Source organism: Pleuronectes platessa, chromosome 5 (genome assembly GCF_947347685.1).
Source record: "Pleuronectes platessa chromosome 5, fPlePla1.1, whole genome shotgun sequence".
Lineage (NCBI taxonomy): Eukaryota > Metazoa > Chordata > Actinopteri > Pleuronectiformes > Pleuronectidae > Pleuronectes > Pleuronectes platessa.
In genome coordinates this window covers 18,427,215-18,571,393 of record NC_070630.1, presented here as the reverse complement: position 1 = coordinate 18,571,393, position 144,179 = coordinate 18,427,215, and the positions used below count along the sequence as shown (strand labels likewise).

Sequence of the window (144,179 nt, the reverse complement as noted above, 5' to 3'; positions counted from 1 at the left end):
AAATGTGGAAGAAGGTGATTTCTGCAGAGGCCCAGGAGGAGGTGCAGAAAGAGGACCCAAACCGCTGCCCCGCCGTTCCAATCACAGCCATTCATGAGGAAGAGGAAGAGCAAGCAAGCAAAGAGGAGGAGTCGACTGACAGCCTTGATGAAAGGGATGAGGTCCAGGCTTCGGACGAAGAGGAAATCCTTCAGCAATCAAAGACTTCAGGGGAAAAAGAGGAAGAACCGGAATGATATTACAGACTTAGACCTCCTCTTAAACCAGGAATCTGAACATTGTCTAAAAAAAAATTGTTTCTTACGTAACTAAACTCTTGATATGGTAGCCAGCACATCACTTTGACACAACACTGTAGAAGATGTTTTGGGTAATATGTGCCTAACAAACACAGGGTTCAAGGATATGACTGAGAGGCAAATAAGTTGAAAAAGAAAAAAAAGAGAATGATTGAGACTGTATTCACATTTGTTGTCATGTTTGTTTTAGTCTGGATCTGGTGCCCTGCCCTCGCCCAGGCTGCCCATCCTGCACTATGAGCCAACCATGCTGATTCACTCCTTCACTCCACCAGTTAGTAAAACACTGTCACCAACCTGCACCCCCCTCCCACTCCCCAATCCCACCCTCCTTGTTGCTCTCCCGCTATCAGCACACTGTGTAGCCCAGGTTTAATGCCATCTAGATGAGGATGTGCAACAAGCCCCTTCTCCTTGAGGACAATGGGATGAAAGCCAGGGGAAAAAAGCTTCAGAGGTAGATGGGAAAAAGAAGAGGCGGCTGTAGTGCATTGTGTACGCAGACATACACCCACACGAGTTTCACAGACACACACAATGCTGCACTAGAAACACAATCCACACACAGAACCGATGGGAAGCTTAACAAAGAACCCTATTGCTATAAAAGCTTTATTTTCGCTCAAGGAAAAACATTGAAAACAATGTTCTGTTCATGTCCAACAATGTTTGTTCTCAGTTGCATGTTTTCTCTCTGTCTTTTGTTAATGAAAGTCGGTCGATTACACCTACATGTTTCCAGGACACACAACTCAGGAAGGAAGAGACCTGTAGAGAAAAACAAAAAAACTAAAGGGGGACTTATAGCGTCCTCCTCATTTACTTGTGACTGCTTTAAGATTTTCTTTCTGTGCAGTTTGAGATGCAATCCATTTTACCGATGTCCCTAAATAGATTACACTTTAAGAAATATTTATTTCATATTTTCCACAAACTATAACACAGCAGCTTATGCTGTTAATCACATTAAAATATACAGCAAATAATTGTAGGTATATTAGGGTAATGGGTTTTGTTGTTTTATGTCACTTTACAAGTTTGCTTAAACTAATGTCCGCGCTGCTGGAGAAGAATTCTTTATAATTTCTAAACTGGTATTTAGGCCAAATGCTTCAAAAAGTGAGTAATCCAGTAAGCCATAGTGGGCCAGGCCAGCGCTGACTCACAGCTCAAAATTACTCGAGGATTTACATCAAGACAAAAAAACTCAACATCTAGCGATCACACCAGGAACAACGATTGTCAACATGTTGACACTTATGACCCATAACTTCTCAGTGTTTATTACTCAGCAGTTATTGCTTTGTGACCTCACTGCCCATGAATTGGACGACACTGATCTTGGAACTTGGCCTTCTGTTTGAAAATAACTACCCACCTGATAGTGTCTTCCATAGTTGTGACACTTTTTCTGAATCCATCAACAGACAGACCGACATATAAATACGTGCCAAAGTGCTCAAACCCACCTCTGTGGTAGCTCCTGCTACTGATCGGTCTCCAGGACCACATTTTGTTATGATGACACACCCACAGACACATATAAACCATTTGCGGACATGATCTCTGGAAAATTTCCAGACAGTTGAGAGTTTGCCTTCTACATATTAAGAACAAGGCAACAGGTACTTCAGCAACATTCAGGCTACGGTTGGCACCGGAGTAGAGCAATCAAATCCAAATAATTCAATCTTTCAGTTGTTAGTTGCACAAAAAGTCAAATGAAAAGAGTAAGGTAACAAAAGGCAGAAACAGAGAATTAAGAATTGCACAATTGACAATGACGTCTGCACTGAACACCTCTGGACGTTTCTCTGCCTCACTGATGACACGGCTTAACAGGTGGTGTCACCCTCCGCTATGACGTGTTCAGATATTCCGATTGGTGTTGACGGAGGAGAAGCGTAAACCAGGAGAGCAGCCTGGCTAATGAGGCTTAGCAACGTAAGAGGAGGAGGAGGAGAGGAAGAAGAAGCCTTTTAGCTTGATGTGTAGATGCTTATGAGAAGTCAGAGGGGTCTTAGATCTTTTCAGCAGATTCCTCCAGGCGTAACTCTTTGAAGACGAGCCAGTTTAGTCGGATTCAGTATCATGTGATGATCTATGTTACCAAGTTGGAGAAATGTATTACAGGGACCTGCAGTGCTGTATATTTGATTTGACAACGTTGAGCAACAGTGGCACTTTATGGATGTAGATCCAAAGATTTCCGGATTCTTTGTATCAAACCACAAAGCGAACAAAGACCCACGTGTTAATACAATTGAAAGAGTTTCTTGGACAGCGTGTACTAGAGCGGCTGCCAAAGTCTCACAGAAGAGCTGAGGTGGATAAGTAAAGCAGAACGGGTGTGGTTGAATCCGCAGGAGTACAAGTTGTCAGAGGCATTTAAGTAGCTGTGATCAGTCAAAAAGTAAAAGCAGACTAAGCAATCTATTAAGCAGGTGTTTGCAGACACTGTTTATACTGGCTGAACTGTTCCTGCTGTGACCCAATTTCTTAACTCAATTAGAGTTTTGCTAACGTTAATACTGTCTAAATCCTCAGCTGTATCCATTGCACTGTTATCAAAATGCCCATTGTGCAAAAGGAGGGTTAAACTGTGCAACATAATGCCATTGACTGCTTATTCCCTGGAAGGGGGCAGTGGTTCAGCTTGTTTTTATTGCTAGGAAAAAGAAAACCTGTGCTGACCAAAGCCTGAGCTTATCGTTCATGTTTCAGTCTCATGTTGAGAGCTCTTAATAGGTGTTGAGAGTCGGTTTATTGGTTCATTTTAATTTAAGGGCGCTATTGCAGACGACAAAGGAAACTAATCCAGCATAATACACAATTAAAAGTAAAAGGACCTCCAGTGTTGATGTGAATCAGACAGCAAGACCTTGTTAAAAGTTGCTTTGCAACAAAAGAAAGGGAAACCCAAAGTGATGTTTGACTCCTGAGACAATGCGTATCTTACCTGCCGACAAAAATGTGTATTTGTTGCGTAAGCAATAAGTCACACTTGGATCTATGACTCCCCTCCCTGATCTGATGTCTTCCAGTAGCTTCCCCTTGCTTTGGCCTGTCATGACAAGTGCACATGTAGCAGTAAACATCAGCCGAGAGGCGACAGAACCACCTGGATCCGGGTCATGTAGGACATTTTACCTGAGCATTTTTGAAGCTCTTTAAAGCAACACAGCTTTTAAACTTCAGTTACTCTAAAAAAAAAAAATCTCTTTCTAAACCTCCTGCCTCCAAAAGGCATGTGAGCTGACGTGAAGGAGCCTGAGCTCCATGCACTGTAAATACAGTATATCGTTGCCTCACTCAGTGTGCATACTTATGCAATGGATTTTGTTTCTCACGTCTAACACATGTACTGTCACATGCTCCACCTCTTTGTTTGGACATTTGTTCTCAGACTCCCCTCAGCTCTCTTGCATGAGTTCTGTGATCAGAGAAAATAAAGCTCACAGGGGATCAAGTCTGAAGAAAAAACGCTTCCTGCCTCTGATCTCCACTCATAGCCCTGCCTCGATAGGTTTCTACACTACAGTGCAGCAGTCAAAGAGACTTAATCAAAGCTGTGATAGAATTTCGAAGTGGCTTTTTTTGTCATAATCGATTTAAAATATTGGAGGTTTCGTCATTTAGAGAGATTGAAGTAAGTTGTAGGGGAGTGGTAAACGGATACCTTCAATCCATAAGGAACAGGTTATTATCCTTGCAGTGCTTTGCAGTTCTGGGCTTCATAACTACATATACTGTAGGTTTAACATAATTGCTGGCCGTTTTTAAATGCAGGCTGATCAGCTTTAGATGTTAAAGCCATCCATTGGTTTTGAAGGATTTCTGTACAGTATGGAAAGTTATTAGCATTCCCACAAAAGTTTTGTTGGTTCAGTCAGTGAAACGATGCAGACTTGATGGATCACACCATCTTAAAAAGTTGCCTGCATTGTCTACACACGTGGTTCGATGTGTTACAGTAAACAGCAACTGATTTGTAATAAATACCCATAAAATATTTTTTTTTTAATCCAAATAATGTAGATTAGATCGAGACTCAAAATTGCATAAAAACTCACATCATTTGTCGGCTTTTTTGGTCTTTGTCGCCACAAGTACACTGGCTTATGTTTTTTTTTATGAATCATAAGCAACTTTCTCTTGCTTTATGAAACCCGGCCTGAAAGTCCAGCCTTCACAACTTCCGCTCTGATTAAAGCCAGTATCAGTGCTTTCAAGTAAAGATCGAGAAGAAGGGGATTGCTGCACACTGGATTAACTTGTGCAAACCAAAGAAACATTTTGAACTCTGTGGTTTTTTTGTGATTTGCACAAACAAGCCCTAATAAAAAGGAGCATGTTTCATGCAACTTTCTTTTTGTTTTCAGTGTCATCCAGAACCTGGTGAGGGTCTGTATATGAATACACTTTGTTCTCGTGCAAAGACAAAGCAACACAAGATTCATGTTAGGGTTCATCTAAAGGACCGGAGCTCATGGGTTGTCCACGTCTTCATTGTGTGTTGTTTTAATGCCGTGTCAATAGGCGGCAGTAGCACTACAATGGGACTGACCAAGGGTTCTGTTCTCAGACTGAAGCCCTTGTACTTTCTTTTGATGGTTTGAACCCAAAACATTTATTTTTTGTATTGTTTGTTGTTCCATCCATTCGAAAAGGGAGGTATGCGTCTGTGCCATAACATTTCCACGTATATGTATGTACCTATACATTGTTTGAATGAGATATACATCAGCTTTTCTTGTTTGTCACAATGGAAACCAAAACAAAAAAATGTTCACCACCTTTAAGGCTGAGACAAATAAGGCTGGTATGTTTTTATCTACTATAGCAGGCGCTTCACACACTCAATTATTTTCTTCTCTTCAATATCTTGCACTTAACACATGTAGCAATACTTACAGGATGGGGAAATTGTGTGTTTCACCAGTATTTGTTTAAGTGGAATATATGACATTTTGTTTCTAGATATTGTTTGACTTTGTATAAAACAACAATATATGCTGTACAGATTCAAAAAAGTATATTATAACAAAAAACTTTTAGAAAATATTTATTTTTACCGTTTTGTAATTTAGACACAAAACTGTAGCTCCTCTATTGCCAGACTTACTGGAAGTGCCTCTCGACAATGTATTACAACGTAACTATACAATATATTGGGAATATTAGAACCTGTCACTAGCAGAGCAGTGTTGATGTTGTAATGTGAATATTGTTGAATAATAAGATTTATAAATGCCCCATGTGTCCGTCTACTTCTTCAGATATCTCTCCACATGGGAGGCTTTACAGATAGATTTGACACTGGATAGTACCACAAGTAAAATAGTAAAGTGAAATACATGCGACACACCATTTTCAAACTATCATCTGCCTGTCAAACTAGATAATAAAATAAGGTCCATGTCATTCATTCTCTGTATATATTTGTGTTTCAAAGGATATTGGTCGATTAGCAAACACCAGGTATCGGAATCAGTATCCCATCCACTAACATAGTGGAGGTAGGATTTATTACCTATACTGCAGTCAGCCACCAGAGGGAAATCAGGGCGCTTTGGCTTCACTTTGGCATCATATTGTACATCTCTTTTAAATCTCTATGGCACCAATTGTTCCAATCACAGTGATGCATATTGTCAGCTGGAAATGAGTTGCATGCACTCTCTATACTTGCTTTCTTTAAGTATCTCTTCCAGTCTCATGGGTACACTTGAAAAATAAAGCCAATAAAGCCATAGAGCCGTGCCTACAGCACGGCTCTATGCCATTAGTCACATTAATTGTGGCTCGGACCATATGTGCTGATGGCTTTGCAATAATATAATAATACTATTCCTTGTATTTTCTGCCTGCCGGAATCCTGTAGTTACATTTAACCTTCACACAATACTTGTTGCCAATGGAAATGAAGTAACACCATTCTACACACTGCTAAGAGACGGTTGGGTGCCAAACAAAAACAGACCACGTACCACTTTCTACTCACAGTCACGGAAGGTGCAGACATATGAATAAACATTGAGAATTTATCATCTCATCCAGAAAACTAGCGTTTCAAAGGAAAACCACAACATAGAGAGAATCTGTAAACTTGCCACAGACAGAACCATCTCTGAACCTGCTGCTGCCACCACTGAGCCTTTGTGACTTCAAGAGCAAATGTGTTTTTACAGGTTTAGTTAGGAAAGGCAGATGGGGCGCAAAAACTGTACGTCTTATTTTAGGTGCCAACTGATGGATAAATTACTTTTTATTACACGATTAGACTTAAAAACAGATTGTGTTTATCTACAATTAAATTTTCTTTGGTTCTTTGTCACGCACCATATTTGCACCATAGGTTCTATATAAACATGACATGAAAGCTCCCTAAAAGTGAAGCCATAGTGTCTCAATCGCCCACTAGTGGCAGCCTGCAGTGGAGGTCATAAACTCTGCCTCTTTAATGTTGGGGATGGGACATGGGTCAAATTAAAATCTCAAAATGCACACCAAACCAAATTTTCTCAAAGATAGTTTCTGGAGATGGGGTAGTTCTTATCACAGGTTATTTGATGCTGTGAAAAAATAGTGAAACAACATTTTTGACAGTGTAGACTGACTTAGGTTTGTTTGAGGGCATATAATGGCAGGACCTTTATGCTCGGCCTCATCCCCCGATTGTTACTTTAAAGCAGTGGTGGGAGGTAACGAAGTACAAATACTTATTTCCTGTACTTAAGTAGATTTTTCACATATCTGTACTTTACTTGAGTATTTATTTTCCTGACGACTTTTTACTTTTACTCGCTACATTTGAACACAGATATCTGTACTTTCTACTTCTTACATTCTCAAAACTGTCTCGTTACTTGAGCAGCGGAGGTTGGCGCAACGTGCGCCTGTACGCACGGCGCACCTCTCTCTCTCTCGCTCGCTAGCTCGCGTACCCGCTGCCTCGGGATATGTGCAGGTCCGGCAGCGTGAGTGGTGGCGCGAGACCCCCCCTCACGCAAGACCCTAAGGGTCCAGAGGTTGGTCGGGCTGCCTTGGTCGACAGGGGTCGAGCAGGCTGTACCGGTAATGATCCCTTGGCAGGTTCACCATCAGGAACCCTGTTACGAGTTTGACTTCCTCTAGAGTCCAGTTTGTTCGTCCTCTTTGCGCTCCGCCAGGGCCGTGACCGACTCTGTCGGGGCCGATCCGAGGACCTCACTAAACCATCCAATGAGGAACAGCGATGTGTACAAACACCAGCACATTCCCCATCCATTTATTCCCTTTATAATGATCCAGGTGCTCCTGCAGGAGCTCGGTTCAGCTCAGTCTTTATTATTCGGTCTGAAATTTGGCAGCAAAACAAGACTGTGTCCAGTGAGTTTTTCTTCTCTGTACTAGCAAAGTGCAGCTGTTAACAAAAGAGAAACCATCTTATTTTGTGTGCCTAGAACTTGTTTCCCTTTGCTGAGTTATCAGAAGGGGCATTGTGTATCACTCCTGCTACTGATGAAAGGTCCAGGTTTAGTGATATTTACAGAATTTTTTAGTGGTTATACTGTAGTTTATTAATGTTCTTAGGCAGACACAAGAGGCACTTGTTTATTCTGTTGTGTTGATTCTTTGTTGTCTCTAGAAGTTTAGATGCACTGGTCCATTACTATTTGAACCTCAGTATCTAGGGTTCAAAATTTGTAAAATTATAGATTATATGCATATTGTTATAATTTGTCAAACAGTTGAAATAAATCTTGAGGAGAACATTTTTGGTAGTTTTGTGTCTGTATAGACTATAAAAAGCACTATGGATTTTTTATTTCGGTACTTGTACTTTTACTTTTGATACTTAAGTAAATTTCAACACCAGATACTTTTAATACTTAAGTACATTTAATATGAGCTAACTTAAGACTTTTACTCAAGTCATTTTCTGACGGGTGACTTTTACTTTTACCTAAGTCACTTTCAAGTAAGATATCTGTACTTTTACTCAAGTATGGCTTTAAAGTACTTTATACACCACTGCTGTAAAGACGTTGTCTCCAAATGATGTCATTGCTATTAAGGATGAGGTGGACATACATCCATCTTTACATCCAGTCTATTATATATGAACATTAATGAAGTATTGCAAGTTGTAGCAAGAATGCCTTAAATGTTTTATGTTAACTAAATTATATCATTACATGCCGCTGGAGGTGTGAGTGTTTATTGATACTATTTTTACACTCAGAAATACAACATCTAGTTAAAAATGTGAGATCTTTGAAGTATTTTGTCCTCAATAATTCATCTGCAGAGGATTTAACAGACTGACTATGTTCTACATATATTGAGAGTAATCCTCTGCTAATCTTGTTTCATTGAAGCTGCCTTTTCTTTGAAGCTCTCCTTGTCTGATCAGTTTTGCCTCAGCATTTGGATTTTACCATGTGGGTGTGTTGAATACCAGGAGATGTCCTTTTTCCTACATCCACTGGGTGAAGTACAGGATAAGTGGGTGCTGGATTCATACTCTGATATCCACATATTGCCCTAGAGTGGAGATATGATATCTATTATTGTATCATCCATGTTGTCACATGTTTTTGCTCTGTCATGATCTTTTCAACTTTCTCAGCTCTTCACCTCTTCAACTTCTCCCTCACTCCTCTTTCTCTCTCAATCTGTATCAATCTTAGGTCCAACATGAGAAGTATGTGGAAAATGAGCATGCATTAGAATAAAGCCTAGTCAGACATGACAAGGGATCGCCACTCACCACCGGAACCATCTGCACATAGATCAACACGACCTGTGCAGACAATTCACATTCATGCAATCTTTGAATTAGCTCTTCTCCCTGAGGTCACCAAGCATAGTTAAAAAGCACCTATTCCCTTCCATTTTTCTAAGCAATTGTAAATAAAAAAATATCGCTCTCCTAGATTCTTCATGAAAAAAGGGAAGAGAGTGAGGGTCCTATCACCAAATCATAAAACTCAACACCCAATTTTGTTATTTACCAGAGGATAGGTAAACAAACAAATTCGATTTTTTTGTTTTGTTTTGTTTTAAAGATCTCAGTTGAAAGAAGTCTACAAAGACTGCTTGGAAATATCAATTTGACATCCAAGTAATTAACTCCACTATGCATGTTGTATTGTATGTGCAGGATTAGGATAAAACTACTCGTTTGATTTGCTCAAGACTTGAATGGATAGGTCACATGTCACGGTAAAACCATTATATTTACTTGTTGATCGGGTTAATAGGGGCAGATTCAGGAATTCTTAAATCACTTCACTAAATCAAATCCCTAACATTACAAGAATTGTTTGACCCTTTGGTCAGTTTCTCAGGATTTAATGTTAATCAGATGTATTAAGGATTATTTAGCCCCTGTGGATGTATGGACTCCACTGAGTGCCAGTATAGTTTTCACATTTACATAGTAAATGGTATTTTCAGATTTAGCAACCACAGTTTGACCATGGCCTAATTACCCCAAGTTCTGTAATCCCTATTAAATTCTCACCAGGGAATGAAAGAAGGAAGTTAGCCATTTAAAGCCAGAGCCCTCTGACCTCCCGCAGGTCTGACCACACACCGATCATTTGAAATGTGATAGTTGGATTGATTGTCTGACCAATGAATAATGACGATCCAGAAGTAAAGATGGAGGAAAGATGCAGTTAATTGTAGACACAGGTCTCCACTTCATCCCACTATCATAAAATGAGGCCAAAATATCCCAGAGACGAACACTGGCATCTTGTGTTGTGCAGGGTTTATAACCTGTACTGCAGTCAGCCACAAGGAGGTTTTCAAAACACTTTGGCTTCACTTTTGGGGAGCTGTAATGTCGTCCATCTCTGATTGCCATCTAGTGGTGTTAATATCAACCTGCCAACAGGTCTCTACTAAATATTTTTGTCATTTTGTAGGTGAGAGATAAATATTTTACTTTATGGGGGAAAAAAATGTACCTGCTGGTGTTGCAGACAGAAAAGTGAAGTGATCACAACAGAGTTATTTCAGTCGAGACCAAAGTGGTGAATCAACTGACCAACCAAACATCATTGTCATCCACAGAGCTGCTGCTGCTGCTGCTGCTGCTAACAGGGCTTAAGACAAAGCCAGAGATTTGGTTTGAGATCTCTAAAGCCCTTTTATAACTACTTTATAACTAAATTTGAGGCCGTCAACACTCACAAGATGTTGAATAATAAGTGACAGAGGTTCAAGTAGTTAACAAGTTGCATGAAGAGTATAATTCAATTCCACAATAACGACAAGGCCAAGAACTGAGAAATAAACGCAGGGAAGTCAATATATGCTCGCTACATTAACACATAGACAACACCAAATATGGAAACAAATTCACACAAGTATATACAGGACTAGTTTGCTTTGATACAGGATTCTTGACTTGCTAGGAAAGACATAACAAGGTTGTGTTTGGTGGATTTGTTTCATATCAGTTGTTCAGCATATGATCAATGGCCTCTTCACTCCTCAGGCTGTGAAGACACTTGAACTATCCGGTGTGTGACTACATGACTACACACATGTGTGTGTAAACCAGTCTGTTTGTCATATATCACAAATTAGTTTCAATCTGTATCTAATCACATGACATTGTTACTTACAGGTCAAAGCCATGGTCACTCCACAGAATTCCTCAGAAGAATTGCAACAGCCGTTCAGGCATAATCGCCTTGATCTTTTCTCAGTCAATGGCAGCCACATACGACACAGGCCAGGTTTCAGACAAAAAGTCAATCAATAAAAACAATAAAGCTGTTCAACAACAGTATCACACATGCAATCTGCAATATTCACAGACTTACACTCATTCACACACTATTAAGGTGTGATATGAAGAGGTGATAAGATATATAACATCTTCATTTCTCATTGTTAATTTGGCACTAATTACCTAACTTATTATTCACTGTGAATATAACGTTTATAACAACTGTTTGCAATGCAGATCACATTGATGAAATACTATAAATTTTTTTCTTTGTCAGTTCTCATTTTTGAAGCTGAAATCAGCATCAGTTAACAGACGAGGAGAATGCATTTGCACAACACTGTACAACTTTGATATCGTAATATATCATGTGACCTACTCTGGCCTGGTATTCGTGTTTTTATCTCTTATTAAAAGGGAAACTCCAGGAAACTATTCGTTTTATCGCTCTGATTAAGCACAAATAATCCGACCAACAAGATCTTCTTTTTGCTTTGATAGCTCACGAAAAAACAGTCTACCAACGTGTTGAGTAGAGCTCTGACTGGGTCTTCCTGTATTTTTTTTTAAAATAGTTTTTACCTGTCAGTAATTTTCTTCTCCTCTCTGTGTCTCTATCATTCGCGCTGCGCTCTGCCAACCGTATTGAGCCAGAATGAGCGCAACCCATCATTTCCTCCAGCTCTCCACACATTGTCTAAGTTTACAAATTCTGTTGCTGTTACCCAGTCTGAGGTTACACATGTGTCTGATGACACAATTTGTGGGTGTGACTGCTTGTGCCTGCAAGAAAGAGGAAGAGAGCGAGCAGAGTCAGGACGACCTGAATGAATGAATGCGCGCAGCTATGAATAAAGATTTTTACTAATTTAAGAAAAATATTGATCATTCTGGGTGATCAGTGTTGATTTGTGGCCTCATTTCAAACAAATCAACGTTAAAACTAGCGGGTCAGCTGAGTCGGTGTCGATAAGAGAGACAAAGAGAGAGAAGTGAGGGAGTTATCAATTTGGCCTGGACAAACGTGATCACTATAATCGGATTCCACTCTACTAACTTAACAATAATTAAAAACAAAACAACTTGAAAACTACTGTTAAAGAGTATATAGCACAGACTGTAAATAAAAATGGACAAGGCATCTCCACTTCCTGCAACTATCACTAATTAAAGCCAAAATATCTCGAATGTATGACTGTCTTCCCACTCTCTGAACTGAAACACAGCAGAACGGTGGATATTACCCATGATCCCAACTGCCTGAACAAGAGGAGCTGACACTGTATCAAATGCACCAAACTCTGACTTTGTACTCACTCACCAAAGTGACAAAGAGCAAGAGCAGGCGTTCAGGGGGACGAGCGTGAATGAAAGAGGCCCCTTTCAAGCAAGTGAATCACACTCATTTTGAAGCTACTATTTGAAGGATAAAAAGTTCCATCGTGTTGATTTAACTTTATCAACAGTAACCCATTTGGATCTGACAAAATGAATGAACTCAAACTTGATGCCACTAATTAGTGTAGCATCTCCGTTTGTTGAAATCCTCAAGAGCATTAAAGCAGCAGACTAAATAAAAACTTCAAAGTTATCCAAGCTTCCTCGTTGAAGTTAGACCAGGAGGAATTTTTTGCAGCCTGAGACTGCTCATCTTCGCCCAGTGAATAAATTCAAAACAGTCGAGTTTCGAGCAAGAAGAGGTCAGCATCCACTAAAGTCTATATAAGATTGCTTAAAACATAAAACAGTATTTTCTTTCTCTTCTTCTTTAATCTTTAGATGTTTGGAGTGGCAGGTTAGACAGGATCAAAGGATTACAGCTTGGGGTGTGTGCCTTCTGGGATGGGGTAGAAATGACTGCTAGGCAAAGACAAAGGTGAAGGTACCGAAAATTAGCTCCCTCCTCAAGTTCATGTTTGGAGAGAAGGTCTCGTCACCTCCCAAATTTCTTAAGTACGCGCCCTGTTGGGTCTGCCCTGTATTACTGTATTGAAACAAAGCAGGACTAGTGTCCCCCATTAGATCCCCTAAATCACCTTCCTCTGGAAGTATAAATACAGTGCCTTGCATAAGTATTCACCCCCCTTGGACTTTTTCCCATTATGTACTGTTACTAACTGGAATTCAAATAGACTTAAATAAACTTTTTCCCGTTTGATCAACAAAACATGCATAGTACTTTGGAGGTGCAAAAATAAATTTTATTGTGACACAAACAATAATGAGAACAAAAAAGTTGACATCTGTTGGGTGCATAAGTATTCACCCCCCTGTGTCAATACTTGGTAGAACCCCCTTTCGCTGCAATTACAGCTGCAAGTCTTTTGGGGTATGTCTCTACCAGCTTTGCACATCTAGAGATGGAAAGGTTTGTCCATTCTTCTTGGCAAAAAAGATGAAGCTCAGTCAGATTGGATGGAGACCGTCTGTGAACCGCAATCTTCAAGTCTTGCCATATATTCTCTATTGGATTGAGGTCTGGGCTTTGACTGGGCCATTTTAAGACATTAACATTCTTTAATCCAAACCATTCCTTTGTAGCTCTGGCTGTATGTTTAGGCTCATTGTCCTGCTGGAAGATGAACCTCCGCCCCAGTCTCAAGTCTTTTGCAGACTGCATCAGATTTTCTTCAAGGATTTCCCTGTATTTGGCTCCATCCATCTTTCCCTCTATTCTGACCAGTTTCCCTGTACCTGCTGAAGAGAAGCATCCCCACAGCATGATGCTACCACCACCATGTTTCACTGTTGGGATGGTGTGCTCAGGGTGATGGGCAGTGTTGGGTTTTCGCCACACATAGCGTTTTGCATTGAGGCCAAAAAGTTCAATTTTGGTCTCATCTGACCAGAGCACCTTCTTCCACATGTTTGCTGTGTCTCCCACATGGCTTCTGGCAAACTCCAAACGGGATTTTTTATGGATCCCTTTCAACAATGGCTTTCTTCTTGCCACTCTTCCATAAGGGCCAGATTTGTGGAGTAGACGACTAATAGTTGTCCTGTGGACAGATTCTCCCACCTCAGCTGTGGATCTCTGCAACTCCTCCAGAGTAACCATGGGCCTCCTGGTTGCTTCTCTGATTAATTTTCTCTTTGTCCAACTCTTCAGTTTGGGTGGACGGCCTCCTCTTGGTAGGTTTGCGGTTGTGCCATATTCTTTCCATTTTCTTATGATGGATTTTATGGTGCTCAGAGAGATGTTCAAAGCTCTGGATATTTTTTTATAACCTAACCCTGCTTCATATTTCTCCACAACTTTATCCCTGACCTGTTTGGTGAGCTCCTTGGTCTTCATGATGCTGTTTGTTCAGTAATGATCTCCAACAAACTCTGAGTCCGTCACAGAACAGGTGTATTTATACTGAGATTAAATTGCAGACAGGTGGACCCTATTTACTAATTATGTGACTTGCAAATGTGACTTGTGAATGCAATTGGTCGCACCAGATCTTTGTTAGGGGTTTCACAGTAAAGGGGGTGAATACATATGCACTCAACACTTTTCAGATTTTTATTTGTAAATAATTGTGAAATCCATGTAATATTTCCCCCCACTTCCAAATGATGCACTATTTTGTGTTGGTCCATTACATAAACTCACGATGAAATACATTTTAATCTGTGGTTATACCATGACAAAATGTAGAAAAGTCCAAAGGGGGTGAATACTTATGCAAGGCACTGTATATAAAGATGTGAAAATAGATATGCCTCCTCCATGTTAATGGATGGGACATGGAAAAGTAAATGTATAAAAAAAATGATTCTCAAAGCTTGTCTCTGTCATTTTAGGTAATTATACATTCCAGTACATTATACATTTTAAATAGTTATTTGATATTATAAAAATGCGGCGAAACATAACAATCGAGAGCTGAAAAATAACTCCTGATTGGTCGAGTGCTTGTGTCGACAGGTCCTCGCTACCGTGGCTCCATCCCTGGATCGCTAATGCGCAGACTCTGACTCTGAATGCACAAGAGGGCAGCATTAGTATGTGGGACATTTTACGTTCATTTCTAGTTGGTGGGAGGAAGTGGAGATGAGTCATCTGTCCTTATGTACAGTCTATGTTCATTAGGGGGGTTTTCTTATCATGTCAATCTATGTTAAATACTTATGTATGTAAGTAATGTTTTAAATCAAACTTAAGAGAGATACAAAACTGGGTCGACATTCTCATAGCTTCATTGAATTGGATGTTATAAAAAACTAATTGAATCAGTAGGTTCCATGTGAAGCTTTTAGAAAATTGAAGGACCCGAGTATGTCTGTAGCTACAGTATGCTATTTATATATCTGACAGCTGGGACTGCCAGTAGAATCTGATACAGCATGGCAGGACAGGTGGAAGTATGTTACCAGTCACCTTCTGCTACCACATGCTTACCTAATATTGATCCGACCTCCAGCTGTAATCTGATCTACAGGAAGACGTTAAGGTCTGCACTGCTGCCTCAGATTAACTGAGCGGTGAGCAAACCTGAGCACCTAACAGGGAAAAGCGGTGGTACATAGCTGTGCTACAAAATATTTTGCAAGTTCCCAAAAAGCCAAAATAATGTCGAAAATATCTGGGCCCTGAGACTCAATGCAAAGACTGAGAAAGCCACAGCAGACATAACAGGAGGCTCCTATATCCCATAATAAAAATTAAAAAAAAAGCATATACGGATAGGATTAACACAAGGTGGAGACCGAGCAGAAAGATCATACTTGTAGAGGGGTCAGGAGAAACTAAAACAACTAAATGAGGAAATCCCCTAAACTTAAACCCCATACAAAATCCAGCTGAAAGCCAGGGACCACGACCAACAGTTGTGCAGCACAGACGACACCAGAAAATAACCAGAGAGCCCCCAAATGATACTGTAGGTATGTTGGAAAGTCCTATAAGATGTCTTAAATCAGCAGACTTAACTGAATACCTTGGAACGGGTGTTTTCCAGAGCTTTCTGCAACAATCGTTCACAAAACCAAACTTTTTATAAGAAAAATGTTGTTCATCCCTCCAGTCAATTTCCATAGACAGATATGGAAGCTGGTCCTCAGGGCGTTATTAAGATTAACAAAGCAGACAAAACAACACCATTCGTCCGCCAGTACAACATCTACATAATACTAGCACATATTATCCTAGGTTAATTTAGTTTAATAAAATATTTTGTTGCAGTTGAAAACAAACCTCACCCAAATACTGTTCAAATTTGATTTTCATGAAGAGATATTTGTTTTCTTCATATTCACTCACCTGATCACCATGCTGCTCCAGGAGTTGAAAGTGGTCATTGACTAAACACTTCCTAGTTGCTGACATCATTGATGATGCCTTGGGTTAAACCATTAACGAGTTGGCTGTTTTTGGTATAATATGTTAATATGATTAGACTTAGATTATGATACTTCTTTACAAAATGAAATAAGTTTCCTTGAGGCGAAGTTTTGTAACATTTAAGGACCATGTTGGAAATCAGTGTTTAAACTTCCCTTGCATATTTGTGTCTGATAATCCAATTATTATTTCAGTTCTTGGTTTGTTGACACTGTTAACAAAGTTGTTACCAATCAGACAACAACCTAGTTTATAGGGTTAATTTTCAATCTAGAGTAAACAAGAATTACAAAAAACTGGAACATCCTTGTGTAATGCAGAACGTCATGATATAACACCACCATGTGCTTGTTCTAAATTTGGCATGTGTGGACATTTTATTACAGAAAGTTGCAGGGAAGGACTTCGATATGAGACTGTGCTACCATGAAAGAAGAGCCCAGATTAAGACGTGGATACACAGCAGAAGATCAGTTATCAAAACAAACCAAGCATGGGAACAGATATCTGATGAAAGTTGCCTTCACAGTTTGGATGTAACATCCTTGTTTCCTGATCTTGCAGGAGAATGAATCCCCTCTGTAAAGCTGATCAGTGACAACACAGCAGCCATTATGAGCGCATGGCTGTATGATCCATATAAAGCTCATTTGAATAGTAAAAATTGGAGGGAGGAGGAGAGAGGGAGGTATAGAGGGGCTGGGGAGAGGGAGAGAGAGAGAGAGAGAGAGAGAGAGAGCGAGAGGGAGGGAGGCAGGGAGACAGAGGTTGAGGAGACAGACAGAGAGACAAGCAAAGTAAAGACGAGCTTCTCTCTCCCTCTCTTTCTGTGCTTCAGTGTTTTACTGAAGTCTGTCTATCTGCGGAGTGTTTGCGCGGCGGCTGCGGAGAGGTCTCTTTACGCACACACACACATCCCGACATGCTGTCTCGGGAGATCCCGGTGTGATCCGCTCCGGACCGCCTCGGGGTGACGCATGGAGTGCGCTGGAAATGAACTCTGAAGCTGCAAGTCGCTGTCAGAGCATTCGCGATAAGAGCCGGCGCTTCTCCTCCTTTTCCATCCGCGTCAGAGGCTTGACCGCGGCCGGCTGACCGGAGGTTCCACCTGCTTTTCCCGATTGGCTGCCCCCCCTGGACCTTCCAGTAATCGCGGTGGATGTTGGACGGGACAGTGAGGTAAGTTGGGTTGTTCAATTACCCGACACACTTCCTGGTGGGTAATTACTCCAGCTCTATGACTCATTGATTCAAACAGTCCGCTGGTCCTGGATCTATTTTATTATGTTGTCAAATTCTGACATTGTTGTATTTATTTTGGTTCAGTTGATAAGATACTTCAAAAGGCCATTTTTTCTTTGTTGCAATGAATGTCACCAGTTCAGTTCCATGAAGTGTGAAACTCCATGTTTATTGGAGAGATTATACGACGTCGGTGGGAATTTGTTGCACCTGCTCTTGTACCTTCACGACATGGCATTATATTTGCAATCAAATTCTGGCCCGTAGAAGTGCTAAGAAAGGTCTTATTAAATAACCATCAACCACTCTTTGTTTTCCATCTGTTCCCACAAAATGCCCACACAGAGATAGTTGCCGGTTCCCACCTTGAACACTTTGGTCTTGACACCTTCATGGTCAGTGTTGACAAAACCAGACCTCAATAGTTAGTCATTGCAAACTATCTGGCTGCTGTTGCCTGAAAGCCTTTTTTGTCCATCAGTCCATCAATGCTGTGTATCTACAGTGCCTTGCATAAGTATTCACCCCCCTTGGACTTTTTCCCATTATGTACTGTTACTAACTGGAATTCAAATAGACTTAAATAAACTTTTTCCCGTTTGATCAACAAAACATGCATAGTACTTTGGAGGTGCAAAATAAATTTTATTGTGACACAAACAATAATGAGAACAAAAAAGTTGACATCTGTTGGGTGCATGAGTATTCACCCCCCTGTGTCAATACTTGGTAGAACCCCCTTTCGCTGCAATTACAGCTGCAAGTCTTTTGGGGTATGTCTCTACCAGCTTTGCACATCTAGAGATGGAAAGGTTTGTCCATTCTTCTTGGCAAAAAAGATGAAGCTCAGTCAGATTGGATGGAGACCGTCTGTGAACCGCAATCTTCAAGTCTTGCCATAGATTCTCTATTGGATTGAGGTCTGGGCTTTGACTGGGCCATTTTAAGACATTAACATTCTTTAATCCAAACCATTCCTTTGTAGCTCTGGCTGTATGTTTAGGGTCATTGTCCTGCTGGAAGATGAACCTCCGCCCCAGTCTCAAGTCTTTTGCAGACTGCATCAGATTTTCTTCAAGGATTTCCCTGTATTTGGCTCCATCCATCTTTCCCTCTATTCTGACCAGTTTCCCTGTACCTGCTGAAGAGAAGCATCCCCACAGCATGATGCTACCACCACCATGTTTCACTGTTGGGATGGTGTGCTCAGGGTGATGGGCATTGTTGGGTTTTCGCCACACATAGCGTTTTGCATTGAGGCCAAAAAGTTCAATTTTGGTCTCATCTGACCAGAGCACCTTCTTCCACATGTTTGCTGTGTCTCCCACATGGCTTCTGGCAAACTCCAAACGGGATTTTTTATGGATCCCTTTCAACAATGGCTTTCTTCTTGCCACTCTTCCATAAAGGCCAGATTTGTGGAGTAGACGACTAATAGTTGTCCTGTGGACAGATTCTCCCACCTCAGCTGTGGATCTCTGCAACTCCTCCAGAGTAACCATGGGCCTCCTGGTTGCTTCTCTGATTAATTTTCTCCTTGTCCGACTCTTCAGTTTGGGTGGACGGCCTCCTCTTGGTAGGTTTGCGGTTGTGCCATATTCTTTCCATTTTCTTATGATGGATTTTATGGTGCTCAGAGAGATGTTCAAAGCTCTGGATATTTTTTTATAACCTAACCCTGCTTCATATTTCTCCACAACTTTATCCCTGACCTGTTTGGTGAGCTCCTTGGTCTTCATGATGCTGTTTGTTCAGTAATGATCTCCAACAAACTCTGAGTCCGTCACAGAACAGGTGTATTTATACTGAGATTAAATTGCAGACAGGTGGACCCTATTTACTAATTATGTGACTTGCAAATGTGACTTGTGAATGCAATTGGTCGCACCAGATCTTTGTTAGGGGTTTCACAGTAAAGGGGGTGAATACATATGCACTCAACACTTTTCAGATTTTTATTTGTAAATAATTGTGAAATCCATGTAATATTTCCCCCCACTTCCAAATGATGCACTATTTTGTGTTGGTCCATTACATAAACTCACGATGAAATAAATTTTAATCTGTGGTTATACCATGACAAAATGTAGAAAAGTCCAAAGGGGGTGAATACTTATGCAAGGCACTGTATATTGTTGCTGTGTTATTCAGTTGTCTGTTCAATGGGACCTTAGACTAATTTGTGAAGGTGAATGGAGGAAGTTCCTCTTCAAAAAACAATAAAACTAAGTATCAAATTAGCTAACTATCTAACTCATAGTGTAATAGTCACTATATGTCAGACTAAAGGATTGATCTCTTATGCTTGACTCACGCCTATGCATCGCATTAACACTTGATGGCTGGTGTGCCCAACGCTTGATGCTGGCACAATTGTTGGAACGACAACATTCACAGTCTCATCCTTTGGACACTCACCATAGCCTTAAAGCTAATGTGCCCTGCTAGCTATAAATGTTGTGCTTAGGAGAAGTCCACAGGAAATAAAATCCACAACCAAATGAACACACACCAGATTAGCTACCTGCCTCTGCCGCCTCTTTCGTTTTAACACAGCTTGGTTGGCGAGGAGCTTGGGTGTTTGATTGGCAGGTGCCTCCAGTGAAGCATGACAAGTTTTGGCGCGCTCAACTTCTGCCATTTACAGTGTGACCAACGTGGTGCAACTAAGCCATAATCCAGTTCTGTAATGTATTCCATCACTCCATTCAAGAGGAATTTCATTTGAAGGCTCCGATACATACATTTGAGTCCTGCGTTTCTATTACATGATCATAGTGCTAATCCATTAGTGCTTAAACAAATACACGTGGATAATTAAAGCAGACCTCAGCTGTACCTCAACCATCAGCAGCACTGAGATATCACTGAAATGGTGTTCCAACCATAGCCAAGTTGGTGGAGCTAATGTAACCAAACTTAAAGCTAAAATGTTTCTCTGGTTTGCACTTCTTATTTCTCATTAAATCCAATTGGCAACACTCAAGATCATGAACATTTACAGCTTCTTCTTGCCATCCTACAGATTCAGCAGGGAGTAATATCCACAGTTCCAAATGTATACACTACATTAATCTACAGACAATATACAATGGAGAGAGATTTATAATAGTATAGAAAGAGAGAACAATTATATTGTATGTATATTCATTTTATAAGCATGAGAAAGGAGGCTGGGCTGGTGAAGTACAAACACTTATCAATCACTTCAATCTCTGAGGGAGTTAAGGTCTGGAAATACTTGATATGATGATGCTGATTTTAAAATGGTATCTAATGCTATTTCCTGTCTTTCTTTATAGAGAAAAGATATTAATATGGTGGCAATATCCAGCACCTTTCTTCAGTATGCAAATATGTTTACAAGTGGCCTTTAAGGCTGCTGTCCCTTAAAGCTTTTTTTTTAGTCTTTTTCTTGAGTTAATTGTTCAGCAATCATTACGAACTTCCGTTCTGTGTTAGTATAGTTTCTGTAGGGTCTTAAAAAGTCAAGAAAAATGTCAATATTCCATCGATAGAATTTTAGTCCTTAAAGTCTTAAATACATCAAAATATTATGTGGGAAATTATTCTGCCCTTTTTCATTGTGCTTCAAAATTTGTGATTTGTTTCAATGGCATGCATAGTCTCCATGTGTTGTAGCTCCTTGATATTAGCATAATGTGATAAATCTACAAATAAGACCTTTGGTTTATAAGGTGGCCTATATACTGTATTGATATATACTATATATTGAGAAATCTAAGATAATACGGAAGAAAACTACAAACAAACCAGTGTGGGACTGATAACTGATAACAACTCTGGACTCAACAGAATTTATCTTATCACAGCTAATATAAATTGTGGGAAAGACTTTAGATACCTACAGTCTCTGCCTGTGAGATAACATACTGTTTCTGGGATTATTTTCTACTAGGCTCATTCAACTCATCTTCAATTACGATGAAGTAATTCTGGGAAACTGAAGTTTCATCTTATCTGTCTTACTTGAAATAGATATTCAATTTCATTCATTATGATCTTAAAAAGTGTGCATTTTGGGGACGGATTCGCAGAAGCTTCCGTCATCTTCAGACAGTAACTTATTAAGACCTGCTTTATCGCAATTCTTAAAATGATGATTTAATAATAATGAAGGGAGCAAAGCAAAGTGAATGCTTGTGATCAGCTATTTATTCTTTGGAAACAATTTAACCATGAAGGGAGGATTGATGTGTCATATTTTAAAACCTGCTGCCTCTGTACACCACTGCTTTATATTGGTCTTCGTAGAGCTGCTATCTGTCTAATTCCTGGAATGTAGGTCGAACCTGTTCCTGCTCTGGTCCTGAACACAGAAAAGTCATTCAGGCAAAATGATTGCAAACACGTTTGCTAACATTACAGTGGCATTTTTACTGTTAGATATGGTGAGGGTATTCTGACAGTGTTCTTTGCTGCGAAGCAAACAATAAGTGTCTCCCCTGGAGCAATTACATTCACTGTTTCATATGACCGCTGGAAATGGACCAAGGGGTTGAGGAGAGGGCAGTACGTGAAATAAGCAAGACAAATGTGTGGACTTAGAAAGACAGGGAAAGAAAGGGGTCATTATTTTTTTTTTTTTGTTGCTTTATCTACTATTGATCGGACCAATACTGATCATGCACAATGTAGGAGTTCAAACAGTTCTTTCCATACAAAAATGTCAAAATCTAAATTTACCGCGACTGCAAATGATCAGCCGTCAGTGGCAGACAGCAGTGACCAGCTAAAACCTCCCTGCAGCTTTTCTGGTGGATATTAGATTGTAATCAGTTATACTCCAAGATTTGTGTCACAGCAATTTACATTTAATTTGTTTTACACCTTTCTAATGAGTAAATCACATGGATTTAATGCGTATATAATAAAAAACAAACGATTCATTAGAACTGTTGCTTGTGCTTCATCCATCGAGACAAACAGCAACAAAAGGAATCAGATAAGAAACCACTCAGGCTTCTTTTTCCTACGCTGAATTCAAACAGCAACAGCTCCAACTTTACACAGGAGCTATAAAACCAGTGAATGGTTGGCATATGTGAGTTGTACATGCAGCCATTCTTTTCTTTGTTCGATCCACTCAGTTGACCAAGATGCCAAGAGAGCTCAGCCGAGGGTGGTACAGCCATGCTTGGGGCTTGCTCACAAGCATCGCACGGATACTGCATAGTTTGGCTCAGGAATGTGCTGCTGAAAATGCATGTTTGATCAGTTTTGCACAACACTGAAGCGAAGATGTATATAAAGATGGACAACGCGTCTCCTCTTCCTCTCGTTGTCGTTGGCTTCACTTTTGGGGAGCAGTCACGTCATCTATCTTTATACACAGTCTATGGTACATGCACATTTTGAATTCTTCCTGTAATAACACGGTGAACAATTGCACCCTGGTCTAGAAGATGATTATTGTACCTTAAAACTAGGGTTGGTAATCCTTGAAAAACTAGCAAGGGCCAGCTTACTTTGAAGAAAACAATACATCCCTCCCATCAACCCTTTCATCAAAGTTACACACCCAGAACACATGAACGTGCACTGCTTGACAGCAGCTAGAAGCCAACGCTTCGGTAAATCGCTGGCTAACTTCTGACTTTCGTCTCTGCTTGAGCGGCGTATGTCTTCCCTGCTGAAGTCTCAGGTCATGTGCAGTGAGAGCTCGGGCTGTGTGCGAGTAGGCAGGTTGCTTCGTTACAGACAGGTACACCAGCCAATCATTTTATTTTAGTCCAAATTAAATGATTGGTCTTTGTTTCATACAACGTTTCCTACACTGACCAAGAGTAGCAATGGGAGTTCAGTGGTTCATGTATATGAATAAATATACAGCATTGAGGTTCAAAAGCTTAAGGGTGTCCCACGCTTCACATCCACAGTTTATGCCTTATTCAATTTGGTCACATGATGCCAGTTACTGGCTGAACAATGTAGTGCTGATAAGTAGGAATGTTTAGTTTATGACACTGGTTTTTTAAATGGTTAACTGAAAACAACCATCTGTTGTTCTGAAAAAAGAGCAAAAATAGCATGCGTCACTTCCCTGTTGACTGTTTAGTTGTGACTTGAGATTGAAGATCTCCAGAACAAATACAGGGACACATTGTTTGTGTGTTTTTGTCTCTCCTCTCTCCTCTTCCGACTGCTGTAGACATGTTTCTGTTTTTGTGCCGAAGATGAGAAGTGAGTCACATGCTTGAATTATCCACTTGCAGGGTTGCATGCATCAGTGCCAAGAAATTACATTACGTGGGAGACTTCTGTTAAGGAGACACAGAGACATTTCTGGAGGATGGAGGACAGAGCTGAGCAAGGGCACACGCAGGAGAATGGACGCGGTGACGGCGCGGCCAGAGAACCCCGCTCCTCTGCCTGCAACAGCCTGAAGGTACACACTCAAACATGTTGTGACAGTTTCGACTCTGTATATTTTACTTTTGTTTATTTTTGTTGTTCAAGTACTTTTTTTTCATATAATAAATATGTTCAGCAAAAGATGAATCCATGCAAAGTGTACCAGACACACAAGTCTTATAGCAACATTTTTCAAACATTTCCCCATAAATCAAACCTTGTCTAAAGAGCCTCATATTAGACATTGAAATGAAATTGACAAAAGACAAACAAAAGCTGCTGTGATGTTCTGAAAACGCATCACTTTCCTCAGACTGTCCACTGCTGCCGCTCCTCTTTTCAGCCTCTGCCTGAAATGCTTGGTTTTAGCTCTTGTCTCTTTAAGGCCCCTCTCCAACCAAAGCCCAGTCCGCTCTGATTGGCCTGATGGCCACTTTTGTTGTGACTGGTCAACCACTTTCCTACCACGCGTGTGTAGGAAATCTCGACCTCCGCAGTCTGTCATACTCTTACTTTACCGGCCTTTGTTAGGCGATAAAGTGTCAGATTAGTGTAGAATAGTGTGAATAACGCAAATGAATTATGCAGAGACTGTTCTGTGCTTTTTGGATCATCTCTGTCCTAGAGAGCAAACTGATAATCTGCTAGTTAGCTAACAGTTTAAGCAGACAGGGACATTCTGTATTTTCCATTAACTCTTGTCTGACAACTGCAGATCATATGCTTATTCTTTTTAGTTTATCTTTGTTTTGGTTCAGGGAGTCACTCAATGCATATTTCCCCCATTTAGAGACCTTAAATAACTGTACCATATTACCCAACCATGCTCTCCCACATTATCAATCCTATTTAAAAAGTTAACAACAACTAAATAAATCTTTGGAAAAAAACAACTCACTGCAAATTTAATTGCTTGAACACATAACAAACAATTAGGAACATTGTCATATACCCAATAAGTTTGTCTGCTGAAGTGAAAGTAGATGTGTGTGTATAGATCAGAACTAACTAAATAACAAAATTACAGCAACAGCCCTACAAGTCAACAATTGGACTGTGTCTGTGTCTATGAGGGACAGTGTACATCTTATACCCATGACCTCTTGGTCTTAATGTAAAGCCATTAGTCCATAGCCAGACTAACTGAATCCTGCTTCTGTACTTCTATTTATCCCATCAGTTAAACTTCACATGGCAATTATGTCAGCTCCTTTAGTTCATGAGTACAGGACAGGATATATCAGGTAGCCAGTCTACACACACTCATCATCATAAAAGGGTACTGCTTTTAAGTATGAGCCTCACCTTTTCCTGGAATTTGTCATGGCTGCACAGTGCTAATGCTTCCTTCCTTCCTTTTGGTCACAAACATAACACAACTGATCAAGTCCCCATTGTTGTTTGTTGTCAAAGTCAATAAAATCTGATTTCAAAGTTCATATGGAATTCAAGAAAAGCCTGTAGACAACTCAATCTTACCTCAAAGTGAGCAATAGTTGCCGTCAGGGGCTTCACATGATCTTACAAGGCAGAGGGAGTTTATTTACATGTCAATGAATTTTAAAACAAGGTAGTTGCATGGCTGCTCTGCAGGTCTCTATCATGTAACATGTGTATAATTATTACTGTAATTATTATTATCACTATAAATTTGCACAGCTATTCCTGGTCTCTCCCTCTCTTCTCCTCACCCATTTTTGTCAAGCTGATTTCCCTTGGTCCCTTCAGATTAAAAGACATGAGGCGTGAAACCCATACAGGAAGTGATGCGAAGGTGTCATTAGTAATTTGGATGTAAATCACTTTAGTAAGAGAACATAGCAGAATACACAACAATTAGGCTCCAGGATTAAAATGACAGAACAAGAAGGACTACAATGAGCATTTAGAGCTACATTAGCAATATAATTGGTCAATTTTTTGGCAAGAAATTACTAACTCTAACCCATGTAACACTATTCAAAGGACTCGAACAGCTTGAATTTCACTTAAACAAGATAGAATGAGTTGTTCTAAACTTTTGTCCAGTTATGTACATGTTTAAGCCCAAACCGTGCAAAAATAACTCATCAAACTAAATTGGGCCAGGTTCCTGCTCCCACATTATGGTTTGATACATTCATCGAATCATTAACTGATTGATAGGAGCACCTTTCTAAAGTGATAGCTTTAGGCAGTTGCTAGAGAATGTGGTACCGGAACATGTGACACAAGTGACCTCTGGCATCTTGAACCCCTAATCACGGTTGTGACTCGACATTGGACGTGAGAGTCAACCAGCTGCAACCATTTCCTCTGCCAAAAACATAAAAGTTAGCAAAGCCCTAAATGAGATCAGACACCATTGTTGCCTTTTTCCACATGAAAGTGACATTAGACAATGGTGCTTAAGCAGCTTATCATAATACAGACTGCAGTGGCAGGTCAGACTTTTATTTCTTCTCAGAATTGTTTGGTTCCCTGACCGGCTGGGTGGGTGGGCCCTGACACAGCCTGTTTCGACTCTAATCCGTTGCTTTATGTTAATTCCGTCAGTAAGACTAGAACTTGGGTGCAACAATGATCATTCATTTCTTATTAAAGTATTATGTATTGTACTTTTTCTTCTACTATTTTGGAGATAGACAAATCTGAGAGTGGACATTTCGGTCGGTCTTCACTTTTTAGGGCTGTTTGGGGGGAGAGGGGGGCGGAGCACTCAAAACAGGTCAATCTGAGGAGGGCTGTTTTAGACAGGGTAAAAAGGGTGCTGTTTTAAAGGATCCTTGTGGTATTTTGACAAAATTATGTTACAGACATTTCATCAAGACCCCAAGGAACCATATCAACTGTGGTCAAATGGGCATACAATGGGTCCTTTAATGGTTGGTGCTCGGGTTAGATTAGGTTTAATTTAGGATAAGGTTAAAGGGGTTAGGATTAGGTGTATGACTATTATTGTGTGTGTGTGTGTTTGTGTGTCTGTGTGTGTGGCTGTGTGTGTGTGTGTGGCACAGATTCAGTGTGTACAGTAGTTCCAGTCCTTTACAAAAGTCATTGAATGAGATAATTTATTTATTGTACCAGCGTCCATTGTCTCTTTTATTTGTAACAGAACAAGGTTTTAATAGAGGGGTGCTGTCTGACAGATTATATTCTGATTTCGCTGCTAGCATGTGATAATGACCTCGACATGTTTTACAGGGATAATCTTACCTTTGCATGACGCTGCAACTCCAGCTTCTCCTGGACAATTTGTAATTTAAAACAGGGGTTTGACATGTAGGAAAACAAAGGGTTTGTTTTCTCGCAGAGAGTAAGATGAGAGGCTTGAATCCACTCTCACATGTGTTTGCTAAACATGAAACTAAAGCCAGCTGCTGGTTAGTTTATCGTAGCACAAACAATAGAAACGCAGCTAACCTGGCTCTGTTCAAAGGTAACAAAATCCTCCCTTCTCACAGAAGTACGTTCTGACCGCAGGCGGATAACAGGCAAAATAATTTTCCTTGGGAGGTCATAATTGCCCAGGTTTTGACTCTAGATGCCGGAGTGTAGGTGTGTTGAAATTGTATACACAGTGCAATTAAAGCAATTTTCACTGGGACAGTGCCTGCATTGTAATTACAGAATATCAAATAATAGTACATTATAGTGCCGCATAAATAGTCTTCCACTAAGACTAAGCTCTCAAAGACCATCAACAAAAGAGTGACTTTACTTAGATATAATGGGATTAGTCGTTTCAGTAGTGCAGCTGGTATTGTTCTAAAAGCCTTTAATTGTTCGAGAAAATGATTTCGGTCCACTCTTACAAAGATTGGCTTCTACAACACTTTAACCAGATTTCTTTGCTTCAGTTCAGTTTCCATGGTCTGGAGTGAAATAGTTTCCCTGCTTAGCAAACATATCACTGCACTTGTCTAGATAACATTATACTTACAAACTTATAAATACTTTTTATCAGGTGAAAGGTTTCTGAGGTCAGGACGTGCAGCAAAGGTTTGAAAACAATTCTGTGTAAAGGGAGGAAGACGACAAAATGATTGAAGCACCTTGCGTCCGCCCGAGAGGTGGGGAGACATTTTTTTATTTTGTGATATTAATTTGTTACGATTTCTGTACAGAAATGAACATTAATAATGTAATATTAATAATATATAGGTAGTTAAGGGATTTTTTCAAAAAAAATGTCCAGTTCTAGCATTTTTAAGGCATCAGTACTATTTCAAAAGTATCAATCTAACACCAGTATTGTAAAAAAAAAACAGTACAAAACCCTAGAGAGCAAATACCAATACCCGTAAATCTGAATTGTGGTTGTGCTAGGGGCAAACATGCTTCAGCCGTTTTAATCAGTTTTTAGTTCCCTTTTTCTTAAAAAGCAATACATTTAAGGATTTTCCTATATGAGAGCACAGAATTGTAAAAATACATGATTTTTTCAAATAAGAGTGATTTTCCACAAGCATATGTCTGTATTCCACTCAGCAAACCATGTCTTTGTGAGCCACTAAATAACTGAAGTGGCACAAATGGAACTAATCTGCCAATAATCTACTTATGGCCACCAAAACTGACACTGGTGAAAAAGCTTGAGTTAGCTCGAGCACAATGAACTGTCTCATGCAGTTTTAAAAGAAAAATGAAAAATGCTACACTGATGTTGACTCAATTGTTATTGCTGCTGCACACAATGAGGATAACTTCAATTATTAACAAGTTTCACATCAAAACCCACCTTGAGTTTCCCAGATCCCACCGCTAAAATTAATGAGGATAGCCTGGAGTTGTAGTTATGAAAGCGTTTTCCTTGCTTTGGAGGGAAATATACATGTATGCAGGCTTGCGTGCGAGTGAAGCCCCCCCTCCCCAGGAAATGCACATGTGATGAACCACTTTTGATAAATGCCCTGCAGCATGTCCTAGTGGTCAGCATGATCTCAAAAGAAGTCTGTTTGCATTGACAGCCGCTCACACATCACAAATGGAGTTTCTGAACTAGGAGAGGAGCAGGGAACTGTTTCTCAAACTCCTGATTATCACACTATTGTTTTTGTACATGCTGAAAATCTCTCTAACTCTGTTAACGTGGTTTCACCAGCATCGGTAGTACAGTCAGCTGCTTCTTATTACGCTACCACGAAATGGTCCAAAGGTCAAACTGTGTCCTCGATGCTAATTTCTATCTACAGGATATACCCTCTTTGTTTAGTGTGCACGTAAATAATGTCTACAGCCATTGTTCTTTCTATGAACGTGTATGTCCGCTGCCTGGTCATGTGTTACATGATTCTCATGTTTACTTCTTTTTTTTCATGTCAGGAACAAGGCTAGAAAACACAACATTAACAGGGGGACAAGGGGGATCTCAGATACTCAGGCTATAGGCAATACAAAGATTTATTCTTCTTCTGCTCATGAAATCACTGCAGCGAAACCGCTGTTATGTCTACATAATTCAAACTGTAAAGGAAGGTGTCAACGTAGAGATTAGAAGTGAATGTGGAGGAAGGATGAAGAGAAAAATAAAGACACACAACAGAAAAAAGATTTAAGAAGACGTGGTGTTCTTAAATGGGGTTTTCTTGCACACACACACACACACACACACACACACACTAACACACACACACTCGCACTCGCACACACACACACACACTCACACTCACACTCACACTCACACACACACACACTCACACATAACTAGACTAACTAGAAACAGTTCCCTAAACAATTGTTATGTTTCTTTATCAAGATCCAGGAATTATGCTTTTAAAAACAGTGATAATGTGGAAAATCGTCCTACCTCACAATGTGCAAGAAAGTAAAAAAAAGAAAAATCCTGGATCCACTCCCTCATCTGGATACACACCATCAATTAATGAGTGCTTTCTTGGTTCAGGCCACACACAAAATTTCATGGAAATCGCTTGTGGAATTGTTTGCGTGATCCTGCTGACTAGTAGCCTGGATGCCAGACGAATTTAGCCCCGCCCACAACATTTTGGTCGGGCAGTTCGGTCTGGAGTCGCTCCATTGGGAAAAAATTATGGGGCGTGTTTCAACTGACAAGGAAGTAAAATTCCTCTTCGCTCAATTGGATAGACCTACAACCAATCAGAGCAACGTAGTATGTGACGTATGCTAAGCAACGCATTGTGAGTTATTTACTGGGTTCACACCGGACGCTTCAGCGCAGCGCCAAGCCTTAAATAACAGCTGGCTCCCATCCACTCCCATGTTAAAACATTGTGCCGGTCACACCGGAGGCTGAAGCACCGCGAGGCAGCCTTGGCGCAGCGCGGTGCTTCAGCCTCCGGTGTGACTGGCACAAAGCCGTGCAGCGATCTACTGGATCAACGGGTGATATTATTAGCGCTGCCCGGCGGTTCAGCGTCGCTTCAGTGTCCGTTGTGAACAGCCAAGCGCCGGGGCGATAGGGATTAGCGCGGTGCTCTGGCGTCGCCTCCACGTTCTGTGTTCCTCTTTCAAAATGAATGCGCTGTCGATGTCTTCTAAAACAGACTCAATGGCATCATCTACACATCTCAGCTCGCCAGCGGCAGGCATGTTTGTTGAAAACGAATTCAACCCGAGGGCACTGTGATGACGTGGTTGATTACGTTACCGTTGATCATCTGTCAATCATCGTATAAAGCCCGCCCTGACAATCTGATTGGCCCGGTCGGGCCATAATTTTTTCCCAATGGAGCGACTCCAGACCGAACTGCCCGACCAAATTGTTGTGGGCGGGGCTAAGTTCGTCTGGCATCCAGGCTAGCTGACTAGGGCTTTAAGCCTGAAACATGCTTCTGCGACTGCGTCTGCGTCTTTTCACGCCGCTGTGGCGCAAGACTCGTTGTCAGTCATGCTTCCCCAACCGTTGCGCGTCTTACAAAGCAATTCCGCGCCAGAACACTAGGCGGAGTAATGCTTTTTGTCGAAGACGACCTGAGAGACGCCTTCTTTCTTCTTCATCGATTGTTTATTTACATAGCTACTGCGGCTCCTTGTAGCCTTTTTCAGGCGGACAAATACGCCAGTCAGTGACGGGTTATACAAGTGGACATACTTTCGGATCTCTTCTGCCAAACGCTCTTCTATTTGGTCCATATTCATTCTTCTAAATCTCCCGTTGTTTCTGCCTGTATTATGGGGCATGAAACCGGAAATGCAGCTCCAGAAGGGATGTAGAGCAGACCAATCACAGCCTTGCGGGCTGAGTGAGCTTGCGGAGCTTTGCCGTAAATTTTAGAAAAGGGGGTCGACACCCGTCAGCACGTAAGGAGGGATACATAAGCACGTAAGGGACCCGGAAGGGCTCTTGCGCTTACGGGCCCGTGAAAACGCAGAAGCATGTTTCAGGCTTAAGGAAGAAACACAGACGGATACATGACTTCACAGCAAAATCAGCATATCCAAAATAACTCAGACTTGACTCTTTTGAAGGGTCCACACCACAAAGTGTTAATTTAACGCACCATAACACTTATCAAGTGTAATTATTGAAATTGAATCTTTCCTTCACCCATAATCTAAAGTTAGCGCATTTACATTTTGCTTGACAGGGAGATATTTCTGAAATACCTGGATAAAAGATGTGTAAAGTAATATTTGTCAGGTTTTATTAAAAAGTTACAGATGCATGCTTTATTCCTAGAATGATCTCTACTAAATATACAATCAGAAATCAGCAACACATTTCTTGTTGAAATATTGTGTAGTGGAATCAGACAGAGTGGACCTCGTTCTGTAGAGATTTCTTTTCATGCTTCAGACGTCACAGGTGGAAAAGTCAGAGGGAGAGAGAGAATACAAACCATATGGGAGGATTTGCTTTCATATGCAAACATGTGACTGTAGATTAGATTAAACCGGTCGACAATGCTGAACGCCTGGTTTAACACAGCGAGTGGCAGGTTTCACCATCATTTGTCACTTAATACAAAAATCTGAACATCCCAAAGTGAAAAACTGCAACATTAACTCATAAAATTCTGCAGATATAAAGAAAACTGAAGGTAGGAGATATTGAATTCTTTGTTATTTTTTTCCTTGAATCCAAAATTCAAAAAATCTTAATAATATCCCCGCCGAGGGGAGAGGAGCTATCTTTATCAAGTCCTGAAAATGTCCATGCAGTGGGGGAACCATGCTAACATTGTAACGGTGGAACACACAGTCCAAATTATTGTTTTGTCTTTTCATTTCCACGTTGGTACTGAAGGTTCAGCGCTGTTTTCTGCTGGTTGTGTTTACTGTGTCTTTGCAGACTGGAGACCACTGATCTAGGATTACAATTTAAATTAGTTCAGAACATTATAATAATTAAGTTATATGTAGAACTATTTTGGCTTCATTCAGTCATTGGATCTTGGTTGTTTCAGGTCTGAAACAGCAGCAACATGTCTGATCATAAGGGGTAGAAACCTTTAAAAGACTGATCACATTTGGAATGTGGAATAGTGAAAATGTCAAGTCAGTTGCTTCAGACATTTTCTGTATATTTCCTGCCAGCTCGCCAGTTAAATGTCCGTAACATGTCTGAGGGGGTCCATGTGAGAATGCACCAGGAGAATATCCTAAAAAATTCACAGCGGGTGACGACATTTTTAACTCATGTTGGATGTAAAACTATAAAATATCTCATGATGCAAGAGAGATGCTATTCACTTAGAAGATTAAAATAATATATGATTTAAGCAGAGTATGTATACGTCATGTCCTTACTGCATTCTCTAACTGGGAACATTTTCCTGTTGTGATTGGGAACACATCTGTCCCGGACAGTATCCTGCTGCGCTCTTCATATGGGAAAGGCAAAAATCCAGAGGACCTCTTGACTAAATTTTCGCCAAACCACATTTATATATGAAAATGCCTTTGCTCTGATAAAAAAGTCTGGCGATGTGGAGATATTTCTGTCCTGCTTGTGTTGGAAGTGGTGAGGAAGGTGCAAGTAATGCAGACTGTTAATTGAGTCAATTTTATAATGTAAAAACCTCTACAGATCTTATTCAACCCCTTCTTGTGCTTTGAGCAGGTTTAAGGCCCGTTTTGATGTTGATAATGACATTTTGAGTGGATGTGTTTATTAGATGGCATTTAGTCATGACTGATAGAGTTGACCTGGGTCTACTCAGTGTTCTTTTTTTTTGATAATTTTTTTTATTTGGAAATGTATATGAACACCGAATACACTGAGCATACATTTTAACAGACATATCCATAGTTTTTTTTTTTTTTTTTACATACACATACAAACAACATCCCACCCACCCCACCCACTTGAACATGTAGTACACACACCTAGAATAACGAAAAAAGAAGATAATAGGTAAAAAAAAAAAATAATAAAAAAAAAAAAATTATATATATATATATATTCTGTACGCTACTTGATATAGGGTCCTAGTGCAAGAAATATTGCTATGGGGTATCAGGTATAGTTTTGAGTTTCCCTATGTATTTCAAAACCGGATCCCAGGTGGAGTAGAAATTGTCCCTTGACCCCCTAAGTGAGTATTTAATTTTCTCTAATTGTATAAAGTGCATCAGGTCACACATCCACAAAGACGCTTTGGGAGGGTTTTTTGATTTCCAATGTAATAATATTCTTCTGCGTGCAAGCAGAGTCACAAAGGCCAAAATGTTTTTATAACTTTTCCTTACTATAGAATGTCTTCGGTCTGTGATACCAAATATAGCTACTGCTGCATTGGGTTGGAAATCAGTATTGAGCGCCTCAGATATTGTTTTAAAGATCATAGACCAGTAAGTGACCAGAGCAGGGCATGACCAAAACATATGGGTTAAGTTGGCAGGGGTGGGATGGCATCTGTTACAACTAGCATCTGAATTAGGATATATTTTAGCTAATCTTGCTTTGGAAAAGTGAGTCCGGTGTAGAACTTTAAATTGTATTATACTTAATTTTGCACAAGAAGTGCTGTCATTCACTCTTTGTAAAGCACAGTTCCACATGTCATCTTCCATGTCTTCCCCCAATTCATCTGCCCAGTCCGCCCTTATCTTTGCGATGGTTATGGTTTTAAGAGAAGCTATACAATCATGTATTCTAGAAATGAGCCTTTTTGAATTAAACGGGGATTCTAGCATATCATCTAAGCCAGACATTGAAGAGAGAATTGGAAAGTTGGGGTCATGGCTCATAAGGAAGTGGCGTGCTTGAAAATATCGAAATAGGCTAGATCGAGGAAGGCCAAATTTTTGTGATAAGTCGTTAAAGCTGGCAAATACACAATTTATGTACATATCTTTAAATTTAGAAATGCCTTGTCTTCGCCAAAAAGAGAATGTAGCGTCTATTTTAGCTGGGGGGAAGAGGTGGTTATTGCATATAGGGCTTAAGCTAAGAATTTGTTTGAAACCAAAGTACCGTCTCAATTGAAACCAGATCTTCAAAGTATTGATGACAATTGGGTTGTTTGTGAACTGGGAAATAGAAACGGGGAGACTGGAAGTGACCAGAGCCGTGAGAGATGTTGAGATGCATGATGTAGCCTCATAGTGGCACCGGTCTGTGTCTGGAGTATGAAGCCAAAACATTATTTTTTGAACATTTGCAGCCCAGTAGTAGTAGAACAGATTAGGAAGAGCTAAGCCTCCCTGTAATTTAGGCCTCTGTAGAAGCTCTAAACGTACCCTAGGGTTCTTGCCATTCCAAATAAAAGAAATAAAAGCGCTATCAATACCTTTAAAGAAAGACCTAGGAAGGTAAAGTGGGATACATTGAAACAGGTAGAGGAATTTGGGGAGCACACTCATCTTGATGCAATTCACTTTACCTGCCAAGGACAAGTGGAGTGTTCTCCATTTCTTTAGATCTAATTTGACTTTATCAAGTAGAGGAGCAAAATTTTCCCGATAGAGGTTTTTCATATCTCTAGTTATGTTAATGCCCAAATATTTAAAGCCATTTCTAGACATTTTAAACGGTAAAACATTCTCCTGAATTTGAAGAGCCAAGTTGTTAACAGGGTAGCATTCACTTTTACTAAAGTTCAGTTTATACCCGGAGAATTTACCAAATCTTAACAGAGCATGGAGGATATGAGGTACACTAAGAATAGGGTCCGAGACACATAATAGTAAATCATCGGCATATAAGCTTAGTCTATGCTCTTCTCCTCCTCTAAAAATTCCACTTATTGATGGCAATGATTTGAGTGAAATGGATAAGGGCTCTATGGCCAAGGCAAATAACAGTGGACTAATTGGACATCCCTGACGGGTCGCTCTCGACAGGGTGAAGTACTGTGATTGCCTGCCGTTTGTAACCACAGAGGCCTTGGGTGAGCTGTAAAGAAGTTTAATCCATGAGATAAAATTTGGACCATACCCAAATTTCTTTAAACACGTGAATAAATATTCCCACTCAACCCTGTCAAAAGCTTTCTCTGCGTCCAGCGAGATGACCACCTCAGGTACCTCACTGGACGCAGGGGAGTGAATAATATTCAAAAGCCGTCTGATATTTGTAAATGAGTGTCGACCCAAAATGAAACCGGTTTGGTCAGCAGAGATCACATCAGTCATTGTGGTTTCTAGGCGTAGGGCAAGAGTTTTAGCTAGGATCTTCACGTCACTGTTTAGGAGGGAGATGGGTCGGTATGAACCACATTCTGTATTCTCTTTACCTGGCTTAAGCAGGAGAATAATCGATGCCTCAGTGAGTGTTTGTGGTAATGACTAGGGATGAGCGAGTACAGCATTATCTGTATCTGTATCTGTTAACCATATGAATTATCTGTATCCGTATCCGTACTCGATGTGGGCGGGGCCTAACCCGGAAGTGGGTGTGATTTAACCAGGAAGTGGGCGGGATTTAACCCCGGAAGTAGGCCGGGTTGTCTTGAAACGGGCGGGGCTTTAACCAGTATGTTATTTTAAGCATGCAATTGATATGGGTTGATCAAAAATTGTTATATTTATTGCTGATTAGAGAACTATACACAGCAGCATCAGCATTGAGCTTCAGATCAATGATTTTGATCACAATAGCAAATGAACTATTTACAGAACAAGTTTTGCAACAATGAATACAACACATGCTGTTGCAATTATGAAGTGAAATGTAATAACAAGTATTTTCATAATCAACAACCTTCTTTTTTAACTTTGACATTTTTTTATGATTTTTGTATTTTTATTTTTTTTTAAATTTATTTCCACACCAGGTGTGTGTGTGTGTGTGTGTGTGTATGTTTATGTGTGTGTATGAGTGAGTAAGAGAGAGACAGAGAGAGAGAGAGGGGGGCGGGGAGACTGTGTTCTACGCATCAAATAGTCCGATGCTGTTTTTCAGATCTGCATTGACTTTAATGAAGACCAGTTGTTCCACATGGCTAGGGTCTAAGTTTGCACGCTGTGGACTGACCACATTTCCAGCTGTGCTAAAAACACGCTCAGACTGGACACTTGTAGGTGAACAACTGAGATGCTGCAGTGCAAAGCGTGTAAGATTGGGCCAGCATTGAAGCTTGCCTGACCAGTATTTCACTGGGTCATCGGTAAGGCTGATGTCCCCATCTGCCAGGTAGGCCTCCACATCACCTGATGGTAAATGTGTCCTCATTGGAATAGCCGATTTCTTTTTCTGCAGGAAAGACAATACTGAAGTGCTGCTGGTGTCAGGTGTCTCTTCTGTGTTTCTTGCAGGTGTAGCCACAGGGTTACAGAGCTCCATCCTGTTGAGTAATGTCCTCTTTAGTGCCTCCACATCAATATTGTCTGGAAAACAGCTGGCTTTATATCTGGGGTCAAGGAGAGTGGCGAGCAGAAATGTGGAGTTTGCAAAAATTGGTTGGAAACGCCATTCTAGTTCTTTGCTCAGATTGGCTGCCAGTCTCCTTGCTGCTGTGCCTAACTTTTCCCTGGACTCAGCCTCAACATCTTGGCCCAGCCCCACTGTGGCATCCTGATCATCATCACCAGCCATGAACTGATCAGATTCATCCTCAAATTCCTCACCAGCTGCAAGACCTCCCACATGCAGTGACCTGATGATGGAGCAGAGGCCATGCAGGAGGGGGGTGACCTCAGAGATGGAGGCGCTGTGTTTTGAGAGTGCCCTTGTGACCTCCTCAAAGGGACAAAGAACAGTGAGCATGTCTGATGCTAACCTCCACTCATTTGGATAGATGATTGTTGGAGCTCTACCCATGTTAGACTCCTGTGTCATAATCTGCACAGCCCTGCGCTGTTCCAGCAGCCGCTGGAGCATGTAGAACGTATAGTTCCACCTTGTTTTTATATCTGTTATGAGCGTGTGCTGGGGGAGATTCAACTGTGTTTGCAGCTCATGTAGTCTGTTGCTGGCTTTGCTTGAGCGATGAACATGGCCAGATATGATCCTGGCTTTGGAGAGAAGGGATGTCACACTCTGTATCACTCATTATTCTGTATCACTGATCGTGAGAGAGAGAGAGAGAGAGAGGGGGAGTGTGTGTGTGTGTGTAGCTTAATTTGTAATATTTGTTATACCACTACTACCTACAACGTGTCAGACACTCAGTGCGTGAAGTAAAATAAAACTGGTTAGAGCCTACTGACGGTTTAAAAAAAAAAAAAAATCCAACGAGAGAGACGCGAGAGACGCGAGAGAGAGAGAGAGAGACGCGAGAGAGACGCGAGAGAGAGACGCGAGAGAGAGAGAGAGAGAGAGAGAGAGACGCTAGAGAGAGAAGCCAGAGAGAGAAGCCAGACACTCAATGCGTGAAGTAAAAAAAAAAAATTCTCCGACAGGCAGAGACGCAACGCGAGTCGCTTTCTACCAGCACCACGTCTGAACGAACACACGTTTAACAGAACTCTACTGGTTAATAAGTAAGTACAAACTGAAATAAAAACAAACTTCAAGCTGAAGAAACCCTAAACGTTAACGGAAAAGACCCGCGAACCTGAGTGACTGAGAGACAGAGAGCTGTTCTGTGCGTGAGTGAGCAGAGCGGTGTGTGAAGGGGAGGAGCGCTGTGACGCTGTGTGAGGATTTTCATTCAGTCCGAGCACAGATAATGACTCGTATTACTCGTATAATACTCGTGCTCGGCAAAAGTGCTTTATCCGTACCGGATACTCGTTTCAGCCGAGTATCCGGCTCATCTCTAGTAATGACCCACGGGATATAGAATCCATAAACATTTCAAGAAGAATTGGGGATAGTTTCTTAGAAAAAGTTCTATTGGATAGCCGTCGGGGCCAGGTGTCTTACCACTTTGCATTGCCATTATTGCGTTAATAATTTCAGACAGTTGCAATGGGAGTTCGGTCTTTGTCTTATCCGTTACCTTTATGGAAGGAGCCTCGAGATCCCAAAAGAAATGTTCCATATCAGTTCTATCACTGGTTGCCTCTGATGTATACAGGTTAAAATAAAATGAGGTGAATGTTTCATTAATTTCTCCCGGGTCAATAGTTAAATCACCATTTGGTTTCCTTATTTGTGAGATTTGTTGAGAAACAGATTGGGACTTAAGTTGGTATGCTAAAAGACGGCCAGCTTTTTCTCCATGCTCATAGGCATATCCACGTGATTTTAACAACATTTTTTCTGTTTTACCGGTTGACAACAGGTTGTATTGAGTTTGAAGGTCAAGCTTTTTTTTATAGAGTTCAGGGGATGGAGACGTAGAGTACTGAGAGTCTACTGTGCTTATTGATTTAATAAGCTGGTCTTGTTCAAGTCTACGCATCTTATTGATTCTTGCTGAGTATGATATAATCTCACCTCTGATCACAGCCTTCAGTGTCTCCCAAAGCAATGAGGAGGAGATGTTATCTTTTTTATTGGATTCTATAAAGTTATCAATTTCTTTGTTTATCAAATCACAAAATGAACTGTCAGCCAGTAAGGTTTTGTCTAATTTCCAAGGAGGGCGTTCCGAATTGTTAGGAGGAAACACAAGATCTAGTAAAACTGGGGCGTGATCCGATTCAACTATGGTTGAATAATCTGCATTTGTGACAAAGGGAAGAAGGTTTCTATCAATAAAAAAATAGTCTATTCTGCTGTATGAGTGGTGGACTGGGGAAAAGAAGGAGAAGGATTGACCAAGTGGAAAAAGAGAGCGCCAGGGGTCAACACCTCCTATTTGATCCATAAAAAAAGCTAAAGATTTGGACATTTTTGAAGGGTCTGTAGATTTAGGATTAGAGCGGTCCAATATTGCGTTAATTGTGCAATTCAGATCACCCCCTAAAATTAATTGTTGTGAGTTTATGTCTGGTATTAATGAGAAAACTATACCCATGAATTTATCATCATCCCAGTTTGGGGCATATATATTAACCAAAACGACAGGTTTGTGGAAAAGTAGCCCAGAAACTATGACAAAGCGCCCCTGTGGGTCAGAGATAACAGTGGTAGCACTGAACTGAATTTTTTTATGTATCAATATAGCTGTCCCACGTGTTTTGGAATTGAAACTTGAGTGGAACATATGTCCCACCCAAGCTTTTCTGAGTCTAATTTGATCTTTTAACAACAAATGAGTTTCTTGAAGAAATGCAATTTCACATTTTAAATATTTAAGGTGATTGAATATTCTAGCTCTTTTTACAGGTCCATTCAAGCCTTTTACGTTCCAGCTAATAAATCTTACATCAGTCTTTCTTACATTAGTTCTTTGTTCCATGGTTAATCAGAAAAAGGATAGAATTGCAATAATAACTGTAAAGCAAATAAATGGTCGCAACAAAAAAGTGTACAGCTTCATGAATGACCTCACTATGAAAGAGTGGGATAAAGAAATAATAAAAATAATAAATAAATCTAGTGGTGTACCATCCCATAACCCTGTCCCATACCCCAGACATAGACATAACTAACACTAAGCCTATACTTGTTCCTCTCCCTGAGGCAAGCTGCAGGCATAACACTGTTTCCAAAAACTTCCGGTAGAACATCATCTTCTTGCTTCTAGCTAAGAAGGCTCCCAGTAATGTATATTATATTAACAAGCTTAACACAAAGGCCATGAAGGCAAAAGCAGGGCTAAGGGGACAAAAATATTATAAAATAATAATTAGACGTTAAAAAGAAAAAAAAAAAAAAAAAAAAAAAAATATATATATATATATATATATATATATGCACATCCATGTAATGGGAAAGCTATGTGTCCCCTTCTCTTTTGTTCCCCCTAAGTATATATTAGCCCATACATAACATGAACGTAAGCACACAGTAACACAAGATCCGGGCCACTTTTTTCCCCCCACCTTCTAAACATGTTATCCCAAACGTAGCGTGGGTGAAAGCACAGTACCTTAAAATCCAGGGCGTATGTCAGAATAGTTGCAAAGGCAGTTACGCACGTACACAGTAGAGTATGCGTTATTTACCGTCCGTCTCCAGGCCAAACAGTGAAGGCAAACACTGCCGCATTATTACTCTTTACCAATCCTCTGATCGTAGAACCTCTGAGCTTCATCAGGTGAGTCGAAGGTGAGCACGTCGTCCCCGTGTGTCACGCGTAGCCTGGCGGGGTAGATCAGGTGGAACCGGACGTTCTTTTGGTAAAGGGCTTGCTTTATCCCGTTAAATGCAGCGCGCTTTTTAGCGAGAGCTGCGCTGTGATCTTGAAACATCCTTATGACAGATCCTCCGTACCGCAGCTCGTGATTCCTTGCCCAGCGCAGCGCAGCCTCCTTCTGTTGGAATCGGGAGAAACAAACCAGGAATGTGCGCGGAGGTTTTCCTTGTCCAGATCTGAAGGTCGGGGACCGGTGGGCTCACTCCAGTTCGGGCGGCGAAGTGAAGACCTCGGGACCCATCACCTGCGTCAGCAGCTCCGACATGAATTTAACCGGGTCCTTGCCGTCCTCGCTGCCTTCTGGTATGTGCAATATACGGAGATTGGCTCTCCGCGATCGGTTTTCTAGGTCATCGAGTCGAGTCAAGAGAGATTGGTTTTGGGTTTGGAGCGTCTTAATGGTAGACTCCACAGCGCATACACGTTCAAAGTTATCACCGGACACAGACTCCACTGAGGTGAGGCGCTGTTGGAATGTGTTCACTGTTGTTTGGAGTGAGTCCATCGAGGCTTGTAACGGCTTTGTAGATTCTTGAATCAGGAGAGAGACATCATCCCTTAGTGTGGTTCTTTGCTTTGCAAATTCTGCGCCCAGTTGATCCTTAGAAATGACAGCGGCATCCATGGTTGCTCCGGGTTCTGAAGTTTTTGTCGCTGTCAGAGGGCTGTTAGCTGAGAACGGTGCTAGCTTACTTGCGGCGCTAGTAGCAGCACGTGTAGCTGGGGTTTGTGCACTGCAACCCGATTTAACAAGCTTCGAATTGCTCATTTCAAATGGAAACACTTGAATAAACCCACTACTGATGGTTTGTCAAAAACACTGGGAAGAAAGCTTGGTAAAAAAAACGAATATAGCAAAAAGTTGACTGGGAGCCTTCTCTCGTGCGTCCGCTCACCACATTTACAACCGGAAGTCCTCTACTCAGTGTTCTGCTACCTCATTATAAAGCAAATTAAAACAATCAACATAATAATACACAGGGGATTCCTTTCTTTATCTTAGCTATATTTATCACCATCTATTTATAGGTATATATAATTTATAATTTTTATTATGGCTATTGTATGTGGACTACTTTACCTCTTTTATCAGTAAATTCATTTGTCCGCAGTCGCTCTCAGTTCACACTCTCCAACCCACACTGTGTTCATCTCCGTCTCTCTCCTCCCACTCCAAAGCCCTTTCCTTCATCTGAACCTCATTATTACTACGACGCTGACACTTCTTAGTGACTGGATGTTGGACCTCTGGAAGAAGGTTAATGAAGGGAGTTCATGCACAGGGGCGACCACAGCGAAATCACACAAGTGCTTCCTCATCTCTCTGCTCTTTGAGGACAAAAACACATCCCACAATCAAGTGGATAAGTGATAATGGCATACAAACAATGTGTGTGTTGTTTTAACGCTGCTGTGCATATTAACACCTTTCTTTGTTTTGTTCTTTTTTTTCATCTCGCTCTTTTCCAAGATGTTTCTAGTGGCTCTGTCCTTTGCCTATTTTGCAAAGGCCCTGTCGGGGAGCTACATGAAGAGCACAATAACTCAGCTGGAGAGACGCTTTGACATCCCCAGTTACCTAATAGGTGTCATTGATGGGAGCTTCGAGATAGGTGAGTTGCCCTGCCAGTCACTGCTCTTATTCTCTTGTTTCTGTTTACCGCCCGTGTGTCATAGGCTCCCCTCCCTCCTTCCTTTCTGTCTTTGGGACAGAAATATGAATGGGTCACTGAGATATTCACGCTGTGGATAAAGGATTCATCAGGCTACCAAGAAGAGGACAGGTGTGTGTGTGAAGGTGTACGTGAGTGTGTGTGTGTGCGTGAGTGTGTGTGTGTGAGTGAGTGTGTGTGTGTGCGTGTGTTTGGTGAGTCATAGTGTCAACCAGGGACACAAAGAGTCTCCAAGCTGTCCTTTTGCTGTATAGAGTCAGAATTTTGAAGATATTGTGATGCTATTATAGTTTCTCTATACTGTTTCATTTAATCTGTTTTTTTTAGCGATAAACATGAGAATTATTGGCAATTTACAAGCTTTTATCTGACATGTGAATCAGTTACGAGAAGATGGTCCCTGCGGGAATGTTTAAAATCATTTGTTGTGTAAGACAGACACAAACTCCCTATTTCTGTGTTGACATTTATCAAATATCACACAAAACCTTTGCTTGAATTGAATGACCAATACTGCTTTTCCCACTGGTAATGTAGGTTAGATTTTAAGGACACTTCATCGTTTAAGTAGTTGGTTTAAAAAGGCCAAAAAAAGCTGTTTCCCTTAGTGCTGCCACTCTGCATTATCATCTTCGTATCTAAAAGTAGAGAAAGATTTAATCCAGTCATCAATTTTGTTTTAAGTCACTAATCCTGTACGTTATTGTCGGGTTCTGGAGCCAATTCCTGCTCACATGATCACATTGGACAAGAGGTGATGGTGACAGCCTGTGAAGATGCCCAATCCACCGCAGGGTCCGAAATTTCAAAGGTCAGACATTTTGTGGATGCTTTTCATTCTTATAAAACGTTTCCTCACGTAAACAGAGCAGCACTGGTTCAATCAATATAAACATAAAAAAAAGGGGTTACTGTGCATAAAGCAGGTAGTCAGATTATTTCAATGAATAAATTCTCGATCCAACCACAGATTTAATTTGTGAAAATGCTGTTGTGCAATAGTAGTAGTAGATTTGACGTTGGCTAATTATTAATAATCATGAGAAATGATTATTAAAGTAGAAATTATTTATTAAAAATAATTAAAAATTATAAAGCTAGTAATTAAGAATAGTAAAATAATTAATTAGAAATGATACGGTTATCAATTAATAATGGTTAAATAATTAATGAAAACAATAAAATTATCAATTAAGAATGAAACAATCTGTAATTAATGCTTATCGTAGCGGGGCACCACCCTGGTTACAGGGACCAACTAGTCAAACTATAGTTATCAGTCTCAAGTGATAAAAGTTAAATTAATAATCTCAATATTTAATATTAATGATTATATAATAAACAATGAAGGGTTTTAAGTTCGAGCACAGGCTATAGTAATCCAGCTGCATTCACATACATATGTACAAATAATCACAGAAATACAAATACTTTAATTACAAAAGTATTTATTCAAAAGGGGAAATAAAGTTAATGTTATTTCAATGATTCTTCATTTAACAAACTCCAATATTTCAAAAGAAGGCAACAGCAGCAGCAGCACTTATCACAATGGTCACACATGTAATACTGAGTATCTACTGGTGTGTGTGTGTGGTCGTGTGTGTCTGCCTGTCTGTGTCTCTATGTGTGTGTGTGTGTGGGTGTCTAAAGAGAAAAGGGAGTGGCTATGGCGTAATGACGAGATAACGTTGTGATGTAGTCTGGCCAGGAACAAGATGTTACGTTCACGTACTTTCAAGATGGAGGTTTATGACCCCGGTGACGACATGAGGTCGAAAACAAGATGGCGGTCGGTCGCCTGTTACACAAAGGAACTTTAGACAAAGGGATTTCTTATCTCCTGGTTCTGGCGCCGAATGGCGTCGAGATGTATTAGGGCTCTTTAAATCTAGAATTTTCTATGCCACATGAAATATGTAAGTGTAGGTCGGGACGTGTGTAAAAACAGGTTAAGGAGAAAAGAGAGAGAGAGAAAGAGACATCAAAAAAACATCGTCTGAGACCAGCTACAGTGACTTCACCACTCAGTACACAAATTAGAGTTGTGCACCGATCTTTTAACAGGTTAAGTCTCTGCAAACTTAGTCGGACGATAACAGTGCTGCCGGAGGCTCTCTGTCACGGCGCGAGGCACTTTAAAACATTCGACAATGTAAACAAGGAACCGGAAGTGACGCATCGTTCCCTCGTGTTACACGGCTTAAAAACAGATCAGCGATCTACAAACAAACACACTCAAATAAACATGACACGCTAAGTATTTAAACCAGTCTCTGCCCAGACAATAAAGCCTCTTACTGTGACCTCCGTGGTGTTGCTTGCGCGTGGCGCGGATTTTCCAGAAGTCCAGTGAATCTCGTGTTGTGTTCCTCGGGGTACATGCGGTCAGCGAATCCCCGGAATTAGGTGAAGACGTCATGGCTTGAGCTGGATAGCGCTGGTTCATCTGTTGCAGCGGCTTCGTGCTGGGACCGGATATGGAGCGAATTCGTCTTGCTCGTGGAACGGAATTCGGCCTCGTCTCTTCTGCGACAGAATGATGCTTTGTCCTGCAGGGATTAACAGCTGTGTCGCAGCTGTGGGGATCGTGAAAAGAAAAGTCTGTGATGCTCGGCCGGCGAGCGAGTTCCTGTGCGCGGCCTCTTCAAGTTAAAATAACAAAAAGTCCTATCAAAATAAAACGTCGACTGAATAAAGAAATAAAAGAAACGTCTGTAATTGCCCCCTTTAGCAACTGGAACATCTGGGAGGCCCCGAAGGGGTCTGTTGACGTCTTCAGAGAGCAGGAAAATGGCAGCGATTTTTGGGTTACCAGGGCTTTTATTAACCTGTGGAGGCCCAGCCTCCTTGAGGTGTGGTCATGGGATGATGCTGGCTTTAAGCCAATTGAGTGTCAGAGGTCAGATCAGAGTGGGAACGGCCAGGAGCAGAGCAGGGGTTTCTGGGAAAACCCCAGGGAGGAAGTTACCAGAGGAGATGCTATCTCCATGCTTGATCTTAGCTGGAAACTTTAGAGCTGGTTTCATCTTGGCTCACAGGCCTTACTTTTACGACTCATTGTGTGGATCCCACCACATGGCCAGTTCAGCAGGGACTCTTGCCCAACAATGCGCAGCTAGATAGTAGATCTGGCTTACTGCTGCAGTACAGACCATTCAGTGGCAACGTCTTGTGTATAAACTCCTCCTCTCGGTGTACCTGTTAGATCCACCAGATGACCCCAGTCTCAGCATGAATCTCTGCATGTCTCTGACACATAAGCTGCTTACCAACATGCACTGAGCTGCGGAGATCCTCTGCAGTTACTCAACAGGATGTGCATGTGTGAACGACTTTCTGCAGACTCTTCCCTCCTGGCCCCAGAGAGTCTACAAGCCCACAGGAGCCAATGTGAGAACACGGCGGGAGATCCTCCGCTGGATTCACTTCGAGCTAGTGAAAGATATGCCCAAAATAAAAAGATAACAAATATCTCCTGATGAAAAAGCAGAGCCAATCATGTAGAAGACAGCGACAAAGATGTCGAGAGAGTTTTTGGTGAACACTGTTGCTAATGTGCTGTTAACAAAATCATGTGATCTGCAAAGCGGAATTAATACATTACATCGTGCCTCTGCCGGCTGCACCACTGATGCTGGAATGAGCAGGGAAGTGCTATCAGAGCAGGGGCGTCCCTCTCTATCTACACCTCTTGCAGATTCATCTCTTCTGAGAGCACCTTCTCTCCACAAATGCCTCGCTAGCACTTCTAATGTGCATTTGCAGTGAACTCCCCGACATGATCTCCTTTACCTCCTCTCCTAATGAACAGATGTAGCATTTTTGCGTAGTTCAAGCTCTTTTATTGTACTGAAGCTTTTTGTCATCCCTCGGTTGTCAATCACTTTGCCTAAGGGCAGACTCCAAATGACAAACAGGAAATTCAGGTTATATAGGTAACAGAGCGAGAGACCCACAGAGATTCTCATACCACCTTTCTCCTTAACTGTCAGGCAGGTTGTTTGAGCCCACATTGACATCATAGGATTAACAACGAATAATTCACCTTTTCCTTCAATAACATTGTAAACGTGTGTGTGACCTGCCAATGCTCTGATTAAGGTTATGTGTATCTGCCAGAGGAGACAAAAGGTGATGACGACACCTCTCACGCAGCCAGGACCTGAACACCCTGGATATCTCTCCATTTCTCCGTCTCCCGTGGAGAGCATGTGGCTAGGCAACAAGCTTTTTCTATAAGATCGTTGCCCCGGCAACAAAGAGGCAGAGCAGGGCACCGTGAAGAGGAACGAAAAATGGAGGGAAAGTGCGAAAGAGAACAGAGTGGAGGGAAAACAAAGGGGCAGAGGAGGAGTTGGAAGGAAAAAATAGAGTAATCTCTGTAGGACCCTGCTGATGTTCATGCAGAGTTATACAAATGCTGCATGAATAATTCTTGGTATGTTCCAGATTTTTACAGTTACATGTTCCAACTCCTCACTGTACACACCTCCAATGTACAAGAGTCACTGTAATTACCATGTACACTAGGTAAGACTTAATGACGTCTAAGAATTTCTTCTTCACTTAAAGGTTCCACACGTCCTTCTACTGTGATTACATTACATTTGATGGTCTCTCTCTCTCTCTCTCTCTCTCTCTCTCTCTCTCTCTCTCTCTCTCTCTCTCTCTATCTCTCTCTCTCTCTCTCTCTCTAACACACACACACACAGTTCCATTGTGACAGCAGCTGAAGGATTGTTCAAGAGATTGACGTCATCTCCTCAAACCAATCTTTACAGTTATAAAAAGGGTCGTAGCAATACGACATGAGTTTTCCGTGTCACTGGTCATACTGGGACTGAAATGTGACAATAGAGTGTTAATGTCCAACTGTGTATAGCACAAGGTTTTTCCATGTGATACCTTTCCCAGGACAATTCAATGCAGACGTCAATGTTCATCCAGGGGCAGGAATTATTAAATATTTGAGTATAGTGTTAAATTTGAGAAATGGTTCTTTAGACTTTAGTTTGATTTTCCATTGCATTTTTTGTTGCATATAAATTTACTTATTCAATTTTACCTCCGCCAGGGAGGTTATGTTTTCATCTGTGTTTGTTTTGTTTTTTAGTTTAGATTATGTAAAAGCTACTAAGCAGATCAGCACAAAACCTTGTGGAAGGATGTGGTATGTGTCAGGGAAAAACCCATTCAATTTAGTTGCAGATCCAGATCAGGGGGCAGATCCAGGAATTTGTTTCACTTTCTTTAATACTGTGAAATATGGCCTCTTTCAACATTTTCCTTTATTTCTTATAGAATATTTCCTGGAATGTGATGATGTTTATGAGTGGGTGCCAAATCTGGATCTAGTGAATTTAAGTGTTGTTATATAAGGGGACTGGTCGGCCTTGGCAGAGGTTTGAACCCTACTGAGTGCCATTCTGTTGAGTTCATTTGACTATTTCAAATCTTGAAGCAAGAGCTTCACTTATGACCACTTCACTTATTGTGAAATCTGATGATATAATTGTGCACAGATATAAGTGAGGAGCAGTTGGCCAGTGAACTGTACAGAGCCTCATCCAGCTCTGTACCTTACATATCGTACTGCTTAACTCCTGCTGCATCTTCAGCATTAGGGGTAAACAACAGTATTTTAAAATCCAAATTACTTCTGCCCTGCCTCCTTCCTATCAGGTAACCTGCTGGTGATAGCCTTCGTCAGCTACTTTGGGGCAAAGCTCCATCGGCCAAAGATCATTGCAATGGGATGTGTGCTGATGTCCATCGGCACCTTCATCATCGCTCTGCCTCACTTCATCATCGGACGGTGAGTAAGAGGAGCCAATGGGCCTGATTCTTGTTTGAATTCAAGTCTATAACTGTCTCTATCTAACTTATTTTTCAATGCATTTAAGAAAACATTTGAATGCACTGAGAAAGAAAATAATTTATACTTGCTGTTGCAATGTATCAATAACAGCTGCACAGGACATGTGCAGCACAAATTTTGTGTCTGTTAAATCTGTTGACGGAAGCAGAGATTCAAAATAAAATTAAAAAAACGCTTTGGGCAAGACAGATTGTCAAGACAGACAAATTGTTGTTTACATGTGCATCTCATTCCTTTGACAAGCTGTGGCAAACAATAACGGGTCTGTTATCCAAGCATTTCAACACACACTGTATCATCAACCATTTAAGAAAAGTTTCAAAAGGAAAGCATTCGCATTAAAGACCAAAGTCAGATTCTGTGACAGGATGTTTGAATCAATACCGCAGGAAATCTCATCTCTTAACTTATTTTACTTTTTACCACTCACGTATATAGTCTGAGATAACACACATCATGTCTTACTGTACGTGGTGTAGAACTGTAACTAGGTCAACCTACAGCAGTCCAACCACTTTGATGCTTCACTGAGTCTTGACTGAAGCTGCCTCTGGAGGATTTTCACTTTTCCCAAAAGGAATTCTCCCTTGTTGCTTGTAACTTATTAAATCTACTGGCAGTATTTTTTGTATTTCATGTCAGTTCCCTCTGTGTTTTGGGTTCAGCTATGAGTTTGAAACCTCGGTGCGGTGGGCAACAAACTCAACACTTAATCCGTCTCCATGTCCGGTGGGTGCAGCAGCTGACCTGACCCGAGATGGTAAACTGCTGGAAGTGCCAGCCAAGGGTGAGTGTTTACACTACAGACTGTATATAAAGATGGATGACACGTCTTTACATTATCTGTTCGGTTATATAAAAAGATGTCTACTGAGATTTTCTGATCTGATGAAAACTGTTCAGGAGATATTACAGGTTCCTGTCGCAACAAATACAGTAAAACAACACAATCCTAGCCTCCACAGGAAGCAGCTACTTCCTCCTACTGTTCAGAAATTAAGGCAAAATATCCCGGGTACCAACACCATAATTTTTCCTCGATGACGTCATTTTGAGCCAGAGTTTTAAATTTTCTCTGTCTCTGAAGCAAATAGAGACATGAAATCCAGCAAAGTCTGTGGTTCAACAGACACATGATGTGTCTGGGTCGGAATCTTGTTCATTGTTGTTTTCATGGTTGTTTGTCATCACAGGCGTACCTTTAATATCGCTTCCCTCGCTCACATTGTCAGCCATTGTCTCGGATGCTACTTCAAAAACTTGTTTGCAGGCAATGAGTACTAACAAACAATCAGGCTACATTTCCCACCATGCATTTGGCCAATCCTGCGATAGTTCAGCTGTGAATGAGACATACACAGTCGCATCCCATCTTAAAGGTATATACACCCCTATGTCACATCCGGGGGACAATCAAGATGCTTTGGCTTCACTTTTGCGGAGTTGTCATTTCGCCCATCTCAAATACAGATTATCGTTCTCACGCATACACACACACTAAGTGAAGACGTGTGATGACACTTGTGCGTTCTTCCAGGCTGTGAAAGTGAGTCCAACCTGTCAATGTGGATCTATGTGCTCCTGGGAAATGTCCTGCGAGGGATCGGAGAGACGCCGGTTCAGCCTCTGGGGATCTCTTACATAGATGATTTTGCTACCGAGGAGAATGCTGCTCTATATGTGGGTAAGAAAAGCACCGCCCAGAGGTAGAGATACACTTCAATACAAGAGCATCAGTGCTCCTCTCAACTTAACAGTCAAAATGGACACACACAGTAACTTCCTCAAGGCACTGCTGTTAATAGCTGCACCATAGGCAAGCAGTACACAGACAGGGGTTCTCTACAGACGTCAGTTGAACACTTACATGAACAGAATAAGTCAGTGAACATACGATTATCTGTTCAGTTATATAAAACGATGACCAAGATATTTGACCACAGAGCTTTTTTGTACTGATCAAATAGTTAAAACTGTTCAGGAGATATAACAGGTGAAGTCTCAACAAATACAGTCACATCAACACAATCAAAGCCCCCACACGAAGCAACAAACAAAATGAAAGCAGATTTGTTCCCGATCCACAGCGTCGTTTGGCTCAAAAACAACCAAGGCAGTAAGTTCTATGCAAATGATAAGATGATAAAACGGATGTAATTTGTCTGTGTAGTGCTCTGTTCCAGGATCTCAATTCTTAACCAACCAGTTTGTGTGTTTTTTTTTGTCCTCTCGGTTATGTTCATCATCATCCCAGGCTGTGTGCAGACGATTTCGGTGGTTGGACCAGTGTTTGGATACCTGTTAGGCTCCCTGTGTGCCAAAATCTATGTGGACATTGGATTTGTAAAAATGGGTGAGTGTAAACACACTTTTTGTTTTAAGTTCGGACCCTTATGTAAATATGCAAAGCTGCTGTCAATGACCCTTCATTCTATAGACTATAGAATAAAAGATATTCTGTTCAGTCTACTTTAAGAGCCAAATCATGACATAAGGTGGAGAGCTCCTGAATAAAACAAGGCCATTGTCAATGTGATGAGTAACACCTGTACTTTCAATGCCATTACAGGTCAAAATGTTCTTCTCTGAAAAACCTCTTGTAATTCATAAAACTGAGGCATGATGTTATCAGATACACCAACACAGGAACAATGTCCGTGTGCGTGCGTGTGCGCATAATTCAATGACTACGGGATTAGCATAAATTAGCTAATGAACGAGGCCAGGTGAGGGAGAGGAAATATAAATCCCTCTAAATGTCTCTACTGCAGAGTGAGGGAGGGAAAGACTGAGTAAAGAAGGTATAAGAAGAAGGGAGAAAGAGAAGAAAACAGAGAGCGAGGGAGAAATAGAAATAGGGAGAGCAAAAAAAAAAAAAAAAAAAATATATGAGTGGATTTCTAGGGAGCCGCCAGGTTTGCTTTTGACACCTTCGATTTGGTTTGTTTTTCCCTAATTTAAAGTGGGCTCAAAATGTGTGAGACACAATGAATGACAGGGAAAGTAATTAACTGCATATTTCTGACATGCACTGAAGTCCGGACATTTTCCTGAAATGATTCAGAGGAGCTGTATGTGAGATTTTCCGCCTCCTTGTAAAATGTTTTTAAAATGTCAGAAGGAGCCCAAATGAAAATCCAGCTGGAAAACGTCTGGAAACTATTATTTTTTTCTTTATCCGATAGCATCTTCAGATGCTATCGGATAAAGAGGTGAGAGGTGGACTTGTTTGAGAGGTGGACTTGTTGATTTCATGTTTCAGATTTTGTAATGCTCTTCCTTAAAACCCTGCGAATGCTCTGTCGCTGGCAATGAAATACTTGAATCACAGGCTCTCTTCTAGCAATGCTCAAAGTATTACAAAAGCTAAATTTAATTTAGAAAATAAAAAAATCTAATTAAATAAAAATACAGTAATAAAATATAATAATATATACAGTGTGCTTGCACTCAGATATTTTGTTACTCATACAGATTTTGTGTGCTCCAGTGTCAGCTCTTCTCCATGCAATCACGCTGCTTCTGTGCGCATGTAAAACATCTGTTATCAGATTTCTTCTTCTGGGCCTATTTGAGTGCGAGCGCTGAGTTTGAGTGAAAGAATTACAAAATCTGAACGTGAAATCAATAAATCCTGCTCTCAAAGTGAAAGACCAAGGTCTGGAATAAAGATAGGGAAAACATATTCAGTCACATATTCTATTTCAGAAACTGAGGTAATGAAAAGACCAACTACACGTTGATACAGGTGACCTCTGATGCTGCATTATGTTGTGAATATGTATCAGTGCTCGATATCTGAATCCCTTCACCTGGTTATCCAGTCAAGTGGAGAGAAGGTTCAATGGGCGTGAGGGAGCCTGATCTCACTATAAATAGAAGTTTCGCACCAAATCATACAGCATACGCATTGACTAATATCCATCCACCTCTCCATTCATGGTCTCTATCCTGTGTGGGTCGAAGTGAGGTTTGAGCCAATCCCAGATGACGTCTGGGGAGAATATTTGCATCCTATTTCAAGAAAGCTTGAGCATTATGTGACCATTAATTACCTCTTACCCTCTGTTTCCCCCCAAAACAGAAACTATCACCATCACCCCTGCAGATGCCCGCTGGGTGGGGGCCTGGTGGCTGGGCTACCTCATAGCAGGGGTCATCACCCTGCTCTCTGCTATTCCATTCTGGTTTCTCCCCCGCTCTCTGCCCATGTCTGGGCCCCAGGGACCAGAGAAGTGCACACCTGAGCAGACGAGCTTCATCAAAACCCCACCCCCCATGAAGCACAAGTATCCAGCAGATGAACATACCAGTTTTATAGAGATGGCCAAAGGTGAGGATGGAGGTGGTTGTTGGTGGTATATGTACATTTTAATGTGTATTAGTATAAAGTTTATGTAGCACTATGTTGTGTGTAGAAAATGGTCGGGCTATTAAATGCAATGGTGTCTATTTTTTCTACTTTCATGAGGCCTCTGCATCTATGGTAACAAGTAGCCGGGTGCATTAGGTTTCCAGCTTGTCTGTCTATTACATTCTTGTGAATATGATATCTCAAGAACGCCTTAATGGAATCTCTTCAGATTTGAAACAGTTAGTTATCTCAATAATGAATGAGCTGATTTGAATTTTGAGGTCAAAGGTCAAGGAACTCTGACCGTTCACACCATGTTTTTGATCTTGTGAACAGAATGTCTGAAGAAAACTGCAAAGAAATGTCTTTAAATTTGACACAAGCGTTCACTTGGACTGAAGGAGGAACTGATTAGAATTTGGTAGTCAAAGGTAAAAAGTCAAGGTTATGGTGGCCTCATAGGTTTTTAGCTTATTGAACAGGATATCTCAAGTCTAGCTTTTGGGAATTTCTTCAATTTGTCGCTTGGACTAAAAAATGTACTGATTAGATCTCAGTGGTCAAAGGTCACGTTAACCTCATATTATTGTGAATGTTATATGTTGAGAACATCTTAGAGGTTCAGTGTGTGGAATTTAGTGACATCTAGTGGTGAAGTTGTATGTTGTAGCTAAACACCCCTTACCTCACCCTCCCCTTCCAAACATGAAAGAGAACCTGTGGTAGCCTTCAGTTTTCATAAAAACTCAAAAGGTGTTTAATTTGTCCAGTCTGAGCTGCTGTAAACAACATGGCGGCTCCCATAGAGAGGACCCACTCCAGATGTAAATATGAAGTATTAAGTACATGTACATTTAAAACTGAAAATGTCATTACACAGCAGCAGTTACAGATCCCTACATCCGGCAGTCATTCTAACATGTTAATATTTAACTTTTGCAGGCAGGTGTTTGTTCCAGCTCACAATTATTTATTTGTTTTTCCCTCTACAGACTTTATTCCATCCCTGCGCACTCTGCTGGGACACCCGGTGTATCTGATCTACCTGTGTGTGACAGTCATCCAGCTGAACTCGCTCATCGGCATGGTCACCTACAAGCCCAAGTTCATCGAGCAGCACTTCAGGCAGTCTGCCTCAAAGGCCAACTTCCTGATGGGTGTGCTAAGCCCTCCATCAATACTGCATGCACCACATGAATTAATCGTGGGTTACATACAACCTGGAAAAAAGGGGGGAGGTGTTTCTGCTTGGTTTGCATTGTGTGGCAGAACAAGCTCATGAATGTGGTCTAGTTTACTCAAATTAAGTCTCGTGTCAGAGCACACAATACTAAACTAAACAATGTTTACAATTCCAAATGCAGAGTTTCTATACATAAACTAGTCAACTGCTTTTTTCTGTTAATTTATGTTATTTTCGCATTTGCTGAATGCTTCACAAACAGATAGAGGGAGGATTTCATCAAAGACAGAGAGGACTGTGCTCCCACTATTTATCCCACTAAGCACCACGGCTGCAGAGATGCTGGATTTGTGATAATAAACTATGAGGGTGATAATGTAGGATGAAAGTATGAGGTTCACATGGTCTCATCAGACGAGATGCCTGCGCTGAGCAGACTGGCTGCCTATCAAAGAGAATTCATTATTAGTGACCAGAGTTAAGGACATGGGTGTAGATAAAAGCCTTCACCCTGAGGGTAAATGACGGTATAGAATACATTAAAAGCAGGGATCTGTTTTTGATCAAGAAGGCTTGAAGGTTGTGAAGCTTTATTCTTCTTCTGGATGTGGCTCAGCCGTTAACTTTCATGTGTTATCAGTAAGGGTCAGGGAAGTGATAGACAAGGAGAGTATGAAATCTTGTTTTTGCCAATTTTTCTCTTTATCCAAGGTGTGATAAATATCCCCGCGGTGGCACTGGGGATGTTTTCAGGAGGTCTGCTGATGAAGAGGCTCAAGCTTAATCTCATGGGAGCAGCCAGGTTCGCATTCGGCACATCTCTGATTGGCTACTTCCTTTCGTTGTTCTTCTTTGCGATGAGCTGTGAGAACGCCAAGATAGCCGGAGTGACGCTTTCGTACGACAGGTGGGTCAGGAGTAATAACTGAGCATGATGGTGTAGGAGTTTGTTATTTAGGATTTGATGAAAACACAGGAACACACTGTCCATAAACATTATTGGTTGTCTCTATGACCCCATTCAGACCTGGTATTAGCATCTGTCCTGTGTGATCCAGTCACAGGTACACAAAGTACAGGTTTGAATGGCAACAACTATGTGCCCAACGTTCACTGGGACCCGATCACTCAGACCATATTCGGAGGTGGTCTAAGACACATATGAAGGGCTTCCTCAGACCTCTCTCGAAGCGGTGGTCTAGTGGCAGAAACTTGGACTATGGGCAGAGAAGGTCTCTGGTTCGTCTCTGGTTCGACTCCACGGAGAGACAACAAAAAGATGAACCTGGATTGATCTGTCCAAAAATCCAAGAGTCTCCCTACCCTGTCTAGTGCCCCTGAGCAAGGCACCTTACTCCCAACATCTGTTCCCCGAGCGCTGTACATGGCTGCTCACTGCTCTGTGTGTACTGCACCAGATGGGTCAAAAGCAGAGATTAAATTTCCCTACCTGTATGAGTGTGCCTTTGCATGACTGTGCATGTGTTTGGGACGAATAAATGCATCTTTATCTTTAACACACACCAAATATACACGCACACAACATTGTCATCAGATATTGTGACATTGCTGCCTTTCAAATGTATATAGTTGGTTTCAGACATGCACTGAACTCCAGAGATTCTCCGCAGTTTCTCCGGAGGAGGTGCATGCATGATTGCAAATGTCCAAGTTAGAGCCTCCAGAGTTTCTGCATATATGATATATATAAATAAAATGCAAACTGTTGACGTTGAATGACAATTTTTCAAAGAACACCCAACACAAAATTTGTGAAAATGCAAGATATTAAGATCTACCTATACTAATTTGAGAAACATCCATTTGTCCATCTCTATGTGGAACACATGTCTTGTGAACCGTTGCCGTGTTTGGTGTGATTTGGATAAGCAAGATGAATAAGAACTGAATAAACAGGCGACCAGCCCTCTGCAGCAGTCAGTGGGTTTGTTTGCCTTTAGTCTGTGGATTGAGTTGAACATTTCTTCTTCTATGTCCTCACATAAACTACAGCAACAGCTGCTAACTGGCAGCCTGAGGAAAATAACATGACCTGCAAGATCATTTTGATAATCACATTATTTTTCACCATATCAGATTGCCAGATGTTTACGAGTGAAAGCACAACATTCGTTTCTGTGCTGTAAAGCTTCATACCGAGCAGAATGACCGACTTGGGTCTGAAGATTGTGTCGATGCTTAACAGACTTCAGTGATTTTAATTTTTTATCAAACTTTTGAATTTTTTATTGAACTTTTTATTACTTACAGACTTTATCAAATTTACAAACGGGGATATTTAGACAAAAATCCAAACCAAAACAACGTGCAGTAAAGTCCTGCGACGAACCCCAGGTTTGTCAAAGTAGCTGCGGTTGAGTTGGACTTGGTCTGACTGTATCTGGCCTGATTTGCCGTTGTGATCAGCCAGCAGCTGCAGAGATGCAGCAAAACAAACACAACCGTCACAAAAGTCTGACACTTTTTTCTTCTCGTAGCATCAGTGAGCGACAACCGTTCTCCAGTCTTTTCACATCTCATCAAAGAACTGTTTCATGAAAACATACAGGGTTCAGGGATATGAGGGAAAACACATACATGTTATGAAAAGGCTGTGGCCAAGGTGCTGACACGATACTACGCATTGTGCTTATATACAGTGTATATATATTGTATATATACCTATATATACTTATAGTCAATCCTCTAATGCTCATTAACTCTTTTACTCTCATAGATGAGTGAGCAGCAATCTGTTCATTCATCCATGAATTCACTCATCCTCACAACCTGCCAGCAACCATGTAATTGTTTAATAATAACATGTATTTATAAGTTTGCTCTTGCTCTCTTCTTCCAGCATGGACAGGATATCTTATGATAAACATCCAGTGGTCACAGCCTGTAACTCAGACTGCTTGTGTTCACCGAGCGACTGGGACCCGGTCTGTGGAGAGAACGGCATCACATATGTTTCTCCCTGCCTCGCTGGCTGCTCCACCTCTGCTGGCTCAGGGAGAAACACTGTAAGTTGACAAGGTACTCATACTATAAAAAATACACATAGAAAATTCATTAACGTGGTAAATACCTTGCTAATGTGTAGGCAGCGGCTGAACTTCAACAGTCTCAAAACTTTGTCTCAAGGTCTAACGGTATATAACAGTCTCCCAGTCTCCAAGTCAAATCCCCCTCTCCAGCTGCTGAGCTCCACCCACAAATTGAGATGGTTTTAGCTGTGTGATGTCACAAACCCTGGCTGTTTGAACTGGCAGTCGGGTTTTTTTTTAATAAGAAATTCATACTTTTATCATATTAAAGGGACAATGGGGTTTTGTTTGAAAAAATTGATTTTCACCAGAGTGGGTCTTTAAACACTGAAAACACCTGCACAACCATTTCTGCTTATATGTTTGTATGTAAGTATATATTACTGTATATATATGTATATATATGTATGTGTGTCTGTGTCCTGCTATACATTGTCACTCGTGTGCGACTATGCGTGTCTCTCCAGGTCTTCTCTAACTGTAGCTGTGTCGGTGTGGCTGGTAACTTTACGGCCACTACAGGTCAGTGCCTAGACAAGGACGACTGCGACGGGATGTTCCCGTACTTCCTGGCTCTCTCTGTCATCTCTTCCTTCATCATCTCCCTTGGTGGGACACCAGGCTACATGATTCTCATCAGGTCAGACTTAAGTAAAAAAAAAAAAAAAAAAAAATAGAAGGCATTTAGACCTTTCTGATAATATGATTATGTTTATTTCACAGACACACACCACAGGTGCTAATCTCACTCCTGTTTGGCAATTTGTCTTTGAAGTTAATGCACACGATAGCTTAACAGATCTCGGAAATATCTGACATGCAATGTTAATTGAGTTAAGTCAATCATTAAAATATATATATAAGTCACAAACATGAACAGTAATGAAGCAAATTCTGTTTCATTTTATGATAAACATTGACTTTAAAATCTTCACTGCCGATTTAAACTGTGGACACAACGTCCAGAGGACAAACAATAGAAAACAGTTTGAGGAGGAATTGACAAGGGATATTTCTCCAGAGATTTATCACAGGCCAAACAAACAGTTAATTTCAAATAGGCAGGTTTAAATCAGGCACTGCACTATTTCTCTGAGATATCATGGAAAACTTTGTAAAATCGCCTCATATCACGATATTTAAGAACTGGATCTGCCCCCTGATCCAGATTTTTCCCTGATGTATACCGCTAATTAACATACAGACAAACAAACACAGACAAAAACGTAACCTTCTTGGGGGAAGTAATACTGTGATTTCAACATTTCATTGACATCGGGATATCAAATCCTATCAAATTTGATTGACGCCTTCGTTTCCGAAAGACTCTCATGTTCTACAAAATATGAGTGAAGTCAATCTCTAGCTCTTCCCGATGTCTATTGAGCCACTGTCCCTCAGTGACAGATTCAATTACATTTTTTCATGTAATCATGTTACTTTCATTTAACTATTGGGAAAACAACGTTTTACGCGAGTTAGCACTGGATTGTTTACATACCTCCTGCCTGACCTGCAGGAGTCATAGGAGGTGTGTGTTTTCATTTAGCTTTTTATGGTTCAAAGAGTCCAGATACAATGATTTGGGTTATTTCTGTTACTGGCCTTGGCTCCATGTTTTGTTTGTGTGTCTTTGTGTCTCTGTGTGTAAACAAGTGGCTTTGTCAAACAACCGCGTAAAAAATATTCCATTCGTCTTTGATTTCTTCAGGTTTAAATCCCTCAGTGTGATGGTCGGTTGAGAGTCAATCAAAATCCTGAGGGCTAGTGTCTGATCTCTCACTCACAGATGAGCTCAGCTCAGCTTTATAATAATAATACATTTTATATATAGGCGCCTTTCACAGCACTCAAGGTCACCTTACAAGGCACAGATAGAAAAGAAAATGTAAAAATGTATCAAAAAGATCAATCGATGAACAGTGAATAAAACATTATTAGGTTGGCAAAATAAAAAACAATCAAACTGAATATGGAAGTTTTAAAAGATGGGTTTTGAGACTGGATTTGAAAATGGAGAGAGAGTCAATGTTGCGGATGTCTGGTTGGAGGGAGTTCAAGAGGCGGGGAGCGGAGCGGCTAAAGGCTCTAGATCCCACGGTGGTCAAGCGGGCAGGTGGTACAGTGAGATGAATAGTAGAAGAGAACCTGAGGTTGAGGGAGGGTGTGTCGATGTGCAGGAGTTCAGAAAGGAAAAGAGAAGCGAGGTAATCGATGGCCTTAAAGCTCAGGAGCAGATCTTAACAACAAAGCGGTTATGCTTTCTGTGATTCGAGCTAGTTCCATGTCGGTAGGGACAGACATTTGAGCGTAAGTGAAGGGATCAAAGGATGGGTCGTAGGTTTGTCAAATTAAACAACTTGCGGCTGACTAGGACTCATGTGAGCTGATTCAGATGTTTAAAAGAACATGCAAACTCCACACAGAAGGACCCCGGCCCAACTTGTCTAGCTTTAGCTAACCGATGCACCACCATGCCTCTAGTTGTAGACGTTTTCAAACTTATAAATCCTGAAGCTGTGAGAAGCTGCTGCAGAATAAGCTACATTTGTCTAAACTGATTCAGCAACATTGTCTTAAGAGTGACTGATGGCTGATGTCAACAGTGTACGTATCCTTTTTTAAATTTACTGTGATGACCATCTCTGATACAGAAAAGAATGGGACATGACAGCCTGTGCTGCATCCCTCCTACTCTAGTGTCTCAGGGGGATTGTGCGGTCTCAATGCAACTGCACTGCTGAGGGGCCAAGTGAAAGAAAGATGAGTACGACAGGGATGCAGCGTCTTTGTGCGCAGTATTTGTGATATGTTGTATGTGGGTCAGCGCCCAAGCATCAAACGCTCTGAGATATGGATAATCAACAGCGGCGATGAATAAACATTTGGGTCGGTGAGCAGAGACTGGCTGCTCTGTGTCGGTGTGATTATAATTCAATTATGTTATCTCTGTACTCATCAATGACGCTATTTGCTCAAAGGGAACATTGTCAGACCGAGCAGTACATAAATGTGTAATGATCCATGTGACTGAAGTTGGAAGAGCCACTATTTTGTTAATTCACTCACGGGAAGGTTTCAGTAAGAAGATTAGAATTTGGACATTTTTTGAGTGTGTGTGTGTGTGTGTGGTCAATGTATTACTGATGGTGTGGGAATCTAAATGACGGGGACAAAAAGCAAGTACCCATAATGTAAAACGTTTAATTGTAGTGTTAGCATACGACTAAGTTCAAGTTTAGGTTAAGGTGTGTGTGTGTCTATTTTATGAACCAGCAATAGATTCTTCTGCACAGCAGCGTCCTCTGCTGGCGGACACTACACTAAACATCTTAAATCACACTAAGGTTCCTTGCTTTTTTCCCGCTATGTAAAGGTAAAAAGGGACAGACATGGGTTCACATCAAGCCTTACCAGCCGATCCTGTTTAAATGCAATGACCTCGCAGTAATGAAATTACTTTCTGTGCTCTGATTTTCTCGTGCTTTTTCATTTTTATGTCGGCATAAGTGTTTCTTCATTCCTCTGATTTTCAGCAATGTTAGTCCTGAGATCAGAAAAGCTGTTTGAGCCCCTGTGACCATGGGGTTTGAAAGGAAGTTTTTCAGTGCATTTGAAGTCACAGAGGAAAATGTTTGAGGAATTGTAAAACTAAAATAAACTTCTGCTCTCACATTTTTTGCTACGATTGCTGTAAAACACATTCACACTCCTGTTACAAAGAATGTGAAGTCACGGACAAAGTGTGCACATCACTTCATAGAATGACAGTTGAACAAACTTCTCTTTTTCTCACAAACAAGAGTACACACAACTTCCACTGCTTGAGTCGGCCGCTAGGAGACTCAGACGCAGTTGTGTTGTTCCTCCTCTCTCTCACTTTTGCACCAAATATCTGAGAAGCGCTTGGGGCAGGTTTTGCTCCGTGATCATAGAACCTCATTGGTCAATAAATCCAGCTCTTCCTCTTCCTTGGGTTTTATTGGTGTAAATTAAGTCAGTTGAGAAAAGCTGTTTGTGGAAATTGTGATCGGACAGATACTGTTCTATGTGCTGGCCAAGTTTCCTGATTTCTACCTGACCTTGACTTTGTTTTCTCTTTTTTGTGGCTGAGTTTCCAACCAGCTTCTGATTTATCCTGAAAAATTAAAAATCTACATTTCTTTTCTTTCTGCAGGTGCATAAAACCACAGCTGAAGTCTCTGGCCTTGGGTTTCCATGCTCTGGCAACACGTACCCTCGGTAAATCTCCTTGAAAAAGAATTATAATTATCATCCGCTATTCAAACATGTTTGAGTGGCTCAGGGCTAAAATGGCAACCATGAAAATGTGATTTTGGTTTGAATCTATTCATCGTTACACTCTCCAACATAATAACTAATGTTTGAGGCTTATTATGAGTGTGAGTTTATTTGAATTAGTCTGGACAGTGTTGGCATACTCTGCTGTTTCCACCAGGATGTGATAATAAAGAAATACGTTTGTGATCCACAGCGGGGATCCCGGCCCCCATCTACTTCGGGGCGATCATTGACACCACATGTCTAAAGTGGGGTCAGAAGAGGTGTGGGGGCATAGGAGCCTGTAGAATCTACAACACCACTGCATACAGGTACTCCCTTCATGTTAGGGATCGTATCTCCTTTTATTCAGTTAAGACTTTAACTGAATTTTAGGGTCGCTACATATTTGACGCTTCTCTGTTATATTTGGTATGTTCTATTATGAACACTTCATTATTTGGCATTTGAGCTAATATGAGATTTGAAATGAATATAGAGAATAGGCTGTCAAAAAACATTTTAAACCATTTTCACCTGTTTACTGCAATGTCCTTGAAAGCCATACTCTTTCCAATCTGAACCCACATGACACACATATGTTTGAATTCAGTCATTGTGGGGTCCATCCATCCAATCATTCATTATCTGGACTGCTGACCCTGTAAGGGTCATAGGAGGGTCAGGCGTACTGCAGGGACCACATACAAACATTCACACCTACGGTCAATTTATTTCCAAGTCAAAGTCCACACAGACATGGGGAGAACATGGAAATTACCCACAGAAAGAACCCTGGCCAAACTGGGATTCAAACTCATAACCCTCTTGCTGCTAGGCAACAAGTGCTCACCACCGCACTATGTGAAGTCTTCCATTGCAAATAAACATCCAGAAATCTGTCTAGAAACCACAGACAAAAAGAGTTATTTCTCACAAGTGATAGATACATCTATACAAATAGGAACCGCTAGGAGGTAATTCAGCATACTTAAAGGTAAAATAAAGATAGAATTTCTTTTATGCCCCCCCCCCTCAGGATTGCGTACCTCGGCCTGACAATGAGCCTGCGGACCGCCTCGTTCCTCATCTGCATCCCAGGCTTCATTCTGCTCAGTCGACAGCTGAAGAGGGAGGAGAGAAACGCCGTCAACGCAGCTCTGGCCAACGGCAGCACGGAGCTGGAGGCGCTCAGGAAGGAGGAGCTCACGATTTCTAATTCTGACCAGTTGCAGCAATTGTCAGATAACAGCACAGACAGGGAGACACGGCTGTGAACGACCCCGCAGAACTGACTCCTTTGTCCCCTTCACACACACTAATACACACACACACATACCACAGATGAACAAATACAACCAACCACACACAAACACATATATTTATATATATATATACATACATACATACCTATCCACAGTGATACTGTACACGCACAAACACAAACACACTTGCACATTGAGATTTGCAGGGAATTACACCTTTTAACAATTTATCTCGTATAGAGCAAATTCTATATTTGTACTACTGGACCTTTGGAGGCTTTCTGAATTTGACAGAAATGAAATATTTCTTGAATGTACATGCTGTTATTTTTATTCCTTTATAATTATAATATTTCGAAACATTTGCCAATGTTTCGAAGGCAGCACAAGAGATTAGATGAGGAATGTGATTCATGCATACAACTGCAAAACCAGAGTCATTCCGAACACCAGCATTTACAAAGTAGCCTCTTGGATTTTTGTTTCCTTTCGGAAGAATGAAGTCAGAAAAGAAGTGGCCTTAAAAAAACGAGGCGGACTTTAATTTTGATCATGAATTCATACAATTCATTATGGAAAAATAGGCCTTCGTAGAGACAGGTGGGGAGGACATTTTTTTGTAACTTTTAAAAGAGCAGGGTGTTGTAGAAATATGTGTCGGAACATGTATTTCAGGAACTCATAGAGGGCTCGGCTGTTATTTGGACGTCTTTGCCTCATTCACTCGACAGTTTACCTCGGAATCATGCGCGTCATCCTTCTCGCCGATTGTAGAAAGCTGCAATTTTCAGTCACATCTGAAAAGTTTATTTTACTAACTAATCCAAATTTTAATTTAAACTGTCTCTGCACTCGTTTAGGAAAAGTTTCAGTTCTGATCCAACTGACTCTAAAACTTTTGTCTTGTACTTTTGAGACCAAAGTCTTTTGCAGTTTTGTGCTGTGCGCTTTCGGGATGTGACTTTGTTCCTTTGGTATTCATACTCGCAGAAAATGGCAATGGGGACCAGTTTGGGGACCAGTCTGATTTCACTATCGACGGCTGCCACAAGGAGGCAGTACCATAACTTTCTTTGTATGGTGATAAGGAAAATATTTAAGAATACACAATCTGCTAAAAGTCTGCCTTTGTCTTGCTGACTTGTTAAAGCTCTGCTTCTGCGTCTCCAGCCGCAGCTGGATATGTTTCACTGGTCAGTGTTTTTACTTTACAAAATTTCCCAAATAGAAACATCAGTTTATTCTCAGGTGTTATTTCAACAGCTTCATCCCAGAATCAGAACCCATTCCAATGAAATATGAAAAAAGGACTTATGCTGTTTTTCCTCAACAAAAACGAATTATTTTGCTTCTGTAAATGTATAACATCCCCACTCTGCAAGAATTTGTCCATTTTGTCAAGTTTGTAGTGACTGTATTGTTTTTTGAATTCAGGTTCAGTTTTTAGGCACAAGTTTTAGCCACACGTGCAGACTCAGAGGAGTAGTGAGAGCTATAGAGGAAGAAAAGTCATTATCTCAGTGATGTAAGGCATTTACTTGCATTTAATCAGAATGTAAATAATTTCATTTGATTATATTTTGTAAAATTTCAAATAATATCTTAAATGTAACACTAAAAACTATTCATATCCAATCAAAGATGTTTGTGTTATTTTTTCAAGCTGCCTAATAAAACACAGAGGATAAAGAAACAGATCTTTATTTAACACAATGTATTGCATCCACCTGCAAGGCACTTCATTCCAATTCATGTCTTCAACAAATATACCAGAACATCACTTCCAGATGCATGTTTGCAGTTTCACAACCGGAAAAGTAAACGTGAAAAACCTCAATAATCGCTTTAGCATGAAAAACGTGGGAAACATGGACACATCCTGTGATAACCATCTCAGATCCTCGTTCACAGTCACATGACACTGTATGGATAACGGAAATACAAGGAAAACCATACATGGCGACTCTTGGTGCAACTGGTGCCCTTAACTGAAACATAAACAATTGAAACACAGTGCAGCATTATACGTCTCTGGACCCCCTGCAGCCCAGAAACATGAATATATTTGGTTTAAGACTAAAATGAGATCACAAATGGTTAAATCTAAATTTGAATTACTTTGTGCTCCTGTAGAAATCATGTTTCATGTATATCTGCAGGTGACTCACACAAAATTGTCCTCAACAACCAAAGAAAAATGAACGAAGAATCCGAAACAGATTTTTTTTTGGTAGCAGTCACAATTTAACAAGACCCCACATGTTAAAAAAAGTACACATAAACATGTCATGTTGCTCTTACTAAACACAACTCGGCATTCAAACTACATTTGCACAGCAACAGACAGAACTTACTATCTGTGTTTAAGCTCAAAGTGGATGCAGGAAGACTCGCAGCTACACACAGAAATAAGGAAGCAACTTCTAAGTATCAAAATACAATCATAGTGGTTTACCAGTAATACTTTTACCAGTAAGAATATGCAGCTACTGACAGATCTTACACTCTGCACTGTGTACTGGCCTGACACAAACAACACAAGCCTTGAAACGAAACTTACCCTAGCTACAAATGACTTGAACCCACCAAGTGATCATCAGACCTGGGTCAGTCACTCACTTGATTCTTTCCAATTACCCTGCCTTATTAATTTGAGTGCGAAGGAAGCCATTCAATATTACTCATTAACTTTGGAGCCAGCCTGGTGCTCTAAAAAGCATTTGCTTTCATGCTTTAAAACCATAACTGATATCTGCCAAGCGTCCGTACTAACAAGGAGCCAAACCTGTTTCTGTGATGTGCATTGTAACACGACGTGTTGTATGAATGTAAAGCATGTGCTGCAAGGGATCACTCGTGACTCAGCTAAAGTGATGCTTAAACCTTTAAAAAGAACTAGTCATCCTTCTTGTTTCCACTATCTTGAAGATTCTGAAAGAACAAAGAAATAAAAAGTAAATGTCAGAAAATGTTTCAGAGCAGCATAGAAGAAGAAATTATTTTTGGTTGAGTAGCATTAGCCAGAGCTGTTATCAGATTGCTTCTCTGCTTCCAGGTATTGAAATCAGGAAGGTAAAAAGAATTATCTCGGAATATCTGTACTTTTGTATTAGACTAACTGTGTCTTAATAGTGACTGATCCAACAAGTCATTATTGGGATGTGTTTAAAGCTCAGTTTTACCTGGAGCTCCTGATGTTCCTTCAACAGTCGCTCGTACTCCCTGGCAAGCCCGTCCGTTTGTTTCTTCATTACCTCAGACTCTGACTGGGACTTATTCAGAGCTGGAGAGGAAACAATCACACATTAAGAAACGGGATCCTAATAAGAATACATACATGGTATTGGCACATGCGTAAACAAACATATCTAAGAGAACATGAATACTAACCATCTCCTGTGGTCTTCAATTCCTCTTTCAGTTTCTCGAGCTCCTTTTTCAACAGCTGCACGCCCGCTGAACTAGCCTCATCACTCTTTCCTTCCATCAGAGTCTAAAATAAGTAAAAGTAAGGAAAGAACAATAAAAAATTGTCTATCTATAATTGTAACTCTAAAGCATTAGTCTCGTGTTCTCGTCTAGAGTTATCCAAGAGATATCTTTAACCCAAGCAGTGTGGAGCCTACCTTCTTTAGCAGCTCATTGTCCTCCGTGTATTTCTTGGCAGCCCGGTTAGCGTTGTCGGCCTGCGCCTGAAGAGCAGCCGTCGCCCCAGACACTGTTGCCAGCTGGTTAATCAGGGTGATCACTCGCTTCATAACCCTGCAAAAATAACCGGTTCAAGGTAAATACTTGAGGCAGCAAGAATTTTCATTTTAGATTCATATGTAATTTGTCAATTGTGTATGACTTTAAAAAGGAGAGACTCACAGCCAGAGCAAGACAGCGAAGCCGGAGATGTAGAGGTTCCTCTGGGCTCTGAAAAGCTTCATGTGCAGGTGGTCATACATGTTTGGTTGCAGCTTGGCATCTGTGCCATGTTCTTTAGATGAATACTTTCTCACTTCACGGACAGCATCTGAAGAAAAAGGAGCAGGTCATGAGTTAAGACTTAGACTTGTCTTCTCTGCATAACACTTTCAGTTGTAAAAGATGTAACTCCTGTAACATGGTTTACACAGTAGCTTCACATTTGAATTGTTTACGACACAATTGCCATTACAGTCGCCTGATAGCATGGTGTATGCTGGGAGGAAGCTGTCAGGAAGTACGTACCCGTTCCATTCATACTAAAATGATGGTCCACATCGGTTTCGCACAACGCATGCTTATCCTACATTCCATTTCAGTAGGTGGATATATTGTACTTGAAGCCACAAGTATTTGATGCATAGTCACAAGATGTTGCAGCCGCATGGGGCTCTATTGATGCCACGAGGATCGTAGCGGACCCAAGCAGACTGGCGGACGCGGAAACAACAAATTTGCCCTTTAGAGTCGTGACCCATCTACAGATCTGTATTAAAAACATTGACACAGTTGATGTTGCACTTACCGAGGAAGAGAACGATAAGTATTATGATCATCGTGACAAAAACTCTGTACCAGAACCTTTTCATGAAGCCCCAGATCCTCAGCTGGAAAATACTCTGCCACCTGCAAACACACACAGGCACAAGCATTTACATACAGGGCAGTATGTAACAGCTTAGTACACAAGCAGCGCTGGTGGTTATACAAATCTAACACACTTCATGACTCACCTTCTGGCAGAGATGAATGGTATAGAGAGGAGGACAAGGACTCCAATCTCCACATAGAGAAAGAGGGCCACAACTGTCCATTGCAACGTCATCTCTGGTCAGGGACCCTGAATAAGAGAGGAAAACTCAGCATGAGATAACAATTCCTACAATTTAGATGATCACACAGTCACCAGTGAAAACATCCCTGGGATTATTTCATGTTCAGTTTGTGCCAATAGATCCCTTTCACCTAAATCTTACACACAGGACCTCTAAAGTACATTGAGCTGAATGAGTGTAGTTGGGAGATTAAGCCAGCTAGTTAACAGTAGAGCTTCTGTTAAGAAGAAATGATACGTTAAGCTTCTTATCCACGCAATTCACATAACTTAAAGTAAACTAGCAGAGGCGTATAGTCTACTTACTGTAGTTACAGTGCTAACGCAAGTAATGAGACCTAACGCAGTGACTATGTGCTTATTAAAGACTCAAAATACACATCAACACTTGAGCTTTTGGAAATAGCTTCTCTTGTATCTACTGTCATTGTTTAAAACAATAAACCCATTAACCTAAGCCACTGCCTGAACCACAAGCTAGCGTTAGCCTAACGTAGGCGCCTTCAATAACGAGCCAGTGAAACATTTAAAAAGACCAAAAGGAAAGTGACTGAGTTCATATCACAACTCAGGAAGTAAATAAACACAACTTACCAACAAACTGTCGACACGAGAAAGAGAAACAACTTTTCCTCACTTGAGAGATCAAGCACAGCAAAGTTTGCTCGACTGCTCCACTTCCTGTTCCTGACAGCTCCTCAGTCAGAACTCACTTCCGTACTCATTTTTCAAAGTAATACATTAACGTGTTGATGTAAGGCATACATATGGATGGGAAACGCACCATTGTTAGTTTAATAGTTGATTATCAACATTTAAAACATCACTGTCTATTTTTTACATTTGTTTAGACACTTTTTCCTTTCTATATAGATTAAGGACAGACATTCCGACTTTATTCTGAAGACCAAACCCCTGTACTTCCCGTGTTTCACCTGAACATGTTTAATTTCATGAAGAGAGGATTTATTTCAGGATTGTTGCATCAGTTTTCTAATGAACTGAAACGTGAGTGTATATTCATGCAGCAAAACTGTGACACACAGCAAATTCGTCATCATCAATAATTTTATACTAATTATTTTCCAAACAGCAAGACGTCCAGGAAATGAATGATTGTAACAGCAACATTTTAAAGGCTTGTCATTTTCCTGTTGTTTCCTAACTTCAAAGACTCAATGAATATATGGACATTACTGTCAATATCCTTCAGATCAAACCATGACTGAGCGCAATCTAAATAATCATCGAGTAGCGAAATAATCTCCCTGAATAAGACAGGCATTAACAACAACTAATAATTCTCTTAAATAATCTATATGGTTACTGTGTAGTTAAGGCTTGAGAAAGAAGACGGACATCATTAATGCAACTACAGCTTTGACATTTTATTTGGCATTAAAAAAGGAAAACATTTAAAATCAAATATATCACATATCAATGAACTGATGTTGCCATGTCTTGTACTGACCCATATGTGTTCTGGAGGTAATCTATTACAGCTGAGGTACTGGATAGAGAATTGAACACTTTTCTCTCAGGCTGGGAGCTAACCCTCTCCAGCATGTAGATAAGATGGTGGTGGAAGCAGGTGAAGGGAGTGCCCTGCTCGATAGCGATGTCCACCCAGTCCCATATACACTCCAAAGGAGTATCCTCATAGCCAGCGAACATGGCAGGGTTAGTGAGCAGCCCCCGTGCAGCCATCACACCTAATAGTGACATTCAAACACAAAAGATTGAGAAATTACAGAGAAATGTCATTTACATATCCGTCATTATAAGTGTAGGTTTTCACGAGTGCACTTTGGTTGAAAACAAACCTACCATCGACACCAGTGAGCTGGTGAGTGGACTCCACATCACGGAGGTACTTTATGTCTCCATTGGCGATGACTGGTACAGATATGCAGTCTTTGATTGTCTTTATTGCATCATAATGAACAGCCTGGTGGCGTTCTTCAGCTGTACGTCCATGGACTGTTATCCACGACACACCAGCTGATTCTGCCTTCTGGCACAGATCCACTGTCCGCCTCAGGTCCTTGTGAATTCTGTTGATTTGAATTAATATTGTTTGATTCTACGTACGTGTTACATAGTCAAAAATGTAACAATAAAAAGAAAAAATGTTTTAATAAGAATACACAGAGGACATTCTAAACTTGTCACTTCTTTCTGGAACAAAAACTATGTAATGGTGTCTCTAAATTACATAAAACCTAGTGTGGTAATTCCCCACTGTTAAGTGTCATCTTGATTATCGGCCGACATAGTTATTGATATCTCTAAAATAGTCTATTATTAAACTGGTCTAGGTTTCTTCACCTTATTTTGATTGATGTGGTATAGTTTGGATTCTCCACTTGGTTTCGGACATGTCTGACCATGTCTTTCACGAGCTCAGGCTTGTTGATGAGACACGCACCATACCCAGCTGACATAGCCCACCTGAAAACACAACAACAGAGCTAATCAAACAACTTGAATTTTAAATTCTGTCTCTGCTGGATGAATGAATCGTCAAAGTAACATGAATGAAAACATAAAAACCAAAATCAACCAGTCAAACAAACTGTGAGCTTCTGATGTTTTGTAAAGTAAAAACTAATTTTATTAAGAATAAGATAAAGTTTAGATCCCTGCAGGGAAATTGCTTTGTTACAATAGCTTAACACGCAGGATGATACAAGAGGATATTAAAATGATTTCAATTACAGAACGTTAAAAAAAAGAAGTGGAGGCTAAAATGTCTCAGGGCCTGTGGTCAGTAGCTGCACCTCTGAGGACAGCCACAGTTGAGGTCAACCCCATCTGAGAAAGGTGCAACTACACAGGCTGCATCAGTCAGAGTCTGAGCATTGTGGGCAGCAAACTGTACGATCAGGGGCCGGTCACCTGAGGACGACAGGGAGAAACAAACAATGATGATAAACATCCTGGTTAAAACATGTGGAAAGATGGACATCTTTTTATTAAGATACAGTGCATTAAAAGTACATTATTAATTTGGCACTGAGGAGAATGGTTTCAAAACCATTCCATATATGTGCTGGTTAGTTTCCATGTTTGTTTCTACTGGACATATTATCATGAAACTTTATGGAAGGGTGTGTCTGAGTCAGGGAAAAATTATGTGTTTTTCACTTTCTCTAATATTGCGAGATTAACCTTTTTTTCTTTTTACATTTTCACTATATATAATTCAAGGATTTTGATGAAATAAAGCATACCTAAGAGGTGGGTATCTATGGCTGTGGACAATTTGTTTAGGCTCAGAAAAAAAATTCAAATGAAAGTGACTCAATATATTTACTACAACTAATTCATGTCAAAATGGCTGCTGTGAAGAAGGTCTATAACATTATAACGTTACTACTCACGCTCGTTGGTGGTGAATTCACTGTCTCTGGCTTTGACAGATCGTATGAAGTCAGCAGCTACGATCATCGGAGTGAAGCAGATGTCACAGTCGTATTTCCTCACCAACGATCTGAACGCAAGCCTGTGGAAACAAATGACTTCACTGATCATAACAACAACAACAATTATAATTACAATATTAATAAATTGTAGTGTGCAACAGACAAGATTGATGGATAGACAGATAGATATATGAATAGATAGATAGATATATAGGTGGAGATGAATAGATGGATGGATAGATAGATCAACTGTATTATCTACATCAGTAGAAATTCTCCTACATACAGCAAAAGTGAATACATGACACAACGCAATGAAAAACATAAAAATATACGATACGTCAACACAGTAGTACAACATACTAAAGTGCAAAGGACAGCAAGTATAAATAAATACATACATACATACAAAATACAAGGGAGCAAATCTTACAGTAACTGTCCCTGATGCAGTTTAAAAGTGTTTACAGTATGTTTCGGGACACACGTTTGAAGTGGGACTTACTTTGAGTATCGAACCATGGGCGCACAGATCTTCAGGACCTTTCCCTTTTCGAACATGTCCATGATGCCGCTGTTTCCATTACAAGTCTTCATTCTCTCTCCAGCAGCACCGTTAGCGGGCTAACGCTACAAGCTAACTGGCTAAATACTGAAGAACAGAGTCTGAGATCTATTTCATGGTCGGGCTAGAAAACAAACAGGCTACACAAACTACGAGGGTCCACAGAAACAACTGAGTTTACCCCGGCACCGATTAAACTACAGAGTTTACCGCAGGAACCATTCAACTACAGGTTTCCTCCTCCATGCGGAAACTGAGCCGTGTGGGACTGACCTCTGAACTCATGACGTCAGAACACCCAACGTGTGCTTGTGTATTTTTTTAATCACACTATGTAACAAACTGATTCCAGTAGGATCGCTCTACGTTTGAGATGGAATCATTTATTTAAAATTCTATATTTATATATTATAAAAGGTTCGGTGTCACACTGATTGTTACGTCACCGCCATTCAAGGAAATGCTGCCTTCACGTTCTATAGGCAAAGACAGCTCTCGAACTTTAGCGTCACTAAAACCATGTGGTTCTCAAAGTTCAAAGTTTCCAGATCCATGGGTATTCTACGGAGCCCCTGAAGCCCCAAGATAAAAGATAAACAAGATAAAAAATACAATCTTTTAAAACTCCAGCTGCGCTGTAGTATGCTGTGTTGACATGATGACACTATTTTAATACATGTCTTATATACAAAACATTTTCTCTATTCCAAGGGACATAGAGGAATGGGCCCCTGGAAAAGGGGGTTGTTTGCTGAGAATTTTTTTATAAAATAACTACATTTAGTTTGTGGAATTATAATAACTTGCTGAAAAGTCTCACACGAAAACACATATAGGATTGCTTTCATTGTCCTCAAAAAAAGAACTGCTGGTTGGAACTAAAAAACACACATAAGTAAATAAACATATTATAACAAGGTATTCATGTATGCTAACTATAAGTTACTAAGAGATGGTGCGATGAAGAGAGAAAGCAAAGAAAATCGGTGCAAAACTTAGCTGTTTATTTTATCTCATCAGTTTGACACTTATGACAAGCTGTGAAAAGTTACTCCCCCGGTGCGACTACAGTCAGGGCTGCAAAGACCTGGGTCAGATTATGTGTAATGAAAAGACAAAAGGTGAGAGATGTGAGAGAAATCCTCCGATTTCTCTGCTTGAATCAGGTCCAGACTGACTGTGGTGGAAGCATCTTTGGAAGAAACAATTTGTATCACATAAACACTCCAGAAACATTGAATTAATGGAAGGGGCCCTGATGCTATACTCACTTTTTACATTCTCTGTTATGAGTTCATTGAGCAACTTGTAATTTGTGGAATAAGTTAAAAAGCAAATGTACAAACTTCATGCCCATGTTTTCTTTGCCAGTTTGTCACTTTAGTAAATGACAAATATCACACTCTACTATGTAGTGATGACATATTGCATACTTTTGAAACTAACAGGAGTCACATGTTATCTAAGCTATCCTTGTCATTCAGCTTCTCCACTCTGCAAAAGTCAAGTCAAAAGAAAATTTATATAAATTAAAATTAAGATCTATCTTAAGATTTATTATGTTGGAAATTTGATTTAAAGGACAGGATCAATCTTGATCGTCTGAAATCAAAGGGAGGCAGTAATTATCTCCTTGCGCCACAAGAGGGCAGTGGAGGAGCAGAGTTTTCTGAAGACACCTCAATGTGTGGAGTCTTAAAGGGACAGTTCAACCTAAATACAAGCACATCTTTTCCCACATCGACATGTGGATCGTACACACATGTACCCAGGATGCTTCAGTGGGATTAGCTGAGGTTTATAGAGCCTTTTTGTGCAGAGTGCCTGCCTATTTCTGAGTGTGGGAGAAAATCCGGTCTCTATAGGCCATTTTAAGGATTTATACATTCATGTGCTCGAGGTTTGTTATTGCGTTTATTACTTCAGATACTGCCATCATCTTTTAGAAAGGACCAAAAATACCAACTCAGACAGTTGATGACCTAATGAACACTTTATTTCAAACTGGCACTGAGCAAGTGACGAATATCAAAAAGAAGCGTCGACACACAGTCCCGTTAATCAGCTGAAAACAATCTCAGATCCTAGAACAGAATAAATACAATTTCAATCCAAGTGGAGCCCTATAGAAAGTGATAGCAGTGGAATGCAGCTTGTTAGTCTCGTTCAGCGATATCAAAAATATGATCCACGATCCATCTATACTACGTTCTTAATTAATTTTAGCTTGCACGTCACAATATGAACAGATAAATTCCCTTTGATCGAGCAACTTTTACATCCTACATTACAAATCTCAGTCATAAACAGTGGCCGGAGAAAAGGCTTGGGAAGAGCTCAGCTTGTGCTACTTTGTGCAGAAACACACACACACACGATACCCTGTGAGGAAACACAACACACGTGTGTAAAGTTAATTTCACCACATCCTCTGTACATTGTGGATAAGTTAGTGATTTCTGAGCATGCATCCAAACTCCAGCAACACATGTGTTCACCTTCTCTCTGCTGTAGTCGCTTGCTGAGTTAAAAAATATACAATTTTCTCTTAGATTCATTTAAACAGATTCTATGAAGTGAAACAGGCATGGAGTTCCCATTTAAAACCAATCACTCTTCATGAAAAGGGATTTTCGGAGGTCAAGTCAGCGACCTCTGTACTCAGCCCATTTAAAGCTGCTTCCAGACCTGCACTGAACTCCAGAGAACTCCCAGACTTTCTCAGGAGGGGCTGTGTGTTTGAGATTGTCCAGCCAGCCCACTAGTAAAAGGAGCCGCTGTGAGAAAACACCAGGAGATCCTCCACAGGATGTTCAGCGAGCAAGTGGGTGTGTCGGTGACATTTCTAACAGGCAACAAAAATAAAAAAACACACAAAGAACACAAATATCTAGGGATGAAACAGTGGTGCCACACACACAGAGGACACAGACGAACATGCCAAACAAAAACACTGCAGCAGAATGAATAGGCTACTTCCGGCCTCTGCCTGCTGCACCCCCTCTCACCCGGGCGCTCTGGAGATGTTTGCGTTGTTGTGAACTGAGTGGAGAATCTCCTGCTGAGAGGCAAACTCTCCTCTGGAGCTCACGTCTGAAAACAGCTCAAGTCACTTCTATAGCCAATAAATCAAAAACGATCATGCGACTGGAAGCTGTAGCAAGTTAAAAAAACTGAAGCGCTTGTTACCAATGAGAAGGTTCTTTCACTGGCAGTGATATACACATATCATACATACAACACTTCTGCTATCTGTAACAGCACCGATGCTTCCTGTCCACAGCTTGGCATAGCTACTTTAAAAAGATAACAAGCTCCACATCTGTAAAAAACACAACACAGCAGGTCAGCCCGCCTCAGGGGAACCACGGAACAGCGGCCCATGGGAAGGACCACCTTTGTGTCCCCGGCCACCCGTCCACCTCACTGAGGTATCATCCTGTGGACGCCCGCCTCCAGCTCCACGCTGGACAGGAAGCGCCTGGACAGCCGGTGGCAGTCGTAGCTCAGCTCCGTGGTGTAAACAGCGCTGGTTTTCTTGGGGTAGATGATGGTGGTGCTCCTGACGCGCTGCAGCCGGTGGCGAGGCTGGAACTCCAGCTGCGTTTTGTAGTGGCGCCAGGTGCTGTGGGGAACCGCCGTGATAGTCTGCACGCAGTGTTCAAGGCCCTGGCCCGACGGCTGCAGGGCCACGTCCTGGATGAAGTGACGGTCCGAGTTGTAGTGCAGGGAGGAGACGTATCTGTGGAGGAGGAGAGGGAGAGCGTCTTGGTTTGAGTAGGTAAGGATACAAAAGCCCACGCATCCAAACCAAACACTAAGTGGGAGAAATGTCCGTGCACAAGGTGATGCTCCCACAAACTCAGGGATCGTAACCTCCTGGTTTCATCTGAAGAAAACGTTTCCTGCCTGGAAGGTAACATAACAGTTTGTTGAAGCGTCCACTGATGTGTGGACATTTCTCATCTTCTGGTTTTATTTGGTGTGAAATAAAGAAGTTAAACCGGTCTGTGCCAGCTATCCCACCATGATGCAAGGCCTGTTGCTCACATTGAGAAATGACAGTCGCCAGCCACTTTGGTCCATTACATATCAAACTCTGCATGTCCTCATAGTGTGCCATGTTCTGATTGACATCTGCACACCTCCACCAGGTGTAATCCTGCACAGAACAGGTCACGTAAACATTAACCCACCTTATTTCCTTTGCCGGTAACGGGTTGAGGGCTATGCCTTCTCCAAACGACAGAGGATGTAGCTGTGGGAAAGAGCCAGTTGGTTCAACTGGAACCTGCAAAGCAAAGGAAAACAAATCAACCACACACTTCACACATGCGGAGACAATCCTGCAGGTTCTCACTGACTAGGTTCAGTGACCTACTTTTCTTAAGTTGGCCAGAACATGCAGCAAATTCAACTGTTCAGTCTTATTTACAAAGAACATTCAGATATATTGTGTTTAGTCAACTAAAACAGACTCTTAGTCAGAAAGCTTCAAATTGGATTGGTGGCAAAGTTGCACACAGGAAGAAGTGTGTGCAACTTGTAAGCTAATGCAATTTATTAGAGGAACGCATGTTTACTCATCGTGCACCTGTGGAAACTAAGCCTGCAACAAGAGTTTTCCAATCAAGTTACATATTATAAAATGTATTAAAACCATTGATCTGCAACAGTCTGTGATAGTTTGTTTAGTTTACTCGATTAGAGTATAATGTGGTGTGAAGGGTGGGGGTGCTACCTACCAGGGAGCCCCGTCCCTCGTCCTCCGACACCGGGCTCACTCCCCCGGCTTTCTCCGCGCTCACAGGCAGCAGCCAGGCTCCGGGGCTCGGGCTCGGGGGCAGACCCGAGTCCGGGCTGTCGAGTCCTCTCTCCGCCCTGCAGCTCATGTCCAGCGGCTCGGCCTCGCACACATGGGGCAAGTTCAACCTGCCGACCATCTCCGGGACACGGTTACTAAACTCCAGCGGGTGACGACACACTAAGTTTCCAAATTTGACTTCCTTCTGGTCGATTTGTTCCGTTTGTTTTTTCCACCGAGTCGTTTCCTGCTAACTTCTGCCCGAGCAGCATGCACGGTTTCCCGCATGAGACACCATCAAGAGACCGCTGCGACCCAAGGAAACCTCCAAACCTCTTCAAAACTAAAAAAGGAGTATTCACTCTGGCTTTAACACGTAATGATCACACGCTCCAGCTCCAGGTGATCGTGCGTGAAAAGTTGAAATCTTGCGTATTAGAGGGTCCAGAGAGGGGACGTGTGTGTGAATGAGTCCGTCTGCCCGCGGCTCCTCTTCAAACCTAGGCTCCCTGCAGCCACACACACACACACTCACATCTGCTCAGTGCTCACACACATCTACATGCAGCACACAGCAGAGGAAACGCCTTCCCAAACTTTCTCTGGATCCTGATTGGATGCCAGACTGAGCGGCAACCAGAGACGAGGCCATTCATTGGAACACTTCAGAGATGAAACTCTGGTTAAAACAAAGAGAAGCAGGTTGATGTGTTTTTCTGCCATTGTGCAAAACCATGCGAATTAAAGCAGCGTGCATGCACTGCGGTCAAGCCAGCCGACACTCGTGTCTCTGTGGTCAAATCAGCCGACATGGAAAGTCTACTGCGCGCATCTACTGCCATTTAAGGTAAAGGCATCCAAAGCGTTTTTTTCAAAATAAACTGTTGACATGGAGCATATACAAAATGAATAATTTAAAAGGAAATGGGTTGGATCAGACATGGGCAAAGTACGGCCCGTCAGAACTTTGAACTATCCAGAAAGGAACTGATATGATTGTACACATGTTGGATTTTAGTTTGAAAAATCTCCAAATCTATACAGTAAAAATGTTTGATATTCAGTATGTAGGTAGTCAGAGAGGTCCTGAACACAGGCATATCAGTCTCACTCTGAACTTATTGAGCAAAGGGTTTTTTACAGTACTTTAAAGTATCCAGAAATTATCTACTTGAAGCTAAAAATGTGTGATTTTGTAAGACAATATATACTTCTTGTGAATTTAATCCCAGAAATTATTTTTCAATTATGCATTTTGTATAGGCTCCATGTTAACAGCTTATTTTGAAAACCATACTTAGGCCCACATGTGTTCTTCCTCTAACTTCGAGTACTCCGTTGCCGTCCCCTTTCTTGGCGCATTGGATGCGTTTACCATAAGTGTCAGTAATATGAATGCAGTAGAATTTCTGTGTCGGTTGATTTGACCACAGAGATTCGAGTGTCAGCTGGCTTGGCGGCAGTGTGCATGCGTGAGTGTTGCCCGTGTAGCACACAGGTCGGTAGATTTATAATAACTTTATGTATATAGAGCACTTTTCTACACACAGTGCTACAAAACAAGATAACAAATGGTTAGAACACAGAGGAGCACATAAATATATTTAATACGAGATTTGTGTCCGGCAACTTATGGAAATTCAGGAATATGCCTTATGGAGAAAGTCCATTTGTAGTCGACACCGTCGCAGACAGCCCTATTTCCTCGGGGAATCACTTCACAGCCCTGATGGCAAACACGCTGGCATCATCATGAACCTGCTGAGAAGTTATCAATCTTAAAATATGTCCTAATTGGGAGCCAATTTAAAATCTAATAAAACAACTGGGATGTGATCGTAACTTAGTTGTAGTTATATAGCCTGTAATCGTTTCAGAGTTTTATGGTTTCTGACATTTGGTATCTGAAGGCAGGAATGTTTACAATAATGCATTTACATGACATATATATATATATATATATATATATATATATAAATATAGATACAGCCTTGAGACACTGAGAGGCCCTGGCATCAAAATCAGCTACCATGGAAACCAGACTCCAGAGAAGTTTGGATTTTCCTCCACAGGCGGTGACATCACATGAGGCTTCGGAGACTCAGAGTACTGTACATGGCAAAGTGCAGAGACAAACCCAGCTTGTTTTGTCTCTTTTATGACAAAAATAATATTTTCCAAACCTTAAGTAATTTGGCCTGAAAGTACAGTGCAGTCGAATGGAAGAATAATTAGACTCCTGCTTAAACAAACATGAGCTTTTATGTCAATGCAAAAAGAGACAGAGGATTAAATTATTGAAGTTGTTTGGACTGTAAAAGCGCAGCACCGACCGCACACGTGTACTTAATGTTTACATAGACAGTATATACCCCATTAATTGCCCCCCCCCCCTTCCAGGCAAAGGCCCAAGCCAACAGTCTTCAGTTAGCTGGTTTCCAAATCAACCACGAGAGATTTTAAATGCCAAGACAAAGATGGCTCAGCGACGACGCAGGAAATCCAAAGATCCTCTTTGTTCCACACTCAGTGATTTGTTTTAGGTCGGCGCTCACACAAACAATCCCGACACCTATGACGCATGTCCACTTTAATGGGTGGCAGTGATGCGCACACACACACAGACTTCAAATTAAAAATGATTGAGGAAAGCCATAGTTATCCTTGAAGAACATTATATTCAGAAAACATCAACTTTAATTATGATCAGCCTGCTGGTGATCATCAGGGATTAGACGTGTACCAGAGAGGCAGCCAGCGGCTCTCTGAGCTCAATCCAGTTTACAGCACCACATTCGGTCTGTGCGACAATGTGCGGATGTTACAAAGCTCAGGCATTAGTGTCATGAGAAGAAAGAGGAAGTTACAGAAGCAAAATGACAGATGTAGCAACAAGTAGCAGTTTCTTCATAATCCAGCATCAGCTCAGTTTCACATCACTGTCATTCAGAAAATTCAGTCCGATCTTTGCTCTTTCTTTGATTCTCCATGATGATTAAAGTTTGTGAGAAGAGTGAGGGCAAGAGTCCTCATCCTGCAGCCTCTCTTACTATCAATGTGTCTGATCACAGTCTCTTCTTGATGAGTTTCTCCAGTTTACGGATGCGGGACGACTCCTGCTCAGGGGTGGCACCACTGAAGGACAGGGTGGGGCCTCCGTCAGCCCCAGAGGGTGGAGTGGGTAACCTCTGCCTGAACAGCTCCAGCATGCTGCTCTGCTCACTGCGCTTCAGACCCTACACACACACACACACACACACACACACACACAGGGGAAATATCATAAGCTTTAAAAATCGCTCTCAGTGTGCAAAATATTCTGATATTAACCTGATCAAGGCAACAGTGTAAATAAAAAAACTGCCATGTTAACAACATTTTCACATTACTTCAATCCTAATCGGATTAAGACATGTGGATTCTCATTATGTAGACAGGTAAACTTCTTGATTGCAATATAACCCCCTGTTGGAGTTTGCACAGCATTTTGAAACATCAACATATGTTAACCAGCTGCTTGATGAAGAACGGATGCAAAATATTGAAAGAAAACACTCAAATGCTCATTCCGGGTTTGACCCTTTTCAGGTTAAGGTCGTCAGATAATGCTGTTTACATGACAATGTGTCACTCAGACCATCGGCTTACTCAGGTTAATCTCAGAATAACATGGAGGTCCATGTAAACGTGTCTCTTTTTCTGCTTCACTATAACAGGTTAAATAACACATTGGAAATTATGGGAAAACATGAGGGGAGATGCAAAGCTACGATGGTGGGAAGTACATGTTTGTTTTCTTGCATGAGAAGATTAATACCACCCTTACATCTCTGTGCTCAGTATAAAGCTGGAGCCAGCTGCATCTTTGCTTGACTTAAAGACTGGAATCTGAGGGGAACAGACACCCTCTGTCCAAAGGTAGCAAAATCTACGAAGCAGAACCTATAAAGTCACTAAACCATACAAAAATAAGTGTTTATGTAGAAGATGTAGATATAAGAGGTTTCTTCTCATGCAAGCCTCAGCAGGACAGCAAATTAGCACATCTCTTTAAATTCTGAACTATTCCTTTAAACTACTGGTCCAACCCACTCACCTTCATGTCCAGAATCTTCTGGAAGGTCTCTGGGTTGCCGTCAGCCAGGAGCTTGATGTAGTTGTCAACGAACACCACTGGTGGTTCATGTGGGGCCATCACCACCTGCAGGAAAGAGGCGAGTTTAGTGTTGCTTTCACCCCCTCCCCTCTTTTCCTGTGCACCATCACGGGATGACCCGGGAGGTCTTTAAATGATCCCACATGGGGCGGCTGTGGCCCAGAGTGAGGGGGAAGGGGGGTTGTGGGGGTGGGGGTGGCTACAACTGACAGAATCAAGTTGTTCTGGCTGCAAACAAAGTTGAGACTATGGTTCTATATTTAGAAGCCCACTCTTTTACACACCAATTACTCCACGCATGAGTGGGCAAGAATTAGCTCCAGCAGTCATTTTTTTTTTGGGGGGGGGGGGGGTTATAATGAGTCTGGGCAAAAATCTGCATTTGTCAAAGGCAGACAGAAAAAAAAGTTTGTGGAGCTAAAGTCTCCTTGGATCGGATTCTCTCTGTTGTTGCCCCCTCCCAACAAACGAGAATGTGTGGAAAAACGAGGATCAGATAGCGTTTCTTAAAGCCGCGGCGAAGCAGGCGGACCAACACATGGCGGACAGACCCCCGTCTCCTATCTCAAGCATATGTGTGGGCACAGGGACCCTCTCGCTAAACGTTTATCCTCCCTTCACTTCAAAAAGAGCCAATCTGCGCTTTAAAGCTACACTGCTCTCTTTTTTTCCTAAGCCAAGGTAAAGTAGACGAGAAGGTGAGCTGCACAGATAAGGAGAGAGAGGAGAGATGAGAAGCAGGGGAGAAAGAGAGGGGAAGTGCAGGAATGAAAGACTGGAGATTGTGTGAAATTCTTTGCTTTCCTTACTCGCCCTGCTGACTGAGTGATTTACTTAGCAACTGTCTTGGAGCCGGGCCAAGGCAAAGGCCTCCAGCGACCTTATAAAAAAAGGGGGGGGGGATTTAGAATGAAATCTGGCATTAAAAGAGAGAGAGAGAGAGAGAAAGAAAGTGAGAAAGGGGAGGAGGGGGCATTCAGGCTAAACAAGGGAGGGGATGGGGGCTTTTTAAACACTACCCAGAAGAGAACTTCAGAGGTGGGGAAGAGGGAGCTGGAGCTGTGGTGGTTGGCTGGGATGGAAGAGCGTGGAAAACAGCCACGTCTCAAAGGCATCGCAGCAGCCAGGAGACGCCGAGACAGACGGACATAAAGAATCCTACGTGCTTTGAACACAACTCAGCACTGTCCAACATAACGGGCACTCAAGTGCATTCATCTCTACCGAAGATGATCTGACAAGATCTTAATACCTGGAAACCTGAAAAATAAACTGACTATTCAAAACAACAGACCAAGAGACTATGTGTAAAGTTAAATTACTCACAAAGTGACAAACACACCCCATGGCGCAGTTTCCCCAAACCTTACAGACCATTCAAGCTTACGTAGCTCCTTGTTTTGTTTTACGTTAGAATATTAGGTTTAATGTTACAGCTTTTTTTTGGATAATAAACCCAGCGTTCACTTCCTGTCAAGCACTCAACAGCAGAGAGACAACAAGCACCAAGTTGTAAAACACTGGAGCATTGAGCAGCAGAGGTGCAGACGTTTCCTTCAGGATTCAACATGGAAATTAAATTAAAGCTGATGTTAGCACTAGATGTATGTATATCTAACCAGAATCTGTGCAATATTAAAAAGTTATATATTATTACATATATAATGCAGCTGCTCCACTCTATTAGTAGCTTGGGCAAGGGTTTGTTAGTTACCAGGTTCACAAAAAGTACTCGTTTGATTCCCATGAAATTGTGTGTAGGGCTGTGGCAAGACTTAAAGAAGAACCTATTAAATTCTGGTGCAGTTCTGGATAACAATATTTCATGGATCTTGATGAAAAAAAAAAAAAAAAAGGTTGTATATCTTTATTGTCTTTATTTATTAATTACTTGATACCCTACATATTTGTTAACTAATGGAAGTTTCCTGTAAAAATGTCACTTGTATGTAATAATAAGTAATTCATGCAGCTTTTTATATGGTTAACAATCTGTCTGTCTGTCTCAGTTCATCTGTCTGGACTATTATTAAATTCTTAAGAGTACAAATACATACTTATATCCCCAAAAAATTGATTTCCATACTTTGAAATGTTCAGGGATCCCATAGTGGTCTGTGTGTTTAAATCTCCAAGCGAGCATTGAAGGTTTAAAGTGCTCCTTCATTTGTCCTAAAGAGCTGCAGCAGCTTCTTGATGCGGCGGAGCTAGATCTAATCTGAAGTCGCAGCATCACTGAGTGTAATTTAAGACTATTGTTGAGGCTTGGCAGAGGAATTCCTGTATTGACCTTCATTCGCTGGGTTTGTCTTTCAGCTGCTTCAGTCTCAGCCCAAGGTGGAAGCAATTACCTGTAAGTAACCTCCATGTTGCACAAAGTCCAAGGCTAAATCGCTGGCTGCAGTATAAAAGCTTCTCTCCACTCGTGTGGGCTTTTCATCAACAATGGCCAATGACATTCAGAGATATATATGGCTCATTCGAAATAGTTTTTCTGAAAGAGGGATAAAAAGTATTTGCTGCTACCAGGTGAACATTTTTATATTTATCTTGTCGTGTACAGCACTTTTGCTCCTGTTCAATTTAGCTTGAACCGTAATATCTTTCTTTTTAAACGTCAGTTACAATTTTTCTTCTGTTGATAATCAGGCTTTTTATTTTGATATTTCTTCTAGTATCAGATTACCAGTCCTTACAAGGATGCTTTTGTCCTCCATTGTCACAGTAATGCACGTGAATCACTCAAAGGCCTTCTTGCATGAGTCTGTGCCTTATAGATCACATTCCAGCTGAAGGGGCCCGCTGGCAGTCAGATTCAGAAAAAAACAGACAGTCGAGGACTGATGTGAACGCATTCTATAATTCTATAATGTGTAACCCGCTTTAATGTTTGGCAGATGAATGGAAATGTATGTATATACATTCAGGGCAATTTTCCATGGGAACAAAGACACGCCTTATACAGGCTGTGTGTGTGAGACTGTGCATCCCAGCAGAGAGTAATTAGAAAAGGTGAAAAGGTTTTGTCTGACGGAAAAGGTTTTACACAGGTTTTCAGACAAAGTCTGTTGAACCGGATCTGAGGCTACATCCACACTCCTACGTTTTCATTTGAACACGAATCAAACCGGCTATGGTTACGCCAGGCGTACACACTACTCCAGAGTTTAAGAGCTGATAAAACAGAGAAGTTTGAAAACTCCGGAGCCCGTTAAAGTCTGGAACATGCAGACAATTTGAAACAATGACCGAGACACTCATAACTTTTTTTTGATTGGGTCTTTACATCACAACGTATTATTCGCTGATTCATTGGGCTTCTATCACATGGCCCCGTTCCAGAAGAAAACAATCTACACTAGCCTCCACTACCAGTGCAGAAAGCAACGTGAACAATGAATTACAAGCGTTACTGACCCTGTTGTCTTTGCCAACAGCTGTTGTGCAGCTAAATTCATCACTTCTCTTTTTGCAATTGTTGTTTCTGATTTGCAATCTAGCATGCCTTCCTGTTTACACCAGCAGCAGACACCCAGTGAACGTGAGTGGTCACGAGATATATATTTTCAGGTGTGTGGGTATGGACATGGATTAAAACTGATACGGAGCCAAAACACTTTAGTATGGATGTAGTGTGGTAACGTATTAAATTACATTCATTCAAAGTATTTTACTCTCTGCCACTGATGCACTGTTTTTCAGATTAAAGGCAGGAAAGGCTCCTAGAATAAAGGTCAAACTGACAGCTGTAAACATCAGGACAGGCCAAACCGGTGTAACTTCAGGAAGGAAACAAGTCCTCCCAGGATCCTACGGGAAATCAAGGGACATGCAGGCATGTGTGCATTTCTCTTCACTCCTGGGACAGTTAATAAGCGTGGGGTTAATACATGGCATCCACATACCAGTGTCCTCCAGCGTCGTGTGAGATAATTCTGAGGTTTCTGGCTGAATCCTGTGTTTTCCCTCTGCACCGAACGCAACATCCAAAATACAACATGCTATCCGGCGTATGTGGTTGCTTATTTTATTGCCCACTCCCACATACTGTGTTAAAGAAGATGAGTGTCTACGTTGTGTTTACTCGTCTCTCACTCATTAAACCAGTTGTGGTCTGTAAGCTCTATTCCCATTGCGACCTCATGTGAGGTGGGTTATTTTGTGGAAACAAGCTCATAAAGTGCTATTCCGAGAGGGGGCTGAAGAGGCAATTAAAGGGTTATTCTGCCTACAAATAAAATCGAGGTAGATAATCTGCTTGAATGAGTCAAGGCAAAGAATTTACTACCAACCACAAACACTGGAGGAAAAATGTTGCTGCGTCTTACTGTGGAGCCTTAATTAGTGGAAAAAGCAGTTAGCTGCAGATTGCACCACATTATTCTTTGTGAAGCGTTAGCATCAACACCAGAGCTCATGTTTTACTGCATATGTCAAAGTTTATACATCAAATCTGTTAAATGGCAAACAAGAGATAAAGGAAACTCTCTCACACAAAAGGGTTTATTTAAAACTCCGATCCTTTAAAGGTCAGAGAATGAAACTCTGGTTGTAAAAATGGCCAAAGTGAATTTTAGCCACTCAAGTTAAGTGTCATCCAATCTGAAGTGCCCCGTAAAGATGGAGTGGTTCTGATAATGTGTTTAAGTTGAACTAGTTTGTATTTACACTTGAACTTACTTTCTCTTTAAATTCCCTCAGTTTAAGATGCAAGTTCCTTCAGTGTTTATACTGTAAAAGGTAAACGGTTTGAAGTAGTCTCTGCTGTCCTCCTCTCACCTTCAGTATCATCTCTGCTCTGGTCATTCCTTTCACCACTATCTTGGTGTAGCTGGCAGGTGCCTTGCGGAGCACCTGGGAGCCTATGGAGGGAAGATCCAACAGAACTGTCTTCAGGGAGTGGGTGTCGAGAAGGAGCTGATGGTGCGGGGAACAAAATTCAAGATTTTAACATGCATAGCACTGCAAGTATCAAATGTAATGCATGGATTTTCTGCCTGAGCTAAATTAAACTTACTTGCTCAGCTCCCACCATGCTGATAGGCTTACATCTAAACAGGTGGTTGATGAATTTGGGAATGAAAGAACTAAAGAGAGGAACAAGGGACACATATATCAAATTCAGGAACCTTTAAATACAGTTTTCAAGAGTATGCCAGTATAAAAAGTGTGTATATAAATGTGTAGTACTTTGTGAACTTGATGCAGAACTGTGTGAAGTATTTGCGGGTGGACGCCAGATTGTCTCTGATGATTGGCACATTTTGTTTAATGTGCATGATGATTGACGTCACGTAAGGACTCTGGTCACCCACATGCTCCACACTCTGCCACGGCATCTGAGCAGAGAGATGAAGGACAGAAAAGCTTTAGCATCAGAGATAATATGCTATTGTTTATCGTCAGGCTCATGTGTCAATCCATTAAAAACACAGACATTTTTGATGTGGAAATTCTCAGGTTTCTTAATGATGACTGACAGAAAAGCAGCGTTATGACATCTTCTTGCTGGTTTCAGGCCCTTCTGACTTTTCAGTATAGTTTGAACCAAAAACAAGTTGCCTCAGGCCTAGCCTTAGATTCCAACATCTTAAGAACATGAAGAAGAGTGTGTGAATGTGTCTCACCTTGCTCATAGCAGTGAGAGCAGGGTCACAGGCAGAGTCCAGATCTTGAACTATCAGCTGAATACTGTTTGAGATCACACTGAAAAACATAACTCACACAATTACCACATACTCTTGACATAATAGAGGGAGAAAAAAAGTAGCTGTCTGTAAGTGTCACTCACGTGCTGAATGTATCCATCTCTCCAGTCAAGTTAATTCTCTCCACCAGGACTTTATCTACCTTTTCCTTTAGTTTCTCTTCCAACTTGAAAACAAACAAACATAACAACAACAAAAAAAAAAAAAGAAGTTTTGATGTATTTTCAAAACACTGACTTAAATTTTAATTTTAACTGTCACAGTTAATTCCTTAACTGTTTCTATAAGTCAGAAGTCTATTATTACTTTCATGATATCGCCTTATATTGTCACTGCCATTAGGATAAATTATAGACAAAAATTTTCGATACGTGTGTGGGTGTGTGTGCGTGTGTGTGATTGTGTGTGTGTGTGTGTGTACATGCCTGTTGTGTGGTAGCCAAACAGTACTCTGCAGTGCTGAGGATGCTACAGATCAGACAGAGCTCATCTACAGTGAACTTTGAAGCATCTGAAAATTCCTTCTCCTTCAGCAGACTGCTGATAGTGAGACCCCCACTGCTACTGCTGGACCTGGAGCAACAAGAGAATGAGAACATGAGCTGTGGTTAAGTGAAAGAAACATGTTCCATAAACAGAAAGAAAAAAAGGTCAGATGCTGCAGCTGCTGCAGAAGGGATCAAGTTCAGTTCCAACCCAGCCTTTTGCTGCGTAATAAATAAATTATAAGAATAGATCTGTAAATTATGCCAAAAATATTTTACATGTATATTAACTCAAACAAATCTGACCTGATCAAAACTTAAATAATCGGCAGTCTGCTATCTTAAGGGGTATTTTGTATTCTTCTTCAGTTAGACAAATGTCCTGATGTGTTGTTATATAACTGCAATTATATAGATTATCAGAGAATTGCTGTATTGAGATATTATTGTTATTGTGGGCAGTGCATCATAAGTAGTATTGTATCATTACCCTGCAATCACCACCCTCAGCTGAGATCAATTACACAATGTTGTGTTGTTATTCCTAAGACTGGCTGATGTGGACCCCCTTTGTTGTAAGCATTAACAAAATTCATTAAACCACAGATGAGGAAAAACATTTTAGAAAGCGATAAACAAGCGAACGCGAGTATCAGGGTGCTGAACCAATTAGGTTTCAGTGACGACCCAGTCATTAATTAAACATCATAACAGAGACGTGGTTAAACAAAAAGCTCCTTCTAGGGGCCTCTTTCAAAACCTCACACACCCAGTTCACAAGCGCTCCATATTGAACAAGTGTGTTCACATGCCTTTTGTAAGTGTAAGTAGTTGCAAAGTATTGAACTGCATCTTCGACTGAGTGTCTGTTTACAGCTCAGAATGTGGTATACATTAGTCAGTAAACGCAAGTGTGTCATTAGCATGCATGCATATCTGACACAGAAACAGAGCACGCCTCTGTCTCACAGCCAGTGATGAGTTCTAATGTGGCCAATGAGCCAGAGATGTTTTTGCTGGTAGCCTATTAGGCTTGGCCACAACATAACCAGCTCCAGATCCCTCGTATCGTGCCATCCCAATCCATCAAACCAAGCAGCACTAAAGACATTATGTCTCAAACAACTCTCCTCAACAGCCCCATTACCAGAGCAGGGGAAAGAACAAATAAGGGTGTGACATGCTTGTTTGTGAAAAGTTGGTCTTAAATAAATCTGTGTTTGTGTTACCGGAAAATCTAATGATTCACTCTGATGGAAAATATCAAAACACTAGAAATACTAGCATGTGAATGTTAGTGAGAATTTGTTTCAGCTGCACAATCTTTGTTGGACTGATTCAATACTTTTCAGAAAGAAATGGAGGTCTATGGCATCACGAAATATTAGTGTTGGAAGAGTCAATTTATTATAAATTTTAGCTTTATCACAGAATATGTTGAAAATTTGAACTTTGACTCCACACTGGTTCAACATTAGCCTGGATGCCAGACGAACTTAGCCCCGCCCACAACATTTTTGGTCGGGCAGTTCGGTCTGGAGTCGCTCCGTTGAGGAAAAATTATGGCCCGACCGGGCCAATCAGATTGTCAGGGCGGGCTTTATACGATGATTGACAGATGATCAACGGTAACGTAATCAACCACGTCATCAAAGTGCCCTTGGGTTGAATTTGTTTTCAACAAACATGCCTGCCGCTGGCGAGCTGAGATGCTGCCATTGAGTCTGTTTTAGAAGACATCGACAGCGCATTCATTTTGAAAGAGGAACACAGAACGTGGAGGCGATGCCAGAGCACCGCGTCCGGTGTGAACCCGGCGTTAAGCCTGAAACTTTTCACGCCGCTGTGGCGCAAGACTCGTTGTCATTCATGCTTCCCCAACCGTTGCGCGTCTTACAAAGCAATTCCGCGCCAGAACACTAGGCGGAGTAATGCTTTTTGTCGAAGACGACCTGAGAGACGCCTTCTTTCTTCTTCATCGATTGTTTATTTACATAGCTACTGCGGCTCCTTGTAGCCTTTTTCAGGCGGACAAATACGCCAGTCAGTGACGGGTTATACAAGTGGACATACTTTCGGATCTCTTCTGCCAAACGCTCTTCTATTTGGTCCATATTCATTCTTCTAAATCTCCCGTTGTTTCTGCCTGTATTATGGGGCATGAAACCGGAAATGCAGCTCCAGAAGGGATGTAGAGCAGACCAATCACAGCCTTGCGGGCTGCGTGAGCTTGCGGAGCTTTGCCGTAAATTTTAGAAAAGTGGGGCGACGCCCGTCAGCACGTAATAAGGGATACATAAGCACGTAAGGGACCCGGAAGGGCTCTTGCGCTTACGGGCCCGTGAAAACGCAGAAGCATGTTTCAGAAATAACTCACAATGCGTTGCTTAGCATACGTCACATACTACGTTGCTCTGATTGGTTGTAGGTCTATCCAATTGAGCGAAGAAGAATTTTACTTCCTGGTCAGTTGAAACACGCCCCATAATCCCAGCCCAATGGAGCAGTCTCAGACTCACATTCTGACTAGAATTGTGAGTCTGACAACGTCAGGCTAGTTCAACATAGCTCCAAAGCAGCATTAGAAGCAATTATGGGAGTGGGTAAATACTGATGCAGCACCTTGTAGCACTGTCATGCTAATGCTTACCTTATATTCCCTCGCCAAGGAAGTTATGTTCTCGCCCCTGTCAATTTGTTTGTTTGTTTGTTTTTTTGTGTGTTAGCAAGATGATGCAAAAACTACGAGACAGATTTGCACGAAACTTGGTCGATGGATGGGAAATGGGCCAAGAAAGAGCCAATTTTAGTTTGGCACAGATATGAACAAAGGGAAATGTTAATCTCTTTCTCTAACATTTCAAAAGTGAGTGTGTGCAATTTGGAGCAGCTTGACAGAGTTGAAGGGGTCTGTTGGACCGTGGTATGCCTGCTACCAAGGACCATTATAGTTTCTGCATTGATCGTCTCTTAGAAAACTTTTCCGATTGAAGAATAAAAAATAAGTGAAAACCATTGTTTTCCCTAGTTCCCCGACATGATAATTCTATTACAATACTTTTTGTATAAATAACCAAACCCGAACTGATCTTACTTTGGAAGGTTTCCAGAGAGGATCTTCCAGGCGTACTCCCTCAGGAATTTCTGGAAGATAGTTGTGAGGGCGATCATTGGTTCTCCGGTGCTCAGCTGTGAGCACTGCACCATGCACTTCTTGTAATAGACAAAGAGGTCAGCACAGCTGGGCAGGACCGCTCCGCCTTCCTCCGTGCCCACCTTGGGTGGGCCTTGTGCTCGGAAGTCGGCCACAAACCGGTCGATCAGCTCGCCTAGGTTCCTGCAGATGCCCGTAAAATGTACAGCCAAACCCACACAGGTTCACACGCACAAGCACACACACGGATGGTTGGATCAGGGGCACATGAATGAAATCAAAACATTTAAACATTAAAAACACATGATTGCTGTGTAATCCCAATAAATACATGAAAGGATAAAATAACATGCAGACAGACACTGAACCAGATGGATAAACAGGAGGAACTATTTCAAGCATATCAAAATCCTCAGTACTACATTCAACAGGTCCATGGTTAGTTGGGGTGGTCCGAGCCAACTCAATATTGCAACTGAAGCCAAACACAAAACAAGCAGGCCACTGTTCTCTCCTGCTAGATCCCACTAGGGACGAGCTGATCTGGCCATGCCTGTTTCAGGCCTTTGGACAGAAGTGAAATGAGGTTGTAGCTGTAGAATAGGTCAATCATGTTCACTTGGACGAACTAACAGTGTTCTACGCACCAGCGAGCCAAGAGCTGGGGGGGGTAAATGCATGCAAGCAAAGCAGAAAGCAGAACCAGGACTGTGTTCAGTTTCAGGAGTGATCACCGGGATTGTGGGAGGGGAGGGACTGATGAAAGGGAGGCGAAGGAAGGTGGTCGAAGACGAGAGGATGACAAAGTGAAAGATTAGGCAGGAGGAAAATGGAAAAAGAGAGGAAAAGATTGGAGATGGAGAGGAGGAACGAAACAAAGATTTTACTGTAAGAAAGAGACCAAAGAGGGATACAAAAAAAATTATAATTCAGGAGGTGAGAATGAAAGTAGGCAGATCTGCAACGGCAGAACTTAATCTTTAACCTTCCCCTCTCTCTCTCAGTGTCTGTGGTCATACAGCTAATGGAAAACATTTCTGCCACAGTGGAGACAGAGGCATGGGCAGGAACAAGAGATGGAAAGACAGTGGAGGCAGTGAAGTAGAATCGGAGGAGGAGGATCTGATTGATGAGCAGGAAATGGAAAAGGAAAAGGAATGTATGTGCCAGGTTAACGCACAACCTGCTCCTGATTCTGTGTGCGACAACACTACTCGGGTCTAGTCTGGTTGTATGAGTGTGTTGCTCACTTGTCCTGGGACTCTATGTAGACATATAGATGAGGTTCGAAACACTTGGAGACAATGCCGTGGAAAGGGTTGTCAGGAGCTTTGGGCTTCCTGGGCTGAGAGAGCAGAAAAAAATGGGCTGTTAGTGAAACAACAGGGTCTAGTTGTAGCTGATGAGTTTAAATCATTAACATTAACAGTGGGTTAATGTTTTGCTTTCTATTCTGTGAGCAAAAGGTCAACGTCAAGACAAAGCAGTGTAGGAGACACGTTGCTTTATAGTTAAACTGCCCTGAAGAAACTGCCACATCTAAGGACAACTGATGGTCTCTATGCTGCAAAAAGGTGAGGTTGGTTCAGTCCAGATCATCTTACCTTGGCTAGATCCACATCCTCACCTGGCTCCTCCTCCAGGAAGGGGTTGGTAGGTTCGAGAGGGCTTTCTGATCTCTTTTTCTGTAAAAAATAAACACCGAAATGCTCAATTGTAATGAGCCAAACTGCCATTTAGAAATCCCATGGTAACAATAGTCCTGAGTGTGACTAAGAATTTTTCTAAGATTATCCACAATGATCTCCATCGATTCATCTCCATCTTTCCATGTTTTTGTAGACCATTTCATGACCACCTTGGATGAACCTGCTACTCCGGTTATAAAATTCCAATCAACCAAATCCCTGATTGAATTACAGAGGCCAGCAGGCATGGGTGTAAACTGAACTCAACACAAAAGAGCCTCTGTCTGGCCAAAATATTATCATTTCCAAACATGATTGGCCTAGACTGTGCCTCAACAAAACTAATCATCTGTCCATCCTGAGGGAATCGCTTCCACCTACACATGCCAACATGAGTGGGATGGAAAGGTCTCTTCAGGCTATGACACCAGAGTAGCCTGTGTGAGCGTCACTTACATGAAACTTGCTACAAATCAGCAGTTTTGTGTAAGTTTCATTGTAGCACAATTAAAAGCACAAAGCAAAACTGAATGTAATTTGATGAGGGAAGGAAGATGTAGATTATACACTCACGAACACCTACTTTAACTTTAACCATATGACAGGATTTTTTGGGGGGGAGAAGCTGTGCCTTCAGATTGCAGGGAAGTTACAATATATAAGTTACGCTACAGATCTCTCAATCAAAACGATAATTTAAGACCTAGTTTGACTATGTCCTGAAGCAGAGCGGGGGAGTTGAGTTGCAGTCTTCTCCATCTTTGACGATGAAAATCTACCTGCAGCAAATCATGTTCACGAGGAGGTAACATGTTAACGTTTTATTCAGGTTAAACACGCCAAACGGCAATGAATAATCGTGATCCATTACGATGATGACCATTTGATACAAACAGTAGAAGGGAAAAAACAACCGACTGGCTACCAGGGTGTGTTTCCCTTGTTATACGTTAACTATCCCCATAGTTATAGCAGGGATGGACAAAGCCACGGGTAAAGCCGATATGACACAATTAAAAAGCAACCAAAATGAATCATCCAGATACCCTAAACAAAAATTGGGGAGTAAATAGATCTATTGTTGTTTTGTGTGTGTGTGTGTGTGTGCGTTTCTCACTCCAGGTACGTCAGTCAAGGTGGATCCTGTGAAGCGTTTGGCCAGCAAACCCTCGAAGTTGGTGGTTCTCTGAATGGCAAAAAGAAGCAGTTTCACCTCAATCTCCTTTGCTCGGGTTCGCATCACTTTGGCTAGCTCCACCCTTAGGAACACACAAACACACACATAAATATGGACAGTTTGACCTTATCACATTTCAATTTCTACCCTTTCACATCCAACTTTTCCACATAATTATAAATAGTATAGTTTTCTTTAGGCATAAACATGTCTTGTCAGACTGGTTCCAAGTGACACCACAATCTACTGGATGTTTTTCCTTGATAGTTGCAGCCTGGAGAATTGCGCAAATGCCAATCTACTTTCTTCTCTCATGAAGCTGCAGGGAAAATATTGAGAAATGGGGACACTAGGTCATTGCTCTACGTTAATTACACAGAAAGTGGCACCAAATCACTGAGTCATGCCAATCAGGTCATATTTTACCAGTGTGGTTTACTTCACGATTCAGAAAAGACCAATTTCTCAGATGCTGTCTGTTTAATTTAATTTCAGAAATAACCTTACAATATTCATTAAAAAAGATAAATCATCTAACATATCATTCATAGCCTAAACCTATAAGTTGTAGATGTGTTTACCTGGTGATGTGACAGAACTCCACAGCAATCCTCTCAGTCATGCACCATTCTTCAGGAAACATGCGTCCATATTTCTCCTCATAGTCCACCAGCTGCCGTTTGATCCAGGCGTAGCGGCGATCGATCTTGTCCAGCCAAGCAACCTGAGCAACCAATGAGCCATTATCATACATATCTAGATACCTCCTTTTCGAATTAAACATTTACTGCAACTAATATGATCTCCTAATTCATGGAATTCAATTTCTAACTCACATCTTGGTTTTCCTGGAAGAGCACCAGGTACTCTGAGAGGTGCTGCCTGATGAACTTTTTGATGATCTCTTGTTTGATGCGCGGGTCCAGCACGTTGGCCACCAGGCAGGCATCTCTCAGCACGTTACTTGGACCACCTGTTCTCTGGATGGATGTGATAAGGATTTAAAGTTGAAAGATAAACAGGACAAAGGAAGGAATTTGTCAAGAAAAAAAATAAAAATAAAGAAAGAAAATCTAGATTCTTATTTAATACATTTTTGTACCTTGGAGCCCTGAGAGGGGAAGGCTTCTTCAAAATCTGCCAGGATCTGAGTCCCCAACTCACTCTGTGCTGCTTTCACTCTAAAAAGGGACAAAGATAAAAACTCTGAACTTAACATTGTTCCCTATTTATTGCTAGCTATTTATTTTGGGAGCCGACGATTTGGGGTCACATGTTGCCATCACCGTTGAGTGGGCAGCGGCCGTGTTTGATTTGGGAGAACTACTGTAAGGATTCATACAACACCAGTGAGCTCAAAGTGTTCATAGTGTTCAACATGTAAGTGAATGACAGTGAAGCCAGTCCTCAGATGGTCTGCTACACTCGTAAGATGTGGGATGGGTTAAACACACACAACACCAAAAGTCCTTCCAGTCGTCCAGAATAAACAGGCGAGGGTGGAGGAATAGTATCACTGATGGATACCACCTGAGCTTAGAGCAGTCATTACAAACACTCACTGTGGACTAAATACCCAACTATCCACTTCTCTCTGTGAACTACTGGGTATGAATCTCTTATCCCACACCCCCTGCCCTGCAGCTCCTGTTTCAGCTGCATCCCACTCTGATAAATTGATCAAATCGTTCTTATTGAATCATCTCGTGTCTACAGCTGTTATATCTGAATGAGACCAAACAGCAGATCTAACTATAATTAATAAGTGGCTGCACTTTGTCCACTCATGTACATGTACTGTATACAGAGTAAATGGTGCCGCTAGACACAGCCAATCACAGCTTCTCTCTGTTTAACAGTGGAGTATTGAAGTTATGCCTGTGAGAAAAACATCAAGCAATGATCAGGAGAAGTCACAGTGTCAAGTTACTTTTTCCTCTTGCTGTAATTTCCCAGACTCTGCATATGATCTTATACTGTCCCAAACTCCAACCCCTTCATATCCATTATTGTGGGATGTAGTGCTCCTCTTCGCATTTGTCTCATCTGATCCTATGTGTCTTACTCTGATGAGTCAGGTCAGTCCAGGTCTCTCACAGAGAAGTAGTTCGTTTTTTCTATTAACGGTTTGTGTCCAGCTGTCTGCCCTGCCTTCATATCTTTCCCTTCCTTGTGTTTCTCCTATCATCTGTTTCTCCAGCAGTCACTTCTTCCATGCAGCTGTTATTTGGTATGAACTCTGTCTGCCACACCTCAGTCAAAACAGAACAGAAGGTCGATCCCTTCTTGCTTTAGATGACCAACACCTCTTTGAACTTGAGAGCAAGTTGGCCAACACGCCCCAAACCGATTCTGGTGGTCTTGTAGAATAAAAAAGAAACAACTATAAAATAATGTACATTGTTGTGGGTGTGTGTTACCTAAATATACTGTTAATATATATGGACTATTTAACATGCACAGCAATCTCAAGTGCATAGTGTAATAAAAGCATCTTCCATATGCACCAGTAGAAGCACAAACATGGAGATGCAGACACACCCTCAGAAACTATGCCTCTAATCTCTGCCTATGGAAGAATTGCTGGCATAACACAACCCTATTCAGTGTGTTTCCTTCCTTTGTGTTCCTGTATGTGTGGGCCTGTGCGTGCATGCGTGTGAATATCTGCATAAACAGGATGTAATACGCAAAATACCTCCAGCAAAATACTGTAACCACTTTTCAACAGTTCAGCTGAAGAGTTGTGGAATATTACAGCTGTATTGGGAGTTCCAGAACTGAACTGGCTACTGAGAACGAGCTCCTATTAGTCAGCTTGAGCAAGGCACTAAACCCAAGAATAGCTGTAATGCAACTGATATGCGCAAAGGAAGTATAGTTGAGGAAAAAATGAGAAGAAATAACCTTGTGAGCACATCAATCACTGGTGTGTGTGTGTGTGTGTGTGTGTGTGTGTGTTACCTCTCAGAAAGCTGTCTGATCTGGGTAATGCCCATGTACTTGTGGAAATGTTCCAGCACATTGACCACTCCCTGCAGCAAGTTGGCAACTTCACCATACTGCCTCTTTCTGGTCATGGCTCTGGGACAAAACACACATGTCAATTAAATCCATTATTTTTATAAAAGGAAAAGCATTGATACTCATATTCTCTGGACATTTACCCCCCCACACACACACACACACATTATACTCCTTACATATTACATTGTTTTTTAATCTATACTATTGTTGCTTTCCTTTGGCTCAACTCCTGTTTTTATTTTGCTATATAAATGAATCTGACTGGACTGGACGGTCTAATATCCATCTAACTGTATCTTCCTAAATCTCAAACTGGCTTCATATACAAATATAGGGAACAGAAGAATATGAATCTTAGATATTAAGATGCTTAAGGCCCTTGTGGGATCTGCACAGGTTCTGTTTCTCTCCATCTACACAAGATATTCTCCTGAAGCTTTATCACCAGGTCACTGATTCTATCAACATCACTGAAAATGGTCAGACATAGACCTAGTATAAAGATGGACAACTTGTGCTCATCCTCCCACTGTCAAGAAATTAAACAAAATATTCTGGATACTAATGTTGCCATCTTCCATCTATGACATAATTTGGAGCCATATGACCTGTGCTGCAGCTAGCCATCGAGACAGTCGGGCTTCACTGGTAGGAAGCCGTTATGTCGTCTATCTTTATGAACAGTCTGCGATAAGACTGCAATAAAACTCATCCTCATAATTATGCTGGTGAATTGTATGTTATGTAAAAGTTTGATTCATTTCAGTTTTTATTTGGATAGTCCCAAATCACAACATAAATTATTACACTTTACATACTAAAACAAGATCTGTCTTGTACTGGCAGCAACTAAAACTTGAACCTAAAAAAAATTATCCATCTCACAACTACTACTCTAGTCATATAAGCTTAAGGGGTAAACTGTGGGAGTCTTTTGGTGCAAATCGTGATTAAACCCACTCTAAAGAGTCCACACCCCCCGCCAACATGTGCAGGTGGTTGAGGGTGGTGATGGATGTAGTTAGGTGGCGCTTGGCATGGTCCAACTGCTTTATGTCCCTCGTAATCTCCTTAACCTGTGCAGGGAGAGGAACAAGTCAAACAGGCTGGTCTACAGAGAAACACGAAGAAGGAGAAACAAGCATGGGGGGATAGTAGGGGATAATAGTATAGATTTGGTGAAGAAATAAACAATCAGAGCAGGTTAAATAATAACAGGGAAAGTTCCTCACTCAGCCCAACGGCCTTACTCTGACTCTCACTAACACACACACATAGTTTCACATGAAAGGTGCATTACCTTGACTTTAAATAATTGTCCCATTGTCCTATATTGTAACACCAGGAGGATCCAGGTTGTATCTCCAATGTCTCATGTCCCTGATAAGCTTCAACAAGCCACTGTGTGTGTGTGTGTGTGTGTGTGTGTGGATGTGTGTGTATGTGTGTGTGTGTGTGTGTGTGTTTGTATGTGTGTGTTTGTTTGTATGTGTGTGTGTGTGTGTGTGTACATACCATTTGTTCAGACTTCTCTGCCTTGTCCTTGATGTCTTTGATTTTGCCAAACAATTGTTGGATGGCAATCTGGGCCTCCTCCAAAGCCTGCACAAAGCAAACAGAGCAATAAAAATAAATAAAATAAAAGTACAATGAGGACACATTTTAACTACTGTGTATGAACCACCAAGAAAGTTTTTGCGTGTGTGTGTGTGTGTGTGTGTGTGTGTGTGTGTGTAACACTACAAATCAGTGGTCTTGCTTAGCACATCCATGTTAGATGCCAAAATAACAATATAAGCAGAAACAGCAACAGGAAGTGGTGAAGGAGTATAAAAAAGCCAAAGCCTTGATTCTAACAGAGAGATGATGAAGTTTACATACTGAGTGGACATCTAGTCAAAAGAGATATGATGGATCCAACTGTATCGCTGTGAATAAACAAGATCTTCTCTGCTGTTTGGCATATAGCAACACTGAGGGGGGAATGTTTACACTGATCTGTTTGTTTGTCTGTGATCAAGATTACATAAAAACTACTAAACGGATTACGACGAAACTTGGTGGAAGGATGCCATATGGAAAAGGAAAGGAAAGAACATTGTAGTCGCAGATCAGGGGGCAGATCCTGAATATTTTTCCACTTCCTTAACATTGGTAATTCAGGCATTTTTCAACATTGTCATTGATTTCTCAGAAAATAATTTATGGATTTACATTAGAGCTGTGAAAAATAACGCGTTAACGCGTTATGATTAAATTACAGGATTAATTCGGTTTTTTTTTTTTAACGCATTTAACGCATGCGCAGAAGGACCTTCCAATTCCGCCGCCTCTGCACTAGTTGCCGCTCTAATGCAGTCAGACGGCAGCTGCCATTCAAACAAACAAACAACATGGATAATTCCAGAGCTGCCAACTCTCACGCTTCCGCCGTGTGACACACGCTTTTGCATGTTTTCACACGCACTCACGCCACACATCCAATTTCTCACGCCAAAAAAAAACTGGATCTTTGAAGTGAAGCGCATGACTAAATCTATTTAACTTGTTGACGACACGAGACGAAAATGTTGGTGGTTGACTAAGTCACGATCATTTTTTAAAACATCATCGTATCAGGCCGTCATGAAGTACCAGGAGCGGGCGAGTGTGTGTGTGTGTGTGTGCCCCAGATAGCGCACCGGTCCCGAGGCTCCGCCCCCCGCCCCGCGCACTCGCTCAGAGACACAAGACCAGAGCTCCTTCACGTGAAGGAGCTGGTCACTGACTCACCGGCTGCTCAGTGGAAACAGTGAAAACACAGAGTTTCTCTGGTCTCAGCTGATCAGAGCTCAGCGTCTTGATCAGAGCAGAAGCTGCAGTTGGTTTCTACCGAGCTGCAGTTTCTGTGTCCGCCTCCAGCCTGACCTGCTCTCACTTTTCGTTTAAATATTTCGCCAACTAAAATATATATTTTTAAGCTATTAGGCTGCAGCTATATGTTTTTATTTATTTAAAAATAGGGTACTTCTTATTTCATACATTTTCCACAAATACGGGGAGGACTCAAATAACCCTACAAAGGTCTGTGTTTAATTTATTTCAAAGTAGGCCGACACTTGCCTGTGTATTTTCTTCTCTTCATAAGCGTTTGGTTTTTCCTTTGTTGTAACAGGTAAAAATATCAATCAAATGTCAAAAGTTTTCTTTATTGTTGTTCGATAATTTCATAAATGCAACAAACCATAGTTTAGTATAGTATAACTTTATATAAAACTTTATTAGCTTTGTTATCAAATATGTTTTGCGGCTCCAGACAAATTTTATTTTGGGGAAGAGGGTCCATTGTGTTGCTTAAAAAGGCTACTGTTTAAGCACTTTATTTGTTGCACTTTTTTGTCTGATGGAAAGTGTGGTGGGAGGCGAACATAAATCATTAATTGCTCTTAAGAATACAATTATTTAAAATATAGGTTAGGTTTCAGTTCAGAATTAGTTGAAAACCATTGTAATCAAAATGTCAATCAACCTACATTGGTCAAATCTTAAACAAAGGTCTATTAATTAGGCTATATTGTGGTCATTGAGGCACAACAATAGTTTTCTGGTTGAATGTTCAGCTCAAGGCTAGAAGGCCCTACAAGTCATGATCAGAGGAACATGAATCAGAAGAAGTTCAGGTATTGCACATCTTTAGCATACCACCCAAAAATCCACTAGAATGCAGGAAACAACATCTACTTAAACCAACATTTCCTGGGGGTGGACCTTCAGCTATGTCTTTGCGTCACAGAATGTAACCAATGTTGTCCATCTCCAGTCGGCCGCTCCTATCAACGACTTCGGGCCCCAAAGGCCACCAGAATGCAGCGAACAACATGGATACAACGCCAAATTCCAACAATTCCCTGATATTTGAGCCACACAATGGCTAAGGAGCCCGAATATTGTTTAGGATGAAGATTATATTAATGTTCCATATGGAAAAGCAATGATAACTGCTGAAGAACTGCTGAGTTGCAGCACAAAAGAAAAGTTAAATGTCATAAATCTTGTTTTCACAAAAATATTCCGAGAAAATCGGTAATGTGATTAATCATGATTAATCCATAGAAACCTGTGATTAATTTGATTAAAAATTTTAATCATTTCACAGCCCTAATTTACATATTTGAGTGTTTGCAATTGGTGCGGCTTAATTGAATTTAATGGGACTATTGGGCAATTCTAGTTCCACATGAGATGCAACACAGAAGTTTGTTTCATAATATAGTCATCTTCCATCTACATCCCTCACAAGTGAACTGTCTCCCTGTACCTCTATGCACTGAGCTGACAAACTCTAGTGTCCTGTGTATTAATTGTGAATGACTCAGGCTATAAAATGCCCATTAAACTGCCTTGGGGTATCTGTGGAAAAACCAAAAAAATGAAACACGTGGTACAATAGTCTTGATTTTGTTTTATGCACAAATTCTTGGGCAGTGAATTTTGAAACCCTGTCAGCAGTTAACATACCCAAATAATTCCTGATTAAGCTTTTAATTAAATCCATCACCCCATGTATATATATATTAAAACAACTGTCAATGTCAATTTACTTGCTGAACACACTTAGCCTATAATAATGTGAGTATCCGGGCAGAGTGAACATCTGTGTGTCAGTTGTGGTGTGCCGGTCTTTGTCAAATTTCCAAGGGATATTTTTTTTCTGTCCGGTCTCACCACTGGCTTTGGTCCATGTGAAAATGTTGAGTCCAGTCCCGGCTCTAGAATGGGACCGATGTCAAACGGACTAATTGGACTAATTGACAAGCTATCGAGATACCTGACATAGATAGATGGGTTTTAAACTGGCATACAGGCCATACGGCTAAGCTCTGCATCAAGGCTGTCACTTTAAAAGGCTAAAGAGGTCATTAGCAGTTTTAAAAGCCTATAAAGCCAGACCGAGTTGGACAACATTTGACATATACAACTGTACGACGGCTGAGATGCAATTCTACTATTTCCACATCGTCTGACATGGCAGCTGTCCTTTGATGGACCTAAACAGAGATTTTGCTCCGACATCTGATGCCAAGGTAATTGGCTTCACTTGGCCCGGTGCTGTGGCGGCACTGCAGACACAACTTCAGACTCACACACACACACACACACGAGGAATGCTAACAGCCGGCACCAGCTGTGCAAGGAATTTACTACTTTTACAAGCACCTCTCGGAGACAAGTGAGCAGCGAGTGAGCAAAGGGAAAAACAGTGTACGTACATTCAAACAATCTCTCTCACACACCCACAAACACACACACGCATGCACACATGCACGAACGCATGGACAAACACACACGGACACACACCTTGCAGTGACAGCAGTGGATTTATTTTCCATTCTGTGTCATTTCACAGAATAATATCTGGTGACAGTGTGTTGGAGTCAAAGTTAAGACGACCCCTTATATAACCAGGTCACAACAAATCCATTCTGCCATTTAATCCTATAAAGCAGGGGTCTTCAACGTTTTTTAGGCCAAGGACCCCCAAACTGGTGGAGAGATGGAGCAGGGACCCCATACAATATATATTGTATAAAATTGTGTTTTATATTAAACTGGGCCTAATGCCATATATAGGGATATATGATAGCTACCCTGTTATTGTGCATTCAATACTAAGCTATTCAAATATAACAGGGGTTCATATTTTCATGTTTTTAATTTAAACATGTGCTAGGTACAGGGTGGCCATGCAACTGCCATTTATAAACATACATCTTGCATACAACACTGAGCTATTAAAGTAATTTACAGATTCTAGTTTTTATTTTAAACATACATGTAGAAGAGACAGTGAATCCTCAAGCCTTCTGTGGATGGCACACATATTCCCACATTAGTGAAATGTCAGACCCTGATGGGTAGCACACATCTTATCTAACCTTGGACGGATGGAAGTTGTCAGGCAGAGGGTCATATCAGCCTCTCAATATGTCGGATGCATGTTAATGTGTATTTAAAGACCTTTAAATTTGTGGGGGGGGAAATTGGTTAGAAAGCAAATAAAAAATCATAAAAAAATCAACCAAACATTTTTCGCGACCCCCCTGCAGTACCTCCGCGGACCCCCTAGGTGTCGCGGACCCCCTGTTGAAGACCTCTGCTATAAAGGAAATAAACCTGACAGATCTTTGGCAGCATTTTCAAACTAAAACAATCTCTGTGCATTTTTGCTCTTTATCAGGTTTAATCCCTGTCCTGAAAATGCATATAACATGAACACTCTCGTACACTGGGCATACGTGTACACTGGCAGCGTGGTTGGTAGTTGCAGAATTGTTGCAGATTGCTCGAATAAAAGTTTGTCTTCAACGCATGTGAACAGTTGTAACGTGGCAGAATTTAACTTCGCAACAGATGTTATTTAAGACAAAGGGTCAACAACTACTGCTGGTTGCTTTAGTCCAGAAGAGGGTCCTGTGATAGGAGTGGCCCGAAAAGACCCAATTAGATTAGATCCATCTCATTGTTTCCAAACATCTCAGTCTCTACCTGTCTAGACTCAAATGCGCAAAGAGTCTAGACACTCTAGAAATGTTTCCAAACTTCTCAGTGTGAGCAGCTCTAAAACTCTGGACTAGTGTGGATTCCAGGCATATGTGTAGAAGCGTTGATGCGTTTTAAAATGAAAAATAGTCGTGGGGATGTAGCATTGAAACAAACGAGGCGGTCTTTCTATTCTTCAGTTAAGATGATCACAAGCTGCCTTCAGTTTGAATGTAACTCTTTCTTTTCATGCCTCATAAAACCCTTTGGTTGTTTGGAGATTGAAAAAAATAAAGAGGCAGGTTATGTGATTACTCTTTGATCTGAGAGTGAGGAGGAAAGGAGTGGCACTAAATCTTTGAAGAGCTTTCCCAGAGCAAACTGCACGCAAAAGAGACCAGAACCTCCAAGGCTACAATTGTCGCTCATGCACACTCGGTTCAGTCAATCTGGCTCGCATCCTAGCGCTCATTTCCTGTATTTAGCCTTGAGGAAAGCGGAGAGAAAGACCACTGCCCAGCAGGCGCCTCCGTGCCCAAGATGTTATCTGCTCCCACACGAACATGCACATATGCACACCAGTGTATCTCTAACCTGCAATAAGGAGCATATGTTCCGTGGCACACATTAAGTGGTATTATAGAGTTAGAAAGAAGGAAAGGGGAGCTTCTTTCCAAAACCTAAACAGGAGCGAAATACACTGCTCTCATTCCTCAGACAGACATCAGTTTGACTTTCTTAAATAGAGGGTATACTACATGGTACATCCGACCACCCCATTTAACAGTTGGACCACTGCCTGGGTGCAACACTTCATGTAAACATTTTTAATGTTTTACCTGACAGGGATGAGAAAAGCTAAGAAAATGATTTAAATGACCATCTCTTCTGGGTTTTGTTAAAAACAACAACTGTTGTTTCACTCACTAAAATAAGTTGAGGAACAAACTGAGTTTTACAACTGAAGGAGAAAGACAATCTAAACACTGTATATTAGAGAGCGAACAAAGACAGCAGCAGTTTAGAGTAATAAAGTACAGTGAAGTAGTATTAGACAGAGCTCTGAGGAGTTAAAAGGGTGTTAACTAAATAAAAGAAGCCGTGTACAGCCTTTTCTGGATCAACATTAAACATTTACATTTAAGTCTATTCTATAGGACGACCACCCAGAAATGTATCTTTAAATGCAGCTTCCTTGATACCACAATAGACTTAAATAAAGAACGCATGTTAAAAAAATGTACCCACAGAAAGATGCCAAGCTACAAACCTCAGCAACCAGGAAGAAACCACAATTATCCAGATTTTATTTGCAGTAAATAACTTTAAATTGCAGTTCCATAGATCTTTCGCAGGGATTAATTAGGTGGATTAATAACAGTTTCCTGCAGCAACAGATGTAAATGGAGCCTTGAAGAGTCATGAAAACTATTCCTACAGGTGCACCAACTTTTGTTGATGACTTACAAGCCCTTTGTCTATGAAAAAATGTTGCACCTAACTTTGTTACTGCACGCTACATATGAGAAAAAGGTCAGTGCCAAGGGATGTTGGGCTGGTTGCTCAGGGGTTCATCTTATACAACAAAATAATAACCAAAACATAAATATAAGGTAAGGACAAGACAGTGAGTTCAAATGATAGAAGGATAATGATGAAAAATAAGCAGATTAAGATGAACTGGTGGGACGGTACATTTGGTCTGGTTTCCAACCTGCCAGGGCCTCTATCTTTGGAGTTTGCATGTTCTTCCTATACTGGTTAGGCTTCTTCCCACAGGTTAGCTTTATTGGCAACTCTAAACCACCTGTAGGTGTGAAAGCAAGCGAGGTTGTTTGTTTCTATATGTCAACCCTGTGATAGACTGATGATTTGCCCACGGTGTACCCCGTCTCCCACCCAGTCAGCTGGGATTGGCTGAAGCCCTCCCAACTCCTCAAAGGAAGAGTAGTACAGCTAATAAACAAATGAATCAACAAGTGCAACAGATTTGTGGGAACTTTGGCACAAAGAGAGCATCGTACAATGGCAGCTGTGTGTAGCAGTAAACTCAGCTGGCATATACAAGTGTCTTATGAAAAAGGCACCAATTCACCATACCATAATTTGTCACCTCACTGTATCAATTCATTTATAAATTTCAAATAACACGGTGGGTTCTGTCTCTCAACAGAGATTTAATCAAATCACCAGCTGCTACGACACATTCAAGGTTCATGTGCAATAAATCCAATAGAATGTGGACAGGAAAAAAAACATGGGAAGTGTTAAACAGCCACTTACACACTAAATACCAGATCTATTAGCTGCCAGGGACAGTCTCATTTCCACACTCTCATTAAATTGACCATCTTTTGACATAAAAAAAACACAAGGAAAAATCATTCCCCTGACCTCCTCTAGTTTGTTCTCTCCTCTTATCTTTGCTCTCTACATCCTTCACTACAAATGTTACCATCTTGGGTTTCAAAACTGGGGATCGCATTGAGCTCAGTGAATGAGTTCAGTAAATAGGAGAAAAGATTAAACTGCTGATCCTGTTGCTTTTATTCTATTGCTGCCTTTATGCCTCCATCACCATCCTGAAATGAACACCTCTCCGCCTTTCCATCTGCAGAACAAATTTTCCCTCTGGAAATGTTGGAATGGCTCTGTGGGGCTGGAAAAATAAACTCAAATTATTGTGTGTGACTGTATAATGTTATTGGTCTGGATGGGATTTAGAGCGTTTCTGCTACTGCAACGGTAGCTGACTGGGAAAGACAGGGCCACCGAGCCAGACACCCTGACGACAACGCACACCTAATCATGTCAGTTGGTCAGAACATACGCCGGTTGGCCGTCAGGTGTCACGTTCCTCTTAAGCCACAACTCCTTGACAGAGTGAGGACCTGGATTAAATCAGAAGGGGCTGCTCTTTTCCGTCATGCTCCCACAAGAAAAGGCAAGGACTCAAAAAGCCTGGGTTTAAAAGAAATCTAAGTATTTACATATGGGAATCCATTTCCCAGACATGTTTTCCGTAAAGAGAGGTAGTTTAAGCAGCGGGAATGGATCTGAGTCATCTTGCCCTTTTCCATGGAAGCAGTGTGGAGAAAGAAAAGCTCAGGAGAGGGGGAGGAACATGTTTGTCTGGGTTGAGAGCAACCGATGGCACCATCTAACTTTAGGGGGACACTATTTAAAAAAAACATGTGATGAACAGGCACAGCCGTGAGAGTTTAAAATATGCAGATGTGATTTTTTTATCTCCCCATACATGGTCATCCTGCTGTGTTATTACAGTGCTAAAAATTCAAAGTTGATGTATGTTTCCTCGTGACTTTCAGCTCAACTCACCTGTCTGCCATCCTGGCCAACGTTGGTCTGTCCTCTCACCACCGTTCGGATGTTGTCGTCCAGACGCCTGTGAAATGCAATGCAAAATGTCAGTCAACAAAAGATGAAAATAATAAATCAAAAAAGATGACACGCATCATTATATAATTTGCATTCACTCACCGAATCTTGAGACGAATCTTGTTAACCACATCATCAATGTTGGCCAGGGACTGAGAGAGACAAGAAGTCAGAAAAACAAAGAAATATTTTACCATGTTTTCTATGGCTAATAACTCTTATTATATCACTTTAGTACCTAATCCTATGTTAGTCGTGCTGCTGCTCTTACAAAAGAACCATCTCTAAACAGAAGTACCATTCATCTAGCATGCATGTGTGTACAAACTATCATAACATATCTGGTCTATAATATTGACAACTTGTATTTAGTAACATCACCTGTTGAATACAAATAAAAGTAGTTGAAAATACATCCAGCTTTCCACAGTACATGAACATAAACTACAGGATTACAGTGACCCCTCATGGAGAAACAGTATAGATACACATACATGTATCGTTGATGGATACTGCATAGTGCATCATTTCTGAAAAGTTTCAATTAGATACTTCAGTGGGTCTTGTTTTGTGCATGTTGGTAGGGATTGTAAATAAAACAATATCAACCTAAGTCCAAAACAAATGGGTATAATACTTATTCATATTATCAGCACAGTGAGGACGTAAACACATAATTGGTTGACATCAGATTTGTAAACTTTTGTGTTGCTTATCGAGCGTTGTAATAATATAAATACAAAAATTATACCACGGTTATTATGATAATTATGTCTATCAACTGATATTAACCCATGCTGTGTAAAAGACCCACTATTTGAATATAAAAGACAAATTGTTCTCAGCTAAACAAAGACAAAAAACTGTCGGCCTCATGTTAGAAACAATGATCAGTGTTGCTGTGTAGCTGCAGTTGTGTGTGCGACAGTGGACAATCACCTGCTCAGTGGGGAACAGTGTGTTGATGTACTCCACAGCATTGAAGTCTGCTCTGTCCAGAGGGTCCTGACTGGGAAAAACCTTGAAAACAAAGACACACAAAACACTTTAGTCAGAAAGTCATGGCTGTCTGTCTCCCTGTATATCTGAGGATGACTTCAATGTGCATTAAGGTGAAGCCTTGTAATGTGATTCTCAGATGTACTGATAGAGTGACAACCTGATAGATTAGTAAACCAGTGAGATTACAGATGCTGTGTCATCAGATATCTTAACATTATCCCCAGCTAACGTTATATATTATAGCTGGTGGTCGTAATAACAGCGTCACACCCAGAGAGCAGCAGCAGGGTGAGATAGCTTGCTAACAGCTGTGTGTGTGTGTGTTACAAAGAGCAGCAGCGACGTTTAAGAACACCAGTAAGTGAATAAAACACCTACCTGCTCAATGGCGAGCTGCACCTCCGGGGTGAGATGCAGAATCGACTCCAAATCCTCCGCCAACTCAAATTCTTCCTCCTCCATCATCGTCACAACAAAGCTGCATAAGACGTCCCCGGCGAGAGACTTCCTGGTGCAGAGGATTCTGGGAAACTGTCAAACGGTGCTTTCAGGGCCATCGGACACCAGAGTGAGAACACACGCACACACACGCACACACACGGACACACACGGACAAACACACAGACGTAGAGTTCAGTCGTTTTTTTTGGTTCAATAAATGAAGGTGAAAACAGTCATAGGTTCAACAATAAATACATACATATATAAACCATTAAACTCATCATGATGTATATATATATATTACAACTATATTTATAGCTTTTACCAATTTTTTCTCCAGCACAGACTCTGGTATCAATCATGACATTAATGCATAATAATGGTATTTTTGGAGGATACTGGGCGAACATGCTGCCCAGTATGACGAGCGCGGTCGTGGTGTGCATGGTAACCAGGGAGATAGAGCATATCAAGTGTAGCCTCTCTTATACTTTCAAACGAAACAGGTGCAATTCCCCAACACAACACAGACCTTATTGTATCCTGAATCTGATTTGGGTCTCCACAACATGGCCCATGGGTAATAGCTGGAGCCCCCCCCCCCCCCTCCCCCACACACACACACACAAAACACAAACTTTACAGATTTCCTGTAATTGCAACTTACCTGAGATAGGAATATTTCTGTTGCTGCTTTCAGATGATGGATTTTCCTTGGGAATTTGCAGCATCCTGAACATGCAGTTAACAGCAGGAAGTCACATGGAGATAAGGATCAAAATGTGTCATCGTTTCTCCTGACTGAACAGATCTTTACATGCATCTTCTTAATTATTACAGTAATAGATAAGGTGCACCTAAACTCAAACACGCTCTTTTTCGTCTTCTATTCCACTCCCATCCCTTAAAGCCCCGTGTGAAGTGAGCTGATGAAAATCCCTATATTATCCCTACATTTTAATTAAATTTTACACAGCCTTACAGCTGCTCCCATATTCGCTGCTTTCCTCGTGTCCTTAAATCTCCTCACAGCTGCTGCTCTGAGTTGAATACATCCTGGTCTTTTCTAACCTGTAAAATGATTAAATTGACAACCTGCTGCAATCTCACAGTGACCATCAAACAGAAAAAGACCTCTAATGCACAACTGCATAAAAAAAACAGGCCCCTTTTGAGCCATGAATTACTGTCATTATGGTCTGACATTTGAGGAACAGCAGTGCCCCCTGCTGTTAGCCACCTATTTACATTTAAAGAACTAGACTGAAGCAGTAAAAAGGTGGCTGATGAGAGAAAAGGAGGAACAAAGAAAAAGGTGGAATGGTGAAAAGGCAGATATAACATAAGGTTGAGGGACTGGAGGGGAAAACGCATTAAGAATAGAGGAAGGTTTAAGGTGAAATAATAAGGAAGTGAAGAGGACACAGGGTGATCAATCTTCATAATACCTTTTTAGGATTTAATAGTGTTAGTGGTGTCTAAGAAAAGTCACATAATTGAAGTAGATTTAATTTACGATTTACAGAAAAATGTTGCACAGGCTTTTGTTAAAATTGGTCAAATGCATAAGTGAGAGCTGCCTGATCATTTTTGAAGAATGCATGAATGTGGTGAAAGGGAGGATGAAAGAAAAACCACGGAGAGAAAGTCGACAGGAAGAGCTGAGGAGACGTCTGCATTGTTTTGTGTCAGGTAGGGACAGAGCAGCTGTTGGAGACATCAGGGGTCACAATGAAGGCTGCAGACCAGCAGTGTTTGTGTGTGTGTGCGTGTCTGTCCATGCAAGTATGAGCGTGGGCATGCATTTTATGATAATCATGAAATGAAAATGAGATGTAACGTTGGCTCATGGTTTGGCTGAGAAGATATGACATGCCTGGCAGTTGTAACAAAAGAAAATGGCTGTGTAATCCATCTGTTAGACAGATGCAAAAAAAAAATAGCCAACATGACAAAAGTGAAGGGAAAAGAATTTATAAAACTCTCTTAAAGTTTCATAAAGGTAGTAATGCAAAAATGTAAAACAAAATCTGTTATAAGCGAGGATGAGAAAAATTTAAAGTTCAACTCCACCCCCATATCTGTAGATTCTGGATTAAGCGAGAGCCAGTAGCAGGTTATGTTTAAGGTCATAAATTAATTTGTGATAGGAAATAATCCTAATTTGGATTCTTTTTTCAGAATGGTTAAAATAATAAAAATGTGTTTAAGGCTGACTTATGAATAAAAGAAACTGATGATTTGTTTGAAACATATAGACTGGATGAAGACTGATAGAATCTCCACTTCCTCCTCATTGTATGAAAATGAAGCTAAAACATCCCGGAGGCAGGTGCCGCCCCCTTAAGCTTTCGTTGTCATTCGGAGCCAGAGTGTGCGCAGTATAGATTTTGGAGTGTGGACGTCCAGCTCATACACACAGTCGACCAATCACAAGTCAGTCTCAACTGTCATCATGACATTTTGCCCTGTTTTTCTACCATCAAATAACCAATTCAAACTGAATTTAAGAAACACTTGAAGAACCATTAGTGTAATAATAAGTACCACATAAACCATCTTAGAGAACAGAACATGTATTTGACATAATAATTTGATCCATGCCACATCCCCTAACATGGAGTAGGTGTTTATATCCTATTCTAGACAGTTTTTATGGAATAATCTTACTTGCAAAGTAACAAATACCTATAGATGTCATATAAATGTAGAGGAGTTAAAAATTCAAACGTCTCTCTCTGGGCTGAAGTGGAGGTATAATCGTCAGTACTTGACTAAATGTCCTCTCCACCGCTGGTATAAACACATTCAGAGTCAGATTGCAAAAAGCTGAACAGACAGATAACCACAGTTAATTGGCTATAAGGTTTCCGATAGCTTGTAGAAAGCCATTTGCTGCTCGAGCCTGAGCTGACTGGGCTGAAGTTTTTTCACCAGCAGATTTTTTCTTCTTCTTTTGTTTGTTTCTTGCATTCAAGAGCCTTCAGGTCAAGCAAAAGCAAATGGTTCAGCAAAGCAAAGCCAACACGAGTCTCTGGAGAGGAAAGAGATGGGAGATAATATTAAGAGCTGCCAGGGGGAAGTCATCACCAGGTCTTGAACTCATTTGTGGCAAAGGACGTGGCATATTTCAGGGGTTGTGAAGAGGTCGAGATGTTGAGCACTTGCGAGAACATTTGTTTCAAAGTCCAGAAAAGAAACTAACATGTCGAGATTGGGCCACAAACAGGACGCTTGTCTTTTACCTGAGAGTCCACATCCGTCATAGGAAACCTTATTTGGACACGTACCAGAGAAAAGCCTCAGCCAAACTGGTGAAAGCCTTTGTCCCAGCTTGTTTGGGCACCACTTGCATTGATTTTGGAGACGCACTGAAGATTTGCAGAGTGGATGCATGCAGCAGACGGTGTTTGGAGTGTATTCCAAGGATTTTAGCTATTCCAGGAAGAATAGAGAGGGAACTGTCAAAGACGTAAGCAGAACCAAAATTTCCCTCAACATCCGATCCAAGATGTTCTGCATTACAGGATTTCCAAAGACTGTTTCATGTGTCGAACATCAGCGTCTTGTGTACAGAATGTTTTGTTGAATAAAAACAATTATTGTTTGCGGATTCATCTGCGATTGCACTTTATGTCAGACAAAATGAATATAATTTATTCAAAAGAAACAAAAGGGAACGTGCATCTCAGTCCTTGAGAACACGCGTCAAGCTAAAAGTCTCACAGTGTTTTCCAAGACTCAATATGTCTCATAGACGAGCCCTGCTGAATCTTCATAGGTCTAACCAAGCTAATTCCCTAAAACCAGTCACTAAGATTAAGCTGCCGAGCGTTGGCAAGTCTTTAGCTGCATTATTTTTGCTGCATTATCCTCCCCTAACCAGAACAAGCCCTCAGTCTGATGATAGTCAGCCTCTTTCTGTTCTTTCCAAACGTTGTCGTCAGATCTGTGGGATATTTTCACTCGAGAAATCCCGCAATTCCTCCAACTAGGATTCGGGGGAGGCTTCTGCTGAAAGTCAGCTGAGACGCCTGCAGCTCTCGGGATCCAAGCAGCTTGTCTAGCCTCTTCAAAATGATCTCAATGCGTACTGTTCATCACCATCCATGACGGAGCAGAAGAGACAAAACAGCATGAAACTAAAAATCCACCAGCGACATCACTGTAGGGGAAAAACTGCTGCTGAGGAGAGAAACGCTTGCGAGGCTCGGATCCAAGGCTGGCAGAAGGAAAGGCTTTGCACTCCGGCCAGTTTCTGAGTCGCAGCCAGACAGCTTTCTGATCAAGCTTGAAAACTGATCAAGTGAAGATCTTCCCTTTTTGTATTTTCCCACTTCCAGCACTCATCTACATATCTATGTAATTTTTGATGAAATAGTATCAGATCTGTGGTAGAGCAAAGTTTGGGGGGAAATAAAGAATGTATTAGGAAACATGGTGATCTGGGGCCGTATTCACAAAGGATTTTAGGGCTAAAAGTAGGTCCTAACTGGCGAATTTAGGAGTAACTCCTAAAAATAATGGGCGTGTCACTCTTAAATGTAGGACTCCTAACTTTTTTCACTAAGAGCAATTCACAAAGTATTTTAGGCCTAAAAGTAGCACCTAAGTCAAGGAGAGCTTAAAAGTCCTCAAGAGGACTGCTAACTCACTAAGACCTATTCACAAAGAATCCTAAAATGGCTGCGAGACGAAATGCTTTGGAGACAATGGAAGACCGTGAGTTAATCAAGAGATATAGGCTAAATCGTGAGGGTATTCAACTTGTTGTGGACTTAGTGCGGGATGCAATAACATCCCCGACTAACAGGAATAATCCCATTAGTCCCGAAATAAAATGTTTAGTAACACTACGTTATTTAGCAACAGGGAAAATGCAACTTTGCAATGCCGACGATTTAGCAATATCACAACCATCAGTCAGCCGTGCCATAAACCAAACTATCAACGCGCTAGCTAGACCACATATCATCCAACAGTTTATCCGGTTTCCTTTGGACATTCAACAATTACACAGGATCAAAGCCAACTTCATGGCGATTGCAGGTATGCCCGGTGTGGTCGGTGCTATTGACGGGACGCACATAAAAATAATTGCTCCATCAAAAGATGAGGACGTGTTCGTCAATAGGAAGAAAGTGCATTCCATCAACACGCAGGTTGTTTTTGATGCAAATTTCAACATACTGGATGTTGTTGCAAAGTGGCCTGGAGCTACCCATGATTCGCGCATTTTAATGGAGAGCGGTCTGAGGCAGCTTTTTGAGAGGCACCATGTACCAGTTGGGTGTCACTTGCTGGGTGACAGTGGCTATCCCTGCAAGACGTGGCTTTTGACACCCTACCTCAATCCACAACCGGGAGCACAGCTAAAGTATAACATGTAAGTGATTACGCAGATTACGCTTAGTCCTATGCGTAAAACACATCGTATTGGCTCTTTGACGCCTTTTATTTGTTAAATCCATATTTATTATTGTTTACCGTTTTCCTCCATATATGTTAGAGCACACAAACATACACGAAATGTTGTGGAGAGAGGAATTGGGCAGATGAAACGTCGGTTTCATGTACTCCACGGCGAAATACGCCTCACCCCAGAGAGGGCAAGCACAGTCATCACTGTATGTGCCATTCTACACAACCTCTGCAAGCGGAGGAACATTCCACAGCCAGACGATGATGACGATGAAGAGGACGATGACCCCGATGATGATGATGATGGCGCTCGACAACATGACAATGAATTTGGCCGTGTGGAACCGAGTGGACTGGCATTTAGGGATCACTTTGTGAATACACATTTTAGGTATTGTTGGCACATTTTAACACCTTGGCACAAATCAGTCAACACACATGTGTAGTTCATAACATTTATTTTTTCAATTTTTCAACTTTTCGATCTTAAGACTGTAATATTCTGTCTTCATTTTTATTAGCCACTCTTTCGCTTTGAGGACCTTTCTTTGCCTTTTTAAAACCCTCATTTCCATCCTCAATTTCTTCTCGTACAGTGAACTGGTACCAGCAGCAGGAGGGAGAGGAGAGCCAGTGGGTGCACCAAGAGGGAGAGTTGGAAGAGAAAGGGGTGGAAGAGGAAGAGCTGTGAGAGGAGGTGCAGCTGGGAGAGGAAGAGCTGTGAGAGGAGGTGCTGCTGGAAGAGGAAGAGCTGGCAGAGGAAGGGCTAGGAGGGGGAGAAGAGGAAGAGCTGTGTGATGTGATGCTGCAGCTGGACTTTCATCTTCATTTCTCCTGTGGGGAATATATATATATTTAATTTGTAACACATTTTTGGGAAGTGGGTTGACCAGTTGCACGTTGTAATTCTTCTGTAAATATTAAACAGAAAGGTTTTTCATGAAGCCTTTTTAAATCATTGCATGCATACCCCTCAATCTCCTTTAGCAACTCGACTGCAGGATCAGCTGCACCCTGAAGGCCAGTAATGCTTGCGTCCGAGCCTAGGACGGCGTACACCACCGATGCGACCGGGGACAACGGCTTTGGTGCAGATCCTCCTCCAACAAATTAAATTTCAGTTTCATTCACGTTTCATATCACTGTAGCCTTTGTTAATTGTAAATTTAAGACATGCAAATGCATTTCCCAAATGAATGCAAGCAATGATAATAATGGACTTACCTGTAGCCGCACCAGCTCTTTTATAGTCGGCAATCTCAAACCTACACTGTGATTGCAGGGCATACCAACGTCTTTCGCAATCGTCGGTAGAGCGACAAACAGCAGGGAAGGAAGCATTTATGTTTACGCATATTTCTTCCCATGCCTCCCGCTTCTTCTTACTGGTCACTCCAGCCCCGAATCTACCCTTTATTACCCCCCTCCGCTCCAGCACAAACTGGGCAAGTAGTAACAATTGGTCCTGGGACCAATTGGCCTTTCGCTTGCGTTTCACGTTTTCAACATCCATCATGATAGGGGGACTTGAACGGCGGTATGGGCTGTTATTTAAAGTGTTTTAAGTGCTGAAAAATGCTCATTGGATAGTATTTTGCAGGGTGCTTTTAATTGCCTCCTTGATTGAAAGCAATTTACGTATTTTTATAGTTTGCTTTCTCTCTCTCTCTTGAACGTGCAGGCTACAACCTCATTATCGTGGTCTGCACAAACTTGTCATCATGCGTGTATTCTGCTAACTGCACTGTCCATAACTACTTCATAGGAATTCATTTCTAGCCTAGTCTATTTCCTTGTTTTTCGGTAATTTAGTGGGCTCGTCTGAACAACCAATCACCGCACTGACCGCTTCTAAACTCGTGCACGAGAATCAACGTCATCCATAGCAATGGCGCGTCACTCTTAGTTCACTCTTAGTGATTTATCCTTAGTAAGAGTAGGTCTCAAAGGCTTTGTGAATAACTTTTAAGAAAAAACTCCTACGTAAAATGTTTTAGCGCGAGTTAGGAGCACTCCTAGCGCTAAGATAAAATCCTTTGTGAATACGGCCCCTGATCTTTAAATAACAAGGTGGCACTGATAAGCATTAAGCTTGAACTGATTCATTTAACAGTTGATTGTGGTTTTGAATTAGAACATTCAGCAATAGTTCTTTGTCAGTTCAAGTCAGTTTAGGTCATAAACTGTAAATTAAGATGGATGATAAATTACCACTTCCTAGCACTCAACAAAAATGAAGCCAGAATATCCTGGGTATGGGTGCTGCTATCTTACCCTGATGATGTCATGTGGAGCCAGAGCCTGGGCAGAATTGATCGTGGTGTGAGGCTGTGGTATCGAGGTCTTACCAACAGACGCACTTGACCAATCACAAGTTAGTTTCACTAATTTACTAATTCTTACTAATTAAAGCCAAACTTACCAGGGAAATCTGAACTTGAACAAACATGAGTATGATGCGATCTAACTATAATGAAACCATATTCGAGAAAAATGTATTTAACGTCTAATTTGACTTTTTAGTTTGGCCTATGTCCCATCTGCTAACATGGAGGAGGCAGGGTTTATGACCTACACTGCAGCAAGCAAATGAATATACTTGATTGTCTTTGGTTTTTAGTGTGGTATACGGAATGGAGAGCAGTGATTGGTCAGCAGTTATTGAGGCGGCAGCTCAGTATTATTTACTGGTGGCAGTCCATGTAATGTTTTAAAAAAAAAAACTCAGTAAACTAATGAAACAAGGTCAGCACAGAGGTGATGTAACAGTCAGGAGTCTCAATGTTACATTTGAATCAAGATTCAGGCGAGACCTGACTGACTAAGTCCTACATGGAAATAATAATAGGGCATAAAGGTCCCAATCATAGGTTAAATATAACATGCAGATTTAAACGAAGGCTGACTTTAATCTTCTTATTTTGCCAAGATTATCTCCTGAATTACCTTGAAGCTGATGAAAAGAAGGAAGCAGAATAATTTTAACTCTGAAATTAATTCAGCCTCAGGGATTTTAGTGGTGTAATTATCTGGCAGGTAAATTCAACATGATTGCATTCATGTGTTAACAGATATTTCGAGCCGGAGAATGACTCCATCTGTGATTCTGAAGACTGTCTGATTCTTTATTACTCATGTAAATTGTCCATTTAACAGAAACACGTGGATGTCAACGTTGACAATTATAATTACTTTAACCAAGTGGAATAAAGTGGTTAAACCATAAATACTTTTTTCACACAGTAATTATAGCCGTCTTAGCACCATGCTAACTACAGCCTGGACATGAATAGAAAGCCTTCTCAGGGAGAGTTAGCATGCTAGCTTAATTTGCTCCAAAGGGATCCCCTAATCCTGCATTTTTGCCAGTGTTCACTCCTACACTCTTATCTACCATTCACATATTATCATTACAGCATTCTGTCCATCAGTGTTGCAAGGAACAGCTAACTTGACAAACAGTAGCCCACTATAGGACGTCTCTCATGCAACATGCAACTGCATAAACAATGAGTAATAAATCGTTTTTTTTCCTGCAATGCACATACGTGTGCGTGTACTGGGCAAAGTGCAGCATCATATATGTTTGGATCAGGTGTGTCATACTGTAAGACTGAATCTCTATGCACTTGTGTTGCATGTGTTCTGCATGCATGTCCAAATTAAGTTCTACAGGAGGGAGGGAACAAATACATACACAGTGAATAACTTCCTGATGTGGGTCTTTGTGCACTTATTTGTCTGCTTGTCCATAGCATGATGTGGATTTGTTTTCGTGCCCATGAACATGTTGGAACACACATGCTCGTTTATGCATATGTTACGTGTGACTGTGCCAGGAAGTGTGTGTGTGTGTGTGTGTCGTGACAGATGGTTCGTTTAATAACCTTGCAGATGCCCGTGGGGTTGGGATGCCCGAGATGTGGGGAGCGACCTTGTTTTTTATGACCACACAAACAGCGACCTGTTACATTTGGGAGTATTGGTTGTATGCATGTGTGTGTTTGTGTGTGTGTACGGTCCAAGATTAAAGGGGATGTATTATGTTATTATATTCAGGTTCATAGTTTTAATTTGGGTATTTACTTGCAACAAACTGTTCAGTGCTGCAGCTCCTCTTTTAAGTCAAAAACACTTTTAAGCCCAGTTTGCTCAAATGGACCAAGTGGCCTGCTCTTTTGTTACTGGTCGACGATGTTCAGTGTAGGTAGGAAATGTCGATCTCCGCTCTCGCTTAACCTGGATGGTGGAGGGTAGCCACACGGCATGCATTATGTGAATATGGGGTAAATATGTAAATATGTCACATGACATCATCACGATGCGAAAGTATTGGCATGCGGAGTGGCGGTGGACTAGTGGCAGAAACTTGGACTGTGGGCAGAAAAGGTCTCTGGTTCGTCTCTGATTCGACTCAACGGAGAAACAACAAAAAGACGAACCTGGATTGATCTGTCCAAAAATCCAAGAGGATTCTCCCTACCCTGTCTAGTGCCCCTGAGCAAGGCACCTTACTCCCCCAACATCTGCTGTCCTTGCGCCGTACATGGCTGCTCACTGCTCTGTGTGTCCTGCACCAGATGGGTTAAAAGCAGAGGTTACATTTCCCTACAATTGCATGAGTGTGCATGTGCATGTGTTTGGGACAAATAAATGTATCTTATCTACTGTATGTCTTATTATGTTACCTGTACCGTGAACGTTGGGCTTTCTAACTTTGTAGAACCTTCACGTAGACAAAAAATTAATTTACAGACAGATTACAAAGCACAATACTCCTCCTTTAATAATTACATTATGTAATAAAAATGGTAACTATGGATATAGATGCATATTTTTGGATACAGGCTTCTTCCCTTACTTGTCTTGCCTAGAAATAGGTACCACTCTTATATCTGTTTATTCAAGCTGCAGCTCCTTTTTTTTTCAGAGTCAGGCTGGCTAACTATAACTATAACTTCCCCCTTTTAATATCTTTATTCTAAAAGCTACTGCTATCAGTCTATCAAAATATATTTTCCAAAGCGCACAACTTATCATTTGAATTACCCAAATAAATGCAAAACATTTGCTCTGAAACATAGCTCACTGTGTCTTTCAAATGTTCTTTAAAATGTTAAAAAGAACAGTCTATCAAACCCACACTTAAAGCCATAAACAAACAAATGTAGCACTTAAATAACACAACATCATCTTTTGCACAGAGAATACACAGAATATGATGTGACAGAAGGACTTTCCACATCTTGGTCTGATAGAGTTGAGTGAGAATAAAATCAGATACATGGAATGTTGCATGGAGACAGAGTATCAAGATTACACAGAAGAAGATGAATCATTAGAATATATTACAGGAAAGACAAACATCCTCATTCTGCGGATATGAGAAAAACAATATCTATAGTTTCAGGGTTTTTGTTCCTCTTCAGTCTCCCTCCTCCATCTGACTGGATTCCTCTGCCAATGTATTCATTTCATTCTCGTTGTTGTTTCATTTTCCCTATATATATATGTTCTACCTAATTGCCTTTTTTTAGTGCCAAATTGCTGAGCCAAAAAATGTTATGGCAAAACCGGAGAATTACCGTGTGTGGGAGGGTTATTGTGCATGCGTGCAGGTGTGGGTGCAAATGACCGTGAAGGGGCGTGCGTATGATCGACTGTGGGTTGCATGCGCTCTTGTTCCCAGGACTCAGGATCTGTGCTCGAGAGCGCCTGTGTGTGTGAAGGACTAATCAGAGCACGGAAGATCCTGTCGGGGCAGAACACAGGACGTTCGAGTACAGTAATGACTTTCCATGTCAAGTCTCTTTTTCTTCCTCTCGCTGTCTGAATTACAATGTCCGTACGGCAAATCAACATGATAAGTACATGCATGATTCTGTTTGCTCTTTTTCCTTCTGTCCCTCTGGGCTATGCTTTCTGTTCTGTCTCAATTTTCGGTCCTACTTTTAAAGCTGTGCAATTAGACTGGACTCATCTATTTCCATTGCCAGACCAATCTGCCCCCAAGCTGTCGTGCTGACACCCGGGAACATGGACTCACAGGCCATCACACACTTTAGACTGGATTTGAGGGATCTTGAAGAAAATCAACTTGTGGAATGAACAGCTAATGAGCAGTATGGGAGTTCTGATGAGTGTAGAGCCAATTTGGTTTCCTATTACTACTTGCCAAATTTACTGCAATGCAATGTACAAGATCCTGTTTGATACCACGATTATTCTCCTACATACATAAACTAATTACACTGTTTTCTCCATCTTTATTCAAAATGATTCTGTGCTGAGACCAATACTTTCCCCATTAAATATGCATCCTTTTGGCAAGATAATCACAAAGCACCACAAAATGCTCTTTATTATGCAGATGACACCCAGCTGAATATATCTAAGACGGCAGATGAAGTTAATCAGGTCAAATTTCAGGAAAGTCTTAAAATAAATACAGGCCTGTGTGGGTGCGTGCATGAAGTCGAACTCATCGCCAGTTGTTCATGTTTTATTGAAAAACATCCCTTTAGGGAGGTATTGACAAATTTCATTGTCTTTTTTGTGAACATATGCAAATTGTTGCTGGGTGTGATCTAATTATTTGATACCCAATGTTGTCCAAATGCTGTTACTGTTTGCATGCACTGTTGTCACATTGACTAAGGAGGCAAAATGGAATTCAGCTCCTCTTAGAGTCAACATATTTTTTTAATCAAACCTGAGAAATTAAAATCGAAAAAAGAACTTGAGAAAAATAATTAGAGGCAGCTGTCCTTCAAAATAAAAGTCTGGAGTTGTGAGCAGTTATGGCTGCTTCTGTAAATTTAAGGAGAGCTAAACTAAACAAATAGACCAATAGTCTAAATAACGAATATCATAACTGTTGTATTTCGCCCAACTTAATGTGCTGCAGAGGAATAATACTTCATGCACCAACCTTGACTATATATAAAAAAAAAAATCAGCTGATGGGCCGTACAGCTGCTGCGATCTGATTGCAGGGTGGTCTCTTCTTTAACCTGATGTCTCGAAAGGACAGAAATGATTGGAATTGGAAGGCAGCGATTCACGACTTAAGGTGAGGGTCAATGTACTAAATTAGCGAGCAACTTTCAACTTCTTTCTCTCCTATCCCCATATTTTCGGCATCTTTGCTCGAACTGCAAGCGTAACTGAGCATTCTCGGAATGTCCCATTTCCAGAGTTGTGAAGTCGGAATGTGAAAAAACATGGACACTGTAAAGACCATGTGTTGTATTTATGTGTTCAGAGTGTTTAAACAGCACCGTCTGTCCAATATTTTCGCTAATAATGAAAAGAAAAAACAAGGATCAGTTGTGACAGTTCTCATTAGAAGCTACAATTTACAGATGATTGTAAAATGAGGTTTATTGTCAACAACTCAGCAACTTTGTGTACCAAAATGTGTGCAGACCTTCTGAGATGCTGTTCCGACTTGGAACAGAGTTTATGTTAAATTTCCCAGTTGCTGATGATTTTTCCAATTATTCCAGCATGACCGCACAATAATGCCAACATTCGTGACTGCATGTTGCACAATTTTGGCGCTGTGACAAAATCTGTCTGCAGACAACTATTGCGGTTTATGTTTTGGAACAGAAAAGTGTAGATAAATTGAACATGTTAAAGTTTTTATATGTTCAATATAAACATGTGAGACATCTGTTCTCGATCACTGATTCTATCACTTTATCTTTTACTGGCAACTCGTTCTTTATTACACTATAATATAAACTGTACTTTCAAAATAATGTAAAGCAAACAAAGAGAGACACTATTGTTTTGTTGTGTTATTGCAGCTTTGGAGGGCATGTATCTCCTGCTAGTTGGTGTTAATCTTGTCTTCATAAAACGTGTTAATGCCCAGTGTTAATCAGGGCTTCTACTGAATGTGCCTGTGCGAACAACAGGCTGCTAAATGTCAACTCTTACCGGATTATCTGCTGCCTGGAACCCCGTGATAATGATATATGGAGTATGCGCTTCTGTGTGGGTGCTTCTAGAACTGCGCATGCGTCTGTCTGTGTGTGATTGCGAGTGTGCATGCAGTGATTAAGACAGGCTCTTTCTATTTCCCTGGCTCCCAGAATGATTCCCCTTTGAGTGTAAAGCCTTTATTCTGCCGCTCTTATTAAATCAGACGGAAACAGAGAAATCACGACAGAGGAGGAAGAAAGATACGGAGAAAAACAGAGAGCGAGAAGGAGAAAAGAGACATAAAGGAAGAGAGGGAGAGTTTTAGAGGGATCCCTAATCCCTATAGTGTGTGTTGTCATTCCTGCAGGGTGGTAGAATTTGAACGCTGCATAAAACCCTGGCTGGGGCTCCCAGCTACCAACTCACACAGCAGTGTTCACCATAAGGGCCCCGGTCATTGTTCCAGGAACCTGGCAACACAACCAAGAAAAAACGCATGAAATGAGAAGCTGCGACACAAAATGATCAGACACTGACCTGGTTAACCGGCACAATCGCCTGTACTGAAACTCACCATGTAACAATACTTATGTAGATACACAGCGGCATGCATATGGATAATATGCGTGTCTCATTAAGTCAGGTTAGAGTGAAGTAAGATTTTCTTGTAGATATTGAAGCCATCTTAACTTTCTCTTGCTTCATTTTTAACCTCCCCTTGATATTTTTCCTTCTATTCTTCTATTCTTACATTCTTATCATCTTCCTCTTCTTCCACTCGACCCTGCTCCAATCCGTCTGTCTGCACCAACTTTGCTTTTTTATATCTTGCCCTCTCTGTCTCTTTTGCATTTTTAATGTGTTCCTTTCTTCCACACCTTTTTAAAGGTATTTTTTGGACTCTGTTCCCCTGAAGTGTGTTTTTTAGAGTTTCTGTGTTTGTATGGGAGGCAATGATAGAAGTGTAACCTTGGTGCAGGTGGGATCTCTTTTGGTTCAGTTCATCGAGTCACTGGTTATTTAATGCATTGCACCACATTGGATGTAGCATACTCTGAAACCATCTGTTGTATTCACCAGATTAATTCCTCCATGTATGCTATATTTAGAGGAAAATTGACATTTAGGTAATGGGACATTTTAAATTGTTACCTATCAAATCATTTATTAAAAAACGTTCCTTTCATCCAACATATGATCCAGAATACAGGCTTGTGAAGGAAACAAACAACACAGTTCTAATATACAACACATACACACTAATTTCGCAAGAAAAACAATATACCCGTTTATCAAGCAGTAAAGTATCTTAAATGACAGAAGCTATCTGTGATGAAATTTTACTTAATATGTCGTTTGACTTTTTTGTTCCATGTCCCACCCAATTTCATGGAAGAGGTCGGATTTATGACCTATACTGCAGCCAGCCACCAGGGGGTCATAGGGGTGCGTTAGCTTCACTCTTGGGGGGCTGTCGTGTCGTCCATCTTTATTTAGAGTATATTGTCAAAACCAGAGGGATAAGTCCAGAAAGGCAAACACGTCTAATAGGGAAGCACACAGACATACAAAATTAAACAAATGGTAAAAATATCCAACACAATGAATGCAGGAAATAATTCAATATAACGTTCCGGCAATTAAAAGGGGAAAACAAGGCTTCAATAATAATATAGGTGAAAAAGACATAAGGTTGTTGATTCCACAATAACACAGGGAATGTTGAATGCTGCTAAAGGATCAGTTATACTAATAAAGAGGAGTGTTTCTTCCCTGAAAGAAGAGAAAGCCGAGGCACTGAAGGATTCTCGATGCATAAGTTGTTTTTGCTCCACTGTGATAGTACGTAATAGACAGATGGTTCCTCCAATCACCTGCCAAGTATATTCTTGAGAGCGCCGGCCCCTCTCCATCGCAGCCTTCCCAGATGGTTCTGTGTAACAAACCATCTGGTGCGTCAGGTTAAGAGGTCACCAAATGTGTTTGGATTTCAAAGCCTATTTCACCTGCAGAAATATTTCCAGGAACCCACAGACTATTTTAGAAACTTGACTTGCTTGATGACTTGAGTAAGCAGGGTACACATTCAGAACTTCCTCTAACACAGTGCAAACAAGTTCATCAAATTAAACAATTTGGTCCAAGCCAAAGAAAACACATTGGATTCTCTGATTGGATTTTTTGATTTTTCTGTTCTTCCATAACCCTCACTAATCACAGCTGGAAACTAAATAAACTGTATGAGGTAAAAACACTTAGGTCAGTTCAAGTTAGGTCATCAGTTGATGGAGACTAAATATCAGAAATATCACCTTGTGTGCTCAAGTTTTCCACCCTTGAAATTTGCACAAAAGTGGCCAACTTTTTCATTGAGTAACCACTGTGACAAAGAACTGTGCCTGCAACTGGCTGAAGAGGAACACTAGGAAACTAAAAGGTTTGGTTAAATGATATACAATTTAATATTTTATGTAAAAAGCAGAAGTCAAGGTGTGAGTCCCCACAATGGTTTATGGGAAATGTTAAAGAGCACAGTGCCGTTATTACACATAATGGCCCCCACGGGGGTCTTTTGAAAGTGACTGTAGGTAGCCTCGGTTAGTCACCTCTGAGAATCCAGATTGACCTTTTAGAAAGTAGTCTCTAAGTTATAGATGGCTTTGAAACTTTTCCATATTTATTACAGCATTATAAAGTGGATAGATCTATGAAGAGCAGCAATTAGTACCAAGCTTTTTACACAGTGAGTTCAATTCAGGTCTTCAAAAGTGCCTGCCAACCATTGTTTTAAATATGTTTTTATGCCATACTAATGTTTTTTGATACGATCATCAACTTGTGACTTTATCTAATATACATTTCACATTATCTTGCCATTACATGTAATATACTATCTAACCCCTATTCATGTATTTGCTTTCAAAGCTTCACATTCACAAATTCTTGGTGTTGTCGCATCTTAAAAATCAACTTTCTTCTTGCGATCAACGAATCAATCAAGCTGGTGCATGTTGAACTTTAAATGTCATTGCGGAATCTGTCACTCTTGTCTTTTAGGCCGAGGTCCGCACGGCCCCGATCCCCGCCGCGATATGCTCTTTGTATGATCCCCCGAGAGTCGCCCAAGAGTTTCCATCACTGTCTGAACCGTCTTTTCAGCACCGCCGCTGTCTCAGGTCTTAGGTCAAATTCTAGTCTTTTTCTTTCCCCTACAGTTTTCACCGGCATGGGTTTTAGTCCGACATTTTAAAAGAGTGTAATCCCATGGTAAATATGTCTCTCATTAAATAGATCTTTGCAACTTGAAATCTATCTCTCAAAATCAAAGATGCTGGATTATGAAGTAAACTTATTCAAATGACACAAAGTGTACCTTCTTTTGAAGCTCTTGAAATGTCACAATTATTAATACATTTGCTCAAAGCTTAACTCAAGGTTATTTTGAGTCTGCTGAGAGAGTTGCGCTCTAAATCTTTGTAAACCAGATAACTACTTTCTCTCAGTAAGTGCAGAGTGCATATGCATCAAAAAATAATGTTGTCAAAGCATTTAATAGCATAAATACATTAACAGTATACTTAATGCATGCATATGTGTGAAAAAAAGAAAGTGGAATGTTGCAATTTGCAGAATTTAAGTGATTTTGGACCCAAACAAGGGAATAGAAATGAGTATTACTGAGTTATACTGCTTCAATTGAGGGCATATTTCTTAATCTGTCTCTTGTAAATTTTCCCCAAATTTTTTTACTAAATAGCTTAATAGAATGTTTTGGAATCCTGTTACAGTTCAACAGATTGCCAGAACAAGTTGCTACTTGTAGAAATTGATCCACACATATATAGGGAGCAGGCTGGTTCTATTACGTGTCCACGGGGATTGTCCTTTCACTATTTTAAAGTCCCTAATCAGCATTTAGTCAAACACTGATGAAGCTCTGCTGGCTGCAGTTGTTACTCAGGGAAAACGGACGGCGCTTGGAATTGAATTCTCAAAGACTGTATACCTCTGTGGAAGTCAGCACCAGAGGACGTATTGTGTTAAACTAAGTGTTGTTCCAATGAATAGAAGTAACAGAATCGATATGGTGACTAATTTAGATTAAATGTTCACACAGAAATCTCTCACTTCCCCCTTAATCTTTTATCTTTCTTGTTCCTTTTCTCTCTTTCTATCACCACTTACAGGTTTTCCTTCTGATGCCAACTTCTTTCTTTCAATAGTGACTTCTCTAACCTCTTTGTGTCACCTCTTCCTGTCTTCTTCCCTGGCTGCCAGGGGGTCCTCTCCTCTCCCCGGAGGCACACTTTGGTTTCTAAAGAAACAGTTTCGTACAACAGACAATAAAGCCATGAAATCAGAGAGAAAGAGATCAAATCTGGAAAGGAAAGAGACAAATAAAGAGAAGGACAGAGGGTAAATGAGGAGAAGGAGGGCGGAGGAGAGATGACAAAGAGATGAATGAGGTAAGCGGACATAATATAAACCACAAGGTAAAGCATTGAATTAAAAACAGTGCAGGAACGAAGAGCAGAAAAATGCTATTTTAGTCTTCCTGTAAATGCCATGTTCATGTCCAGATACTAAAGATGCGATGACTGACTTCTCAAATCATCTGCTCTAGTTACCACCGGGTATATGGAGGGGCTCAGTAGTATGAGGCTCACAGATCTATCCCAAAACTATAGAGCCAATACAGTATAATGAAAACCGCCACCTTTTGGAGCGTCTCTGGGCTCTTCTTTTTAAATGTAACCTTTTTATTTAAAATATGCGTTGCAATATTTTATAGTTTTGTGTTTTGTCTGTATGTAAATAGCAGTTGTGTTAAATATTTCCATTGTAAGAGCAGGCTCCACCAATCAGAGATGAAGCCATTACAACTGAGGATTGTGGGTAGTGTAGTACTTCTGCTTGACAGTGTGAATCGGACACCTTATTCTGAAAATACAGTTGATATCATACAGACTCGTGACTTATGTGAGAGCGTATGACATCATTACCCAATCACAAAGGTTGTGAAAATAATTTGGCTGATATTCTAAATCCATATTCGGAAAGTGAATGGGAGTGGCAAAGTCTGAACAGGGTCCAATAAGGTTAGTTGAAAATAAGTTATTAAGTTCCTAGTGCATAATATACTGCACAATAAATACAAGTAAAAGATAAGGACTCAGGAATCAATGGACAATCTTCATAAGTTAAATTACTTTATTTATCATTGCTAGGCAATAAAAATAAATCAAAAGAAACGTTGTGATTTCTTTCATTCCTTAGTTCAATAGTTCAGAGCAGTTTCACCATCCAAATGAATAATTCATAAAATATATGTTTTTGAATTTAGAGCCTTAATCTACATTGGTTTATTGGCTTAATTAGAACGTCATATGCTTGGTGAATTACTGTTATCAGTCCAGTATAACATAATGCTTCTCTTTTTTTGCATAAGCCTATTAATGAGAGATATTTTTTACACTTGCACTATGAGGTGGAAAACAAGAACTAAACAAGCAGTGGTTAAAGGAAACAGTCAGTGGATGGGACTTTTTTTCTCTGCAGTTATGACTAAATTTGTTTTTCTCTAGAATAAATATCATTCCCAAAACCAAACCATGCTGTCAAATAACAGACAAAACCAGCCAATGCAAAAACACCACTCAACAATCATTACACAGCACACAAATAAATGCAAAACACTGCAATCTTGGCATAGTAAAAACAATTTTACTGATAAATTACTGAAAATATTTGCTGTAGGATATTAGCACATTCCTGAACGTATGAAAAAGTATATATGCAGACATAAAAACTGCACTGTATGATTTCACAGTAAGCAAATCAATCATTCATTTCACCCCAGCATCATGCCTCTGGGCCGGGTCAGACCACAGGACTTCATCTACATCCCAGACAATCCTCTCCAGAGGACTACAGCCTTGAATAGATTCTACTCCAACATCATCACACCCCTTACAGGAGAAGATTTTTTCCTGGGTATGGGGGTTTCAGTCATATGCTGAGAAAAATTCCTCTATAGGGTTTAGGAGGGGAGATTATGACCGAAGGCAAACATTGAGAGAAGGCTGGTTATTGATGAACCATTCACGTTTTCTTTCACAACAGTGAAATCACACATTGTCCCAAATGACAAAACAAACAGGAAGATCTGCTTGTTCATGACCTCTCCTCTCATGTCTGAGTAAATCATCCCGCAGACCTTCAGAAATATTGATGAAGTTTAGTGTTGCATGGTCCTACACGTCTGTTACATTTTTTTGTGATTGTGTGTTAACGATGACAACAGGTTAGTTGGGTTTAACCTTTGGGGCCTGTGTGTGTGAGTCTGGGTTAAAGTGCACCACATTTTGTGAGATGAGAAAGTGCTTAAAGTTTTACCAAATGGGCGATTAAGATTCGCAAAGTGTGTCAAACCAGATTAACAGTGTTTACAGTTTTGCCAACTATGTGATTGATTGGATAACTTTGTTTTGCCGGTTAACAGTTTTAGTTTAGAGAATGGAGTTTAGTGTTTAGGCAATTCAGAAAACCATATCACTCTCTTCACCTCTCCTTATTCTCATTTGGACATTGACTAGTCTGAAGACTTTTCTATCTGTCTGAGTGTCTCTGCAAAACTTCCCAGTGAACCCAGTTTAATCTGCTGGCTTTTATTAGTCGACACTTCCACAGAGTAAATAAATTCCAAGGCAGCAGAAAGCATCTTTACTGTAAAAAAAGGGCCGGAGTTCTCTGTCAAGCACCCAAGAAATATGGGGTCACGGAATGTCTTGCTGATGGCAAGACAGAAATAAACATAGCTGAAGACAGAATATGTTTTTTCTTCTGTGGTCCTGAAATGACCCACGTCTGAGAGCTTGAAATGAGAGTGTGCGACTATATGACAAGAGAACACACTAAAGAAACCTGTCATCCATGGAAATGCACAAGTCCCATTATCTCTCTTCTAGTGCCAAATCTGTTGACTTAATCTGTCCAGCCATCACTGATTTTCATTTACAATTCAAAATCTATTGGCATAACCAGCCCAAGACTTCAAGGATCCAGGATTTGATTTTGAGGCTCCAATGACCTAAATACCACCAACACTGTTAAATATTACCAATGCTATCACACCCATTATCACTTTTATTAGTAGCGGCTGTTGCTCTGCAGTGGGATTGATTATAGCAGTAGCATTAGCCAGCTCATTATGTTTGATGACATAACAAGCCGGCTGTACGTTTTTTTTTTTTTTTTGTATGATAATAAGTGACATAATATATCAGAAATCCACTTTAAGCTTTCTCAAGAGAGATTTTGAGGACTCCTGGGGACTCTCTAGTGGCCTTAAGGGCCTTAGCAGGCTCTCAGTGTGCCCATGCATAGAGCCGCCTCTGCACTTAACTGTGTTGAAGTGATTGGGGTGAGTCTCTAATGCTTAACGTTTTCTTGAATCAGTATGAATCATCGTCAGACCAATGTGGTTACAGGTGTGTTGCATTGACCACAGATAGTCGAGTAATGACAGATAAGATCCAACGAGGAATGTGGATGTTTGCATTGGGGCCAACTGTCTCAGCTTCTGTCCGAACATACAGCCCAGGATTCCCGAACACGAACAGGACCAGAAGTAGGTAAAAAGGTGCAAAAGTGGTACAAAAAAAAGGTATTAACGCAATTTTTCACAAGAGTAATTCAAAAACTAATTTATTTAAGACTTGTGTGGGGTTTGTTACTTTATATTTCAGCTGAAAGTGTGAATATTTGGTGCTTAAGCTCTGAATCTCATGATGTAATTTTGCTAAACAACCAAGCAAAGTTCATGAATCAGGTCTCAGAGCTCTGATCATGTTTCATCCCCAAAACAGGTCATAGCAGTGCCATGTAATTAGATACACATTTATTCTGGAACATTATGTACATGTAAGTGAATTTGTTTGTTATAGCTGAGATGAGGAGTGCATGCATGTATTTGTCTGCATGTTATTATTTACATGTGTGTATCAACGGGTTTGTCTGTCTCCAGAGAGAGAGAGAGAGAGAGAGAGAGAGAGAGAGAGAGAGAGAGAGAGAGAGAGAGAGAGAGAGAGAGAATCAGTGTGTCTGTGCATTAGCGTGGAGAGTGTTTGAGTGAAGGCCAAGTAACTGAAGGTCACTGTGCAGATAAATGAGCTGGAGACCACAACAAGCTTATTACTGTAGAGCGCGTGCGTACACACACATACACAGTAACACCCGGGTTTACGCACACTGCTACACACTGCAGAGACTTATTACACCTACCTTATTGACAGGAATTGCTCCTCCACTGATTTGCTCTCCCTGCCTCTCTCTAAATCTCACTGATAACCTCAGGTGCTGAGACGTACAGCCACTGAACCAGAAACAATAGTAGGGACATCTCTATGATGTAATGCAATCAAGGTCAGAAGACCTGCAAAAAGAATTGTGACAATTCTCAATGATTTATGGGATTCAAGTCTGGGTCCAAATTGGATGGCATGTCTGGATTGAGACCGCGGCCCACCTGTTAGTGACCTCTGCTATTGACTGTCCTCCCCTCTTATTGTCAATTATCAGTAAGCACTTCTTTATTGTTGTAATTCAAGTTTGTAAAATAGTCACTTCACTAGAACAATAACTTTATATTAGAATTTTGAATTTTAACTTTTAGTCTGGCCCTGCTTGAATGACACAAAAGTTAGCATGCTAACTGTGCCGTCCATACTCTTCAGGTGGTTGGGATTAGAACTGTAGACTGCTGGCAGGAGTGACGTTTGGTTTTTGAACATTCTCCAGTCACTTTTCACTTTTTGGGCCTATTTCTTGCTGGCAGACCGTTGCTTAAGGCTTTATGGGACCAGATAGAAATGGCTCCACATGACACAAGATTGTCAGCGCATACTAAAGCATCCTCCCTCTGCTCGATGCCAATAATCAGCATTTATTTTGTCCTTAGCCAAAACGTGTCTATACTCATAATGAAGAACAGACTTCAAACGCAACAATGAGCAATTTCAAAAAACCTTTCTCTACAGCTTGTGGAAATCCTCTCTCCGGATTTGACTGACTACTGCCCTACAAATATGTCAGGGGCCTCTGAGGTCAATTTTGACAGTTTTAAAGCAAGGAGAGGATGACGTCTCCATTAGGTTGTGAGTTCAATAAAGGAGACACACAGTGAGTGACAAGACAAAAAGCGAGAGTCTGGAATTTGAGAGTTAGCTGTCGGGCCCAGTTGAATTTCCCCCCACTGGTTTCACACTTGCAATTCAGAGAGTGTTGGCTGAGCTGGACAGAAGATACAACTCGCATAAAAAATCTTGAGGAGTGGTTTAGTCGTCCTTCAGCTTACAGCACCTGTCACCTCCACTTCAGCTCGATCCAGCCAAACATTGGCACAGGTTGCAGAGGAGAAACTCACGCTGAAGTAAAAAATTGAATTAAGGGAGTTTATGTTCAAGGGTAAAATACATGCAACCATCGGCTTGCACTAATGAGAGGACAGCTAATATTGACAATATTGACATTGTTCTATAATTGCTTTCTGTGATTTTGATGTGGTGGAACTTCACTCGCCATGAATCCTGATGTTCAGAAGTAAACTAAGTGCAGAGGTCACAGGGAATCCCTGAATTTGAGGGTGTGATGACCCTCTCAGCCTGTTACATCCTTTGTGTGGCGGAGTGACATATGCAGGGTGGTCCACCTGAGACATGGCTCTAGCAACCAAGGACACTGGTTTTCCAGAGTAACTTCAGGACTAACTTTGTGGCATCAGGTGTAACTTCCCAATTAACCCATAGAACGAAAGACGGATAGATTAAACCCAAGGTGCTGTTGCCATGGTAACTCACACTGCACCTCTACACTGCTCCAAGCAGGCTACGTCCATGGCGCTGACCCTCTACACACGAGTAAAGACAAAAACAGATTTGATTGATATTGGCGCAAGAGGCTCACAATGCAGGTCAAGGGTGTTAGGAGGGAGCCAGAATCCGCCGGTTTTATCCTGATCATGTTCTCTTTGGAAGATATTGATTCTCATCTGAGAGAACTCAATATCTTTGCCACCTTCTAGGGCCAGACGTCTCTAATCTAGTGTCCCCCATGCCTTGTGCCGTTTTGCCACCGGACCCTCAGTGTTCCAAAGGTGATGTTGAACATCCACGCAATAATTCTGTTTGCAAGATGGTACTTTATCTCACTTGACAGCTGGATGCACTTTTTAAGGTCCCTGGGCATTACCGTAAAAAAAAGTCTTTATATAATAGCAGCACAAAAATTCCAAAGAAAAGGTCTAACAATTGCAGATTCTTCATTTCATGTTATGAATGTTTAGGTATTTGATGATAATGTAGTCAAATGAAAGTTCTAGTTATTCTATATTATGTATATCCAGGGCAATTCAGGATACATTAGAATTACCTAAACTCCTCTGTCATGTGTCCACTATTTAATGGTGACCAACCTAAGGGCGAGGTCTACTGTGTTGACCCAAGGGTTGAGCCGAGTTCAGAGAAACACTTGGGTCAGGTTGGCTTGACTGTCTTTGTTTATCAGGTGCGGTTAGTCTAGTCTCTCTAGCTGTACCATGACTGACACATTTTTCAGGAACAGCAAAGTGACACCCAGCAGCCCACACATCATGCTGTATTGTGACAATCTGTCTATCATGTAAAGGGCATTTTGATGGCCTGATGCTTGGAGATTGTGGATACACATGTCTGTAGTACCTGATGACCCCTTATGTTAACCCTTGAACAAAAGAATAAAGAAAATACAAAGGCTCAAAAGTTGCACATTTTTGCTTGTCAGTGCGAGTCAAGGCCAGTAGTGGGCAAACCTATGAATCATAATAATATTTAGGAACGCCAGATACTAATATTTATTAATTTAACCGTGTTGTGAAGGCGTCTGCGCGGAGAACCTGCCTCTGTGTGATACTTTCCGGAGTCCGGAAATTGGTTCTGGACTCCGCAGGTGATGTCTGAAAACGACTTTGCTGAGTTAAAAATGAGCGACAGCGGCAGAGAGAAAAAGAACAAATACCAAACTCACTTTAGAATTCCAAATCTCTCCCACAGGATCTAAAAAGAGCATGAAGATCTTGATTCTCTTGTCCTTTCGTTCAGACTCATTGTGTCATGTTCTGGCTTTCACATCTCCCCACCTGGCCAAGTCCCAACTACAAGATTATGGAAAAGATTAAGCAATTCTAATGAAATCTGATAAGGGGATACGTTATGCTTATTTTCTGTTCTGTGCTTGTTTTAGGAAATGGGAACAGAAATAGAAACAAAAAAAAAACGTTTTTAAGGTGAACATGATGCTCTAAATTAAGATAAAAAATGAAAGTCTTTTTAAAGCAACTGTTAATCTGTGCTGTTTATACAGTACATACAGTATGTATTTAAATAGACAGCCTGCAGTGGGAGTTCATTGAAATTCATTTTCGGAAGTGACAGAAAATGGATGATTTGTGTTTACCTCTGTGGCTGTGTCATAAAACAAGTAAATACACGGTAGCCAGACATGCGTCACCCCTTCCTGACAGCCTGGAGGGCAGTTTAGAAATAACAGACTGGTGAGTGTGGGAGGGTTCTCTCCCTTTTCCTGTCTTTTCTCCTATCACATGTTTTCTCTATGACTGTCTCTGTCTTTCTTTTTGACCACTGGCCCTCCTCTCACTTCCTCCCACTTGCATTTAAGACAGAAAGCATCTTAAGGCAAGCCGTCGGTCTTTTCAGACCCATAATCCCTTGTCTATTCATCTTCTTTTCTCCCATCCTCTCACTTACACCAAACACTGAAAATGTCAAACACATGATTATCTGCTTTGCCCTGCCTTATCCCTCCAAGCTGCCCTTCTCTCCCATCTCACCCCCGTCTTGTTCACTTTCTGGTTTATATGTCTCGGGTGGTTTCTTAATTAAACCTTTCTAATGTCAACATTGTCTGCAAGTTTACGCGTATTAAGAAGTGTTGATTTCTGTCTTAACAAGCATTAAATGGGGTTTGTTCAATAACACACCACATGTAGTTTCAAGGTGGTTGATGGAAACTAGGTCGGACAAATATCAAACTAGAATTTGATTGATGTAGTACCTAAGTGGTCTGACTAGTAATGAACTCCCTCACAGCCCTTGAGGCCATTTTCCTAATCTCAAATTGATCGTTCAGTAATACTGATATGGAAGGGCTCGAGTTTGATTGCTTCAGACTCATCCTAAAATACCAGAAGATTTGCAACCCAGGAGACCTTTGCTCTGGATTTATGGCTAACCCAAGGTGATACCAAAAGGCGAGGTTTGGATTTACAGACTTCACCCTGACACCATCATCGCAGTAGATGGGTTAATCACTGTGCGTCAGTTAGGATGTCCACAGTAAATGGGTTTACCTCATTTTATTGTTATAAAGCCAAAGTGGGCTTATACATACATATATTACTGGTGAGTAAGTAATCACTTCATTTGTATATTTAAGTTTCAGAGTTTGTTTTTCTCTCTGCTCTGGTTTCTAGATACTTCCATCTGCTGTGACGGCTTATTGGTGATTGGCTCAAGGCGAGCATGCCATGCTGTGATTGGATGACTAGAGTGAAAAGAGAATGAGCTGGTGGAGCTTAGAGATATTGGGAACTGTGCATGCGACTTAAGAGGCATGCACATGAAGACAGTGTTCCTGACTGAACTTCCGCTTAGCTTCATTTAGATGACCAGTCTGGGCTCGATACTCGGGAACAACAAGACCTCTCTCTTGGATTAATGATTCTGGCTTGCAGCCTTTTTATAGCAACAGAGAAGCAGCAGCTCACTCCTCAAGATTAATGAAGCCCTCATGTCTCTCTGTGTCCCTGCCAGTGACATATTTTGGTGAGCCAGCGCGGAGCTCCCACAGAGTGAAAAAGTCACAACTGACAGAATCCTGGTCCCATTCATTTTCCTCAAATCACCACTACTTACGACTCTACCGCACATTGGAATCAGATGAAGAGATCTCCAGATATCCGAATGCAGAGAGAGGACAACGCCATCATTAACGTGACCGTTCAAGAGCAGTTGTCCTTCACAGAATGCACAGCAGTGGGAAGCTGTTTGGGAGCGAAACAGGAACAAATACACGTAAAACAGATGAAAGTATTCCTGCTGCAGCCCCACAGAGCTTTAGAGGAGGAGATAAAAGCTCTTGAGTGACAAACTGAATGATTCTGATTCTTCCACAGTAAATCCCATCAGGGACCTTTCCCCCGTAGAGAGGCCTGAAGTGAATATTCTGAGGAAGTTCTATATCTGTGGTCGTAGTTTAAAGAGGACAATGTGACAAGACCTCTTGCTCCAACCGGATGCAACAGATAGAACTGTTTCTGAAAAGGCCACATTGAGTTAGACGCAATTAAGGTTATATGAGTCTGTTCTGCTTGAAATAACACCATAGGAACATTAAAAAGATGATGACACTTTAGTTAAGCTTGCATTAAGGACTGACAATTACTGGAACCCTCTAAAATGGGCTCTCCAGTTTCCTCCTACTGTCCAAAGACATGCCAGGTTGGGTTGATTGGAGACTCAAAATGTGTAAATGTAAGAATGCATGGTTGTTGTCTTTTTCAGACCGGCTATATGTTATGCCCCCTGGTGGCTCGGAGTGGGGCATAGCATAAATGCAGCAGGTATGGAGAAGTGAGGGTGCATCACACAAACCATTACTCGATAAAAGGCAAAGAAAGTATTTATTTTAAACAACGCAACACAGGGATCAACAAGGACTCTCAGTGGCACCAAAGAAAAGAACACAAAAAAAACCCACCCCCCCTTTACAGGTGCTTAGCACCCAAAAGTACAGCGGGTGGTGCTCACTCTAACCTGGGGTATTAACAAGAAGTAAACCTACGTGTGTGTTATATGTAGACCCCGGAGTATCTTACCTGTCCTTGTTGTCCCAGTGCGCACAACAAACAAACATTCACAAAGACAAAGACAAAACCAAACGTAGGCAGCAGCTAACAACTCAATTAATAAAGACAAAATTAAATCAAGGCACCAGCAAATATCTACGCTAAACCAAACAAAAACCAACAGCGCTCTGACACAGCTTCCTCCAAAAAGCCTCCTCTCTCGCTAACAAAAAACAAAGCACTATTTAAAGGGGAAGGGTTGATTGTTGATCTGGACCAGGTGTGGTGATTGTATTGCTGGCACCAGCTGAGATGAGCGGCCATGATGCTTCTTCCTCAGGCCACTTCCGACGCGTCCTGCCCGAGAGCTCCCCCTTCCGGTCCTTGCAGGCATCTCCAGGCACCCAGGAGGAGAAGACAAAAAAACACAAACAGAACACAATACATGTACACATATAGGACATACAGAACATGGTTCGTAACACTCCCCCCCTTAAAGAGTCAGCCCATGGCTGACGATACCTCAAACCCAAAACCGTGAATCCAAAACCAATCAACGATACCTTACCCCAACCATATTTACACACGAGACAGAGCGTCTGCAAAGACATTCTCTGTGCCTTTTTTGTGGTGAATCACCAGGTTGTAATTCTGGATAACTAATGACCAACGCATAAGTCGTTGGTTGTGATTTAGCATTCGATGGAGAAACACCAGCGGATTATGATCCGTATAAACCATCACAGGCTCCGCACTTGACCCAACATATACCTCAAAAAATTGGAGTGCGAGCAGCAAAGCCAACGTCTCCTGTTCTATTGTAGAGTATTTCATTTGGCTACTACTAAATTTCTTTGAAAAGAAACCTACAGGGTGGACCAAACCCTCAGAATCCATCTGAGTGAGAACTGCACCAGCACCTATACTGCATCGACTTCAATGGAAAATGGTTTATTAAAATCAGGAGCACTAAGTATGGGTGCATTACACAAAAGTGCTTTACAGCACTCAAAGGCAATTAGACACTTATCTGTCCAGACAAACTTTACCAATGGACTGATTAAGTCAGTCATTGGGGCTGCAACAGAAGAGAAGTTCCTACAGAACCCTCTGTAGTAACCCGTCATTCCGAGGAATCGGCGTAATTCCCGTCGAGTGGTGGGCACTGGGAAAGACGTGATTGCTGCGATCTTGGCCTCCAAGGGACGCACTTGGCCTCCGCCCACCTGTTTACCCAAGTAGGTCACAGTTGCCTTCCCAAACTCACATTTTGCCAGGTTCAGTGTTAGGGATGCATCCGCCAGTCGCTGAAACACAGATCTTAGCGAAGCCACATGAGCAGTCCACTCTGACGAGTGTATTACCACATCATCCAAATATGCAGTACAGTTAGAGACACCACTAAATACAATATTCACCAACCGTTGGAAAGTGGCCGGTGCATTTCTCATGCCGAAAGCCATCACAGAATATTGCAAAAAATTGTCAGGAGTCACAAAGGCACTGATAGCAGAAGCACGTGCTGAAAGGGGAACTTGCCAATAACCTTTCAATAGATCTAACTTTGTGACAAAACGAGCTGCTCCTATGGTATCCACGCAATCATCTACGCGGGGCATAGGAAATGAGTCAGGCACAGTTATATGGTTTACCTTCCGATAATCTGTACAGAATCTGACAGTAGCGTCAGGCTTTGGAACCAATAAACACGGAGAACTCCATGGACTGGAGCTGGGCTGGGCTAAATTATGTTCCAGTAAATAATCAACCTCTTTTTTCATCAAAGATCTTTTGTATGCATTTACCCTGTATGGGTGCTGTTTAATAGGCCTGGACTCACCCACCTCTATGTCGTGCTCTAGCACCGTAGTGCGGGTAGGCACATCTCCAAACAGACAGGGGAACTCAGAGATAAGGCAGAGTAGGTCAGATTCCTGCTCCCTGCTTAAATGATGCATTAAAGATGGAAGTTTTAACAACATCTCTGAATTGGATAACCGAGGGGTCTGTTGCTGGGCATTGCGCAAACTCAGGCCATCCTCATCACTCACTGCATTTGGGATCTCAGCTACAGACACCGCAGCTGCAACAGAGGCTACAAGAGGCGCACTGCGTGTCTCTGGCTGGACTTCGCCTCTAGTGTAATAGTTTTTCAACATATTTATATGACACACTCTGGTTTTCCGTCTTCTATCCGGAGTCCGGATGACATAGTCAGTGGCACTCAACCTCCTGTCAATAGTGTACGGTCCTGAAAATCGAGCACTCATTGAATTACCTAGAATAGGCAGTAACACTAAAACCAAGTCACCTGGCTGTAAAGAACGTGGAAGTGCTTTTTTATCGAACTGCCGCTTCATACCGTGTTGTGCAACAGATAGACTCTTCCTAGCGATACTGCAAGCCTCGTGCAGTCGTTCTCGGAAGCGACTCACGTAGGTCAGCACGTGTCGCTGGGTGGGAGAACTCTCGCCTGTTAGTTGATCCTTTAACACTCTTAAAGGGCCTCTCACTGTGTGACCAAATACCAGCTCTGCTGGACTGAAACCTAGTGACTCTTGCACTATTTCCCTAACTGCAAATAGAGCCAAAGGAACGCCTTCATCCCATTCCCTACCGCTGTCCATGATACATTTGCGCAATACTGATTTAAATGTCTGATGCCATCTTTCAAGTGCCCCCTGCGACTCCGGGTGATAAGCACTCGAGATCCTGTGTGATATGGACAGGGATGTTAACACCTGTTCGAAAATACCCGAAAGGAAGTTGGTACCTTGATCGGTTTGCACAATCTTAGGGAGGCCGAAAGTAGAAAAGAACTTGATCAGGGCCCTTACTACTGACTGAGCTGTTATACTCCTAAGAGGGATAGCTTCAGGATACCGGGTAGCTACACACATGATTGTTAACAGGAACTGGTTACCGGATTTCGTTTTCGGCAGCGGGCCAACACAATCAACCAGTACGTGCTCAAACGGTTCCCCTATAGCCGGGACCGGGTGAAGAGGCGCAGGCTTAATAACCTGATTAGGCTTCCCCGTGATCTGACATACATGGCACGTACGGCAAAACAAAGACACATCTCGCTTCAAACCTGGCCAGAAGAAATGTCGCAACACTCTGTCATAGGTTTTTGTAATACCTAGATGACCAGACCAGAGATGTTCATGAGCCAGAGATAACACGGACTGTCGGTACTGTGTAGGCACAACAATTTGAAAGACATTACTCCACTCATTATCAAAATCAGCGCGAGATTTCCATCTCCGCATCAGGAGATCATTTTCTATAAAATAATCCATTACTTTATTTTTAGCGCTCTCTGGAGCAAGAGCCGCAACAAAACACTTCGCTAAAGTGACATCCTCCTTCTGAGCAGCAATAAGACTACTTCGAATCATAGGCAACCAGGCCCGGTTCCAGAACAGAATGCCTTGGGGTGCATCTGAGATTACAGGGGGTGCACCAGTACTATACAAACCAGCTACCCAGCTTCAGTTCAGACTTCGCTTTTTTACACACAGGCCTTTCTACCATAGACAAGCACTTCTGTGTAGTTCTACTGACATGTTGAGACAACAAACAATTACTGTGCTTAAAAGATGGTATCATATCATGTCTTGTGATGTGGAGAACATTTCAGCTGCAACATTTGCTTATTGATATCTTAGATAGCTTTGAATATGAGATAGGTTTTTGATATGTGTGATGTGTGAGTTGTAAAAAAGAACAGAATTCTACACAAAAAAAAAAACATGTGACTGCAATTCAAAAATAACGTTTATTTTTTATAAATTGGGGCAGGATATTTGACATAACAAATAATTTTACATTGCCACTTAAAAATAAAACAGATTTTAGCTGAACAAGGAAAGAACACTTTCAGATTTTGAACTTTGTCCAAAAAGTAATCAGTATAATTCTTAAAGTTAACATAACAGTAAATAAATACAATAAAAAGAAATATGGGTTCTTATGAACATAATACATTTAATACATTAATAAAAGAAGCTGTTGTTGACATATATGAACAAATAATTTTACAATGTCATTCAAATTGTAACAACTACCAGTATGTAGACATCAGGCTGTCAGCAGCCATTTTCTCAAACTGTCCCAGGTTCCAAGACAGGGGCACACTTGATCCACCAGGGGGCACAGGATCCTTGTTGGACAGTCAAAAGTCAAAGGTTAAACTATGTACATAACAAATTGTACATTATTATATTTAATACAAACGAGGTATTCCCCCCTCAGTAGAATAAAATGACTAACATTACCCAACAACTATAGCAGTGTAGGATACATAATCATGTTAAAATAAACATAATACTTGATACAATAAAATCTGAAATGTGATTACAAAAAATATTTCTTACCCTCAGAAGAGCTGCAGCCTCCTTGAAGCTGTGCTGAATCTTCTTAGCAGCGTCTCTTTCCACTCTCCAGTTAACTTCTTGGTGAGGTCCTTCTCCACAGCAATCTGGATGAGACAGGCTTTTCTTTTGTGGAGCATGCTCCTTCTGTGTTCACTGAACACATTTTTGAGAGTTGAAAATGAATTTTCACATGTTGCAGTTGATGCACCGAAGGTAAGGCTCAGCTTGAGTGTTTTTAGCACAGTAGGCATGGCTGCTAGAGGCTCACAGTATCGTATCAAAATGTCCTGTGTAGTCCAGTTTTCATTTGATTTGGCCATTTCGTCCTGCAGAAACTGCTGTGCTACAGCAAACTCAGCTTCCTTCATCTCTGTGCCTGTTAGGTCAAGCAGTGGTCTCACTTTGTTTGTGTTCAGGAAATCTTCACTCCCTGGGTGTAAGGTGCAGAGGGCCTGCACCAGTTGGCTGTTTCTTATGCTGAATCTTGCTTTAATCTCTCCCACTACAGCATCCAATGTACTGAAATACAGTCTTTTACACCCAGTCCTCTCTTCCGCTTCCTTTTGACGGTGACCAACTGTGGTGTCCACCACATAGTCACTCAAGTGGCTCAAATTTCTTGGTCGTTTCTGTGGGGGTGCTGCTGCAGGAGGTTCTGAGGTCTGTCTGTCTTGAGAGAATTTCTCCCAAAATGTGTCAAACTGAGTATCACATCTCAGCTTCTCAACACACGCCAAGGCACTTTGGACCAGTCTGACACCAGTGTAGAGGTCTGTGGATTTGGCTTGGAGTGCAGTGTTGGGAGGATCAAGCAAACTCAATATTTGATGCGTCATGCAGGCAATGAACAGGAAGCTGGGCTGGGTAATGGCCTTCAAAAGCCCTGTGGCCTCCATTCGCACCTCTGCTGCACTGGTTTGGGAGCCTTCGATCCCACGAAGCAAGTGGACAATGTTATCAATTGATTTCAGGATCACCGTCACTGTGGCCAGGTGGCCTGTCCACCGTTGCTCAAGCAACCTCTTCAACTTCTCGCCCGTGTACACTGCAGCCACTGTAGGTTTCTTGAAGTACTTGTAGAGTGAGGTGCATACACTGAAAAAGTTTTCCAGTGCGAAATCAGAAGACATGGCGTGCACCACAACCAAATGCAACTGATGATTAAAGCAGTGTACGTATGGCACCTCTCTCTGCAATTCTTCCTGCACGATTTTCTGCATCCCTCCGTGTACTCCAGACATGACACTTGCCCCATCGTAACACTGACTGAGCACCTTCGCTGTATTTAGCCCAATGTCTCTCAACTGTGCCAAAACCAGCTGAGTCAGAGACTTGGCATCACATTGTTTGGTAGTGGCCATTGAGACAAGTCGCTCCCTTACAGTGTTGCTTGTGTCCACGTAGCGAAGCACTATGGATATATTTTCGCAGCCAGTGGGATCTTTGGTGCCATCAACCTTTAATGTGTACCAAGCCTCTCCTATATCTTTCACTATTTCCTCTGTGATGATTGTTCTCATGATTTCAATAATTTCATTTTGGATGTGATGTGATGTGTATGTGGCATTCGCAGGGATGGTGCTAAAAATCCTAGCAAGGTCCTTGTCCTAAGGGTGTAGTCCATCAATGCAAGAAAAATGCCACTGCCCACCTCACCTCTTGCATCCAAAGCATCATCTGAGCCACGAAAAGGCAGCTGGTTTAAAGCTATAAATTGAATGATGTCAACAATAGCTGCTACATAGGTGCGGTTCCTCTCCAGTTGTGCTGTATTTACAAGTGTGGAGATCTCTGTACCAGTCACACTCCTTGTACGCCTCTCCTTCCACAATGCCACTGACTTCATGTGCTCTTTGCTGGACTCGTGCCTTCCCAGCCCCTTTCCACGTACAAGAGCATGGCGCCAGTTGTTGTAGCCAGTCATGGTGAAAGCATCGGTGCTGTTTTTATTTGACCCAAAGTTTCTGCAGGCATAGCAGAAAATTGAATCTTTCTCACACGAATACTCTAGCCATTCTCTAGCAGCAAACCACGAGCTGCAAAAGGACCGCTTTACCCCACTGTACAGGCGAGTCGGATATGTTTTAAGAAATACCTGGGTAGGCTGTGTTGATCCGAGATCCCCTGGCACTTGCGGGCCGCCAACGGGTGGCAGTGTCGAAGCCGAAGGCTGCTTGTCCGGGAGTGAGGGCGGCGCAGGCAAAGGCAGCGAGTCGGGCAGGATTGAGCTGGCGTTGCTAGTGCTAGCCTCCACAACGGTTATAGAGCTGACGTTGACAGAAGCCAAAGTAACGTCAACTGTTCCGGCTGCCGCGTGACCCACATTGTCTCCATCCTCCTCCCTGCTCCGGTTAATGTCTTCTGCTGTGTTCTTTTTTAACCATTTTCGGATATCCATTCCTAAATGGATATCCAACGGATATATAACTGTTGCTGCCGAAGAAGTTCAACGTCACTACCGTGCGCGCTATAGATATACTATGGGTGCGTGCATTTTGCAAACGACGCCGGCATGACACACGATGCCGGCCGGCGGCCAATCATATAGAGCGACAACATTGCGCCCTCGAGTGTGATATTGCTTTATACAACAGTATAAAGCAAAATATATACTAGTAAAATGTACTGTTAATAATAATAATTGACAATAGATTGTGATTTGTTTGTTTATTTAATCATATAAACGAATGAAATTGCTTCCGGCAACAAAAATAAATTCCCACTGAGCGGACTGTTGCCAAGCAACATATAAACAAAACACCATACATAAATGCGGAGTGATTTTGTCAGTTTGTTGAACAGTCAGAGTGATGTCGGATGCTCATATCTCAACGGTATTTAATGGAAATAGTCACAAGTTTCATTACAATTTGTTTTGTGAGCAAGTATTTTATTATTTTTATCATATTTATAAAAAAAAAAAATCTTTATTTTTTTTCAATTGAGGGTGCAAACAATTTTTTTGGGGGTGCAATGCATGCTTATGCACCCCCGTAGAACCGGACCTGTAGGCAACCTAGTTGACTCTGTGGTGGAAGTATTACCCTGAACCTTAAGCTGGACACTCGGCTCAGCAGTAGACTTAATAAACACAGGTGGGGAAACAGTCTGGCCAGTCAACTCAGTCGCGAACAGGGTATCCGACAAATCAACTGCTTCACCCAACCTACGTGCTTGAGCACGGGTGACCACACACACAGGGAACACTTCAGGGAAGTCCTGAGCCAACACATCAGGCTGCAAAATCTCAGGTCTTTCTAGAATTTCTAAAACTGGCGTAACTTTTCCACCAGCGATGTCATTCCCTAACAGAAATGTGACGCCTCTAACGGGCAAAGACGGGCGCACGCCCACTTTAAACACTCCAGTTGCTAGGTCACAGGATAAATGTATCTGATGGAGAGGCACAGACACAAACCCCATTTCAATGCCTTGTACAAGCACACTGGAACCACTTAAAGTGTCATTGCAAAATGGCAACACGTCTGACAATATGAAAGACTGTGCTGCGCCAGTATCTCTTAGTATGCGCACTGGACGCTGGTTCAACGCATCTGCACTAAGGGAAACCAGTCCGTCCAACATAAATGGCGCGTAACAGGGTTCCAGAGTGTCGTCCTCCATCTCCTGGGCTAGTGACACTGGACCCACTAATGTTTGCACTAAACCAACCTCTTTTGGTCGTTTGCTTGGCTGTGACAGCTTGCGTTTTAACATAAAGCAGTCAGCCTTTATGTGACCTGTTTGGTGACAATAGTAACACTCCCGTTCCTCGTTAGAGCGGAGAGGCAAGGGACGTGGCGGACTAGAGGGTATTCTAGCCGAGGCAGAAGGAGTAAAATACCTACTCTCATATCGGGGAATCCCAAATGTTTGCTTGTGCGATAACACAAACTCATCAGCAAGCACAGCAGCTTGCGCTAATGTCCCAACCTTTTGCTCATTGAGATAAGAAACGATTCGATCAGGCAGACTATTCTTGAACTCTTCGATGAGAACCAACTGTGATAGAGTGTCAAAATTAATCGCGTTGCTTGCCTTGCACCATCTATTAAACAGAGTCTCTTTCTCACGGGCGAACTCCACGAATGTTTTGGTAGACAATTTTTTAAAGGTTCTGAATTTTTGTCTGTATGCCTCAGGAACTAGTTCGTAGGCACGAAGCACAGCTGTCTTGATCACCTCATAAGACAAACTATCTTCTAGAGAGAGTGAAGCTAAAATTTCCTGTGCTTTACCTGTCAGTTTACACTGGAGCAGTATCGACCAGACCTCTTTTGGCCATTTCAGTGAGGTAGCAACTCGCTCAAAGGCAGTAAAATATGAGTCTACTTCCGCCTCACGAAATTGAGGTACCAGCACTATATTTCTGCTCACATCAAAACCTCTCGCAGGCGCGGAGTGCTCAGTAGGTATGGACCTAGTTTGAGCTAAACTCATAGCAGAAGCTTCTAGCTCTAGGCGCTTTAGCTTCACCTCTTTTTCTGCTGCTATTTCTAATTCCATTTTCCGAATAGCCAACTTATGACTATATTCGGCATCTCTCTCTTTCTCCTGCGCCTCCACTTGCAAACGCGCTAAGCGTAGCCTATGGCGGGCATCATCACTTACTTTAGGAAAGGAAAATGGAGAAAGTCGGGGCAGAGTACGAGGAGGCTTAAGCTCCAGATCAGAGGCCGCATCTGAATGACCTAACTCATCCTCAACCTGCCCTCCCCCAACTATCTCTTCCTCCCTGTTGTCTTTCTCTGCATTAGAAGACAATGATGGGGATGGAATAGCAGGCGAACTAGCAGTTGCACTGCTGCCCGTACCAAGTACTTTACTTTGTACCAACATACGTACAACTGCTTCTTTCAATTCGGTTTTTAGCAAACCTGGTGAGACTACAAATTCAAAATGTGCCGCAATGGCATACAAATCTTTTTTTTTACAGCGATCAATCTGTTCCACAGAAGGATCACTAAGAAAACCCTCAATATCAAACATGCTCATGATGTCTCAAACAGCTTTAAGCCAAACCAATATTACCAGCCTACTTGACATGTGCCCTGCACACCAACACTCAACAAACCTGTTGCTTAAACGGATCAAAGATCCCGGACGAGCCCCCACTTTATGTTATGCCCCCTGGTGGCTCGGAGTGGGGCATAGCATAAATGCAGCAGGTATGGAGAAGTGAGGGTGCATCACACAAACCATTACTCGATAAAAGGCAAAGAAAGTATTTATTTTAAACAACGCAACACAGGGATCAACAAGGACTCTCAGTGGCACCAAAGAAAAGAACACAAAAAAAACCCACCCCCCCTTTACAGGTGCTTAGCACCCAAAAGTACAGCGGGTGGTGCTCACTCTAACCTGGGGTATTAACAAGAAGTAAACCTACGTGTGTGTTATATGTAGACCCCGGAGTATCTTACCTGTCCTTGTTGTCCCAGTGCGCACAACAAACAAACATTCACAAAGACAAAGACAAAACCAAACGTAGGCAGCAGCTAACAACTCAATTAATAAAGACAAAATTAAATCAAGGCACCAGCAAATATCTACGCTAAACTAAACAGCGCTCTGACACAGCTTCCTCCAAAAAGCCTCCTCTCTCGCTAACAAAAAACAAAGCACTATTTAAAGGGGAAGGGTTGATTGTTGATCTGGACCAGGTGTGGTGATTGTATTGCTGGCACCAGCTGAGATGAGCGGCCATGATGCTTCTTCCTCAGGCCACTTCCGACGCGTCCTGCCCGAGAGCTCCCCCTTCCGGTCCTTGCAGGCATCTCCAGGCACCCAGGAGGAGAAGACAAAAAAACACAAACAGAACACAATACATGTACACATATAGGACATACAGAACATGGTTCGTAACAGAGAACACAAATGTCTGAGTCTGCTGCTCCGTTCGATGTCCGTCCTTTTCCTGCCAGCGTGTTCCCATGTGAGAATACGGCAGGAACCTTTCCTGAAAATTCACAGTGAGGGAGTGAGTGG

The 144,179-nt window shown here is 41.3% G+C and overlaps 8 protein-coding genes and 1 long non-coding RNA gene across 10 annotated transcripts in view; 3 read left to right on the top strand and 6 right to left on the bottom strand.

Moving 5' to 3' along the window:
- LOC128439730 (cGMP-inhibited 3',5'-cyclic phosphodiesterase 3A-like) overlaps nt 1-5,552 on the top strand; it is a 47,318-nt gene extending 41,766 nt beyond the window's left edge. Inside the window, 1 exon segment of the mRNA XM_053422120.1 lies at nt 1-5,552. This exon segment is cut by the window's left edge and continues 75 nt beyond it. Coding sequence (XP_053278095.1) covers nt 1-236 — 236 coding nt within the window. The 3' untranslated portion in view covers nt 237-5,552.
- Nucleotides 5,553-23,904: 18,352 nt separating this feature from the next.
- LOC128440027 (solute carrier organic anion transporter family member 1C1) lies at nt 23,905-63,412 on the top strand. The gene is made up of 14 exons (XM_053422602.1): nt 23,905-24,014; nt 41,990-42,131; nt 47,877-48,009; nt 48,738-48,859; nt 49,610-49,756; nt 50,327-50,425; nt 52,157-52,405; nt 53,419-53,583; nt 54,321-54,516; nt 56,470-56,635; nt 57,127-57,299; nt 60,837-60,901; nt 61,155-61,272; nt 61,980-63,412. The coding sequence occupies exons 1-14, from the start codon at nt 23,919-23,921 to the stop codon at nt 62,215-62,217; spliced, it is 2,109 nt and encodes a 702-aa protein (XP_053278577.1). The 5' UTR covers nt 23,905-23,918; the 3' UTR covers nt 62,218-63,412.
- Nucleotides 63,413-63,890: 478 nt separating this feature from the next.
- On the bottom strand, nt 63,891-67,741 carry bcap29 (B cell receptor associated protein 29). Its single transcript, XM_053422601.1, has 8 exons — nt 67,604-67,741; nt 66,909-67,015; nt 66,701-66,801; nt 66,076-66,223; nt 65,832-65,967; nt 65,596-65,698; nt 65,388-65,488; nt 63,891-65,136 (listed from the first exon to the last, which is right to left on the bottom strand). Exons 2-8 carry the CDS (start codon nt 66,998-67,000, stop codon nt 65,101-65,103), a joined length of 717 nt encoding a protein of 238 aa, XP_053278576.1. The 5' UTR covers nt 67,001-67,015; nt 67,604-67,741; the 3' UTR covers nt 63,891-65,100.
- Nucleotides 67,742-68,372: 631 nt separating this feature from the next.
- Nucleotides 68,373-71,265, bottom strand: dus4l (dihydrouridine synthase 4-like (S. cerevisiae)). Its single transcript, XM_053422600.1, has 6 exons — nt 70,940-71,265; nt 70,393-70,514; nt 69,790-69,907; nt 69,338-69,460; nt 68,837-69,063; nt 68,373-68,721 (listed from the first exon to the last, which is right to left on the bottom strand). Exons 1-6 carry the CDS (start codon nt 71,029-71,031, stop codon nt 68,447-68,449), a joined length of 957 nt encoding a protein of 318 aa, XP_053278575.1. The 5' UTR covers nt 71,032-71,265; the 3' UTR covers nt 68,373-68,446.
- Nucleotides 71,266-72,977: 1,712 nt separating this feature from the next.
- On the bottom strand, nt 72,978-76,328 carry rflnb (refilin B). The gene is made up of 3 exons (XM_053422641.1): nt 75,745-76,328; nt 75,196-75,290; nt 72,978-74,741 (listed from the first exon to the last, which is right to left on the bottom strand). The coding sequence occupies exons 1-3, from the start codon at nt 75,940-75,942 to the stop codon at nt 74,423-74,425; spliced, it is 612 nt and encodes a 203-aa protein (XP_053278616.1). The 5' UTR covers nt 75,943-76,328; the 3' UTR covers nt 72,978-74,422.
- A 2,048-nt stretch (nt 76,329-78,376) lies between these two features.
- On the bottom strand, nt 78,377-106,634 carry vps53 (VPS53 subunit of GARP complex). Its single transcript, XM_053422640.1, has 22 exons — nt 106,497-106,634; nt 106,056-106,136; nt 105,219-105,268; nt 105,057-105,123; nt 96,714-96,800; nt 96,159-96,274; nt 95,136-95,255; nt 93,274-93,352; nt 93,008-93,151; nt 92,753-92,895; nt 92,112-92,253; nt 90,911-90,991; nt 90,557-90,651; nt 89,247-89,489; nt 86,093-86,240; nt 85,751-85,833; nt 85,587-85,665; nt 85,150-85,298; nt 84,977-85,046; nt 84,739-84,876; nt 79,900-80,004; nt 78,377-79,039 (listed from the first exon to the last, which is right to left on the bottom strand). Exons 1-22 carry the CDS (start codon nt 106,581-106,583, stop codon nt 78,869-78,871), a joined length of 2,478 nt encoding a protein of 825 aa, XP_053278615.1. The 5' UTR covers nt 106,584-106,634; the 3' UTR covers nt 78,377-78,868.
- A 4,585-nt stretch (nt 106,635-111,219) lies between these two features.
- On the top strand, nt 111,220-112,924 carry LOC128440268 (putative nuclease HARBI1). Of its 2 annotated transcripts, XM_053422934.1 has the most exons (4): nt 111,220-111,945; nt 112,069-112,371; nt 112,577-112,677; nt 112,711-112,924. In XM_053422934.1, exons 1-4 carry the CDS (start codon nt 111,242-111,244, stop codon nt 112,776-112,778), a joined length of 1,176 nt encoding a protein of 391 aa, XP_053278909.1. In that variant the 5' UTR covers nt 111,220-111,241; the 3' UTR covers nt 112,779-112,924. The 2 variants fall into 2 exon arrangements, with proteins under 2 accessions (XP_053278909.1, XP_053278907.1); XM_053422932.1 differs by having other exon boundaries at nt 112,577-112,924.
- LOC128440269 (uncharacterized) lies at nt 112,422-113,207 on the bottom strand. The gene is made up of 2 exons (XR_008338498.1): nt 112,951-113,207; nt 112,422-112,814 (listed from the first exon to the last, which is right to left on the bottom strand). It is a non-coding gene; the product is annotated as an uncharacterized LOC128440269 (long non-coding RNA).
- A 24,054-nt stretch (nt 113,208-137,261) lies between these two features.
- On the bottom strand, nt 137,262-139,783 carry LOC128439619 (uncharacterized). Its single transcript, XM_053421972.1, has 2 exons — nt 138,192-139,783; nt 137,262-137,977 (listed from the first exon to the last, which is right to left on the bottom strand). The coding sequence occupies exon 1, from the start codon at nt 139,709-139,711 to the stop codon at nt 138,194-138,196; it is 1,518 nt and encodes a 505-aa protein (XP_053277947.1). The 5' UTR covers nt 139,712-139,783; the 3' UTR covers nt 137,262-137,977; nt 138,192-138,193.
- Between the last annotated feature and the right edge of the window lie 4,396 nt (nt 139,784-144,179).

Coding starts and splice junctions, on each gene's coding strand:
- LOC128440027 (XM_053422602.1), top strand. CDS start 23,919: ATGGAGGACAGAGCTGAGCAAGGGCACACGCAGGAGAATGGACGCGGT. Junction 50,426..52,156: donor CATTGGATTTGTAAAAATGG/GTGAGTGTAAAC, acceptor CCCCCAAAACAG/AAACTATCACCATCACCCCT. Junction 54,517..56,469: donor GTGACGCTTTCGTACGACAG/GTGGGTCAGGAG, acceptor CTCTTCTTCCAG/CATGGACAGGATATCTTATG.
- bcap29 (XM_053422601.1), bottom strand. CDS start 67,000: ATGACGTTGCAATGGACAGTTGTGGCCCTCTTTCTCTATGTGGAGATT. Junction 66,802..66,908: donor CCATTCATCTCTGCCAGAAG/GTGAGTCATGAA, acceptor GTGTGTTTGCAG/GTGGCAGAGTATTTTCCAGC. Junction 65,968..66,075: donor TTCGCTGTCTTGCTCTGGCT/GTGAGTCTCTCC, acceptor TTATTTTTGCAG/GGTTATGAAGCGAGTGATCA.
- dus4l (XM_053422600.1), bottom strand. CDS start 71,031: ATGAAGACTTGTAATGGAAACAGCGGCATCATGGACATGTTCGAAAAG. Junction 69,908..70,392: donor TGAATTCACCACCAACGAGC/GTGAGTAGTAAC, acceptor TGTCGTCCTCAG/GTGACCGGCCCCTGATCGTA. Junction 69,064..69,337: donor ACCACATCAATCAAAATAAG/GTGAAGAAACCT, acceptor TCAAATCAACAG/AATTCACAAGGACCTGAGGC.
- rflnb (XM_053422641.1), bottom strand. CDS start 75,942: ATGGTCGGCAGGTTGAACTTGCCCCATGTGTGCGAGGCCGAGCCGCTG. Junction 75,291..75,744: donor ACGAGGGACGGGGCTCCCTG/GTAGGTAGCACC, acceptor TTTGCTTTGCAG/GTTCCAGTTGAACCAACTGG. Junction 74,742..75,195: donor TTACCGGCAAAGGAAATAAG/GTGGGTTAATGT, acceptor CCTCCTCCACAG/ATACGTCTCCTCCCTGCACT.
- vps53 (XM_053422640.1), bottom strand. CDS start 106,583: ATGATGGAGGAGGAAGAATTTGAGTTGGCGGAGGATTTGGAGTCGATT. Junction 95,256..96,158: donor GGGGGTGTGGACTCTTTAGA/GTGGGTTTAATC, acceptor GTTTTGTCCCAG/AGCCATGACCAGAAAGAGGC. Junction 90,992..92,111: donor CCTTGACTGACGTACCTGGA/GTGAGAAACGCA, acceptor TATTTTTTACAG/AAAAAGAGATCAGAAAGCCC.
- LOC128440268 (XM_053422932.1), top strand. CDS start 111,242: ATGGCTGCGAGACGAAATGCTTTGGAGACAATGGAAGACCGTGAGTTA. Junction 111,946..112,068: donor GCACAGCTAAAGTATAACAT/GTAAGTGATTAC, acceptor CATATATGTTAG/AGCACACAAACATACACGAA. Junction 112,372..112,576: donor TTTGTGAATACACATTTTAG/GTATTGTTGGCA, acceptor CTTCTCGTACAG/TGAACTGGTACCAGCAGCAG.
- LOC128439619 (XM_053421972.1), bottom strand. CDS start 139,711: ATGAGAACAATCATCACAGAGGAAATAGTGAAAGATATAGGAGAGGCT.